General features: G+C 35.0%; 3 protein-coding genes and 1 long non-coding RNA gene across 5 annotated transcripts; 2 read left to right on the top strand and 2 right to left on the bottom strand.

Moving 5' to 3' along the window:
* Window positions 1–3,330: 3,330 nt before the first annotated feature.
* LOC122590035 lies at window positions 3,331–27,358 on the bottom strand. The gene is made up of 2 exons (XR_006322389.1): window positions 26,960–27,358; window positions 3,331–3,688 (listed from the first exon to the last, which is right to left on the bottom strand). It is a non-coding gene; the product is annotated as an uncharacterized LOC122590035 (long non-coding RNA).
* A 29,223-nt stretch (window positions 27,359–56,581) lies between these two features.
* LOC122589557 (serine/threonine-protein kinase TOR) lies at window positions 56,582–84,071 on the bottom strand. Of its 2 annotated transcripts, none has more exons than XM_043761857.1 (57): window positions 83,624–84,071; window positions 80,033–80,371; window positions 79,876–79,950; window positions 77,689–77,861; window positions 75,705–75,803; window positions 75,139–75,298; window positions 74,880–75,023; window positions 74,558–74,727; window positions 74,268–74,472; window positions 74,013–74,198; window positions 73,540–73,692; window positions 73,142–73,263; window positions 72,949–73,048; window positions 72,779–72,877; window positions 72,202–72,332; window positions 71,698–71,800; window positions 71,443–71,625; window positions 71,285–71,377; window positions 71,152–71,187; window positions 69,727–69,825; window positions 69,541–69,639; window positions 69,265–69,427; window positions 69,035–69,159; window positions 68,877–68,929; window positions 68,230–68,353; window positions 67,970–68,146; window positions 67,502–67,654; window positions 67,284–67,436; window positions 66,810–66,881; window positions 66,573–66,707; window positions 66,391–66,452; window positions 66,137–66,234; window positions 65,873–65,982; window positions 65,620–65,793; window positions 65,473–65,538; window positions 65,020–65,088; window positions 64,815–64,925; window positions 64,537–64,677; window positions 64,316–64,444; window positions 64,067–64,226; window positions 63,761–63,975; window positions 63,400–63,606; window positions 63,098–63,211; window positions 62,810–63,013; window positions 62,558–62,638; window positions 61,939–62,013; window positions 60,390–60,456; window positions 60,143–60,303; window positions 59,890–60,063; window positions 59,673–59,801; window positions 59,491–59,574; window positions 59,316–59,377; window positions 59,161–59,233; window positions 58,946–59,080; window positions 57,702–57,875; window positions 57,366–57,625; window positions 56,582–56,934 (listed from the first exon to the last, which is right to left on the bottom strand). In XM_043761857.1, exons 1-57 carry the CDS (start codon window positions 83,741–83,743, stop codon window positions 56,916–56,918), a joined length of 7,398 nt encoding a protein of 2,465 aa, XP_043617792.1. In that variant the 5' UTR covers window positions 83,744–84,071; the 3' UTR covers window positions 56,582–56,915. The 2 variants fall into 2 exon arrangements, with proteins under 2 accessions (XP_043617792.1, XP_043617793.1); XM_043761858.1 differs by having other exon boundaries at window positions 57,705–57,875.
* A 13,965-nt stretch (window positions 84,072–98,036) lies between these two features.
* LOC122587409 (probable prolyl 4-hydroxylase 10) lies at window positions 98,037–103,031 on the top strand. The gene is made up of 8 exons (XM_043759571.1): window positions 98,037–98,357; window positions 98,459–98,531; window positions 100,610–100,707; window positions 100,806–100,903; window positions 101,619–101,748; window positions 101,835–102,022; window positions 102,466–102,553; window positions 102,807–103,031. Exons 1-7 carry the CDS (start codon window positions 98,143–98,145, stop codon window positions 102,537–102,539), a joined length of 876 nt encoding a protein of 291 aa, XP_043615506.1. The 5' UTR covers window positions 98,037–98,142; the 3' UTR covers window positions 102,540–102,553; window positions 102,807–103,031.
* A 2,561-nt stretch (window positions 103,032–105,592) lies between these two features.
* Window positions 105,593–109,435, top strand: LOC122588915 (probable serine/threonine-protein kinase PBL17). The gene is made up of 5 exons (XM_043761133.1): window positions 105,593–106,586; window positions 107,046–107,106; window positions 107,613–107,779; window positions 108,078–108,168; window positions 108,593–109,435. Exons 1-5 carry the CDS (start codon window positions 105,675–105,677, stop codon window positions 109,285–109,287), a joined length of 1,926 nt encoding a protein of 641 aa, XP_043617068.1. The 5' UTR covers window positions 105,593–105,674; the 3' UTR covers window positions 109,288–109,435.
* The last annotated feature ends 34,744 nt before the right edge of the window (window positions 109,436–144,179 follow it).

Here is a 144,179-nt window from a genome sequence, read left to right as displayed (position 1 = left end):
GCTTTTATTTTCTTAAAATAATAGGGTCATAAGGAAGACTGTTTTAATACATTTGTAGTATAAATTAAGGTCGTTTCCAACCCGCCATTGACACCTCCGTCGATGCACTCATCAATGAGAACAAGGATGGCAACGGCCTCATCGAAGCCCTCATCATCGATTGCCATCGATGGGCCGACAAGTGAAGATGGGAGGGAGGAGTGTATGTGTGACCGTTGAATGTTTTTTCCCTCGAAAGTTAACAAATAATTTTTTATTTAAAAAAATAACCACTTTAATTAAACCACCATTTCAACCATTCCAATCCACCCCATTTCATTCAAAAATTACACACAAACAGATACAAATTTAGATACAAATTTAAAAACAATCCACCATATCATAAACTAAAAATGTCAAGTTCCGACGAAGATTTTAGGTACACAATGTCAATAGATCCATAAATGTTGAACACATTTGTTGCTTTTTATTGAAATGTGTTTTAATTTTATTAATGTAATGTATTATTTTTTATTAAAGTAAGTTTACTTTATTTTATGATAAATATAATAGAAATGAATAAAAGTTGAAGAAGAAGTGGAAAAGAGGTAAACTTGCTAGCGTAGTGGTTGGACACCCCAGATGTTGTAGCACGGGTCACACGTTCGAATCTCATCGCGAGCGTTGTTTCTAGCCAATATTTATGGCGAGCGAGTTGAATTTACCGGGTGGATCGGGCGGGGGGAGGGGATCGGGTAGGCCCACGGTATTCAGTTCGGATACCCGTGGTCCGGCCCTTCGTTGTTCTAAAAAAAACTAATGTAATGGTGAGAAAAAAAAGTTTAGAAGGGCGTAAGAGTATTAGTAATGGTAGTATTACAACACAAGGTGATAGTGTCAAATCATCACTCCACCACAACCACAACACTTCCATAATAATAACCCCCAAACCTATACCCCGTAATGGTAAAACAACCAATCAAAAACAAAAGAAAACAATAAAAATTTAACCATACCACCACCATCCAACTCTTCCCAAGGTCACATACCTTGAGGCTTCCACATCACTACCACACCACCTCTTGTAATGAACCACCTAAACGATACCGAAGTGAAAGTTAAGACCTTGTCCATACCATGCACCATTATAAGATCAGTTTTGGTGAAATCATCGATAGGCACAAATAGTACATATCAAAGTTGAAGAAAATGGAAGACCCCATTCCTTGGAAAATTTAGGATAGTTATTTTGATTTGTCAACTATATGCTGGATTATTAGGCATTTAAAATATTGAAATATCGTGTTATCTGATATAAATTTATAGTTTAATTATGATTTTGATGGATTTCATCATGAATTATTTCTTTCTAATTAACAAGTATAACCGTTCGGCTATCAAAATGAAAATTATTAGCTATGTATAACACGGGTTCAATCTAGTTCATACATTAGTTAAAGATGATCTTTGAACATGCTAAATCTATGATGATTATTCGTGTCATACTTTGGATATAAAACGGACTAGCCAAATATTTCATGTTATAAACTTATTTTTTAATTGTGAAAGTAGAAACTCTATATACATAAAGCATTTCTAAAAGCATAAATGCATTTGTGGTTAGATATTTTTGATTGTGAAAACTGAAAAGCAAGTGGCCTAGGCCCACTGAACATGGCTTCACTTTTGGCTTTAGTCCTGAAATGGACAAGCTACCTTTTAAAGTCAAATTTCAAAATAATATATTTTCACATTGAATTTTCACCTTTAAAATATGCAAGGGTATAGTGTATGGCAAATTTTCAACCAATCAAAAGTTGATACGTGTTATTGCAAAAATCTAGTCAAAACTTGCTAGACTACATGGTGTAATGTACAAAACTAGCCAAAACTTGTTAATTTACCAATGTCGGAAAACATATACGAGTAAACGATAACCAGAAATAAACAAAGTTGTCGGAAAACATAAAAAGTGCCATTTTTTATGAAATAAAAACTTGGGCTCAGAATTTGGGAGTCAGAAATTTCGGAAGTCGGAGACGCCATGGCTGCTAACCCGAAGGGTTTACCTTGCCAAGATACGCCCCGGATCATCCGAGTCACATTTTTACGAACATTTTGTATCATTATTGCACATTTAACGTAACACCGGCAACCTAACTGTTCAACAATACCATCATCGGCTAAAACTACTTTTTCAGGCTACATATTGCTTTAATGAACAAAATACGACAACACTACCAAGGAAAAATCTGGCAACGCTACCGCTAAGTTAACACTACCAAGTTGATCACAAACATGTAATTAACGACAATGTAAATATATAATACAAGCATTTAAAAAAGTACAAAAAGTACATGTGTAAGTTAACTTACACATGCTTGTTCATTCCATCTCCGACCACCACCATGATCCTTTGGCAACGGCGACCATCTACGGCGAGACTTACACATGTGTAAGTACAGCTTACACATGTGTAAATTAACTTTTCGGTGAAAATCAGCTTCGTTTTCGGGTGGATATGGTACAGGCCAGAGGCCCTCATCCGTTCTAAGCTGACCATCAAGGAATGCATATGGGAATCGTATAGATTTGATGGGCGGCGATCCAAGAGATGGTGACGATTTCCTACGGTACGGGCGAAGCCCTTGATGCCGACGTCGGCGCTGTGGTTGGGGTGGTCGGAGATGATGGTGGCTGGTGGTAGTTGTCTCACGAAGAAAAAAACCTAGAAATTTTAAACCCTAAAATGCTAAAAAGGTTGTACTTACACATGTGTAATCTACTTACACATGTGTAAGTTTCGTCGGAGATGGTCGCCGTTGCAGGAGGATCATGGTGGTGGTCGGAGATGATCATGATGGTGTTGGTGGTAGTCGGAGATGGAAGGAAGAAGGAGGAAATACCTTGTTTTTTTGTACTTTTTCAAACCCTTGTACTATATATATATATATATATATACAAGCAGTTCACCGTAAAAACCTAAGAAAGGGCTCACCGGAAAACTACAGCTGAAACGACCCGACTCGACTCGACTCGACAAAAAGATATAATTTTTTTTTTGTACTGGCCGTAAAAAGTGGCCATAAATATATGGTTGAGGACCGTAAATTTACGGCTTAATTATAACTGACCGTAAAAACTTAGCCGTAAAAATGAGCCGTAATTTGCTTTGGATTTTTTTCGTCCCTGATCAAAAGTACTCGAAAATACAAAGGGCCGTAAATTTATGGTCTTAAATTTATGGTCTTGGACCATAAATTTACGGTCAGGTCTGCACAAAATGTTTTTGACTCAAATTTGATCCATACTCTTTCCAAAGCTCAAATGCTCAAACTAAAACACCAAAAAGAGTAAAATCACTTATTACAACATAATGGATACATCCGAAACCTTAACCATTGAAATTTACATTAAAACGACCAAACGGGTCACTCGCCCGCATTTACCCAAAGTGACGAAATGGCCAATTTGACTCCAAAATGATTTACACTTCAATCCATCATAAGAGTCAAGACTTCAAGACTTAAAATACATCATACACAACATTTTCATCAAAAGACACATGTATCAAGAGCCAAGAGTTTTAGAGGGGATTAACTAAGTGTCTAACCAAAATGTCATTCTCCACGGATGACCAAAATACCTTCAAGTCACTAGCACTTCAAGTTAACTTCAAATAACAATACCTAGTTCCTTCTTCTGGAACCTATATAAATGGTAAATAACTAAAAGGTAAGCGAACGCTTAGTGAATACATTCATATACAATTACACACATAATGAAATCAATAGACGGAAACCATAACATAGGTATAATATATCACAATATCATCTCAATCATATTCACAATTATACTACCAAGTAATTTATGAACTCATAAAACAACTCTACACATCAACCAAGTCATTCCATACGTAATCACATTGTCATGCCTCGTAAGGTTAATCAACAATACACCTACCGATATACCAAGAATTGCATACACTACAATAATACACAAATACAAAACATGTAACTCCACGCCATCAAGTATTCGCTTCAAATATGTTATTCAACAACCAGTTCATGTTGTCATACCACGTGTGGTCTTACATCACATGCCATACTCCCCGTATGGTCTTACATCACATGCCATACTCCCCACATGGTCTTACATTATGTTATTATGTATAATTGAACTTTTGTATTTGTTTTAGTGTGTGAAAATGGCGGTTAGAGTTTATAAATGTGTGTGTGAGCCGAGAGAGAATTAGTGTGAGTAATGGAAAGATTAGATTGCATTAATGGGTAAAAGGTCACAAAACAAAGCTATAGAAGGAGTTTATATACTTCTATACAATTTACACTTATCCCCCTTCCATACTTATGAATATTACAATATAAGTACAAAGGTGTTATTAATACAAATAATATTTCTAACACATTACAAATAATATTTCTAACACATTACATGCCATACTCCCCATATGGTCTAACATCACATGCCATACTCCCCATATGGTCTTACATAACAAGCCATACTCCCCATATGGTCTTACATCACATCAAAACATAACTATGGTTTCCCTCCCCGTCATTCATTTGATTGACCCAATATGTATATAATCGTATATAAATGTACTCACCTTAATGACGAACAACCAAGCCTATGGTGACCACAAGAAAACACATTATTGCTTTGAACCTATCAATTATCACAACATTGCATAAAAGGTCACATTCATACTCTTGGATAGCTCAACCTTATGATACTAATAATTCACTAGCATTCCTAACTCAAAATCACCTTACTTTTCCATGGAGTTGCATTTCATTCAAAAATTCACTTAATGAGTTCAATTCATAAATCCATCATCATTCTTTTCAACTAATAAAATCATCATTCTTTCATTATCAAAGTTTCACTGTTAACATTCAAAATCAATAATTAAATTCATCATGCAACTCAATAACAAACTATAATATATATATATATATATATATAAGAAATTAGGGAAAAATCATAAAAACTCAATTATAGCAAAACCCCCCAAATTTGGGTATTTCAAGAACCCTAATTTCTCAAGATAATCAAAAACTAGGTTATGAAATCCTTACCTCCAAGAAAGGGTTAAAATTATGTTTAGAATTTCAAGTTCTTCTTTCTTATTGACGATATCAACACACACCCACTTCACACACCACCAAAATCCCTAATTTATTATTGTTATGATTCTTGAAGAATTCTTGATTGAATTAGATATTGTAATTAAGGTTGGTTAGAATGAGAATATGGAAAAGTTAGTAGAATAAGAAAGTGGAGGGAGGATGAGTCACAAGAAAAAGTTGGCTAACACTTCTCCTGTGTGCCACACCCTTATCTCAAAATTAATGGGTATTTTACCCGCTATCCGCCAAAGTTTCAACTAAATTAACCCCATATTTAAAAATAAAATGCTAGGAACTTATTTTAATGTCAAAACTACAAAAAGAGGTTAATTTATTTATCTTAAAAAAATCTTGGGGTGTTACAATAGCCGTCGTAAGCAGCAGCAGCAGTTAACCGGTAAACCTAAGAAAGGGCTCGTCGAAAAAGCGAAGCAACATCAACAGTTCACCGGAAACCCAAAAGGGCTTGCCAGAAAAACGAAGCAACAGGAAACCCTAAATCTATTAAACCAGAAACTCCAAAAAAGGCGTCGCCGAAAAACCGACTAAAGTAGCCAAATAGCCAACTACACCCATGCCAAAGCCAAACAAAGATTTAGCCGTAAAAAAAGGTAAATATTTCTGGCCGGCAACCACCGGAAACCCCAAAAAGGGGTTTCCGCTCTCACCGGAAAGGGTGCTATATAACGTTAAGGAGCATCTACAAGTTTTATCAACATGTATTCCGGCAATAGAAGCCAAGAAAAACATAGATCTAGCCTCAAATCGAAAAACCTCCAAAATTTCCGGTTAGGTTTATGGTGAAGTCCAAAGTTTTGGTACAAGAACCAAAAAAAAAATGGTCACAAGGCACGCTCCCAACGTCACGAGGATCGGCCAAAACTAACCGATATATATATATATATATAGTCAAAAATAGCCGATTAAACTTGCCAAAACTAACAGATATATGTGCTATAGAGTTGCCAAAACGTCGATGCTAGCCAATGCTTTTTGCCGAGAGAAATAACAGAATACACCCTTGCCATTAATAACTCTATATTTGGTCTGTTGATAAGTAAGATTTAAACAACCATCTTTCGGTTGTTTCATATTGATTTGGATACCAATAAACAAGAAACCAACATCGATGTTTAAAATAAATAAATAAATAAAAAACAGGAAAAAACTATAAACCAAAGTTTTTTGAAAATGATAATTTCCTTTTTCTTCAAACGAAAGTAAAAGGTAGGTTTTCATTAAACCAAATCATCAATAATATTTTACTTCCCACTACCAAAATATGAAGAACCAAAATGTATTTCATACTTTTACAAATTGAGACCTGTTCAAAATTCAAACATTTTATATGTATTTAAGTCATTTTTTTTATCTCTACCTTTTATATATCTATCTATCTATCTATCTATCTATATCTATACATCTTATAAAACGATAGTTATCCTGATATTTTAAAGGCATCCACATCAATTTAACTATCCTTAAAAATTGCCACATAAGTTTTATCCTATGTGTCATCTCCATAATTTTTTTACAATATAATATACCACAAAAATAAAAATAAAATTATTCTCATATTTATCAAATCAAATTTTAAATGTATGTATGAAAAAAATAATATTTTTTATGTAAAAAAATCAAATCAAATCTTCCATTGGAAAAAAAAAAACTAAGCCCGTATCATGTATTTCAAATTTCCTAGATTTCTTTTACATCAAACTAAGCTAGCGACTTTAGGAAGATTCAAAATTTAAGAATATATATCCTTTTTATTTCCATTTTTCTTATAGTTCATATCAAAAGTAATTTCTTATAGTAAATCAATCCAATTACTTAATATTATTTTTTTTAGTCTATGTAAAAAGTATTTTATATCTTCTTTCTTTGATTTACAACAACTTGAATAATATATTTTTTAGCCAATAGATTGGTAGTTCATTAATATGGTCTTAGACTTTTTCACTTTCATTTGTATGTGTAGATTGTTAGAGGATGGTTTTAGGGACCTGCACAGACATGTGTAGTTTGAATTCTGCATACAGATAAAAAAATGGTATTATGTCATGACATAAAACAAATTACAGAAGAAAACATTCAAAATTTTATAATACATAGAGTTTATACTTGACAATATGTAGAACATCAATATGAAATGTAAAGATAATATTATAAATGAAGTGATTTAAAAATAATAAAACACATTTTACTAATCATCAATAGCTATATCTAATTTTTTTATTACTGTTTTTTTCAACAATATTTTATGATAATCAACTGACGCAACGCACGGATACATACTTCATTTTTAACCATTTTCATACGTATGGATCATCAAATTTTATGTTATTTATATATATATTTTTTCATTCACTAAATTTGTAAGACAACTAAACTAATACATCAATTTTTAAAATATCGCGCATCGTGTGGGTCAAAAACCTAGTGTATATATATATAAATCCTTATAGGAGAAGGTTTATTTGATAACCATTTGAATTGGAAGAACCATGAGAACTTTTAAATTATAACTTGATGTTCATATGTGAATGGTGTATGTGAACAAATTTGTCACATATAAACAAATCCGATTATAATTGAAATCACCTATTTTCATATGTGAATAGTTCTCACATGAACTTTATCCTTACCATATATATATATATATATATAGTGATAAGAATATAAGGCTGTTAGGTACCTAAGCTTAGATGTCGGACACTCACATATTAATTTTTTAAACCATAAAAATCATGGGGGGCCAAACATTTATTCATTAAACAATATATAATAAAATATTGGTATGTGAGGGGTTCCATACCTAAGTTTAGGTGCCAGACAACCTTATATTCCTTTTTCCCACATATATATATATATAGGGAGATGAAAATATGAGGCTGTTAGTCATCTAAGTTGGATGAAAAACTCCTCACATACCTTTTTTAAACAATAAAAATCATGGGGGCCTATACATTTGTTCAAAATATTAAAAAATTAGTATGTGAGAGGTTTTTCACATAAGTTGGGTGCATAACAGTCTCATACTCACTTTTCCATATATATATATATATATATATATTTGCATATCTATACTCCTTTTATAATTATCAAGCCTCCCAATTTTGAAAAGTGTTAAACAATGGTTAGATGCAAAAGTATTAAATTACCCTTAATAAACACCCCTTTGGAAATGATTATTAGAGATTACCAAATTTGTCTTTAATGAATTAATTTACATTTTAAACTCTTATCTTACTAATTTATACTCTATGTCCTTATCTTCTAAAATATATCCACTATCACTATTACATCAACTTACACCGTAACATCACTATCCACTATCCACTAAACCGCCGTCGTATTGCGGGGAATTTTTAGTTTTTTAATATAAACCTATTCCATAAAGAATACCAAAAATTTTAAATTTCTTTTTGAAAAAACAACTTACACATGTGTAGGGAATTTTTTTAAAATTTTTTTTATGATGGGTTTTGTTAGAAATTCAAAATAGTGCTTAGTTGTATTTGTTTACATTGTTATTTTGTATGTGTAATATAAGGTTGAGGGGGAGCTTATGTATTTTACTTAGTGTATAAATACCCCTCAAGCCTTTATCTTTTGTAACCTTTTATCACATTTTAAAAAAAGAACAATTCCCAATCTTTCCACACACACAGATCGTCTCTCTCATTACACACACTAACACACATACTTCCACCATTGTTATACACCTTACTTCTGCACCCGAACACGAACGATTCATGAAATATTACATGTGGTATCAGAGCGGAACAACAATCTGTTGACGATCCAGAACAAATTCAATACAGATTCGTTGAATTTTTGTTCAAATTCTTCTTCGTGTTCAAAGCAAAACTTTTTGCCGCCATTTCTGTTCTTCAACAATTTACCTTCAATTATCATTCAATTTTCCAGTTTTTGTTCACAAATACATTCCAAATCATATTTCAAAACATCCTGTTAAGTTTCAGAATCAAATTCAAAGTTTTGATTAAAAATCAAAATTTTAGAAAATTTGATCAAAAATTGATTCTCACAATTAAGTTGATTTGAGATATGGAATTGTTTCTAGGGTTGTGCGCGATCATTTTCTGAGCATTTTGGTGTTTGGATCAAATCCTAATTCTCAAAACTGAGTGAGCATTGACCAATTTTGTATCAAAAACCGACTATTTTGTCTGTTCTATTTGTATTTGCAGGTATACAAAACGATCTCTTTTGGAGGAGCTAAAATGACCTCTTTTAGATCGTTCTAGTTTTTGGCTATTTTGAAGTTAAAACGATCTAATTTAGATCGTTCTAACTTTTGTGATTCAGTGTGAATTGTGTGTTGTGTAGACCGTGATTCTGAAGTTGTTGTGATTGGGAATCACACACTTCCTTGGGTAACTGATCTCATTGAGATTGGTTTTGCTCAAAAACTTCCAAATCATTGTGTTACTCTGCCCAAATTTTCAAAGTTTTCATATTTAGAAAATTTTTCACCCAAAATTGTTAAAACGATCTAAATTTAGATCGTTCTAATTTTTCTTTACAATTTCTCAAAACGATTTCTTTTAGAACATTTCATTTTTTTCTTTTTTTTCTTTCTTTCCTTCTTTCTTCTCCATCACTTAGAAAATTTTTTTAAGATTCTAAAACGATCTAATTTAGATCGTTCTAGTTTCATTTTTTAAATACTTAGAAATTTTTCCAAAAATCTAAAACGATCTAAATTTTTTTTTTTAAATCAAGTTTTTCCAAGTTGTAATTCAATCATTTCAAATGACAACAATCAACATCAATTCAGACATTTCATCAAGAGAGGTACAATTTTTTACTCAAACTGACTACTTGTCACTTCAAACAACTGCTGATACTTTGACAAAGCAAAATCTTACTTTGAAAACAAATTTGAACATAGCTAAACAAGAGTTTGATAAACTTAACAAAGATTTTTCTCAACTCTCAATAGCTTATGATGCTCTCAAAGTTAACTATGACTCTTTGAAAGAAATGCATTTGTCAAGTAACAGTTCTCAAGTTGTTTCACCCAATGCCCATTTAACAAATAAATGTCAAGACCTTGAAAAGACTGTCCATTCACTCAAGCAAACCATTGAGACCTTACAGCTTGAGAAAACCAATGAATGGATACGAGCAAATGCAAGACAAGCAGATGTTGAGTTTCTCACAAACAAAATGAAAGATATGAGACCAAATTGTGAAAAACATGAAAGACAGATTTCTGACTTAAACAGTTCTTGTTTTCTCAAAGGAGTTGAAATTGAAACTCTTCAAAAACAAGTTGAGGATTTGAAAGCAAACATTTTGTTCTACCAAGAGAAAATCTACAAAATAGAACAAAATCCTTTTTTGGATTTCACTGCTTATTACAATAAATCAAAGATTGGTAAATCAAAACTTCTTTTTGGTTTAGGTTGTAAGAATCCAGCACATTTAGAGAAAATTCAAAAAGAAGATCTTGGTGCTTTGTATGATGAAAATTTTCTTCGCCTTGGCATGATTCAAGAATTCATCAGACCATCTGAGGATGACTTTGAGTCAGATGATGTTGAAAGACCAGAACCAATTCAAATAAACATTGATTATGTTGCTATTAGTGATACTTACAAGAAAACTCATAACAGATCAATTTATGAGTTAGAAGAAATAGACAACATTTCAGTGAAAGAAAATGAGTCTCAACAAGTGTCTTCACAATCAATTTCTCACAGAGCTTATATTCCAACTACCATATTGGAAAAAGAAATTGAAAACCTAAAACAAAAAGTTGAGTCTCAACAAAAGGTCATTGAACATCTGAAAACTCAAGATTATTCCCCAAAGGTAAGTGAGACCACCCCTACCCATATGATGACTAATCATAATTCTGATGATTGCTCCATTCCATCCAATGGGAGTGAGAATTCTAAAAAAGTACTGCAGGATGATAGCATCTCTTCTCAAGAAATTCAAGATATGTCCACAACAATGTTATCATCATTTTTCAAGATTGAAGAGAAAATTCAAGCTTTGAAGGCTAAATGTCTTGCTTCTGTCAAAAAGGTACTTTCTTTTGAAACCACTGTGATCACACCTAATGACCAAAGTAAAGTGACTTTAGAGCATAAAATTGAGATTCCTGAAAATCTTAAGGCTAAAGCAAAAGCATTGATTGAAAAGATGACTACCAAAACTTGTTCTCAACCAAAAAGTCAATCAAAAATTGAAAAAGAAGTTAAACAACTTTCTTTCAAAAAGCCTAAAGTTGAACCAAAGAAGGAATCTAAATCTAAGATTGCTCCAACTTCATTTTACTCACCCAAAAGTAAGCTTGCACCAGCTGTCAAAGGTAAGAACACCATTAAGGTTCATGTTTCATCTGTTCCTAGAACCTCAGCTCTTAAAACTATCTCTAAACATAGTTCAATATCCAAGATGTCAAAAAACTAATCAAGTTTTCCTCACAAAAGAAACATCTAAGGGTATAACTAGTTATAGGGATCAGTATGGTTGGTTCACTGTTAAAACTCCAAAGAAACAGAATCCCAAATCTTCAAACAATAAAACAAAACTTCACCATCAAGTGAAAAGTTCAAATAGTAAACCTCTTGCTCTTAAACCTCATTTGTATACCATGACCAATTTTTCTAACCCAAAAGGACCCATTCAACAGTGGGTACCAAGAACAACTTAATTTTTTTTGTAGGTAATAAAGGTCTGTGTTACGTATTTTCACTTTGGAAGATATTCAACACATGATCCTGGAATGAGTTTCTGTTCAAAGAAACCATCTCAAATAAGTGCTCATTACCAATACGCTAACTTGCCTCTGCATATTTTGTAAAAATCCTCCATCTCTCTAATTTCATTCATTATCTATCAAACATTGATGCTATGCTTACGTGCAATATGTTTTATATCATGCAATGTTTGAGGGGGAGAGAAAGGATAATTCATAAATCGAGGGGGAGTTTGTGTATTTGCACTATTTGATTAGAAACTCATTGTTATTTTAGAAAAACAAAATATAAAATTTGAAAATTTAAAATTCATAAAAATAATTTTTTGTTTTGTTTGTTTATTTTTGTTTTAAATTCTGTTATAAGAAAAAGCCCAAAAACAATAGAGCCCAATACCAATTTAACCCATACCCGACCCAGATAATCAAACCCAATCCAGTCAAACAAACCCGACCCACTTTCTTATCTTTCTCTTTAAGGAGGGAAAGATAATCATTTTTCTTCTCATCTAAATCACAGTTACCCGTAAACTCACACACCCAAAATCATCATAAAATTTTTTGTTGCTGATCATCAAAAGAAGTTAAGGGTTTTGTTCCAAATCGTTCTGTAATCATTTCTTTCCATAACATCATCAAATTTCAATCACATCCACAGGTACTATTCCGAATTGAATGTAGATTTCATTTTTTCGATTTTTCTTGAATTTCTCATTTCTGTTAATGATTCTGTGTTGACTGTGTGAATTAGAAGCATGTTTAGGATATGTGTAAATGATTATTACATGTTTAAATGCTTTATTTGATGTTTTTGAAAATTCAAAAACCCTTCCCCCCTGTTCTTGAGAAAACATGATCAGAGTGTGTGTTTAAAAGGTTTGATGTGTTTCTGTTTAGATAATTTGTGTAATGATAATGTTAGTTTGCATTATTCAAATGTTATGCCATGCTCAAATTGCAGTTTGATCCATTGAATGTGAAATTAGATGTATGTTTGGGTAACTGAAAAAGTGTTTGGCAAAGATATTTTATTTTAGAGTTGTTTGCTTCTAAAACGATCTAAATTTAGATCGTTTTGATTTCTAAACAACTTGGAAGTAAAATAAGTTTACCATTCACCTTTTCTGTTCATTTCATGTAATTAATTTGTTAAATCCCTTGAGACTGAGACCAAAACGATCTAATTTGGATCGTTCTTGGGTCTGATCACTGTGTGGTTTGAAAGTGTGTTTGGAATTCGATTGATGGGTAACTGAATTCTTATGAATTCGGTTTGCTCAAAACTGATACTTTTAAGTGTAAGGAGAGATCATGAATTTGATTTCACTTTATAGTTTTAAGTGTTAGAAAATCCTTAAAAAGGTGAAGTGAAGTTTTTCTCAAAATTTTTCCAAAACGATCTAAATTAGATCGTTTCATTTTTCTTCACTTCAGAAGTTTTTTTTTAACAAAACCTAAAACGATCTCTTTTAGATCGTTTTACCTTTTCTTTCCCATACTTAACATTTTTTCTCTCACATGAGAAACTTAAAACGATCTTTTTTAGATCGTTTTACTTCCTTTTTCCCATACTTAAACTTTTTCTGAAATAAAGGTTTAACACGATCTCTTTTAGATCGTTTCACTTTCAGTTTTCCATACTTCTTTATTTTTTCCTTAAAGTTTTCAAGACGATCTAAATTTAGACCGTTTCATTTCTTCAACTAAGTTTAACTTAGAACGATCTAATTTAGATCGTTCTGGTTTTCTATACTTAGAATTTTTTTTTCCTTCCAAAATTTTTTTTAATTTTTTATTATTGTGTGGTGTGACAAACTGTTTTGTATGATCATATAATTGTCATATATTTTGGAATACGAGAAATCGAACGCCTTTGTGTACTTCCTTATTATTCTCAAATATATCATACTTATATGATTATATCTTATTTTCAAAGTTCTATACATATCAAAGTATATAAGAGTACAAAGAATTGATCGACTTTGTGACCTTCTTTGTAAACTTATATATGGAAAATATGTATTTAACTATTCTGTGTTTATTTTCTCATAACAAATGATTTATTAAAGATAAACTGAGTTGATCGCCTTTGTGAACTTCCTTGTATCTTATATAAATTGTTTGTGTGAACCTTGTTATTTGCAATTCAAATATTATTTTTCTGTGTGTGTTAAAAGTTTTTATGTCTTAAAATCAAAAAAATATAAAAATAATGGATCATCAAGAAGAGGTTGGACATGATCAAGAGATTGCCATTAATGAATCAATTGAAGAAATTCTCACAGCCGGAAATTCCATCAATATGAGAAATAATAGATATCTGAATGATCCTTTCAATGATCCCGACTTTCCAATCATTTCAGCAATCTTCCACAATCATTCTCTTACTCATGCTCTCACAGTAGATGTTGATCTTGCTGAATCATATTTATTTGACATGTGGAGATCTATTATCTTCGTACAACCACATGATCCATCTTCATCAAGGACTAAAGCCAAAGTTAAATCTCCAGAACTTCGTCGACAAGGCCATTTTCAATTTGATTTCACTTGGTTATGATGGTCCTTTGACAAAAACAACTGATTTCAAGTTGAAGAAGTTACCAAGAATTTGGTACTATGTGTTTTCTGTTCTCAACAACTGTTTTCATCCATATACAAGAGGAATGGATAACATGACCCAGACAATGTTGTACATATTTTATGGGTTTGTGTTCAATCAGCACTATGATATTGCTCAACTTCTTTGGGATCAGCTGATAGTTGCAGTAAATGGAAAAATATCTGCTCCCAAGAAGTATATTCCTTTCATAAGATTTCTCTAAGCAATTGTTCGCAGTATAATCAGGAACAAGAAGCATATTCCAAGACTTCTTGAAACAGGGAAAATTGTTACTCATCCTTTCAAGTTTGTTAGAGACTCTGGTATTCCTAACTATTCTTATCTGATTCCATCATTTTTACTTGATATGGTTCCTGATTCTGATGATGCCAAGAAGGCATACTTGGACTGGATTAGAACAACTCTGGGACCGGAAAGCCTCCCGGTTCCTACCCATGTTGTGCATAGGTTGCCAAGTGAGGGGTCTAAGAGGAAAAGAAAAGAGAGTGAGGGTGAATCCAGTTTAGGTAGGCCAAAGAGTAAGAAATAGAAAGGTGAAATGTTTATGTTGAAGTTAAGTAAGAAAGTGCATCAACAAAAGAAGAAGAAGGGAAGTTCTTCAAAGAAAAAGCAGTTGAAAAGAAAAACACCAGCTGAACCTTCTTCTCCTACATCTTCTGAGAATACTATTTCTGAGTCTGGGACTCCAAGACCTATCCGATCACCACCTCCTAAAACTTCAAATATCAGAAGATCACTATCACCAAGAACACCATCACTATAAAGACATTCATCACCATTTCAATCAACACCACTTCCAGAAATCATCACTCCTGAACCCCCAACAATGCCTCAATCACAATCAATTCCAACTCATATTCCTTCATCAACAATAACTACAACTGTTTCACTATCACCTCCACCGACATACTTTCAAGGCCGCAGGAAGTCCATTCCTATTAATATCAAAAAGAAAACATTCAAAAGATCTCGCTTTGAGTATGATCGTTTTTCACAAGCTGAACTAGAAGATGTGGCTGATTCTGATATTGATTCATCTGATAATGATGCCAATCAGTTTGCTGATGATGTCATGGACATCCCGGAGGAACAAGGTGGAAATGAGGGAGGAGTCAAAAATGTTAGAGAGGATGAGAGGTCCGGGCTAGGTATAAGGCATAAAGAAAACGTTGGCCTTCCATTAGTCCAAACCACATATACTCGCCGGGTTCGACCTAGGGTAGAAGACAAGAGCTCCCAACTCTTGCAAGGTCAAACCTCCCCTAGCCATTCAGAAGTCTCTCTACAGACTGACGTCTCATTATTGCATGGGCAAAATCCACGTAATCCATCCCAGTCTCCTTCAGAGTCTGTGGATGTTGAAGATAAAGAGACATCTGCCCCTCTCTTGACTTTCGTTTCTGCACGTTTGTCTAGAACCCCTAGGACACTTACACCGATTGTTGTACCATTTGCACATCTAGGTGATGTTGCCGGAACAAACATAGAGAGCTCGGCTTTAGTGCCCTCTCGAGGATTGTTTGGAAGTCCTTCCATTGCTAACATTATGCCAGCTTTGAACGAAGGCACCCGTGTAGCTGAATTGGCTCAGCGACAGTTTGAACTCTCTCGAGCTCGAGCAGTTGCTGCGGCTATTCGTGCTTTGGGTTTAACGGTTGATCTAAGTGACACCGGTGTTATGTTTGTCCACTTTCCAAAAGATTCTGGTTGTGAAGCCGAATCATCAACTATTGTTCAAACTCTTGAACCAACAGGAAATCCTGTGACAGTTATGATGTCGTCAGGTCACTCAGTAGAACCACTTGGAACCACTGATGTGCCAGTTTCTGTTACTCCTGATACTCCGATTTCTGAATCTCCATTTGTTATGACACTATCACCGATTGTTCGTAATTTAGTGACTCAATTGGTTGAAGGAATTAAACAAGGTCAAGACAGTGTACTACGTGCTTCAAGATACACTATTACTGGTAAACTTCCCATGGCTCAAACCAGTTCATCACCACGTAGATTGCTTACTGGTTGTACACTTAGAATTGGTTCATCTGTTGTTACTCCAATTTCAACACCGTCTACACCTCATATTTCAACTGTTACAACTGTTATTCCTTTGTCGTCGCAACCAATCATATCAACACCACCGATTATTCAATCATCTCCAATCACATCACCAACACCCCCAGAAATTCCAACCTCATCAACATCAATATCTACCACAACTATTCCAATTCAACAATCATTCCCTGATCCTGATTCTCCTGATTATTCTTCAAGTTCTTCATCTTCGTCGGAATATGATATTAGTGATACTTATCTGGATGACTATATTGCTAGTCGGCTTCATGAAAGTGGTATATCCACTGATACTCTCATTATGGCAGTACTTCGTAGATTAAGATCTAAAGAGCCTAATCTGAACCCACCAAAGAAAGCCATCTGTCATTCAATTCTTTCATATATGCATTTCTTGGATACTGATACTACTCATAAGGCTGAAACTGAAGCTCTTCAAAAGAGAATAACTGAGCTTGAACAACAATGTCGACCGGCCACAAGAAGCAAAATCCTGATGATCAACCCGAGGGGGAGAATATTCAAGATAGTGGAGAAGGTCATAACATAACACAAGAAGCAAGTGTTCAAGATACAACAGAAGGAAATCAAGATCAAAGTCAAAGTGTAGATATTCCTTCATCATCTCAAGCTCATCAAGTTCATAATTCTGATTCAGATGATCTGCCTCCGCTTGTTAAATGCATCTCTCACTATTACTCAACTACATCAAGTTCTGATCAATCAAGTGATCCTGATCCGTTTCAACCAGGGAATAGGACTAATGATGATAGTGATTCTGATTCGGATGATTCTAATGATGCTCCACCAAGACCAGCTATGTCTCAAGAACAATTTAAGAAAGATATCTTTGAAGAGATTGTCTATGATCTGAGAGATACAAATAATCTTGACACTCCAAGAGAGCTTAGCATGGGAGTTAGACATCCAAGAATTACTCGAGATAGAATTTGGCAAATCAATGAAGGGTATTTCTATGAGAATTATGCACAAATGCTAGATTTGAATGTCAGGCCTGTAGAGTTAGTATGCAGGGCAAGATACATTGAAGAAAGAGCCTTCTCGATTTACTGCTCATCTGAGGAAAGACTCAACATGACCTTGAATAGGTTGAGAGCATTCTTTCTTTTTAGACATCAAAATCAAAGGGATGCATACTTAGAAATGATGAATGCTGAAAGTTCAATAAGAAGTGAAGAGTGGTACAATCAGTTCCAAAGTCCAATTACAAGTGTGTTAACATTGATTGCTCCTATCAAGTATCAGAACCAAAGACTTGTCCGATTTAGAGTTCGCAGAGCTGATGGTCACATTTATGTTGTTCATGAAGAATCTTTCCAATACTTGCCAATCTCTGACATCCTCTTTCTCTACAACCAGTATGCTCATCTGATTACAAAGACTCCAGATCAACTCATTGCTTATGAAGCTCTGAAGTGTCACATTCAGGCTTTAATCAAATATTATGAGTTTAATGATTTATAAATTGGTCTAGAAAGGAGAACAAGAAGAATCAATCTCACAAGACCAAATCAGAGAGCAGGAGGATATGAATTGAATTCTTATCAGATTGGAGATCCAATAGAAGAATTGGATGGATTTGTTTTCATCAACAGCTTCAGAGGAAAAATCTTTGTCCGTGCATCTGATTTTCCCAAGTATTCAGATGGCACTTTGAAATATTGTTTATTCTTCCTCAGAGCCATACATGATAATCCTGATCCTTGTGAAAATGAAAACATCCAAATTCAGAGAGAAAGACACATAAGAAGGATTCAAGAGACAATTGATATGCGTCAAAGGATTAGAGATCTTATTGCTGCCAGAACAATTAGACCAAGAGAAGGAGTTATTCATACTGAGACAGGTTCATGGGTTCTTTGGAATCCAAGTCATGAACGAGGTCCTCATAATATTCCTCCAGTTAACTTTCAAGACAACATCAGATTGCCCGATGAACGTCCAGAAGGTGCTAACTGGCATTTCATTCCTAAGAGGTATTGGAATGACTCTTGGAATAGTTACAAGAAAAGAGCTTTCTGGAGTTCTATGAATGATAAGCCATCAACATCAAAAGCAGCTCAAGATTACAAGAAAAGAAAGAACAAGAAAAGACGAGCAGAGAAAAGAAGGAGGAGAAACAGGAGGAACCGATGAAAGACAACCAAGCACTAAGGGGGAGAATGTTAGAAATTCAAAATAGTGCTTAGTTGTATTTGTTTACATTGTTATTTTGTATGTGTAATATAAGGTTGAGGGGGAGCTTATGTATTTACTTAGTGTATAAATACCCCTCAAGCCTTTATCTTTTGTAACCTTTTATCACATTTTAAAAAAAGAACAATTCCCAATCTTTCCACACACACAGATCGTCTCTCTCATTACACACACTAACACACTTACTTCCACCATTGTTATACACCTTACTTCTGCACCCGAACACGAACGATTCATGAAATATTACAGGTTTTTACTAACAAAAGTAAAAAAAAATTTAAAAATAAAAAATAGAGAAATTTTATAAAAAAAAAAAATACTTTCTCCCTTCTTTCAAGCAACCTTTTTATTTAATTTCTCTCATATATAATATATATATATATATACACAAAAACATCAACAAAGAATATTATCAGACACAAACACCATCTGGTGAGAATGATAGTTTCTTAGGGTGGACGGAGCGTATAGGCACCCAACCGGTACCCATCCGGTATCGGTTTGCACACCGCGCCAACCCGCAGTACCGGTAGGGTGGGGAGCGTTTTGGGGAGGGCAGTGCCAGTTGTGGTGCTTATTCTCATTCAACCGTTACGGAATTAAAAAAAAATGTGGGGCCCTTTCCAACGGTACAAATCCACTCTTTTCCTTATCCTTTCTTCTTTATTTCATTGTTCTTTCTGGTTTTTTTCTTTGCAAACAGCAGCAGCAACAAGATAGTGTAAAACATATATATTATCGTATATACACATATATTTATAAAAAAACAATCTTGAACCCTTTTTTCAACAATCTGTTATTTTTCGCAAACGCCCCAACACCCCCAAATATGCAATCGGACTCGAGTTCATCCGACAAGATGAAACGATATATTAATCTCTTCACAATGGCGCATCATGCGCTTGATCAAGAGGTCCGAGATAGTGCCTCCTCTTCAAGAAAATACGAAAAGAGACAATTGTATTGAGTCGCACGACCGTCTTGTTCGAGATTACTTTGCCGAGGAACCGAAATTTGATGAGGATTTTTTAGGAACATGGTTTCGGATGAGTAGACGGTTGTTTGTGAAGATAGCTATGGATTTGGAAAGCAATTTTGAATATTTTCAGAGGAGGTTCGACAGTCGTGGGAAACTTGGGTTTTCGGCTTTACAGAGGTGCACATCTGTCGTTTGCCAGTTAGGATACGGTAGTAATCTCGACAGTTTAGAAGATTACTTAAATATGTCGGAAAGATAGTCACGTGACACCCTAAATGCTTTTTGTGACGGAGTCATTAGGTTATATCGGCATGAATATTTGTGTAGGCCAACGCGTAATGATGTATAACGCATTTTTGATCATCATGCGTCTTATCATGGTTTTCCCGGCATGTTAGGTATGTATTTACTTATATACGGTTATATATAGTTTCGGTTTCATATATATATATATATATTACATAGTTTACTTAATAGTTTCGGTTTAATAATTTGGCTTGATACTTATATACAGTTAATACTTTCAGTTTATATAGGGAGTTTTGATTGTAAACACTGGGCTTGGGATAACTGTCCAGTGGCTTGGCATGGACAGTACACGAGAAGTGACCATCACGAGCCGCCAATATTGTTTGAAGCAGTGGCGTCACAGGATAAATGGATTTGACACGCATACTTTGGTGTTGCCGGTTCAAACAACGACATTAATGTGTTGAATCAATCTCCTTTGTTCAATTACTATGAAGATGACACATCACTGGTGGTTCCTTTCACTGTAAATGGATCCGAATATAAGTACCCGTATTTTCTCGTGGATGCGATCTACCCAAGATATGCGATGTTTGTGAAAACAATTCCTCATCCAACCGGTGAGAAAAGGATTCAATTTGCTAGGGCACAGGAGGCTGCAAGGAAGGATGTGGAGCGAGCTTTTTGTATTATCAAAAAAAAAAAATACTTAGAGAACCGGCACGACAAATGGATGAACTCCCGATCCGTAAGATCATGTAAACGTGTTGTATTCTTCACAACATGATTTTAAAAGACGAGGACCACGCATTATGTCCTGATTATATCCCAGATTCCTAGATCGCGTCACAACCATCAGATGCTCAGCTAGCAGAGATACATGACTCGAGCGTTCACGAAGATCTTCGGATGGATCTCATTGACCATATTCATCGCACGTTCATCTCGGGCCTCGATCGCTAGTTTATTTATGTATTGTGTTCTCGTTTTGTTTATGATTGTAGTTTGATGTTTTATTTTGTTGTTTTAGTTTAACTTTGTCTTAGTTTTCAATTATTAAATAAAAGTATTAGTTATTATTTTAAATAAAATAAATAGAAAGTAAATTAAATAGTAAAAGGTGGGGAGGGTGGAGAGAGGTGGCGAGATGCTCCTAACTTTAAAGAGCGGGATTGGAGGAGGAGAAAAATCGAAGAGAAGAGGGGAGGGATGGCGAGGTGTTCCCCACCTTAGAAAACAAAATTATCAATTCTAATTCCAACTAACTTTCCCATAATATATTATGGGCAATCATTCAATGTACATGATTAGATGGTTTACAAGCAAAGGTGCAACAAACTCCCGCAAATTTACTCCAACTACATATTGGAGTTTGCGTCATAAGAATGCTATATTATGTAAAATTAGTTAATTAGGTAATAATAACTAGTATAACACTTTAAACTTTTCTATTGGCCACATTTTCCAAATGTACAACAAAAAGAAGTATTAACCAAAAAGCGATTTGATATAACCATTCAAAAAAGATATAATAATCAGTAAAACAAACCAGCATTCAAGCCGTAATAGCTTTTTTGTTTCAAATTTTTTAGACTTGGAACATTTTGAATTTTACTTGCTAGTTTTAGCACAATTACAGAACAAATGCATCTTTATTACCATCGCCTAATACAGCCTGTTCGTTTCGCACAATAACTAAAAGCTAAAAAGGTTTGTATCTATCAGTCTAAAAGGGGTTGTTGACCAATGTTGGTCCTAAGGTATCAACTCTTCTTCAAACTGCAATCAAAATGCATATACTGCTATAAGTACGCTCACTTTATTAGCATGTAGTCTATAACTAACATTTACTATTTTAAGTTACGCTCAGAGCAAAGAAGTTTATAGCTTCACTTTTGGCTTTAGTTCTAAAATAGTAAAATGAACAAATTACCTATTAAAGTCAAATTTTCAAAAGAGTAAATTACACTTTTCGTCCCTGAAGTTGGCACGTTTTTCACTTTTGATCCCTAAACTTTAAAAATTACAATTTTAACCTTAAAGTTGACCAATTTTTTCAATAATCGTCCTTTGACCTTACGGCGTTAAAAAATAGCCGTTAACGTACGCAGGTGCTAGACACGTGAGGGCACTAATGTCATTTCACCTTACACCGAGGGACGAAAAGTGAAAAAATAGTTACTTGAAGGACGAAAAGTGAAAAAATAGCTACTTGAAGGACAAAAAGTGAAAAAATAGTTATTTGAGGGACGAAAAATGAAAATCATACATATAAATTTATTCTTCCATTCTTTCTTTTCCGATCATCTTTTCCGATTAAATTTTCCGACTAGACATTTATTTTCCCTTTACCCCCAAGCCTCTCCAATCACCACCACCTAATAACCACCACCAACAACCTCGCTACCAGCCACCGCCGTCTGTAACCAGCACCAGCCACCGCCGTCTATAACCACCACGTGCAACTGCCACCCACAGCCACCGCCGCCTATAATTATCACCAGCCACCACCACTACAATCAACACCAGCCACCATCGCCTACAATCACCACCAGCCACCACCGCCTACAATCACCACCAGCCACCACCGCTTACAATTACCACCAAACACCGCCATCTACAGTCACCTCCAACCACGGCCGTCTACATTCACCACCAACCAACCGCCGTCACCTAGAATCACCACCATCCACCGTCTTCCTTTCAATTAAAATCAAAATTTAGAAAAGAAAAAAAAAATGACTGACATGTTTGAACTATAATTTGTTTGATTGGTTGTGTTTTGAATGTCATGAATTTGAGTAAATGGTTTTGTTTGTGGTATAGATTTGGATTCAAAGTCAGAAAATTTCATCGGTAAAAATGATCGGAGAAGATGATCGGAAAAGAAAGAATGGAAGAATAAGTTTATTTGTATGATTTTCATTTTTCGTCCCTCAAGTAGCTATTTTTTCACTTTTCGTCCCTCAAGTAACTATTTTTTCATTTTTCGTCCCTCGGTGTAAGGTGAAATGACATTAGTGTCCTCACGTGTCTAGCACGTGCGTACGTTAACGGCTATTTTTTAACGCCGTAAGGCCAAATAATGAATATTAAAAAAATTGGCCAACTTTAGGGTCAAAATTGTAATTTTTAAAGTTTAGGGATCAAAAATGAAAAATGTATCAACTTTAGGGACGAAAAGTGTAATTTACTTTTTTTCAAAATAATATATTTCCACATTGAGTTGTTACCATTTAAAAATTTAACAATTTTATAATTGGTCTGTTGATAATCCTTTTAAAGTTTGAGGGACTTAAGTTGTTACATTTTAGATGTTGATAAAATTTATGGGCTAAATCCGTGCAACTAAAATTAGCGGGCAGAACTTGAAAGTGGTTTATCTATAAATAGAATGATACAAACCCCTAACTAAGAGCAGCCGCTAAAAATACGCCCATCTTCAATGGCTTGTGGTCGTTGCCAAAGCCTTAATCGGCTAGTTTGTCTTGTGGATTGTCAATTTACTAATGGCTTTCCACTTGTAAACGCGAATTCGCTAGAAAACTACAACATCATTACAAACAGGTATCAAGGACGCCACGTGGCTGGTCGATTTCGGGAGTTAACTCTCCCAAATCAAGTGGTTCAAGTCGGAGCTTTAAGAAGAGAATGCGATCTCTGGGAAAAAGATCGTTTGCATGGAAGTGTAGGACGAGTTGAACTTTTTGAAAGGCAGGTGACATTTTCCAAGCAATGAGAAACGTCGAAAATCAACTCATTGGCCACATAACTGATATATGTCAAACACAAACTGATATATGTCAAACACAATTGGCTGAGCCACTCAATATGCGAGACGGACTGCAAGAAGTCTCGAATAGACATCAGGCAGACAGAGATAGACTTGATAAGGTGATAGTGGTCGCAACCTAGGATATAAATAATATCATTGCTGAAGCTACGCAAGCTACAATTGCTTCCCATGATACAACGCAGCAAAATCGCCAGGAACATGAAATTGACCTGAACCACACCCTGTAGATTGACGTTGGAAATCGTAACTTACAATTAGAATTCATCATGAAGCTAGTTAGCATACCTTTCTGATAGTTGAATTCATCATGAAGCTAGTTAACTATGTGCATGTTTATGTAGTTTTTGGTATTCAGATGTAAACTTAAACTCCTGGCAGTTCTATTTACCCGTTAAACATAAACCTAGCTTTTATTTATTTATCTACTAGTGGCCGTACTAAACTTTTAGGTATGCTAACTAACTTCATGATGAATTCAACTATCAGAAAGGTATGCTAAATGGCTTCATGATGAATTCTACTTGTAAGTTACGATTTCCAACGTCAATCTATAGGGTGTGGTTCAGGGCAATTTCATGTTCCTTGCGATTTTGCTATGTTGTATCACGGGAAGCAATTGCAGCTTCCATAGCTTCAGCAATGATATTATTTATATCCTGGGTTGCGACCACTATCACCTAATCAAGTCTATCTCTATCTGCCCGATTTCTATTCGAGACTTATTGCAATCCGTCTCGCATATTGAGTAGCTTAGCCAATTGTGTTTGACATATAGCAGTTATCTGACCAATTAGTTGATTCTTGGCGTTTCTCATTGCTTGGAAAAATGCCACTTGCCTTTCTAAAAGTTCAACTCGACCTACACTTCCACGCAAACGATCTTCCCAGAGATTGCATTCTCTTTTTAAAGCTCCGACATGAACCACTTGATTTGAGGGAGATAACTCCTGAAGTCGACCCGCCACGTGACGTGCTTATTACCTGCTTGTAATGATGTTGTAGTTTGCTAGCGAATTTGCGTTTGCTTGTGGAAAGCCATTAGTAAATTGACAATCCACATGACAAACTAGACGATTGAGGCTTTGGTAACGACCACAAACCATGGAAGATGGGCGTATTTCTAGTGGACGCTCTTATTTAGGGTTTTGTATCATTCTATTTATTGATAAACCACTTCCAAGTTCTACCCTCTACTTTCGGTTGCGCGGATTTAGCCTACAAATTTTATCAACATCTTAAATGTAACAGCTAAACTCCCTCAACCTTTTCCTTTGTCGTATACTAACGTGTTCTGTTTTATTTACTTTAAAGTAGGGAAAAATCCATAAAAAGGTAACCTATTTGCATGAATTTCCTATTAAAGGTAATCTATTTTGTTTTCGTCTATTTAAAGGATCCTATTTTCAAAAAGTTCCTAATAAATGGTATCTCGTTAGTTTTTGACAGATGGAGCTCGTTAAGTGCCACATCATCGATGCCACGTTATCAGTTTTGCTGACTTGGCACTTGACTTTGACCGGTCAAAGTCAAGTCAAGTCAAGTGCCACGTCAAAGTCAAGTGCCACATCAGCAAAAATGATGATGTGGCATCGATGACGTGACACTTAACGAGCTCCGTCTGTCAAAAACTAACGAGATACCCTTTATTAGGAACTTTTTGAAAATAGATCCTTTAAATAGACGAAAACAAAATAAGTTACCTTTAATAGGAAATTCATGTAAATAGGTTACCTTTTTATGAATTTAACCCTTTCAAGTAAGTTTGATATATCTAATAGCATATTATATAGATACATAGATCAATATAGATATAGATATAGTAGTTGATAAAGAACATGATGTATGAGGATTGATTACACTTTTAGTCTAGTGGTAAGAAAAACTCTACACTTTTGGTCATCAAATAAAAAAGACCATTATACACATCATGTGCAGAGCACGTGATGGGTTTTTAAACGGATGTTACTACTACTACTCAGGACCAAAAGTGTTGACGGGGCAAAAAGTTTTCGACCAAAGTGTTGACCAGGACGATTTCTGTAATTAACTCTTTGGTTTATTTATATATAATGACAATGAGTTAGGTTTTGGGCGAGTAGTGTCAAACCTGAAACTGAATCCGATAAGGAATATGCAACTCGAACCTGATACCCATCAGGGATAAAACTATGCCCAAAACCCGAACCGATAAGGAAACTATTTATGAATAACAATTACCAAAACTTATATGATTTGTGTATAATATTTATTTAGAACTAATTAGTAATACATATATAAATATAGATATTAATATCGGGTAGGGTTGAGGTAGACATGCCCCAGTCCCTGCCCCGAACACATTTGGATATCGGGTTTCCCTATTGGGTCGGGTTTTTTTCCATCCCCATATATACAATAAGAGAAATTTCCTCAAAGTGCAATACTAGTACATCCATACATAAAAACACGTATCACAAAGTTAAATATTCCTGTATTATAAATACTAAATTCAACCTTTCCAATGAACCGGTTTGATAAGATATACTAATAACTAGGTGGTTCTTTGTCGCTCATTAAGCGGGGTTGGTTAGTGTGCGATTTTGTGTAGTAATGTGTACGTCGTTTTGCAATTCGTTGCTTATAAGTAACTTCATTTTATTTTTTTTTCCTATTTATCAATACCAATTTATTTAATAAAAAAACCCACAATCAATATCTATTGGTTGTGGATTGTGAGCAAAGCCACGTAGGTAGATTTGTAATGGGTGTAAGAAAGATTGGGCCAACCGTTAGGGCAACTGCATAAAAGGTAAGTTTGTGCAATTGTTGTGATTTCTTTATCTTGCCCAAAAAAAGTAGGACTTTTCCCATCTTTATCCATAAAAGAGATATGGGTAGTGAAATTGAATGTAAATGAATGATGATTCTAATTAGGTTCACAAAGTTGTCCACAAAACAATATTATTTAGTAAAAGATAACCTGGTTTGAAATTATCATTTCCCCATACCCTCTGACTTTCTTCTAATTATTCTTACCAAGCAATATAAATGGCACTAATGGGAAAAGAGCCAACCATACCTATATACACTTCGTTGCAAGCAAACTTCATAAAAAGTTTAGTACATAAAAATAAAGTGAAAAAAAAATACAGTGAATGAGATTGACTTATACCTATTTGAGGGATTGTCCAGCGTCAAAATATAAGGTGCACCAACGTTCCAGTCTTATATGGCCGGAATTACCTCTACTCGAGATTTCAGCAAAAACTAAGATAATAATCCAGAGTTCCATGACTCCATCAGCCTTAAACAAATCATTGTTTAACAACGCAAAAATAATCATTGTATTAAATCTAAAGCTGAAGTAATATAAAATAACTAGAGGAGCCAAGGTTGGAAATTTACCAAAACAGGAACTAAAACAGTTTTCATTAAACAATATGTTGTTGTTTCTTATAATGCATTCAAAGCAAATTTGTTAGTATAGAATGAACTATGCTGAAATTTGTTTAAACTTTAAAGCAATGCTGAAGTGAAAGAGACCACAAGACATTTGAAAGATTTTGGTCAAAAATAGTTAGGAAAGTAAATAGAAAGTCAGCTAATTTTTGCATATGAACTATCGGTTTGAGGCTGCAAAAATTTTTTACTAGCGACTAAGAAGCTCCTCATCCTATAACGAGTGTTGTAAATAACGGCCGCTATAACGGTAACGGGGGTCTAGCGTTACGTTAAAGGGGTTGTAGGGTAAATTTAAAGGTCTGGGTCAATAACGGTCATAGCGGATTTAACAGAGTTTAACAATATTAACGGGCTTAACAGTCAACACAAAAAATTGACTGCGGGCTATAGATATTTTTAGGGTTTCATCATTTTCAACCCTTTACACCTATTGGAGGGCAACCAGAGAAGACTAAAGTCCACCACTCCCCATCTCCAGCCACCTTACCTCCGGCCACCCCACCTCCATCTCAGATTTGTATTTCTAAATTTCATCATCAATTTATATATATATATATCTAAAGACTAGAAAGAAAGAGAGCTAGAGTGTGCAAATAGTTTCACTGTCATGTACTTTTAGAGAGAGGATGAGAATTTGCTAGTTTGGTACAAATGTGAGTATATGATACAAGTATTGAGACGTGGAGTTTTTTCATTGGAATGATGTGGATTTCACTTGCATCTCCTATAGATAAGATTTACTTTTTATTATTATAAGAATAAAAAAAAGTAAAAAGAAAAAATGGTGGTGGGCCATTGCTAAAATATATCTTGTCAAACCAACTATTTCTTGAAGTTAATTTGTGTCTTTTATTACATTTATCGTTTCAGTTATAATAAATCACACTAATTTATATACATATAACATACATTATATACTTTTAATATATATTCCTTTATAAATTATAGTCTCTGTTATAATGTCGCGAAATGAAATTTAACCTTAAAAGTGGTCAACCGCCGAGTGACCGTAAAAAAGTTATTTACAACCTTGCCTATAATATGTATAAAAACATATTTTTTCTATTGTCTTTATATGTTCATTCTTATTGGACTAAGATTATGGACAAATTCTTCAAATCATATAGTTAAAGTTAATAAAGGTAAGTGATTCAGAATTTAAGATTTACAGGGTAATTGTATAAAACAAGTAATTTTATAAGCTACATTACCTTATTGCCATGTTATCAATTTCGGTGGTATACTGGTGATATGTCGCCGGTTTTCTGTGCTTCAACACAATTTCGGTTAGGATTTCAGTTCCAAAATTTTCGGTGGTATTCCCCGAAATTGTACCTTCCCAATTTCGGTGGTATTAGTGGTTTTAATTTGCCGGTTTTGATTTTTTTCTTAACTTTTTTGGGTAAAAAAAATAAAACAAGGGAGAAAATAAGATACAAGCAAGTTTGTAAAAAGAGTGGTTGGAGGAGACGATATTGTAGGCGATGGTCAACGGCTGAAAAATGGTTATGCCGGTGGAGATGGTGTAGGGTCGGTCCTGGTGCTGGGCTAAGTGGGCAACAACCCTTAGCATCAGAAATCTTTGGGCATCAAACTGTTGGTTCATGCTATGCTATACTAGACAATAAAGAAATGCTTACGTTTTGTTTTAATGAAGTTTTTCGGTGACCTCCGGTGAAATCTCATGAAAAAGATGTACAACTTAAAAAAGGATAGGGATGCTTTTTACTTTTTATTAACATTCTACTTAAAACTCCTATAGTTAGTTAATATTTTCGTATTAACCCTTGCACTTTTAGTTTTTCTAGTTAAAGACTTAAGAGAAGTTCATTTCCATACATATCTAATTAAAATGGTACAATAAACTACCGACTAAACATGATGTATTTTACGAGGAAAAAAAAATTCTCTTTGAGCTTACATGTACTAATTAGATTTAACTAAAAAAATCATGAACTACTAATTACCACAAAAAATTATGGTTCTCTAAAATAGTTTTACGAGTTTGATCATGATTTTAAGAAATTTAAATTCTTCAAATAATCTAATAGTTGATTAAAGAAAATATATAAAACAATATAAAAACTTATAAAACAAACGAATTGAGAAAACTAGTTTGTATTTGATAACTTAATCACAACCAAAATGATATATAAATCTAATAATGAATTAGCTTGACTACGCTTCAGGCAACTAAACAATAATAGCCTATGTGGATACACTTTAATAAGAGCATTATTTAATGAACTCGCCCTGAGCATCAAAAATCTCATGACTGGCCCTGAGATGGTAGTGGATAAAGAGAAGAGGGTAGAGAGAAAAGAGAGTAGAGAAAGAAGAGGGGAGGCGGACCTGTCACCTATCCGATGTGCAATGGTTGGTGGTGGTCCATGTTTCCGGCCATAATGGTCTCCGATGATGGTGGCACCGAATTGTGTGTTTGAAGAATTTTAAAATATGTTTGAATTTTTAAGTGTAAATGAAAGTGAAAATGATGGCTGATAAAGACTCATATAATTGGTAGATATGGTTAATGTGGTTAATGTAAAGCCACATGTTTTAGATACTTTAGTCATGTCAATGTCAATATGCAGGCTATAACTCATAGATAAGATAGAGTTAATTGCAAGAATCATCCATGTGGTTTGTTCACTTTTGTGATTTACATTCCTCCTTAAATGTTTTAGTAAAATTGGTCCAAAGTTCATATTTTTGTTGCATACTACATCCCTTAGACAAACTCCATTTAATTTTTTTCGTTAAGACCTATCACATGCTCTTTACATGAGGGCATTTTGGTCTTTGATGAGCGTTCATTTTGTGATAAAAACCTCTAAGGAAAGGCTTCATTTCTATGCTTAAATGAGTTATTATTCCGGAACTATTGGTACTTAATGAATGACGTGTTTATACAGGTTTCCGGAAGATGCGAGAGAGGGTAAATGACATCAAGTGACTCAAGAAGGAAGCCTATGAAGTTACAAGACACAAGGAAGTGATTCGAGAGCCAAAACGAAGACACAAGAACAAGAACAGCAGCCGCCAGCGCCGCTGGTTACCATGCCAGCACCGCTGGCCATCCACGAGCATCGTTCCCCCAGTCACCAGCGCCGCTAGCCCATGACCAGCGCCGCTGATCAGCCCACCAGCGCCGCTGGTCGGCCCAGATCAGAAATCGACTTTTACCACTATTTAAGTCGAACTAACCCTCAAAACCCTAAGAGAGAGCCGATTCAGCAGCCCTAGCCGCCCATCAACAACCCTAGATCGAAATTGCAGATTCCAATTAGGTTTTGGAGCATCTAAACACCTTTCGATCTTCATTCTTGGTCTAGATCTTTCATCTTTATTTACTTTATATTATAGAACAATGTCTTTCATCATTTCAGACTTTATTATTCCTTTAATAATGTTAGGCTAGTAGGCTGAGTACTTGTTTGGATCGATGTGATCATGTAGACGCTTATTGTTTTACTGTGTTTGTTTAGATTCTGTTGGAATGTGCTTTACTGTTTATCGTAGATCCATGTTTATTAGTAATTCATGTTGCTATTGCTTTTATATCTGAACGTATTAGTTTAATTCTGATGGTTGTCTATGATCATACACTAGGACTAATATGCTAGGACAGAAAACGACCAGTTCATCTATAACTAGAAGTAAAAAGTGATTCACTTGTAGCCGAGGTATCCAGAACCGTAGTAACTAGGATGAATTAAACATGAAGCTAAACAATACCAGACGCGATCCTTTGACTTGGAAACGAGTAATGTGGTCACCGGAGGGAATTGTATCTGGTCATGGCTTAAGAGCCAGGTAATTAAAAGATGAATTAGTAACATAAACTTTAGGTCATTAATGCTTAAAACAATGAATCTAGCGAGAATTTGTTTTAAAGGGTAGTGTGAGTCTAGCGACAACACTACTAACTAGGCAAAGTGAATCTAACGAGAATCTGAACCGTGATTAAGTTTCCAACAGGCTAACAACCAGTAGGATAGTATTTGGTCGCACGATGAGATCGGAGATGCCAAACAAGTATTTTAATTTAATTACTGTTATTTGTTTTTTCTAAACTACTTTCATATTAGCCTTTCACTGCAAAGCGCGTGGTTAGATTTTAATTTACTGTTAAAAGTATTAGTTTATTAGGAGTTAGTGACAAACACCCAAACAAACTAGAATTACACGTACTATTAGATTAGGTAACGCAACGCGTCCCTGCGAACGATCTTGTAACTTACCACTAGGTTATACTACACTGACCGGGTTCTCTGCTCGTTAAGTGTGTTTAGGTTAGATAGTTACTTCTACAACATAAATTTAAAGACTAGAAATAAAACGCACATAAGTCCTTTTAACCTTAAACCTATTTCTTTTAATTATTTAATTATTCTTTACACTTATCTAACTCTCTCTTCTTCCAAAAAGCCTTTCTTTTTCCAGATGTCTTTAACATAATTCCCATTTCATTTACCAACAACTAACCTAATAGAACACTCAAACAAATTAAACTATCATGTAATCAAAATACTAAAACTAAAAACTAGTTATAAATAATATATCAACAATTATAAATGAAAAGTGAAACAGTAATTGTATGTTGTCTTTGTCTCTAACACAAACTCACACCAACCACCCAAAGCTATTGATGGGTTGATTAAAAATCCACCATTGAAGAGCTTACCTCGGGGACACTACCAACCGAAACTCGCCATCACCACTACAAACCACTAACCAAGTCATACAAATACTTTGTAACCCGATTGTGGGCCACCACTTCTCCACCAACCGTCGTCATCTCCGGTTATTGATATCCATTACTTGAAGGTTGCTTACACACACACACACACACACATATATGTATATATATACAAGTATATATTTATTTTTTGTGTATATATGTATATGTAGATTTATATACAGACTTTGTATATATATATATATAAATATTTGGATCATGTGAAAAATTGAGACTTTTTTCCTTGATTTTGAATGAAATATTATATACATGAATATCTCAAGCTTGATTGGATGAAGAGAAGATTGAACAAAATATATAATGATTTCGTCACATGTTTACGTTTCTTTTGATTCGGTACCCACATCAAATTTCACTTGCACATGAAATGGGAAGTTATTGTTATTTTTTAATGTGATGGTTTTGTTGATTTAAGATTTAAAGAAAAAATTATAAAGTTTGGTATATTGGATGAAGCTGATACATGTAAACAAATTGAGATACTATTAATTTGATGGCTACAAGTCTACTAGGGGTGAGCAAAAACCGAACCAGAAACTAAAAAACCGAAAAACCCCGACAAAACCGAACTGAAAAACCAAAACTGAAGAAATCCATTGGTTTGGTTTTTATTTTCTAAAAACTGAACGGATCGGTTCGGGTTTCAGTTTCTGATAACTAGTAATTTGAGCTTGATTTGTGCAAAAATGGTGTTAGTGTGTGAAAAGGTGTTTGTGTGTGTATGGAGATTAGGGATGAAGATTGAGAGAGAATTGGAGTGGAATGTATATGATTAATTAAGAAAATGGTGAAACGCTTACAATTAATGTGTGGAAGGGGGCTATTTATATCATAAATCTAAGTTTCACTAATGTCCCTTCCACTTCTAAAATATTTACATTTTAACACCATTTTTTAGTTCTAACATTCTTCTCCTTGGTGTTGAAATGTAATACATGCATGACAACATCTTTAAATACGAATTTGTTGATGAAGGTCTTCAAAGCTTTCTCATTGTCTTCAAGATCTTCCATCAAACTTGGCTTTACGTCTTTAATCTTCACACATTTCTTAAAGATCTATCTTTAAGTCTTGAACTTCTCAGAGTATAAGCATTGTGGAAACTTGATCTTGGCTCTTTAGATTTGAACATGAAAGCCTCTTCTTGACAATTTTGACTTTGTCACACTTCTCCTTAATTAATGAATCTCTCTCTTGAAGCATTTGGAAAAACATCATTTTCATCACAAACTTCCCCTCGATCAAACAATCATAGTTGCGTACCACCAACGCTTATGTATAGGGTGTACCCGCGGCGTACCCACCAGGTTGGCGATAACTATCTTCAAAGAATAATATGGGGATCACTTTAGTCAGCAATTTATCTTTCTTCCCCTCAACTGATGAATTCTTCTTTCTCCCCATCAAAATTCAAGAAAACACACACACTTGTTCGACTTCATTGTTCTCTTTCTTCCCCTCATGATGAATGTGTGGCAACATGTTCATCATGTTTCTTTGAAGTCGAAACTGGGGAATCAACCATTATGAAGTAGTAGTCCAATAAACAACATCTTTAGCCTGGGTTATACACTGACATGTGTATAAACCAAATTCACCAGATCACTTAACAGCAACCTTTGGGACCCATTTTTGCTTAGGCCCAATGGTTTTCGTCTTCACATTCCAAATGTAAGTATCATCAATCCGGCGAATTGAGTCTGAAGTCCATGGAGGGTGAAATCTCAAAGTCGTTGAAAAGTTGAGTTTTCGTGGACGCAGTGGAGAGGATAAGACATTCACTTTTGGCATATGAACTGTTTTAGGTGCAAGATTGTAGAGTTGCCAAAACGAGTATTTGATTGTCTTTTTCTTAGTTGACTTTTGTTTGTAAACTGATTTCCATGTGAGCTTAGGCAACTGAGCTTTGGCTTGTAAGATGAAAGTTGTATTGTCTTCAAAAGATAGGAATGAGACTGAAGATACTGATCCATCAATTGTAGATGTTGTTGAATACTTCTTACTCTTCTCCAATGAGTAATTGGTAAACTGAGACATCTTTCGGGCAGGGGTTCATGAACCATTGACATTGGAGCTCTTTGGGATGCATTCAATGGAAATTTTCTTTGAAACATCAAGTTCAGTTGGAAATATTGGACTTGCATCATGATAAACAGAGCCATCATCACTTTGAGTATCACAAGATGTTGATTGTGTTTGCAATTCCATCTCAAGTTCAGAGATTCTCTTTTGTAGAGATGTTTCATTTGATTGAAATTGCAAACAATTCTCTTCAAGAGTCTTGATTTTGTTGCAAACATCTTGTCTCTCCTTCTCAACTCTGTTCATCTCATCAACGAACTTGCTCTCCATAGTGAAGAAAATGGATGTCTCATTTTTCAACTGAGATTGAAAACTTGAAATCTTTTCTTGCAAAATAAGTTTTCTTGAGTTGCTGTCCAAGATACTATTATCCAGCTTCTTGTTGGAAGTTTCCAATTCTTTTTGAAGTTCTTTTATCTCAGCTTTCATTTGTGACATCAACTCATCATTCTTCTTTAAAGTTTGTTTGTCAATATCATTCCAAACTGCAACGTTTCCAAATTCAGCTTGAAGTTCTTTCATCTCATTTTTAAGCTTCACATTCCCAGCTCGAAAGTAGATCATTTGTTCTTTCAGTTTGACATTTTCAGCTTGTAACGTGACTACTTCCTCTTGAAACTTTACATTTTCAGTTGCAATCGAATGAATCATTAACTTCATTACTTGACAAGGAGTTATTTCAGATTTCAAATGAGTAGTCGTACAACATGAGCACAGTCCATCTTTATGAAGTTTTACTTCAGATGAAATAGGTATCTTAGGTGAAGAAGTTAACCAAAAATTGAAGACGTAATCATTTTTGACTGAATTTGAGATACTTGGACTTGACATTTTGTTGAGCAAAGGTGAAATGAAATGAAAGGTAATTGTGATTGAAATTGAAATGAAAAAAAATGAAATTTGGAAATTTTTGAATTTTTTTTTATTTTTGGAATTAAAAATGAAATTTTGATTTAACATGAACTGATCATTTCCCTGGCTTCAATTGCATATAAGGAGATAGGAGAATTTCGAATGGGCTCTAAAACACAAGTAGGCCGAAAGTTATAAGCAAAATAAAGTTCATAAAAACCCGAAAAAGACATAAAAGTGACCAAAACTCATAGAAAAATGCCATTTCAGGGCTCGAAGGCTGACTAAACCGCCAAACCGCCAAAGGCGGTTTAGGCGGTTTGTAGCTTGATGCGTCTCGTTTGTACGATCGTTTCGACTAGTCACACGCCCAAAACGGAGCTTTCTAGCAAAAGTTATGCCCGTTTTTAGGCCACTTTTTGTCTTGTTTTTGGAATTTTGAAAATGGAACGATCTTGTGAAGATCGTCCTAGGAAAATGTTTGGTGAGACGATCTTTGGAATCTGAGAAATGAGACGATCTTGAGGAGATCGTCTTAGTTTCAAGAGCTGAGATGATCTTGGTGAAGATCGTCCTAGGTTCAAGAAAATTTGAAGAAAAATTCTAAGTATAATGAAGAAAATCGGACAGAGTTTTAGTATGAATTGGAATGAATGAAATTGAGCAAAACCAATCTAGAAGATCAGTTACCCAAGAAGTGTGTGATTCCCAATCACAACAACTTCGAAAGATCAACCAAAACACACCAATGATCAAAGGAATCTGGGACGATCTTGTCAGGATCGTCCTAGGATGTGAGTGCTGAGACGATCTTGGTCAGGATCGTCTTAGCTTTCAGGAAATGAGACGATCTTGGTGAAGATCGTAAAAGAATTCTGTCCTTCAATTTTTTAAGTGTAAACACTTTCCAAGTGTTTTAATTGACCAAACCAATCCGTAAGGATTAATTAGCCACAACAAACACTTCTCAACACACAATACTTGTCAGAATGATCTTGTGAGGATCGTCCAACAAGCCACAAAGCACTAGAATGAAAGAATGCAAAGTTCAGAGGCTAGGACGATCTTGGCAAGATCGTCCTAGTGCAAAATCGTCCTAGGACCATCATCTTCTTCATCAAAACAGTTTTGAACATGAACTCCGTTAACAACTTCAAAAAGCTTCAATAACTTTTGATTTACTAGGAGTTAGAACTTGAAATCACTTGTAAACTGTTTGTTTTCACCTTAGCAACACACCGATTAACAAAATGCAACACAAAACACAATAGATTCAAAACCCAAATTTTGAGCCAAAATCCAAAAATTCAACCTCGAGATTTAGATCGAATTGGAACTTGAAACTTGACAGGATTATGTTTTCAACTATTACGAATCTATTGGTGAACAAATATCTATGATTTTATGTGATTTGATCTGTGAAATATGAAGAAAAAGTGGACGGAAAAAAAATAGTTTTTGTTATCAAATTTTGATGAAATTGTGAACAAATCTAGCTCTTGATCGTTCAGGTTAACTGATTTTTCTCTGATACCAAATGATAACTAGTAATTTGAGCTTGACTTGTGCAAAAATGGTGTTAGTGTGTGAAAAGGTGTTTGTGTGTGTATGGAGGTTGGGGATGAAGATTGAGAGAGAATGGGAGTGGAATGTATATGATTAATTAAGAAAATGGTGAAACGCTTACAATTAATGTGTAAAAGAGAGCTATTTATATCATAAATCTAAGTTTCACTAATGCCCCTTCCACTTCTAAAATATTTACATTTTAACACCATTTTTTAGTTCTAACATATTTTCATAAGAATATAAAGTTATAATCAATATGTTAAAGTGTATGAAATTTATATAATGTAAAGATATGTTATAAGAATTTCTACATTTCATAATGTATATTTTGCTCTGATAATATGAAATTTATATGATATAAAGGGATTTTATATCATAAGAATTTCTATTGCTCTGATAATTAATCATAGTTATGTATTGAGGGGGAGTACATAAGAATGATTAATTATTCAAAACAACATTATAGTTATGTATCCCAGTCATAAATTGAGGGGGAGCACATAAGAATGATGGTAGTTATTTTGATTGATCATAGTTATACTCCTAGTCATAAAATTGAGGGGGAGTGTAAGAATGAGGAATAATTTTATTATTATGAATATGTTGTGAAATTGTATGAATATGTTTGTCAATTTTACAAGTGATAGATTAATTGCAAGTGGTATAGTTAGGGAAAGCTCGTTTCAAGATTGTTTAAGAAAGATTGATCGTGGAAAAGTCAACGAATTTTTGTGTAAGTTTATTAACTTTTCAGGTTTAAAACGAAGATCAGGGAAAAGATGAATATTCGATGGCTACAGGTTTAGTCATTTTTAATTTTTCATATTTCCAGGAAGTTCGTAGTAAACGTTGATCAATTATTCAGAAACTTTGACGAAAATTGAAATTTAAAGTGTGCAGGAGATTACGACCTCGTAATTGAAGATAGCAGAATACGACCTCGTAATTGGTCTATTAGGCTAAGTTTGATTACGACCTCATAATTGATGGGCCGGGTTGACCCAAACCCACTCTGTCAATTGGGTATATAAACCAATTTTACCCAAACACGACCTCACATATTAAAAATCAATTTTAGAGCTTTACGACCCCGAAAAAGAACTTTGCTACCCCGTTTGAGATTTGATATACCCGATTAGATCGAGTGTTTTTGAGTGATATATTCGTCATCCTCGTGAAATACTGAATCTAGGTATGTAATCTAATCGTCCAATAGTTAACCATGCAACAAGAAAATCACGAAAATAGGATTCGAAATTTTTGAACAAGTTTTTCCTAAGTTCTTCGATTTTGATGTTTTCTGGGTAAAACTAAGGGTTGGGGTATGTTTATCAATTGTATACGAACGTATAGATACAATTTTTACAAGTTTTGGTTGGGTAAATCGTGAATTCGAGTTGGGGAAGATGAACAGTGCGACGACCTCGTATTTAGGGGTTTGCTAGCCCGAAAATACGACCTCGCATTTGTCAATTGATTTTGACTTATGTTGACTTCCAGAATACGATGCCGATTTACGTGGACTAATACGATGCCAAATTGGAAAATACTACCTCGTATTTTAGAGTTTGGTTGACCGTATCTTGACCTTGAAATACGACTTCGTACAGGGATACGACCTCGTATTTTGGACTTAACAAATTTTCAAAAGTTTTATTTTTATAAAATATTTGAAAATAAGTTAATTTTTAATTTTAACTTAATTACAGGGTTAATTCAAGTTACTTTTTAAATTACCGAGATGATTTATGATTGGTTAACTTAATTACAGAGATAATTATAGTTAATGATATTAACAAGAATTACAGAGATAATTTATGTTAATTGTATTTATAAGTATAAATTACAGGGATAATTTATATGTTAGACTAGATTACCGAGATAATTCTAGTTGTTTAAGTTATGCATGTAAATTTTTATGTCTATATGGGTAATTAAGTGTTTGTTATTGATTACAGAAATGGCAAGAGAATTTACTGCAGGTCATAACTTTGTGATCAATCTAGACAAGAATCAAGATGGATCTGAATATTATCATGAGATTTTCAGATCTCTGAAGCGATCAAGAATTAATCAGATTCTGACTTATTCACCGGTTCTGTATGAATCATACCTAGTAGAGTTTTGGGATAATGCAAGACATAAGAAAACTGCTAACTCAGTAGATGATTGAGACCGTGGTTGCTGGCAAGACTATCACGCTCTCAGCTAGTGATCTTATCGATATCTTGAAGCTAGGTACATTCGATCGAGAAGGAAGAGAGAACGGACCTACTACTTTCAGTAGAGAGGTTATTGTTGAAGGATTTACAAGAATGGGTTATGCTGATTACTTGAATGTGGGAACTTTGAAGAAGTGCGGATTCTTTGGAAGTTGGAGATACTTAGCGCATGTATTGTTGGTTAGTTTGTGTAACAGAAGAATAGGATGGGATACGCTTAATCAAGAATCTCAAGCTCAGATGGTTGGTCTAGTATACAATAAACCGTATAGCTTTTCTAAGTATTTCTTCAACAAATTGAGGAAGCAAACAACTGCCAGACAGGGGCATAGGTTTATGATATATCCTAGATTCGTTATGATGATTATCAATCATCATATTCCAAATCTGCTGGCTACTAAGACAGTTCTGAAAGTGACATCCATGGTGGGAAGGGCATATGATGAGTTCAGGAATCGTTTTTCTGGTGATCCTGGTGCTCAAGATGTACCCTTATTTGGAGCTCTTGTGGATATTTATTACAATCCACCTATTGCTGAAGAGTTTGCCAGATTCAGAACTGAGATTGCTAATCCAGTTCCTCTACAGATGGTGATGCCAGATGAGCCAATGCGCGATATTGAGCAGCCACAGGTTCAAGATATAGAAAGGGTGAGGGTTGAAAAGAATGATGTGGTTCTTGAAAAAGAAGTAGAAGCACATGAAGATCCTGTTCATCATGTTGCTAGTGCTACTGATGTTGCTTCGAGAGATAGACCATCTGATTCAGGTCTAAAAAGGAAGAGAACAGAATCTTCTAAGGATGTTGAGGTGCCAGATGTTGAAGAGGTACCTGCTCCAAAGAAGAAAACTGTTATTAGATTGAAAGTAAGAGAGAAAGCTGTTGCTAGTGGAGTAGATGAGTCTGATAAAGCTCCAAAAGCATCAAGCAGAATTCCGAAACAGAGGTCTAGGAGATTAGTTGAATCACATGGAGAGACAGTGATACCAAGAAGATCTCAAAAGACGATTGTTTATCTTGAAAGGCCGTCTACAACTCATAGAATGAGGGATTCAGTGCCTAATCCCGAACCAAGAGCTGAAGCGACTACACGTCAAGTTCCTATCTTACCACCAGTGTTTGGTATGGCTGATATGAAAGGGAAGATGACAGTCTTAAAGGCTAGAGTTACGGGTTTGTTTGATGAGTTGGAAAAACAGAAAAGGAACCATGTGAAAGAGATGCAGAAAAAGCAAAAGGAAGTTGAGATGTTAAAGAAAGCTCTTGATGATGAGAAGAAGAGTCATCAAGATTTTATTAACACTCTCATGTCCAACTTTGACATGGTTCGTCGTGAAGCTACAAAGGCTGAAAGTTCGGCTACTAGAGCGAACAAAGGAGTAGTTAGAGTAGCTGAACAGATGACAAAGATTGCTGATGTCATACTAGATAGTATGATGCAATCAGATTTGAATAAGCTGGTTGAGAAGCAGTTATTACCAGATCTAGGCAGTAAGGGTGATGAGCTATCAAAGAAGAAAGATGATGATTCGAATCAAGACCCGGATACAGCAAAGGATAGTGGTAATACTAACCGAGAAGATCTGACCAAGGCAATAGAGTCATTGACTGTGATTGCAGCTGATATGGTAGGGTCTTCTAAGACAACCGAAACAGAGAGGGAAGCAGGAGAGATAATCTATGGTGATGAAAGTTGGATGGACATCGCAGAGATCGATGTGCCAATTGCAGCTTCAAGGCTTGTGGATGATGATGTGGAGCGCAAAGGGTTCAATATTGACGACTTTCAAGCCAAGGTAGATAGAATGGACACTTATAATCAAGTCCAAGATCAAGAAGCTCAAGTTGCTCAAGAACCAGTTAGCATGAACCTTGATGAGCTACATGCAGAGCCAAATGCTAACACTAAATCAGGATAGTGGTTGCATAGTAAGGCTGAGCTTGAGGCAATGCATAGACCTGTTAAGTATAAAGACAAGATTCAGGGTGAAAACGTTGAAGCCTATGCTACCAATGTTGTATCGAGAATCGTGAGTTTTCATTGGGATAACGAGATAAAATCTTTGATTATCAGGAGAACCGACGGTGTACAATATTTGGATATGACCACAGAAGCCATAAACTCTCTCGCTGATGTTGATTTCATGAGTTTGGGTAGGCTAGAACAGATTAATCCTGGTGGCTATGAAAGAGCAAATTATATTGCCAGGTCTATTGCAAATGATATTAAAATCAAGGATCCTGCAAAAAGAAAATATCATCCACAGGAGGGCAAAAGGGTCAAGGATAGATCCGAAGACAAAAGAGCCCATGATTACTTTGAAGTACGAGTCGGCCAAGTTTTCCAAAGAAGTTACCTTGAAGAAATCTGGGAAGGATTTGTTGGATAATATGGAGGGTTGGTATTTCGATAGTAAGACATATGAAGCTGTGATGTACGACCGTAGTTACCATGAGATTTTGAGGATTTATGAGCCTTTGTATCTAGTGAACTTCTATTGGAAAGATCTGTTGAAGCTGAACAGTGTTAATATTTGGATTCCAAAAAATTTTCAGGGTCCAGCGTTGCGATATAGGAATACAGTGAGTTTGTGCTTGAAGATTGGCCTACACTCGGACTGTGATTTCTATAAGGCTGCAGATGATTCGGAAGAGGTTCAGAAGAAGAAGAAGGCTGATAAAAGGAAGCAGAAGAAGTAGATTGATGACAAAAACGAGACGAAGACATTTATTTTAACGTCTAGAAGCTATTGCCAAGGGGGAGTCTGTAAGTGCACGTCTATGTCAATAGCAGTCTAGATTGTTTGGACTTATATTTTTAATATGTCTTTGTCATTGTAATTGTCATTAATGAACTTCGTATTATGCATAGAATACTAGATTAAGTTTGAGTATTGAATTTGTAATAATATTCTGCTAAGTATGCATTACGACCTCGTAATTGTAGGGCCAATCACGGGGTGACATATAGGAAATACGACCTCGTATTTGCAGGGTCAAATACGAGGCACGACATCAATTACGACCTCGTAATTATGTCGAGCTGGGCAGGAAATACGAGGTCGACTCGCTGAAGCCCATGTCGAGTTTCCTATATATACCAGAACCCTAACAGGGATTAGGGTTGAACATTTGTCGAATTATCAAGCATATTTGTGCAGGTTAATAGGTCAAAGGTCGTTTCGCTAGCCCGAAGAAGACCTGCGAGGCAGCAGGTAATCTAGGGGATTTCGTTGTGAATCACCACGTTATAGAGAGGGATTCCGTACCTCTGGATAACGGGATCAAACTATTAACGATCCGCGTCAAGGGGACTTACATTATATCAAATATATAAACTTATACATAAAATATTTAAATATTAATATTTAAACTTACTGAAATACCACCGAAATACCACCGAAAAAACAGATATTTCGCTTACCGGTCCCTGACCGAAACACCGAAATTTCAGTCCTTAACTACTTAGCCTTATTGCATTCAAACGCAACAACAAATAACCAAACAGAGCAAAGATATGCTTGACACGACAACGACAAATTGTGAACCTCAAAAGTTACAAACCCAACAACCTTCCTATATGCCTGAACCCACAATCATCTCAAAAGTTACAACCCCGACAACAACACTCTCTTGACACAACTCAACTGCAACAACCGATCCTTACAAAAATAGTCTTCCACAACAAAGTTGGTTACTTCGGACTGGTCACCTCACCTTTAAACTATCCAACTCCCAAGCTTTACGCATGAATCCGACAACCAAATTTATATGGGTATTTTGTAACTGACTTTCAACTAAAACTAATCTTTTTCAACCATTTCACTTCAAAATATATGAAATTTAAGTTTATAATGCATTATATATAAGTATTTTCATTCTCTTAATTTTCTAAGATTTAGTAACTTTGCAATAGTACGTTTGTGAAAAGATTACCTTGACCAATTGAAACAACAATAACAGCTTGACTGAATTCTACTTCTTTTTAGTTCCATTTTCGATTGTATCAGTAGTTGTTGGTGCATTTCCGGGTGACAACATCATTGTAGAAGTTTGTCTTGAGTGTATTGAATATGTACTTGTAATGAACGTTAAGTTTTCGCATGTAATAAGTTGAACTCATGTCAGTCAAACTTGTGTTGACTTGGTCGAGCTCGACCTACACGGGTTCAACTGATCAGACGTCGGCCCGGTCCGGTCCATGTTTAAGCCTATATATATAGATGTAAGGTTTAGGTTTCGGTAGAGAAAGAGAAAGAGAGTTTTGGTTGCAACATGTAAACCTCTCATTCGTATTGTTTCTCGTATTTTCAAATTCTGAACTTGGTATTTTACTTGTAATTGCATTTACTGAAGTAATATACGGTTCCAATTCATATTTGTGTTGTTGATTGCTTTTGTATAAGAATTTCCGCACTTATACATTAGTTACTTAATCTCGTGTGATCCAGTGGTATAAGGGACTTTCAATTGGTATCAGAGCTACTGGAGGTATTCTATTGGTTCGGGATTAAGGTTTCGACAACGATTAAGGACTCTACACTCAAATCTTCAAGGTTTTCGGTTCGGTCAAGACTCTCACGCTCCACTCGAGCTCGACCTAGTCGAGCTCGACCTATTAAGCTCGACCTCAACCTATTCTGGAGCTCGACCTAGCTTGGAGCTCGACCTGGTCTGGAACTCAACCTCTTCTGGAGCTCGACCTAGTCTGGAGCTCGACCTTTCCTAGCTCGATCATCTGGAGCTCGACCTTGCCTAGTTCGACCATCTAGAGCTTGACCTATCCTAGCTCGACCTATTCGGGCTCGAGTGACTAGGTTCCGATATTTCTTGTTCGATTATATAATTAGATTTTGTGCTCGAAGTAATTGTTTTTTTTTTAGTTTGCAATCTTGATTATGTTAATTGAGTTTTGGAAATGTAAACTTGATCAATCTTGGATACTAATTTCTCACTTTTCGAAATGTCAAGAAATTATAATTTTGATTTAGTCTTGGTCTAAGCTTGTTGGAATATTGAACTTGTAAACTCTTTGAGTTTTGGTTCGATTTCTGTAATAAAGCATTCGACTTGAAAACTTGATCAACTTTAGATTCTAAATATAGACAACTCGAATCGATGACGACTAGAGGTCTATCATTTATAGAAGATTCTAAGAAATCTTAGAGGGAATTCAATACCAGGGAAAAAGGTTGTTGTAACAAGGAGCTACTAGTTATCTTTAGAATGTATATAGGAACCATGTCATGATGTTGTTCTGTCAAGGAGCTACTGGGTTATCTTTTAATTGTATATGTGAACAATTGTGTTGTAACATCCTAAACCTTTTTGTTTATATCTTTGACCTTCCCGTTAGTCAAACGTTAACCGTTTGTTGTGTCGTTAATTTCTTTAAGCGTTAACTAATATTTGTGTAGTTAATTGATGATTAATGTTCCTATATGTGAAACATGTTATTAAGTTATGTGATGTTATTATGGTGTGTCGGTTCACCATTACGTGCTTAACTTATTAATTCACTTCCCGTTAATATATGTTTTAATCATGGGCCTTAGTTTTTGACTAACTTGACTTTTTGGGCTTATTTGAATGGACTTTGACCAGCCCATAACCCTTATGGACGAAAATTATACATTAAATCTTCCTCATTAGGGTTTCTAAGCTTTGTAAACTCCGTTACCATAAACTCACAATTAACATATATCACATTATAAGATCCCTTACGTGAATTTTTACTATTTCTTTCTTATCTCTTCATCTTTTTCTCTCAAAATTTGTGGCTATATTCTGGATTAAGAGTAAGTATGTCTTTCTTTTCAATATATGATTTATTAGAATGATCCTTGCTTATGTCTAGAGGTTTTCATACTGAAATTTAACGTTTTCGAGCATAATTTGAGATCTCAATGATGACTATCATACAAGCAAAGATTAGTTCTGTAAAATAGTTTATTTTTGATGTATATTAACGTTGTGTAATTATTTGGAAGTATCTTGATTTACACACATCAATTTCGATAGGATTCGTAAAGTTTTTAATAAGTTTTTCATGAAATCTGGTGATGGCAGTGAATTAAACGAAATTAATTTTCTGTAGTATATTTGTTTCTGAAAATAATGAAATTTTCAAAAAGAATCACTCGATTTGGTTAAATAACGAATCGGGAATCTCGTTTTAAAGATTTATGTATTATAGTGTCTTTATCGTTTTATCATTATACAGAGAGTTACGATAAAATATTTTCTGGAGATATATTTTTTGATGAAAAACGAACGTTTTGCAAAAAGAATCGCGTGAATCCATCAAGTTACGAATTAGAAATCATGTTTTGAAGTTTATATACGTGAAAATGTAAGAAAAAAAGAAAAAAGAAAAGCAGGTCTTCATAATTTTGCATAATCCCGTCGACTCCACTGTCCCTTCCGATGACATCATGCTGATGATGTCAGCGTTTATTCAAAATTTGCAGTTTTAGTCCCTATAGTTTTAAAATTAACGTTTTCAGTCCCAAATGTTTCAGACTTGACACTTTCAGTCCCTAAAGTTTTAAAGATGACACTTTTGGTCCCTAATGTTTCGAAATTGCCACTATTGGTCCCTAAAGTTTTGAAAATGATATGTTTGGTCCTTGGAGTTTCAAATCTGACACTTTTGGTCCTTGTAGTTTTTGAATTTGCAGTTTTGGTCCTTTTTAGCTTAAAATCAGAATTGTCATTTTTAGTTCAAATAGTTTAATATGTGATAAACTATTATATTGTATTTTTATCTTCTAAAACTATTATAGGAAGAATTATAGTTGAATTTTGAAATAATAAGATGTATTAATAAGGCATGATCTTGAGTCTTAATTAAGAAAACAATGATAACAATGATAGTGAGTATTTGTTATTAGGAATTTAATTAAATAGAAGTTAATTAGGTTCCTTTATATATCGTAGGTTTTGGAGGTTTGAACATTCATTGTTGCGTATGGACGAAAGTTTGTTTTTGCGTGCTTATTGAGGTAAGATAACTACCTTTTGACATGAGGGACACAACGAAAACTTAGCTTTCATAATTGTTTGAACATTCATTGTTGCGTATTGACGAAAGTTTGTTTTTGCGTGCTTATTGAGGTAAGATACCTTTTGACACGAGGGATACAACGAAAACTTAGCTTTCATATTAAATGTTTGTTAAAGCCCTTTCGTACGTATGTTGGGTATGGGAACTCACGGGAGGTTACTTAGGTGTTGTTTATGTTGAAATATGATCACGTAAAATGAACGTATGTCCAAAAATCATGAATTTTTCATGCAAATCATTAAGACTTGGATATATTGCATATGGTTAAAAAGAAGTAAAAAGAAGTAAAAATCATGAAGTAAAAAGAAGTAAAAACAATTTTACCTTTATATTTTAATGGTTAAAAAGAAGTAAAAATCATGAATTTTTCATGGAAATCATTCATGATTATTACTTAGATATATTGATATAAAATCTTGATCATTAGGGTTAATTATGCTAGATAATTGGATAATTAATTGTGTGACAATGTGAATTTTTCGTGTAAATTTTCTGTTTTGCGATAATTTACTAAAAAATTCATATCTTTTAATATGTAATGAGTTAGAGGTCGTGCTTTGAACTGTAGATGCTCAACACATAGGGCTAAAACTTTGTAGTTCTGGTCGAAATCTGAATCGGACCAGAAACAAGTCTAAACAGGTTGTGAAGCTACTGGAATTTCCAGTGAGCAACTATGTGCTTATATGATACTTAATTGTTTTGCATGTGTTTAAGGCTTATGCAATCAAGGCGACTTGATGTATGTGGTCCTCTTCTTTGAAGGGGGATCCGATTTAGACATGAATAAACCATAGTGACATGTTTAGGTGGCCTACCATAACTCATTGCATGCTTAAAAGTTATAGTTTATGATTTTACATATTTATTGTGATATAAATTGTGATGTAAAATTGTTTTTGAGAAAATATAAACTTGACTAAGCAATATCGAAATAGAGATTTTTTAATAAAATTGGAGTCTTACAACCTTGAGATACACCGGCTCACCCATTTGAACAAACTCTAAGAGAGGTATAAGTCAGAGTGCGCTAGCCTTCTAACAGGGCGGGTTTTTAATTGCGTTCATTGCAAACCTTTGCCCTTGCGCTTCTTTGTGCGTTCAAATGGAGCTACCGAGCTCTCTTGTGTTGTTAAGACTATAAAAATGATTTTATTAAATATTATGTTTAGAAGATATGCATGAATCTTCGAAACATAACTTTTTGATCACACATCAAATTGAATGACCCAATAAACTTAAGTCATTTGCCATCCAATTTGTCAAGGATACATGGGGTCGTTGTTTTACTCACTGGTACACAGTGGTGAAATGGCGAGCATGGAGAAACCCATTCACTAGTACAGAGTGGTGGTCAATTTTGCACGTTCTTAGTTGGACAACTTAAAGCGAGTTAAGCGGTGAGACCTTGACCTGTGGCAAAAGATGGGACAAAACATGAATACAAAAGATCACTTGATGAATCAAGTGTCTTACGTAGGTCCCATACTTTCTAGGAATTGCACTTGTAATGCAATTATTGCTCGTCACTTACCTTTTGAGTGCAATCATTTCTAGCAGATCAACTGATGAAATGATTGTATGTCGATTGGATCCTAGCCTTAATGAAATTAATTGTTTATTTTATAAACATTAGGTAATTAATTTCTTAAGGATTTATTATCGAAAATACCGATAATTGAACTTGAATCTGTTTTGTAAAAGGCAACAAATTCTTCACAAAACATACACCAATCGGCTTTCAGGTCGATGCTAGAAAGAGAAAACTTTCTGAAACCAATTTCAATGACTGTTTTGTCAATAGAGAATTGTTCTAAGAGTTGAAAAGAAAACCGATGTCATTGAAACTCAGATACCGCTATTCCTGATGCGAATGCCACTACTTTGCAGTTGGAAGCATAAAATACTCGGTACAATAGACATATTGAGGTTGCTTATTTGATGCTAGAAGCATGTCTCCTAAGCTTCAAAAAGCAATTCGGATTGCAAAATCCGTGTGATATGATCAAATAACTCAAGTCTATGTACGAAGATGAAATTACTTGAGCTAATTGAGTCACTCTATAACTTGAACACGAGTATGGGAAACCGGTAAATGCTCATGTACTCAAGATGAAGAGTCACTTTGAGCATTATGAAAAGGATTAAACTATGCGTATCTTCTGTCGATTCTTATTGGTATAAGAGAAAATTGCAGATTTGCATAGTTGGACTTCATATCAGGTTGATTGAGTATGAAGAAAACCTTCCAAGAAATCTGAGATACCCCAAGTTCTTATGATCAAGGGGGGAATGGTTTAGAAAGCAAAACAACCGTAAAGCTAAAGGCAAGAACTTCGGTAAGAGAAAACAAAGTGTTTAGTCTCAAAACCTTAAAAGACCCTTTGGAAAAAAGAGCATACGGCTAAAGACCAGGCTTGTCATCACTATGCTATAGTGAGACACTGGAAGAGGAATTGTCCTAAGTATCTAGCTGAGTTGAACAAGAAGAAGAAGCAAGTTGGTTTAACCAGTTCTTCAAGTATCTTCTTAACTGAATTATAAGTGTTGATGAGATTCAAATGATAATTCAATAGCAAAAGAGTCAAGTTAACTTGGACTCTATCTTTGACATGGTCATCTTGTTTAGATTTTGTCAAGAAACGCATTTAAAGACTTCAATGTGAAGATATCTTACAAATCAAATGATGAATAATGCAAGAAACGCATTAACAGTCTTCAATGTGAAGATATCTTACAAATCAAATGATGAATCGTTTGATAAATGCGTGTCTTTGGCATTATCATTAGCAAGAAACGCATTAACAGTCTTCAATGTGAAGATATCTTACAAATCAAATGATGAATCGTTTGATAAATGCGTGTCTTTCGAATTACCGTTAGCAAGAAAAGCATTGAAAAACTTCAACGTGAAGCGATCTTACAATCAAATGATGAATCATTTGACAAATGCATATCTTGTATTTTCGGAAAGATGACAAGAATACCTTTTCCGCATAAAACCGGAGAGGGCTAAGGAACTACTTGGACTAATACATACCGATGTATGTAGCCCATTCAGGCATGTGTCAAGGAAATATGCTAGCTACTTCATTATTCTATGAATAATTTCAGTCGTTATGGTTATGTTTACTTGCTTAAACATAAACATGAAGTCTTTGAAACATTCAAAGAGTTTAAAAATGAAGTAGAAAATCAACTCGGTAAAACCATCAAGATTCTTCGTTCGTATCGAGGTGGTGAATACTTAAGCCAAGAGTTTAAGAATTATCTTAAAGCATGTAGAATTGTCCAACAGCTTACTCCTCCATATACTCCTCGGCATAATGGAGTATCTGAAAGGAGAAATCAAACCTTGCTAGACATGGTGAGATCTATGATGACCCTTACAACTCTCCCATTTTCATTTTGGGATTATGCTCTAGAGACTGTTGTACGCATTCTCAATATGGTTCCAACCAAGAAGGTTGACAAGACACCGTACGAATTATGGCATGGTGATGTCCCTAATTTGTCTTACTTAAGAGTCTAGGGATGTGAGGCACTTGTGAAGCACGATACGCCTGACAAACTTGAACCCAGAACTACTAAGTGCATCTTTGTCGGATATCCTAAGCAAACGATGGGTTACGACTTCTTTGATCCCGCCAAAAACACTGTTCGTGTTGCTCGATATGCTGAGTTCTTTGAAAAGAAGTTAGTTCAAGAGAACAGTGGGAGGGTTGTAGAACTTGATGAGACTCAAGAGGAAGATGTGTCACCTTCTGAAGAAACTAGCAATCATCAACTTGGGGGGGGGGGGGGGGAAATGTTCAAAGTGATGAACCTCAAGTCGATGATAATGAAGCGATTCCACTTCGTAGGTCCGAAAGAACAAGACGTCCTACTGAAAGACTATGTCTGATGGTAGAAGAAGACGTTGTTGGAGATCTCGATGAGCCTCCAAATTTCAAAGCTGCATTATCAGATCCAGAATCTGACAAATGGCTTGAAGCTACGAAGGTGGAAATGAAATCCATGAAAGACAATCAAGTTTGGAGCTTGGTTGATCTTCCACAAAATGCTCAAACTGTTGGGTGTAAGTAGATCTTCAAGAAGAAGACGGACATGGATGGAAATGTGCACACCTATAAAGCTCATCTCGTGGCGAAAGGTTATACTCAACGTTTCGGTGTTGATTATAATGAAACCTTTTCTCCAGTTGCGGACATTAGAGCTATTAGGATTCTCTTAGCCATAGCAGCGTACTATGACTTTGAGATATGGCAAATGGATGTTAAGACTACCTTCTTAAATGGTTACTTGGATGAAGAAGTCTATATGGATCAACCGGAAGGTTTTATTGATCCAAAACATCCCAACAAAGTATGCAAGCTTCAAAGGTCCATTTATGGACTAAAGCAAGCATCAAGAAGTTGGAATAAACGGTTTGATGAAGAAATCAAAAAGTTTGGTTTTGTTCAAAATCCCGATGAGCCATGTGTATATCGCAAAGCTAGTGGGAGTAATGTTACTTTCCTTGTCTTATATGTCGATAACATATTAATCATAGGAAAACACATTCCAATGTTGCAAGATGTTAAATCCCATCTTGGAAAGTGTTTTACCATGAAAGATTTAGGAGAAGCGGCATTTATTCTTGGAATCAAGATCTACCGAGATAGATCAAAACGGTTGTTTAGATTCAGTCAAAGTGCTTATATTGATAAGATCTTGAAGCATTGAGAATTCTGAGCGTGGTTTCGTTCCCATGCAAGAAAGACTTAACTTATCTAGCAAGAACAGTGCTTCTACACCTAATGAGGTGGAGAGTATGCGAAAAATCCCTTATGTTTCGGCTGTGGGATCTGTTATGTATGCGATAAGATGCACTAGACCTGATATTGCGTTCGCGCAAAATATAGTTAGCCACTATCAGCAAAATCCTGGATAGGATCATTGAATTGCTGTAAAGAATATTCTTAAGTACATGTGTGCTACTAAAGAATTATTCTTGGTGTGTGGTTAAAATCCCAATCAAAAATTCAAATGGTAATAGAATTTGTGATGTTCGATTTCAGACTGATAAATGTGATTCAAAATATCAGTCGGGATACGTCTTCATTGTTTAAATGAAGGCACGGTGGAATGCTATGAGCTAAAAACCACAGTTGTCGTATTTACAACAGAGTCTGAGTACATTGCCGCCTCAGAAGCCGCAATGGAAGCGGTCTGGATAAGGAAGTTAACTATCGGGCTTGACGTGATCCCCTCAAGTGACTTACCCAATGATATGTACTGTGATAATACTGGTGCATTAATCATTGCCAATGAACCCGTAGTTCGGAAAGGTGCAAGACATTATGCTAGACGATATCACTATGTTCGTGAGCAGATCGAACTAGGGGAAATCAAATTACTCAAAGTTCACACAGATTTTAACATAGCTAATCCTTTCACAAAAGCTTTGTCTAGGCCCAAGCTTGAAAGGCATGCCAAGGGCAGAGGTCTTAAATTAGCTAGTTATTTCATGAAAATCTGTTGTTTCGGTATTTGGATAAGGGATGTTAAACAATTTATATTTTCTATAATGAAATAAAGTACTTGATATGTTTGATTTCATTCAAAATTAAATTGTGTCCTATATTTGCATGTTTAATCCTTGAATATTTCATTTAATATTTTTTATATCATTAAATATTCTAAATTGTCCATTGTCAATTAATTATATGGGAATATAATTAAACGAAGACAAATGTGAGTGATTGGTTATATTCTTGGAATATGTAATGGATGGTTCCCACCAAACTCACATGATATCCATAGCGGATGCATATCGGACTACCCCACTAACAAATTATCACTTTGTGGATCATCGTCATTAAGTGAAATTTGTAAAATGGTTACTTTTATTGATCCTTTGACTTGAGATACAAGTAGGTCAGCATGTATGAATCGCACTTACTAGATGTAGTTCTAACTCACCTGAATAAGGGGGTACATAAAGGGCTATTTTCAGAAAGCGTCAAGAAGTATGATGACTGACACGTGTAGTCAATATAGGATTTGTTCCTTCAATTTGAAATTGAAGCATGATATCGTTTGGTGCCCTCATTAGGACTAATTAAAGATGTTTGCATGGCCGTGCCCAAATAAATCCAGATGGTTCTCGATTATATTTGGTAATCATTAATTAGTTATAGAATGAGAAACATAATCGTTAAATTATGAAATGACCTCGATCCATATTCATATTTAACAAAGGTATCTCAGCAAAGGGATAATAAATGACTTAACCGTTTAAAACTATACTTAAATGTTTTCGGGAGCATTGGCGTGTTGCTAGATGCTAACCAATGTTATTACCTTCATTCATTACGAGCTCAAGTGGGAGCTGTTGGAATATGATCACGTAAAATGAACGTATGTCCGAAAAGTATTTAAGCCTACGGGGTCACAGCTCAACGTGAATGTAACTATAACTAATTAATATATTAAATATAATTTATTAATTAATTTGATCATGAAAAACTAACGGTCGTCTGTTAAATGTTAATAGTTAATGGTACTTAACTGACGGACTTAACGGAGGAGATAATTGTGATTAAATGAAAAATTAAGAAACCCTCTAGAATCTTCCTAGAGGGGGGACGGCTACAACATGGAGGGTTTTTAGAAAACCCTAAACTTGTTTTTCAAGTTAATGTGAGGCTATAAATACAAACCTTTTTCTTAAGTTTTTTCACACACGATTATTAAGGTTTTCTAAAACCCTAAAATTATCTCCTCCTCCCTCTCTCTTGGTTTCGGCCAATCCTCACAAAAACAAAGGGTTTCGGGTTTTGTTTGGTTCGTGTGAAAGGGTATTAAGAAAGGGTTGTTTGTTCGTGATCCAAGTACTAGCATACGTACGTTCCAACGTTGTGTGTGCAATCGTAGAGAGGTTATTTTAAACCTTGTTCTTGTTTTAATTTCTCCAATATAAGGTACATATTCTATACTTTGGTTAATTAATTAAACTGCATAGATCTTGTCTTCCGCTGCATGCTTTGTGATTTGATTTGATAAATAGTTGTGTAACCCAACAGTTTATGCATACTAATGATCTTTTATTTCTCGGTATACTTGATATGCATGCTTAGGTGTTGGAAATGATTGACATTGATGTTTAGTTGGATACATGTTGGCTTGTACATCTAGTACACTAGACTTGGTAGGACTGCCATGTCACGAGCACGTTAAGGGTCCTAAAAGCTGTATTGTTGTTGCTGTTATTTGTTGTTGATGATGATGATGATACTCGAGTATAATTATTGTCGAAAGTGTTAATCTTAACCCATGCTAGCCTTGGCTAGTATGCTATCGTCGCTATCATTTGGGGTAATCAAGATAACCCCCATTCGACTCAGTCTGTTGTTGGGGTTTTCCGGATGGCGTGGGCTGGCCATTGTTTTCGATGCCGGTTTACTCGTGGATTGGTTATGCCATCCGTAACGATGCCGATGGACCACCGAATGGTCTACCCATCATGTCAGGTGTGAGGCTCCCTAAAGATCAATTAATCGCCTTCACACAATTTATATTGTCGATAACAAGTGACATAAGTTACTTGGCTTTGTTGTGGCATAACCTGATGTTGATTTGTTGAGATGTTTATTGTCGATTGATGAGGTTGTTAGGCACATTTAGGGATATGATATTCCTAATGCTTATTATTGTTGTTGTTGTTGTTTATTACTTAACATGCGTATGATAGTTTTAAAAGATGTTTGAACTGGCAACCGTTTTATACAACCTGTGGTTATCTTACTCAGCTTTAAAAGCTGACACTTGTTTGTTGAAAATGTTGTGTTTCCTCAGGTTGGTCGTTGAAGATTGCTTAGAGTGAGGCATGAGTAGATGGTTGCTTTTATGAAGACTTTATGTTGCCATAGCTTTGCCTCATTTATTTAGACTTTTAATTATTATGTCGTTGGATATTTAGTTTGGTTGTTTGAATGTGGATTTCTTAGATTGTCGTTATGATGCAATATGTAACACCAAAACCTTTATCGACATTTCTGTTAGGAAATGGTTAAGTTTTTAATGGGACGTTTCCGCATTTAACGGTTGTTTTATTTAAAAAATTTTGAAATCCATATTTCTAAAAGTCGGGTGTTACATGTGTCATGATGTTGTTTTGGCAATGAGCAACTGTGTTATCTCTGGATTTCATATCTAAACAACCGTGGGATGAAGATGCGAGTGGGAGATGTGTTATAACCAAAACCAAACATATAGTTTGTTTTTTTTTTAGAATTTTGTAAAGAAAAGGGGGGGATAAAATTTAAAGCTTCCATGTTTTCTAAGCAAAATTCTTGGATGTTCGTAGCAATGAAGATCATTGTGTTTTGACAGGGTTTAGTCATGGCCTTTTTTGGTTTTGAATCTGTGTGATTGTGTCCGACCTAATCTTTGGATCAAAGGCGCCTGATTATAGGTCAGGTGATTCAATTGAATCAAATGAAGATTGAAGGTCAGGATTGAAAATCCAAGTAAACTGTTGATAATCATTGTTGTGCGTGTGTTTGGGGTTTTATCTTAAAGCTTTTGAGATGAAATTAATCATTTGTAGCCAAGTAGTTTATGATCAAACCTTTATTTTATGCCAATGATATAGAGATGATTAATCTGGTAACTAGTGAAGGGGTTGCAGATTAAGTGGTTCTCTGTGTATTTTGGAGATGCTTAGCTTGAGGGGGAGATTTGATACAAAAGACATCATATGGTTGGTGGATTTGTGAAGTTACAAGACAAAGTCAAACACTATTGGTTGAAGACATGGATCTTGTGAGTGTTGCATATCTGAATTTCAAGTTACATAATTTCTTATCGTTATGAGAGCTGATTAAATTCGATGCTGATTGTTGGAGATTTAACTTCTTTATCATATGTCGGTTAAGCTTGAAGATCAAATAGATTGAGCGATATTATTTTGCATAATGTCTGGAGTGATGACATCCGAATTGCATGAGGAGGCAATGATGTTTGTATTGCTTTGAAGTGATGATGTTTGGCATGATAATATTGCTTGGAGCTTAAATTGGATGTTACTGTTTAGGGGGAGAATTACAATCTGAGTATTAGATTTGTTAATTGTCATAAGGGTACAAAGATTTTGCAGTTTGAAGATCAGTGTGCAACGCATAAAGATCAAGTCTTACCAAAAGAAGACATATTATTATTAGTTAACGAAAATTTGTTGATTGCAGATTTTTTAACTTATGATTGTTAGAATTGATAGCAATAGTCAAGGAGTGCTTGATTGAGCATTTCTGTTACTATTTCCATGCATTACAAGTGAAGACTTTGAAGATCGATGAAAACTTCTAAATGCTGATGTCACGGGGGAGTCTGTTGGTGCATTTCCGGGTGACAACATCATTATAGAAGTTTGTCTTGAGTCTATTGAATGTATACTTGTAATGAACGTTAAGTTTTCACATGTAATAAGTTGAACTCATGTCAGTCAAACTTGTGTTGACTTGGTCGAGCTCGACCTACACGAGCTCGAATTAGACAAACTTGTGTTGACTTGGTCGAGCTCGACCTACACAAGGTCGACTGATCAGACGTCGGCCCGGTCCGGTCCATGTTATATATATATATATATGTAAGGTTTAGGTTTTTGTAGAGAAAGAGAGAGAGTTTTGGTTGCAACCTGTAAACCTCTCATTCGTATTGTTTCTCGTATTTTCATATTCCGAACTTGGTATTTTACTTGTAATTGCATTTACTGAAGTAATATACGGTTCCAATTCATATTCGTGTTGTTGATTGCTTTTGTATAAGAATTTCCGCACTTATACATTAGTTACTTAATCTCGTTGATTCGGTGGCTAAGGGACTTTCAGTAGCCTTGTTGAAGATCAAAATCACTTTTTATTTTTTTTATAATAAAGTTGACAATTAAAATTTCAAGAAGATATGATTGTGTTAGTCATTGTGTTTAGGGTATGTTTTGCTTTAAACTGGTGAAAAGGTTTTATTTGGTTATTTGGACTAGCCCTAAAAACAAATCCCATTCATGGCATTTGAGATTTTAAACCCTGAGACCAAAATTATAGAAAGCAAGGTAACGACGACTTCTACCAAGGGCAACTTCGTTTCCTTTTTGCTATACTCAAATTATATAGAATTTGTACTCTTTTTTATTTATACCTTTTATTGTTCACATTTAATTCCTTTATTAAAGAGTAATATCTTTATAATGCTAGATTATATTTCAAAAGTCAAATATATCACATAATCACAAAAAGATATCTTCTCTTAGAGACGTTTTGTACAATTGTATGTATGCAAAATATTCAATGATATTTAATAGTCACTCAAATAATCATCAATCTTTACCATACCCGATTCTCTAAACAATTATTTAACGTCAAGTAAATACAAGAAAAACATCAAGAATATTATCAGACACATAATAACATAAACACCATTTGGTAATGAGAAATGATAGTACTTAAAAAACAAGATTATCCATTCTAATTCCGACCAACTTCCACATAATATATTATGAGCAATCATTCAATGTACATGATCAGATGGTTTCCAAGCAAAGGTCAATTTCCGCAAATTTATTCCAACGCAGATTGGAGTTTGCGTCATAAAAATACTATATCATGTAAAATTATAATTAGGTAACAATGTCTAGTATAACAATTTAAACTTTTCTATTGGCCACATTTTCCAAATGTATAACAAAATAAGTATTAAACAAAAAACGATATGATATTACCATTCAAAAAGATAAAATATTCACTGAAAACAGACCATTCAAGCTGAAATGGGCTTTTTCTTTTAACTTCTTTAGAGTTGGAACTTTAAGAATTTTAGTTGCTAGTTTTGTTACAAATCTTTATTACCATTGCCGAATAAGGCCTGCTTGTTTAGCACAATAACTAAAAGCTTAAAAAGGTTTGTATCTACCAGTCTAAAAGGGGTTCTTGACCAATGTTGGTCCTAAGGGGCTTGGTTAAGATTTAATTTATACACATATTGACATATATGGCAACATCCCTTCCATGCTTTTGTACATAAAAACCTAAATATATGTACAGATGTATATGTACATCGTTTGATAATCAACTTTTACCAGAATGGACACCACCTGCAGAAAGCAAAAGATTGGTTTCGTTAGACTTTTAAGACATAGGCATCAACTCTTCTTCAAACCGCAATTAAAATGCATATACGGCTAAAAGTACGCTCACTTTATTAGCATCTAGTCTATAACTAATATCCACCTTTTTAAAGTTACGCTGATCAGAGCAAATAAGTTTATAATTATGAATCTTAAAACAGACTTATATAACTACCCAACCGTGTTCGTATTTTGAGTAAATGGTTGAACTTTTAGTTTTTAATCTCGCTAGTCAAGCGAGTAAAATAGAAGTTTGCTATTCATAGCCCTTAGAATATGGAGTTGAATGAATTTTTTAAATGCCTAAGGATGTGTAACATGTCAGCTGCAGCCTGCAGGCCTACTCAAAATAGGCAAGTGGTATATTAATATATATAAGGGTTATACTGGAATCATACCCGACATAATTCTGGCACAAATTTTCATGTGAGGTGGCCTGCAGAATCAGCTTTTGAACTTGTAGTTTAACAGATAAACCATGATCCACTTCACGAGTATCTCCAGAAATTAGATTACCATTGTCTGGTGGGAGGGTGGTTGGTAATGTTGAAGAACAAGTTGAAAAATCACGCCCAGTAAGTTTATTACTCATCCTAGCCATGACCACCACCGCACGTTCATTCAGAACCTCGTTAGCATCACCCAGTTGATGAACAGCCTGAAAAAGTCACTTACTAATTAGGCATAATTTACATGCATTTCAAATTGTAAGTCCAAGATAGATAAGATACAACCACCTGCAGAAGCTCCCTTTCACGAGCACCCCGTTGGGGTGGTAGCAGATGACTTTGAACAGTTTCTTCACTGTTTACAGCAGGCTGGACATTTGTGCTGGCTAAAGCCGACATTTGTGTAACTTCATTGAAGTTGAAAAGACGCCAGTTTATAAGTGGATCATGGACAAATGCCTGAACCAGATAAAAGAAAAACATCAGAATAATTCTCAGCGTAGATAATAAGGATGCATAAAAACACAAAGAAACAAAGTATCTAGTTAAAAAAAAAAGGATTTGATAAAAGAGCAAAACTAAAAACACGAAGGTAAACCAGATACTAGACACATTATAATGTAATATGTATATACTTGAAAATACAACATATTCCTACTTATATTCCTATCAGAAGACATATCTAAAAATTGATAAATAAATATACAAGGACCAGCATTTTAGAAGATTGAAATTTATTGTGACTGGACAGGATGCACAGGAAACACGAAGATACTACAAATGTAGAGGTCAAAAGGAAAAGATTGGTGACATGTTCAAATTGAAACGGGTCACTTTTTGGTACAGGTCAAAACAACTCAGGTTGGGTTGGGTTGACCTGAGAACGCCTTTTGATAATCCAAAAAATATTTCGTATAGTACAATACAATTACAACAATATTAAAACTAATCATCAACAATGATTTGAAAGGATTAAAGATGGCCTCTGGGTGACATGCCATCAGCTTGACTCACTCGAAATAATACACAACCGCTACGTAGCACTGGGACGGGGAAGGTAGCAGGGTACGGGGACGATACGAGGACGGGAAACGACAAAACTCAAAAATCCAAGATACGGGTACGGCAATAAAAAATATATATATAAAATAATAATAAGTAAAGAAATTCTAAAATACGTATTATATCAATGAGTTTTTCCCACTTAAAATATACTCTATAAAAAATGTTACTAAACTTAACAATAAAACTAATTACAAATTTAAATAAATATATTTTACATTTAAAAAAGTTTAAAAGGAAAACTTTTTACTTATGTAACAATTTTATAAAATTTCATAACTATGTGGGTCAACAATGTCACCTTTACTGTACATATGAGCTTTCTGGCAAAGTATATATAAACCACTAAGATAGTTCGCACAATGGTTTTAATTTTAAGCAGTTCAATATAGCTAGATACAGCAGGTCTAGAATGCATACTGAAAAAAATTATTATATTTTAGATTATATAATGAAATATTCATTACCTCCATCATTGCCATTACACTATCTTTATTAGTTCGAAGCACTTGCATCACATTTTCACAAGTTGAACGAAAATTTCCTTCCAGGCCACTAACTTCCATCGCTTTTACAAGCATTCTAGTCAAACGAAACGGAACCTAAAAGGATAAAATGTTGATGGAACCTGACGGGAGACAAGTACAATAAAGTATACTATAGGAGGATCAGGAACTTGTACCTTTTCAGGGAATTTCTCACGATTCATTGACGCTTCAAAGCAATCTCCAAAATCAATATGTAAGATCTTCCCACTATGCAACAGCATTCATACACTCAAAATTATTGCCAATATTGTTATACAAAATACATGCACCCACACTATCATTATCATACCTGAAGCGATGCAGCATAAGATTGCTAGGGTGCCTATCACCTAAACCAAGAAGGTAACCAACCTGTAACATGTGCCAATAGCATCTTTAATGTTCAAGGTTGCATCAACATAGCAAGTATGAGAGGGTCCAAAAGAAAATCTAGAAAAATGATCCCATATTCATGAATATCATACCATACTCATGACAGCCAAACTTCTCGTATAATTAGTTCTCCTGTCCAGCCATACTTCTGAAGTTCGGCTTTTTAGCCAAAGAACCTAGATAAAATATATAAATTAGAATAAGAGATGGATTTTACAAGCGGATCTGGGAAATAAGGTTGCATAAAATGTTTCAAGTATAGAAACATGCATACCCTAGCCAAGTCATTTCCTTCAGTATTATCGAGAGCATACTCAAATACTTCCACTTTAGCAACAAGTGGCAGATGATCATAGTCTGGAGCAAAGCTTAGCATATATTTATGCTCTTGATTCAAGGTGATCTACAAAACAAGAAGCAACCAATAAGCAACAGTCCAATGAGATGGAGAGATATACAAGAGTGCAACAGAGAGGGGTGGTAGAATAAACCTTTCGGGCATCCCTGTATTCTCGGATAAGTTGGTGAAGAGTGTCGCAATTTGGGACCCATTCAATTAACCCACTATTTGGAGATAAGGGTATGACCTCATATCGTTGAATAGAAAGATCTTTGTCTTCAGTTTTTCTAGAATTCTCCAGTAAGGTATTTACTAAACCGAAAAGCTGTTGAATGAAGCAATTGCTTAGAAACTATCAATAATAGTAGATAGACTACTTTTATATCTAGAACAGCCATTATAACCTGCATGACGCGTTCGTCCTGGCGTAAATCTTCATGTCCTTTCAGCAAAAAGGCATAATCTTCTCCATCACTGCCATGAATAGTCAGCTTTCGAGGTCGCTGTTTGGATGTAATGACAACAAGTTGTGGAGCAAATGATGCAATTGTCACCACTGGTGAATCTGGATACATAAAGCAGATACATATATTAATTACCGTCCTGGATTTCGTATTCCAGTCAAAATATAATAACATGAACATAAAGTACCGGCAAGATAAGTCCCCGGAACAGCAAGCTCCAAGTCACGACAATCTACTAATTCTGGAGATACTGACTGGTATTGCAAGGAAACAATCAAATAACAACGTTCAATTAAAAGCAAAAACAGAGGAATACAAATTGCAACAAGGAGTAACAAAAAAAAGACCAAAATTAACCATGGCTCGTGTATTCAAAAAAGTTTGCGCTAATAAATTTTAATATGAAAGCTCATGACTTCTACTTTATTATGCCAGCATAATTTCCCCTTCAGACAAAATAACAAAGGTTTAAGCTACATGCTTTGTAAGAAACCAAGGTTTCTCCTTACATGATTACTCTTGCATGCAGCAAGAATACATTTGAAGCAGTCTTCATGATATTTTTCAACCCTTGTGAGAGTCTATCTAGAAATTGTTTGAGCATGGATTGTAGAGCTCAATCACAACGGGGTTTTAACCGTGTTATCCTCTTAATCTCCTCAACTTTAGAGTGCAAACCTACTAAGCTTTTAACGAACCTAAGGTGATAAAAGGATAACCTAGAGTGAGAAAGATGTCTATCTAGAAATTGTTTGAGCATGGATTGTAGAGCTCAATCACAACGGGGTTTTAACCGTGTTATCCTCTTAATCTCCTCGACTTTAGAGTGCAAACCTACTAAGTTTTAACTAACCTAAGGTGATAAAATGATAACCTAGAGTGAGAAAGCTCTTGGTTTCTCTCTCTAAAAGAATATTGTGTGTTTTTGATGATTGAAAGTGAATATGCGAATATTGGATTGTTTGTATCAGTAAATTGATGATGAATGCTGCGACAATAATGATTGAGGCATACTTGTCAAAAGCGAATTCCAAGTGGCAAAGGGAAGGAAACATGATTCCCAAGTGGCAAGGGAAAGAAACCATAATTCCCATCTTATATACCTTTTCTTGTCCTTCCCGTGAGCAAAGAGGGTAGACAAGAAAGATGTTAACATAATGCCCCATGCTCATGTCTCTTTCTCACTTTCAGGCTTCCAGCAAGGACTATGTGATATCCGTAGCTTGTATATTATTACTTATACACACACACACACACACACACATAGATATTCATGTGTGCCTTATATGCTTTGTGAAGAAAGAGATGTGACTAGCTAGGAAGCATTAGGGAGATCGGCTCCAACCTAGCCGGGGATCAGCTCCGACTAGGCTTAGGGTCGGCTTACCAGTTGTAACTAGGCCGGCTGGGTTCTTTTTAAGAAAATCATACAAAATCCTTCCCTTCCTTCCATCCACACCATTTCTTTAGTAGGATTTAGACCTCACCTCATCAGAAATGATGAAGGATGATATGCAGAAATGCAGCTTTCCCTAAAGATAATGAACCATAATACTACAGTATGATATTCCTTTCATGTACTTTCCAAGCGTTCTAACATTATATAAACTTGCCAAACCTGTTTAGCACGATAATTTAGGTATGTCCTAAGCCCTATGCAAATGTCTCAAACATTTTGAGAGCATACGAGATACAACCTTTGATTTTTGAATGGTAAGTGCTGCAAAAGTACTTGCCTGTAGATCCAGCGTTGTAAGAGACTGAAGCTGCTTATCTATCCGCCTAAAGACATGATAATAGAGATCCCAGGCCTGAAAAAAACACGATTGATTTGTCATCACCCTCTCTGGTTATAGGAGGTGTACTAGTGGTAGCCTAACAGTGACTATGCTTGTAGACATGCATAGAATTCAACAGAAAAAGATGTCAAGAACGGAAAGATGAAATTTTATTATTCAATTAGATTAACAAGGCTTTCTGATGACAGCTTAATAAAATTTCAAAACAAAGAAGAGACAGTATCATAATCATCTATGAAAAATAAAATTATAGTAATTTATTTGAGTATAATTGCAAAATAAAAAGTAGTAAAAAACAAAAGCAAAGGAAAAATCTCCAACCCACCATCGTTGCGTAATAAATATACTAAAAGAAAGAACAAATGTTTAAGTTGTATTCTGATAAACACTATAAGGCATGCTAGAGCTTGCTATTTTATTCTTTATTGAACAATAAAGAATGACACAATTAGTAATGTTTCTGTTCAAGCACAAAAATATATGCAGCAATTATCTGCAAGTCAAAATGATACTCGTATTACAAGATCTAACACATAAATAAAACGATTCACTGTACCCGAGTAAGCTCAGCGTCTTTTCCGGATTTCTTATATTCCATACAGCATTCATATGCCTCCAATAATTCATGATGATATGTCTGAAATTCCATGCAGATGTACCAATTAATATAACACACTATACGTCATACTGTATAACAGAAGTCAGAAGATACGTACATAACATGAAGAAAAAACACTATCAGAAAACACTAAACTACTAAAGACAATCCCATTGCTAGACAAAGTGCAGTTACAGAAATTTAACGAACCTGGATAAATGCCTTTTCTTTTATGGTTGTGTTGCTCCTCATTGCACCTTCTTCAAGCATTTCATGTAATGGCTCTAAAACCTTCAGCATTCCCTCAATGTTATGTTCACCAAAATACAAGCGACTAGCTTCTTCTAGTGCCTCATGCCACATTTCATGCCAAAGAATGGCAACTCTGATTAACTCCTCTGATACAAGTTGTGCCTTCACATAAGCAACTCCAGTTGTCAGCTAGAAACCAAAAAACAAGGACCACATCACAGTAACAGTCATCTGTTATAACTTCACCTGATCTACCAACAGACCACTGTGCTGCCGGACTTTATCAACCACTTCCTGAGCAGCAGCTTTACGTAAATTGCTTATTGATTTACAAGCCACAAGAAGAGGGTACATAAGAGCCTGGAACAGAATTTGTACATGTTTATCAGGTATATGGCTTCAGAAAGAAAAAACCAAACAGGACAGTCCACATAAAATGCAGCTACAACCACTTTTTATTATGAACTACTTGACATGTGATGTTTGCCTCCTACTAGATCAAATACTCACGCAATGCTGGGAAAAAAAATATATATAATGTAGCAGACCTGTGGATGGCTTTGTCCAATGCGAACCAGAAGAGATTGTATCAATTCTCTCACGGCATGATTATTTGAATGAATCCTGGCAATAATTTGAGGTAAAACAACCAACCACGTGTTGATATTAACATGTGAAAATCCTTTCTGTAATGCTGTTTGAACCTCGGCAGTAGATCCATGGTTGAACCATAAGGTGAGAAGACGAAGGATGTCCTAGAATCCACAGAAGTTACTCAAAAACATTAAAAAACAAATGTCATGATAAAGGATATTACTTTTCTTACTTCAGAACATGCATGAGTAACATGTATATCACTTGTTAATTAACATAGCTAAAAACATATGAACACCATGGTAGTGACCTCACCTGCAAGCTATCATCTACGCCCTTAGCATGTGCTGCACAAGCAATTGAATGAAAATATCCATTGACTGCGGCTACTACAAATTGTCCAGCATAGGTAGGATGACCTCTGAGTGTGTAATGCGACATCACTGCTGTGTTGAAGAGAGCCCAAGTATGCCAAGCTTTTGCCCACTTTGTGGCACATTGCGTTGCATGCCTGAACGAGCCAAGAATTTCTAGAAGATGGACAGCAATGCATTAGAAGGGATGATAAGTATAGAAACTAACGTAAATAGTCCCAAAATTTATCTGCATCAGAATAGCCACCTTTTACAGATTCATCATCAAGGCCAGGGGAAAGAGCCCATTGCCATGATCCAAGTTTCAAATAAACACGTGCCATAAGTGGCACATTTGGAACACCAACCAAGCTGGTCGGCGCAGATGCTTGAAGACTAGATGTACTTGAAAGCTCCAAGCCTAGAACCTGAAAAAATGAGTAAAGCCACCACATATTTATAAAAAATTGTATTTTTATAGCAAATTCTAAGCACTTAAATGTAATGATTACCCTACCTGCAGCCTAGCAAAAGCTTCCTTGCGCTTCTGGTCCTCACCAAGTGACCATTGGTACTTTAAGTATGCATACATTACTTGTGGAGGCCCATGATATCTTGAAGTTTCAGGACGTGTTTCTGGGTCAAACTATGCATAGCAGCAACAAATAAATTACGGATTAGGAGTGAAGAACTATACTTACCATCTAGATTAACAGTTAAAAAAATAAATATACCAACCTGCAAGAGTTTGATTAAAGTGGATTTTGCTTGACTAATCCTGCCACTTTTTCGACAAAGTGAAGCAAACTTCATCCAGGTTTCACTATCCTCTGTAGGAGGTAATACAAGCGACCTGACCACCAAAAGCGCTTGCCAAACCTATAAATCAGAAAGATGATAAGCTCCATCAAGTCTGCAGATTCTCTAATTAAGAGATCTATAGTATTATCCAGATCTAAATGAATCAGAATTATCAAGATCAGGCAACACATATCCCTACACTATTTTTGAAATACCTCAACATTTCGTTTTGTTCCTTTAATACGTTCATTCCACATGTTACGAATCAGTGCTCTTCGTCCCTCAGCGACAGAGTTGTTAATTGGAAGAGTACAATAATCAATGACCTGCACAGATATGAAGAAATAGAATATCAGACTTTGAAGAGATATTCAGTGAAAACAGCAGACCATAACTCCAAAAGATGCATAAAAGATGTACCTCCTCTAACTCTGACAACTGCTGAACACGAACCATATTACTGTATGCTCGTTCATAGCTCTCAAGAACCTACACCATAAACCCATAAGGTAGTCAGCAAAGAGAAATCCTACCTAACTCCATGCATGATCAACTACTTTCTTTCAGTATTGTGTTCAGTAACATCATGACAGCATTGGTACTCATACCAAAATAAATAATCAGCCTAAACTGAGTTAATGAAAGATAGAAAGAATCCTAATAAGGTCAATCTTTCCTCTTTGAGTTGTTTATAGAAGTTTGTCTGGGCCTTTTTACCACAAATTCAAACAAATGATCCAGATTGAAAAAAGATCCACAAAAAAACGACACAAAAAGGTATTGTGTTGAAAGAAATTTAACACAGAAGCTTATTGATTTAACAGGTTCATACTAACTAGGAATATAAGATGCAGCACAAATAAAAAAACTAACCAATGCAGCAAGCTCAGTTGCCAAACATTTCCTTGCTCTTTCAACATATTCACGCGCTTCATCATACTAAAAATAAAATCAGAATTAAAAGCCAACACACATCCATATAAAAATCAGAACTGAACAAATCCAGATTGCAAGAGGCACCTTTCCCCTACGAACTGATAGGACAGCCCTGAAGAATGTGCCATTGCTGCCCCCGTCACCTGTGGCGGCTGTGTTACCCAGCACTCTGAGTTTAGTTTCATCACCATCATCCAGTTTAGACACATATTCTGCCATCTGGTCCCACTCGCCCATGTTCCAAGCAGCGTTAGCAGCCTGATACAAGTAAGAGAGTGTTAAGACTAAAACAAAAAAAGAAAATATTAATGATGAGACACATCAGTCATCAACAGACCATTGGTGCCATTTCTAATCGAGCAGCAGGCTCAGCAGGTGTCCAATACTCCCTACACAGGTTGTTAAGCTCTTCCCACCGAGCTAGTGCAGCAAGACTCCTCATCCGACCTAAGAATAAACAAACTTCCATTAAATACTCCTTTGCACTAAAATATTGCATGCTAAGATACAAGCAAAACAAAGAAAATATGTTCCTTGATCTAAAATATACCTCACAAGTACATCAAAAGGAAAATTCAAGACATCTTAACTTAATGAATACCTAGTGTTGCGTCCAAAATGAGATGTTGACTTGATGCCTGGGTAGATTTTGCAGTGTATGCCTTAAGGGCATCATCCCACCGCTGTAACTTTTCATACCTAGTATGTCAGGCAATAACTACTTAGTAAAAATTGTTACAAAAAAATAAACAACTACTTGGTAATAGTACTACTGAGGATCTTTTGTGGCACCAGCATTACAATAAAAATGAAAAGAGGGTGCTATGAGTGATATCAGATATGCAGAAAAAATACCATGATTCCTTCAGCTGTACATCCAAACGCTGTTGAGCATAGGTTAATATCCCAACAGCAGCCTAAAAGAAAAGGCAATATATGTAAATATTCCAGAAAAAAAAAAAAAGAATATCACATATTCAAATTATAGACCAGAGAAGTAGAGTTAAAGAGATTCAAAGAGTATTATGTCTACGCACCTCATGCTGATGTAACTGATTATTTATATGAATGAGTGCTTCAACTACAGCAACAGGGTTTGCATCCATCTTCTTCGAAAGTGCACCTTCAAATTCCATCTCTTTGTAATGCAGAGCCTTGGCAAATGCTCGACACTGCAGCAGAAAAATGTATATAAACAGAAATTTTCTTTCAAAAACAAAATGTAAGCTTACACGTCAGAAGTTTGTAGATAGAACTATCTAAGTCATCAAAACCTTTTCAGCAAGAGCACCAAGGAGCCGAATGTCAATCGGAAGAGGTTTCTCATCATGTTCCATGAACTCTGCCTGTATAACAAGCGTTGTCAACCATTAGAAAGAAAAAAGAACTCATATAGATATCCAAACTATATAGGGAGCATTTAGACTAATCTTATTATTTATGGTTATCTATCTCAGGAACGCCGATTCTCAGGTTTTTTGTTTTTGGTTATCACATATGCTAAAACTCTACACCATACAAGAGGTAAAGCAAATAATAATCTTGATTTCACATTTCCATGGTGGTCAAACATCGGCATCTGATTCTGTACCCAAGTGGGTATCTTTACCACATCCAACAAACTACACAGCAGACAAATCATGGAATTTTCAAAATTACGTTCAATGTTTCACGACCAGTATGCTAAAAGCATGGGGAACTAACCAGTTTAAAAAAACTTACGCACACAAAAAGTAAGAATATCATACCAAGTTTAGTAATGTTGCGAGAATTTCAGGAGGGATATTAGGAGAAGAAAATGCCATCTCCAAGCTACGTACGAGGGCTTTTTGACTAGACTCATGGAGTTGCGACCAGCAGCTAACAAATCCTGCTGCAAACAGCTCTCGTCCAACAAATGGCTGAAAATATTTATGGTTAACATTGAATTTCACATACAACTATTCACAATAATCCATTTAACTACCTGTAACTGTGCAAGCCTAGCACATGTTCGTAGAGCTGGAGAAGGCGATTCCTTCAGTAATTCAATACTGAAATGCCTCATCCATTCTGCCCAATCTTCTTTTGTGCTACGCTGAGAAGCTTCTCCAGCAGCACGTAATCGAGCATCGTTAACCTGTGGGACTTATGATCAGTGTACAAAATCCTTTTCCATGACTAATACACAGCACTTAAACTTTATATTCTGGCCTCATATTGTCATGTCACTTGAATGACTTGGATAAAGATGGCATGTAAGAACAGTGACAACGAGCCAAATATTAAGAAATTCTCTGGTTCTGAAGGGTTACAATTCATCTCATGCATGGTATTAGAATAACAACACATATTGAGAATGGCATTGAAGAGTAATGACTCGCGCATAGTAATGTAATGAAAACAGAAAGTCAGATTCGATAGGGAACCAGAGTGATAAGATATATCGTCTTACCTGATGCACTTTGAGTTGTTTGTGCACATCTTCATAAGGATCATTTTCCATGTCACTCAAAGGGTCACTAATAACCTCAACAGGAGGCTGCCGGATTGACTTTTGTGCTGCCACACTGCCTAAGTTAAGCGGCCCACGCCTTTTAAAACGTCCCTCGATTTCTTCAAACTCCTTGTGCTGAAAACAGAAGCATGAATAAAACTTCGTACTCTACATAGCGAATGATTTACACAACAATAAATAATGACCAGAAAGGATACCCGTAACCGATGCTTAAGAATAAGTTTGTGAATTGAGGGAATGAAGATAGCGAAATCCTCCCCAAGAGCATGTGCCAAACAACAAAGCGCATCAACAGCATCCTTCCTTAGCTCATCATTTTTTCTGAATAGATGAAGATTTTAAGAAGGAAAACATTACAAATATGTGGAAAAACTCAAGCATCCAAGAATACAATGGTACAAGTAATCACAAACTTTTGAAGCAGAGAAGCGTACGATACATATAGTCAAACATCAATATTTGCAACAACAGATATGGCTTTTGATCTACAAGGGCCAGGGATATAACTAACACAAAACTTTTGTATAATAAGACTTGTTCACTGCCTGGACTTATTCAGGTTATATGCATGCGATTTAGCAACTTCGCAAACAAGATACAATGATCACAAATTTCATTGCCTTATTTGCACCCATAACTTTCAATCCTGGTGTGAGAACTATGCCTATAGTCTAAGGCTAATGAGACCAACAAGAGAAAGTCTAGGATATGGTTCAAAATAAAGAAAAGGTTGTACAAGATACAACTTCCTGCTCATGCTTGTGAGGATGAGATATGCTTGTAGACATGAGTCATCATTTCCACATATACTTTAACGCCAATTATAGTTGGGAGAATAACATACCCATCCAATACAAGCTTCAAGTGATGTACAAGAGCTGATATGTGACCTGTAACCTAATGAAAATTGAGGAAGTTCATGTCATTTAGTTAATAATATATAATAAAATAAAATAAAAATAATCACAATAAGCCTGTGAAGTTCAAAGGTCACCCATTAACCTGAACACGGGGAATCAATCTTATCAGAGTCTTTATAGCAGCACGCCTTATGTCAACTGAAGCATCAACTTTAAATAATCGTATGAGCGCAGGAAGAAGTAGATGCATATGCTCATCCAATGTTCCTGTAGAGCAAAAGTACATCGTGGAGTTTGGACATGTTAGAGCATTACTACAGATCAAACTCAAAGCAATAGATGTCATACTATTATTTCCATAATTACACTAACCACCAAATACTTCCAAGGTGCGAAGAATATCACGGACGTAAGTATAATCATTACACCGTTCAGCATCACTCAGAACTTGAATACAGCATGGAAGAATGGTGGGAAGATATCTCCTAAATTCGTCATTGAGAGCCAGGCAAAGTTGTTCAACTAGGTGCAGGATCTAATGGAGTCAAAAAGAATCAAATTATTGAACAGCCAGAATACTTTACTATTTTGAATTAACTAAACCCTTTATACAACACAAATAATACCAAGCAGAAAGCAAACCATTACCGGGGGGCCATGAATAGGACGGTTAGATGCTGGCAGGCTGAATGATGACCATAATTCTGATATTAAAGAGAGCAACTCCGGTAGATATTTGCGGATATGCTACAGACACAACTAATAATGATAAAGGATCCCCTGACAGTTAAAAACGATAATTTTCAAATTATACAGCACCGGGCATAATTTTACCTGTCGCACAATCGAAACAAGAGTTCCAAGCTTCCAGGTTATAAACTCCTTCAGACTATCTTCACATGTTCGGATAGTGTAGAAGAAGTCGGGTAAAACCTAAATTTTAGAAAATATATCAGAGGGTTCAACGAGACTATTTAAAAACTCGCTATATAGAACATCCCTTGACAGTTAATCTATGAGTCGACAGATTGACAATAACTATAATTTCATTCTTGTGCAACACCTTTAAACCTTTGGTATCTGCATAAACAAAAAAATTTGAAGTCTGGCTCTAGACAGTAAACAAGTAAGAACCTGCCATGTTCCACTTCTTCAACTTCATTCAGAGTCTTAATAAATAAATTTTCCAACTCAAGGGTAACAAAAACACAATTTGTATGCACTTCTAATCACGACTAAAAAAATAATGTGGGCGAAACCCCAACCCCCAAGAAAAGGGTTCCATTTTCATACCTACCTTAACTCATGCTCAGAATACTACTTCCTATCATCGCTTGGTGCCCTAGCAGGTTACAATCAACATACACAAGCTCCTAGGCCATGTTAGCAGTATGGTTTTATATAGTAATAATGGTTACTAGCAGTTAATAAAGCTCCATCATTTGATTCTGGCTACTCGAAAAATCTTATATACTGTATATTCAACTACACCTATCTCAATCTTATCCCTTAGCCAAACGTGCTGACAAATGCATAGCAAAAACCTTGCAAAGTTAAGAAAATCAAATGCATGAAGAAAACTATATCTAGAGAAGGGTTACCAATAGCACAATATCATGAATAACTTATTAGTTATTACAAGTCGGATAACCTTTTTTAACAGTGGTTAGACCAGTTCATGTAAGACAGACAATTCTCCGTAACCATGTTTTATCAGGACTAAAAACAGATTCATCAGAACTGAACAATTGGTTTCTTTGTGATAAACTGAAGCAACGACTATGATTTCCTAGACAACACAAACCAAAGATGTATATGTTCCAGCCTTTCCCTCAAATTTCAACCTCCATCATGAACAGTTGAGCATCCCAGATTTTGACAGCATCAGTCACAAAAAAGAACAAAAAAACAAAACACAAGTTCATTTCCCTTCTTGTGACCACAGATGCTCCAAACTCAAACTACTCAATTTATAATTATAACTAACATGAAGGACATAGGGAACAAGGCGATTGTACTTTGTAGAACAACTAAACAAATAAAAACCTGTGATCAATGAACACAGTAATGACAATAATGCATGCACATTCTCTGATACTAACAACAATCCCAAATTTGCTAAAAATATAAATGTTCTGTTGGCCTTAAACGGCGATAAAGAATGGACTCTTGTTTAAATGGTGCTGTATTGCTTTTGGCACATATACACGACCAACAAAAGACAAGGCAATGTCTTAATTACAAGATAGATGGACTAACCTTTGGCAGGTATGGCACACAGCCAAGGCCCATTGACTGATCTTGCACAAAGAGATGAAAACTGGTATTAGCTATCAAAGATGCAGAAGAGTAATTTTATTGATAATGTATAGCATTCTAGAAGCCAACAAACCTTAAATATAAACATGAGAGACCCAACAACTTTTTGATGATAACTAGAAAGAGATGGATCCCTTAATATCCGAATTAGGGAATTGATAGCAACCTGCAAGTATCATGAGAATTAGACATGTATGTCGGTTTCTATTTAATTTTTCATTTTCAACTTACAGTCGAGAAATAGTCTTCTGAAGTTGCAAATGATGGCCAGAGATCCATTGGCAACTCATCGCTTGACTGAATGTGTGGGCTTGCATCATTAGTCGCACGAGTACCATCACCAAGAGGACCTGGCAAGTTCCGCTGATTGCGCTTATGTACATGAGGATCCAAAGCACCCATTATGCCAAGAACCTAATCATCATTTTCAAAGTTTCAGCATAAGTCAACATACAGAAAGTAATAGAAGGCAATAAAAAAATATACCTTTAGAACTTCCCGACGTGTGGACCATGCCAGCTCGCCATTCAACAACTTTAATAGTAAGCCAAGCAACTGTGGGTACTCATTATATGGGGTAATCACATAACTACAGACAACAAAAGAATTTCTTTTGTAAGGTATATGGAAAAGAATTTAAGAAAGGGTTTATTGCTTAGATTATCAACTTATTTTTGGTTCAATTAAGTCATTAAAACATAACTTTTGTGTTCCTTAAAGTCAATAAACTATTAGAATCAATTATTTTTATATAACATCTATCATGTAACACTAACATTTTTGTGTATAAGATTAACATCTAATTAAACAAGTAGCACTTCTAATATCATCGTTGTAAATTTAACGGCTGATGTTGAACTTTATTTAATTTCCAACTGAATAGCAGAAAATGACATCCAAAATGGCAATGTGTGATGTACATTAAAATACCATATGAGTACTAAACATAGTGACAAATTTAATTTGACCGAGTTCAAGCGGTCAACATACCCTGTGCTCTGCACAACCTGACCAAGAGTTGCAACAGCCACCTCACGTTTAGTAGCAGCAGCTCCATCCAGTAAAGCTTCCACAATTCTTGGCATAAGTTCGGGTATATATTCTCTCATAGCAAAACCACCCTGAAAACAAATGAGAGTTAACAAAATGCATGGCATTAGAATCGGTTCTACTCGAGGACTACCTAACCATATTAAGACATCAAGGTTGTAAAGATACAAACTAGGTATTATTTCTGGAGCATAAAAATCAAAAGTTTTAAGAACAATAATGTGGAAGACTACATTTTTCAAAGTTCAAAATTCGAACATCAACTTGATGTGCACAAAAAAGGTAACCATGTGCACAAAAGTGCTTTGACAGTAACATATGTTTTCTTTAATCAGTGAATGAAAGAGAAGCCGAGTTGACATTCCTTCATCAAAATGATTTATTGCCACTTACAGAAAATCATATAAAGTAAGCCAAGTTATAATGGAGGTAAAATGCATGTCTTCTCAACAACAAATATAACCAAAATAAATCTAAGAACCAATAAGTACAAGCAAAAATACAAAAAATGACCTACCACTCTAGCAAGATCCCCCACAGTCACTAGAACCCCACTGATGATGCCATTGTTTGCATTCACTCCTGCTGTTCCTTCACATAGTTTAGCCAAAAGCGCCTGGAGAAAACTACTTGAGCTACAGACCATAACGAGCACCAAAAAAAAAGTACACGGTTTTATCAGAAGACCTTGTGTATTGGAGCAATATATGGCAGTATAAGCCGTTCACAACTGCGGATTAAACAACCCAATAACTTCGCACTCTCTTCTCGGCATTTGCTATCAGCGCTGTTAGATGAGGAGCAATAAAAAAGTACGATTTATCAGATGATACCTTCTATCAAATGGGTAAAAGTTGGTGACAAAAGAATTGACTTAAACCTTTGCCCAAGATAAGTTAACAACTGAATAAGGTGACGCCGAAGCGCTGGAAAAACATATGCTGGGTTTTTTTCAGATAATCTACCGGCCACTGATATAGCATATTCTCGAACTTGAAGATCCTGGCAGATAAACAGATGAATTAATAAATCAATAATGTTAGCTTGTGTGCTTAGTCCATTTAATAATAGCACTCGTTCCAAGTGACTAGAAGTAGAAGTTATGAAAGAATACGGATATTCAAGAAAAAGCAATGTAATGAATGGAGTCTTAACACGCAAGAACCTATGAATGTGGCAGCAACCAAAAGTTCACTTTCTGAGACCGTCAATAATTCAATAGCTTCATACATGATATAGAAAAGAGAATTATATGCCTAAATCTCAACTGTGAGGTACCTCATCATTTAGAGCAGCAAATATAGCAGTCAAGCTATCAGCTTGGGCTAAGAAATCATCAAACCCTCCATTCCCGTGCAGGGAAGAGAAGATTGAGTTTCGCACGGAAACATCTGCATCTGCTACAGCGGCAATAAGAAGCTTCTCCACAATCTGCAGTAATAACATTATTATATACACTGGTGTAGTACGCAACATATCAACTAAAGATTATACGCGTGCCACCAAAATATTTAGAATCAAATAATGATCGTATTTTTTACTGTTCAATAATTCACATTCTTTTGGAATTAATATTTACAGAAACTATCCTTGTGGTATCGAATTGATTTCATTTGGAATATAATCTAGTATAAACCAATACCAATATAGATCTAGTTCTTGTTAAGAGCAACCAAAGAGCGGCAGTTTTGATGTGAATAACTGAATAAAGATTTAAAAGACTATGAAGTAGAGAATAAATACAACCAAACCTCTTCTATAAAACGTCTCCGTTTCCCCCCAGCTCGACTGGACCTACTGGGACTGAATTGTGTAACTGAGAAAGAATTTACAACTAATTTACAGCAACAAAGAGCAGCGTCCTTCCGTGTGGCTCCATCATCATTTTCCAAATAAACTACGACTGATTCTCTAGCAAACTCAAGAAGATCATGGCCCTAAATTGCAAAAACATGAAATAGTAAATAAAAATAGATGTTTTAGGTTTATAAACAGATCAACATTACCTTGAAATTGAAACGCGCAAGTGTTTGTAACGCAAGCTGCTCCAGAGCAGAACCACTGAGTTCCGAAACTTGTTGTACGTTGTTGGCAATGTTCCCTCGACTGGGAGTTGCAGGTGTCTTTGTATGGGCGTTATGGGGTTTTGAAAGAACTACTGAAATACACTCAAGCAACCGTTCTTGGATAGTAGGCATTAATGATGGAATGCTGAAACACCCACGAAAGCATGATCAGAACATTATAAAAAACAAAAGTAGAACCACACTGCAACAGTTTCCTTAAAATTAGATACCTGATGGTTATCTGGTCGAGTGCTTCTACTAATACTGAAGATAGACCAGCGGTAAACATAGCGTCTAACAGACTGCAAACATGAGTTTCCATGGCAGGACCCATGGCTTTTGCAATGTTCCCAACACAAGCCAAAGCCTCAAGTGAGGGTCTGCCTCTACGAGGAGCAATCTGCAGATTCAATCAGGATAGCTGAAGTTAAACACAGTCTTCAAACACACGGCATGAATGTTAAAAACTAAAATTACTTCTCAACAGATAGCATAAATGCATAAAGTTGATCAGTTTATGGGCAGCAATCAGATATAAATCAAATAACATACTGCATCGCGTAAGTGAGATGTTATTGTCGGCAAATAGTGGACTAATTCGCCGTCCAAGGCACCAGCCATCTCCCCAAGAGCTATAAATCCACTGGCACGTTCAGTTGGTATCTTGAGAACCGCAAGGATATGATCCATGCATATCTGTTAACCAGCAGACCCATCTTCCAAAGTTTAGATGTTATCAACTTCATGTAAAAATCAATTCGCTCATTAATTAAGATGACCAACAGTGACTTGAGGAGTAATTTTAACTAACCGTAAGATAGTTCGACACAAAACGATCACGTAAAAAATGTGCAATCCGAGGAAGCAAAGAGGTTATACTGAGACGAACAAGGGGATTTCGATGCTCCAGATACCTAAGAACAATTTCTGCAACCTCTCTGTACCTTGACATCATAAATTCACCGGTATTTCTGTCCAATACAAAGTCGAATAAAGCAATCAAAGCATGTTAATAAGCAAAGGGGTCCCCACTCCTTTTTCCACAGATAAGACAATAATAGTGATATGAAGATACAAACTTCATCTCAATATAGTATACTAGTTTTGAACATAACAGGCAGATGCCCATTATATGCGACTATCACATGATCTTAACAATCCAAATAAAGATTGAGATTCTCTCATGTTCAGATCAACATAAGAGGTCAACAAGACCTCTCATGTTCATTTGAACATTTTCTGAACGGTCCTATCTTACTTAGACTTTCTAAAATAAGAACTAGGAATCAATATCATGACACTTCTACTTATGCGACAGCTAAAATGAATATAAGTATGATCAACATGATACTTATTCATATCAACGTATCCACCAACCTCAGGAGTTCCCCAACTGCAAGCAGAGAACCATGTATACTATGGACAGAAGCATTTTTCCCTAATCCATCTTGTGTCGCCTCAAACATACGGTAGTACCTGTCAAATTCAACTCAAAAATCACAAAAGTTCCTATATGAACAACTTCAGCAGCAAACACTTGATATACTCACAAAACATTAATAAGCAGGAACAGTAAGCAATAAAAGAAAAAAAGTTACTATTACAATAATCTGTTAATTATCAAAATCATAGGTCAAGCAGATTAACAAGTCAATAAATATTAGCAGGGTAAGATTCATGTGAGAACAATTCACATATGAACATAGGTAATATAAGTATAACTTGATATGTTCATATGTGAACATATTTGTTCACACATGTCAATCACATATGAACACCAAGTTATAATTTGAAGGATCTCATGGTTCTTCCACTTGAAATGGTTCTCACATGAACCTTTTCCCCTATATATATATATATATATATATATAAAGATACTAGAGAACTTATAAGTCAAAATTCCATAACAGAGTATTCTACAAAAAGGGCATCAACTGCAAACACAACACAAGATATATGGTTTAGGGTTAGAGCAAAACCGGTTCAGGTCGTATGGGGTTCACACAGCTAACCTGTTCTATATAAGGCTTGGTTCCAGATAGACCTGACCAAGCCTTATCCAAATACACAACTAGGTTATAATCTAGAATTATGTTACATGAATATTTTAAAATACATATAGAATAACTACTTCAAAAGAATAAATGGGTTAAACTGGTAATGAGGCGGCGTAATTTTCTAGCAAAAAGGTTGATTTGTTGGACAACCCTTAACCTGGATTACCTTTGTACCCTTTGCCCAAGAACCGATGCAAAGGCGATGAGCAGCTGGTAAAGCTGCCGGAGATGGGGGTCATGGTTAAACATGAGACCTGTATCTAGCACAGCCCCACCTGATGGGCCCACAAAACTTATGTATGTTAAACCTGTGTTAAAGTAACTTTTCATTGTGTATTTATGTACAACCCAACTGATTTTATTGACTGGAGCTTATTAAATTTGTATAATTGTGTAGTTACAGATTGTATACAGGGGCTAATTTGAAGGAAAAGTAATTGAAAACCAAGACTAATTTTGATTTAAATTATGTATAATGAATCAACCTGACTAAAAAAGGGATGATTTTTATATAATGGTTATACATTAGTTTATGATTTTGGTCTTACATCAGTTCCTATGTCTTTTTGTTAAGTAAGATAAAAATAACAATGACATTAGGCATATATACGAGTTGTGATCGTTTAATCTACATGTTTAGCGTTTTAAATTTCTGTAGGTAGCTTATATTTTGTAGGAATATGAATATCCTAGTTAAAGTTAAAATTATCAATGACACTAGTCACATATATACAAGTTGTAAACGGGTGCTGACCAAATCAATGTGTCTGGCGTTTTGAATATCTGCGAGACTAACTAATTGGTCGTCAGGTAGGGTAATAACTTCCCGAAACTAATGCCAGCACTATCTTTAAGTGAGACAGACTAAGTATTATAAACAGAACAACCAGAAATCAGTTAATGAAAAACATTGTTTCAAAGAACAAATAGCATTTCTATAGCAAGAAAATTATTAATTTATTACTAAGCCAAATAATGAAGGAAACTGAATTCAAAAGGTCATATATTTGCCAATTGACCCGTATCGTGATGGATTACTATTTATAAAAAAACTGATTCAAAAGTGAGTTCGTCACTTCAACACTTTTAGAATATCCAAGCCAGAATTAGTTGATGGTGCAACTTAGAGGCATATGATCAAACTGATCATAAAATCAAAAAAAGGAAGAAAATCACAATCAACATAGAATGCGTAAAAAGCTGGAAGTGCATAGCTTTAAGCGGGAAGATATTTAGTTTCCATGAACATGTGCAAAATAACTCCAAGACCCCTAAAACATTCAATTCTTTGTATAGGCACTAACCACTGTACACGCCAACGTGTCTCTCGTTTTTCAATAACACGAAGACAAGCACGCAATGCCTCAACAGCTCGCTCTCGAACAGCTAACGTTGGATCCCTCAATGCCACCCAGATAGCATCCACAAATTCAGGTACATGGACATTGAACACTGTGGAAGCATTCTCGGCCATTTCCTGAAGTCAAAATAAAACAAAGGTTATGCGTTAAGCACTGTAGTGACATCAAAAGATACAAAAAAGTAGCATGTGGAAACCAAAAAAATGTTAGGTAGGCGAGAATGGTAAAGAATGAAATTAAAATAAAGAATAGAAATATAGAAAAAAGAAAATGAGTATAGAAAGGAATAATCAATTCCCTTGTTTGGCATATACGTGGAATAATCAAAAAGAAATAGACTGTGTAATCAATCACTTTTTGGCAATGTTATACAGTGGAATGGAAATGAATTTGAAAATCATAGTCATCCTTTCCATCGGAATTTCATTTACCGACAATATAGAACATATTCAAAGTTAACTATTCTCGACAAAAACCAAAATTTGTTCCAGAATTCAAAATCAACATACGTTCATAATGGCAAGCATTTCCTATCATATATCCATTTGGTACATACTTCAGCCAAGCAAAAAAAAAAGTTACTATAAGCATCTTGAATTCAATGTAACATATCTCCAATACAATCATGAAGCATCAATGACTACTGTCACTATTCCTACCAGATTACAAAAGTAGATTAAAACATGATGTCCATTAAAAAAAAAAGATCAAAACATGATATCATTTGGTAGTAATGTCAAACACACACCACCAAAGTTTTCAAACTTTTAATTGCAGGAACTTTTTAGAACTTTCTAAATCAAGCTTAATCATTGATTATTCGATATATGGTGATTGTTTTTTGATGTTTTTTGAGTTATTTAGGTGCAATTTTGAATTTTACAATTATATAGAGACATGGATTATCATCCATTAGACAATTTTTGGAGACATGAATTCTATGATCACATGTGAACGAATAGTGCTATGAGCACATGTATGTAGGTCGATCATATGTATGCAAGTATTTTGTAAATTAGTGTTTTCATGAAATTGGTGATGATCAACTGTATATAGATACTTATATGAACATTTGTAAACAATTATATAGTCATATGAACATGTGTAAGCAATCATATAATATATAAATTTAATTTAAAGAAGATTCCTAAAGGTTCCTGCCATTTTTGGACTCATGATATAACCTTTCCCTATATATATATATATATATATATATATATATTATGTCCCCAAAATTACAAAGAATTGATTAAAACATAAACCATTAATAGATTATGTATCTCGTAAGAAACACACTGAGATGGTTTGTAAAGCTAAAATAGCTTAAAAATTCCAACCAAAATTTAGTTCATGTAGCCAAAACACAAAAGTACCCTTTATGTGCTGTCATGTATTTATTCAAAAAATAACAATAGAACCACATTACCCTTCCTGATTTTTCTATTTCAATGTACAGATTTAAAACTCAGAACACAAAAAGCCCACAAAAATAACAAAATCAGAATCAACTTTTAATACACATAGTTGTACAAAACAATAGAAAATCGCCATATTTGATTATAATTAAATTCTAGAAATTCACCGAAATCTTAAACACATAAAAATAAATACATACCTCCACAAAATTGATCGGAAAAACGCAACAGATTTCAGGTTAGTGACTACGAAATCAATGTGTTCTTATATGCGTTTTAACTTTTCTTGCTCGAAAGTCATTGTTATTGCACCGTTTCTAGAGAAGATACAGGGATATGGGCAATTTAGGGCTTGTTTTTGTTTGAACGTGCACCTCATGTGACTTGGGTATATAATATACCTACTTTGGTGTTGCACAGGAGAAAGACATGCGAACGGAAAGGGCATGTTCTTCATTCCATTCCTCTCCACCTTGTAGAGAATGAAGAGAATGGAAGTGCTTCACACTACCTCTTATTTATATCTATTCTCATTCAATGTCCATTCTTTCCATTCAATTCTATTAAACAGCCCCTTAGTTCAAAACTTCCAATATTGAAAGAACATCATATAGTATTGTTCAAAGAACTTTAAAGTACAATACATTTACAGAGGTCCATTATAAAAATGATGTCAAAACCTCAAAAAGCAGTACCCAACAAAACAGACATTTACCTTTAATATTAGGACAGCAGCAAAGCGACGATACTCAACTCTCTCGCCACCTAGCCATTTCAACGCATTTTTCATCTGTGATGATGTTATAGGTGATAGAACTTGTTAGACGTCTCACTGAAATAGCATGTAATTAGAAAGAATGGGTGATACTCACCTGACACTCCACCTCCTCCGCCGTCATGGCCCCACCAGCTCTGGCTAAATGCCCAAGAACTTTACTAGCAAGAATCAGGATTTCTGGGTCACGCTTCGTATCAAAAACAATGCGCATGTAATTAGAAAACTTAGAAACCTTCGTGCCACTCTCTCCAAGTTTCAAGTCTATCAGTTCATCGGTTGCCCTTAAAGCACCTAAGTTATCAGCAACATCATTGCTCTCTAAAAGACTAGTAATACGATCATATAACTGGTCCATGAAACGAGAAAAGGCTTCACCAGAAAGATCACGTGCCTCTTCTTCAACATGTCTTCTTAACGCCAAAGCGGAACCGTCCTGCCATTAAACAAATACGCTGATATTAGATGCTTACAGAAGATCTAAAGATGTCAAGAACTTTTTCATGCTCGATGATAACAATCAATTAACCACAACAAACACACCTCTTGCCCCAATTTTTACAAGAAGCACAAAATCATAACACATAAAAAATGACAGCTTTACTTTGAATGTATTTGTGCATGCCATACACCTCGCACAAGGTATAAGAAACATACCATATACTTGACCTTATGACTTAAGTAGAAGAAGCATCACGACAAACCTTTTAACCCAGCCAAATAAGAAACCCGCTAAAATCTGACTAAGCTGGAAAAAATCACTGGTTGTAAGCATGGATAACATCCCTCTGAGCTTTCCTATAAGATGGATTACTTACAATGTACACAAGTCCATGTGTATATCCAAGTACAGATGAACTATGATAATTCAACTTTAGCCAACATGCAAATTTTGGTAAACCCTACTTATCTCAAGACTCTCATGCTTATACATGTCTATCCTTCTTGAACAAGGTAACTAAAGATCTACTATGCAAATAAACAAAACTGTTTCAAGCAATGTTGCATGTTAGAGACCCCTCTTGGCTATGCTCAATTGCTCATCAACATTGTATTTTGCTAGAGCTGTCTTTTATACATGTTCTCTATAAAACTTACACTCCAAAATTTCAAAAATATCAAAATAGATTAGTAATCCATCCATAATCTCTGTAATTGTTCATTTGATTTTTCATCAAGATTTAACTTTCTATCCTTAAACCAAGCATGTACCTATCTACATAACTTATTTATTCACTTCAAATGATACAGCAATTGGACTTTATATATAATGATAATAACAAAACCAATATAACTTATCAACGGTTAGATATTTGCATTTATTGGCTTAAGTGCGCATTGATTTTACTTATCGGATACAATAAATAGCTTGGTGTAAATGCATGTTGGCTTCTCAAAAAAGACCATTCAAAGTGATCCACACAACCACTAACCACCACTAAAACTCGTCACAACCACATCAAGAAATAGCAACTCCACCACTTTTCAACCACTAATCCTACACAACACCCTAAGCCCACCACTAATCAACTACTAGTCTGGAACCATCATTTATTTAAATTTACACTATATATAATAAAAACTAAAAATAACTATACATTTATAAAACTAAATATTGTATTATTACTAAAAAAAACATTCCACTAATATAAACTAAAAGTTTGCAATACTTAAACAAAACATAAAAAACACTAACTTTAGCAAGTATTAACACTAAACTATCAAATATTGACACTTTATAGCTTGACTTTTGATAATTATATCAAGTATTAAGCATTAATTATTTTATATTTTGATATTGCATAATATTAAAATTACCAAAATCCCTCCAGGATAACTGATATCTCAAGTATCATTCCATGACTGATATTTGATTTTGAACCGGTATAACTCCATAGGTTGTGTTATTTGTTATAGTGGGTATTTATAGGGGATAAATTGTTTAAAGTTATAGTGCATATTGGAATTCAAAAAAAAAACATAACTATACATATATAGGTTCTGGTTCAAATAAAGCAAGTACTGAAGTAAAACAAATAAAAAATCATATTCTATTAACTGAATATCGTTGTGCATTAAAAAAGCCTTCACGCATCAGTGCATACACTTGTTTTACTTTAATATTTGTTCTAAAACAGCCCCTGTCTATATATATATATATATATATATATACACGCTAGAAGATTGCCCGCGCATAGCAGCAGAAACGATAGTTCCTACTTTTACTCATGTTAGTGACTCCAAAGTTTGAGATGAATGATTAACTCCGGTGAGTGTTATAATTCCAGAGAATTCATGAAATCCGGCGTGATAAAGAAAAATGAAGAGAGAGAAAGAGAAACATGAAGGGACCATACTGTCTTCTATTCCTTTTTTTTTGTAGGAAGTCCTTGAAAGGGCCACAAATGTAAATGGACCACAAATGTCAACGACCATTTGTCATAATTTAAATATGTTAAATGACCATGTTGTCCTTAGTACAATATGAGAATGGACGGTCTTCATTCATCATGCTAAAGAAGAAGGGTCATGATCGTGTCTTAACTTAAAAGTTGGAAGTCTTAAAATTTTTTATACAGAGGTAAACAATATGCTTTATATATGAGTATAGATACATAGCCATTTGTGAAGCCGTTGCCTTTCTTTCTTTTTTATTTTTTATACATATATATATATATATATATATACCCGTTAGTTTTATAGCCATTAAAAAAAAGAATCACTCGTTTGAAAAGACCATGGACCTTCCACCCCAAGTGGAACAACAAGTCCCACACAATCGTCTAGGCTCGTGGTTGGGTGTTGCATGAACAGGCCACGAGACGCATGTAGACCATTGCGATCGGTCTATCACTAACCGATAACAATTATAAAGTAGTGATTTGCCAAATAGCATGATTAAATATCATGCATCCAACCTTTTTACACGTTACAAAGATAAATCAAAACCGAGACATGTAAATGCAACTCCAAAATAGGAAAATAGTAGATGATGATTCATAACCAACTAATGATACTACTAAATAATATGCCAATAATCCATCTATTACACCCAACCTCGTTAATTACCTTAGATATCAAAGCAAATATAAAACTTTGTATATTCCATCTTCAATGCATACATATCCACAACCCGCACCCAAGATACAACTCTTATAGAAAATAAAATAGTTTAAGCAAAAAAGTTACCAAAACTGCTTTCACATTTTCACTTTTAGACCAACAAGTTCATCAGCACAAAAAATTTGCCGAACTTTTCTTACAGATAGACTATACATCAGCTAAGCTGTTGAGCTACAATATAGCATCCTAGTATATCAAGTCCTCTTAACTAACAAAGCACTACACTTCTCAACTACAACACTTATGCTCTTTCCCAAAACATAACCCCAACGCACTACCCAACCAAATTTCATCAAAATCACAACTGCACCTCAACTAACAAAACTCTACAAAACCCTTCAGCATTTTGAATCTCTTTCTCCCACACAACAATAGATATCTTTACACATCGTAAATCCTAACACTCAGACCCATAACTATATCAAAAACATTCAAATTACTCAAACTAAATTCATCTATATCGATATCGTATCTATAGTTCTATACATTTCCCTAAAAAATCAAATTCACTAAACTGATCACAAATTCAAAAAAACATACAACTGAAAATTATTAAATTAATTACCTTGGGAGGTCCTCGAGTACAAAGATCGGAAAGAACTCTATTAAGAGCTTCAATGTTTCCCGCAGCTGCAGCGGCAGTGGCCGGACCGCCGAAGCGATATGATTGGGGCGGAGCCGCCATATCTAGTTGTTGCTGCTGTTCGGAAATAGGATTATCAACCGCAACTGTACCCCAAAACCCTAACCCCAACCTTGCAAAGAAGGGGGAAGTTTCTAGGGTAGGCAGACAATTGCCCACTTTTATTTATTTATTTACTTACACAAATTATATATATACATAAAAATATGGAAATTTAATTTGTTGATTTTGTAGTTTTTTTGTTGGTTAGGTTGATCGGAGATTGATGGGGAGGAGGAGGATTTTATTGGGGAAATTCATTGAAAGGTTTAACAGGATGGGAGTGAAGTAAAGTAAGTAAGGAGGAGGGTGTGTTTTGTGATGTGGAGAAATGGCAAAAACCCTAATTTGTTGTGTTGGATTTGGATTATTACGACTTAAATGTTACTAGTTCTGTATTATGTCACGTGGTAATGGTAAGAATTTATTATGGGTTTAATCGATGGAGTTGATGGAGACGGTAATAAATCGGATTTGGATAGATTGAATTCGTATTATCTCTATTTGTAGCACCCGATACGTGCCTTTAATTTGGTGTTGACGATGGTAGCGGCGTAGCGACGGCTAGTGACGATAACGGTTGATGGCGGTGATGCGGGTGAATGTAAAAGTAATTGATTTTAAAGAAGGTAGTATGGTTATATTAACGATAGAAAAATTTATGTTGTAAATTATTTAATTAAAGGTATGTATAAGTGAATATGTTTAAATTAATGAATTAAGGATAGAAATATTTTAGGTATCATTCCCTATTTAAGATTTTTGATGGGTGGGTTCCTTTTACAAGGTATTAGACTTATGTCCCGCAATGCAGCAGCGGTGGTGGTAGTAATAACGGAGGTGGTGTTGGTGGTGACGGCAGTGGGGGCGGTGATGGGGACTCGAAAAGGTAAAACAATAAAATGGGTTCTTCAAGTAGGAGGTGTGTTTATGAGAATTAGTTTTGTAGCAAATCTTTGAGTGTTCGCCCTATACATAAAATATAAATGGAGCTCGGTCTTTGTAAGGTGTTGCAAACTCATCAAATAATAATATCATATGCACCCGGCAAAATTTTAGCGTTAAATTCAGCTGGGAAAACGTTAAATTGTTTTTGTTTTTTTTTATTTTGACGTTAAAACAAAATTTAAGCTAATGAAAGGGCAATGTTGCCACTTGGCAAAATTTTAAAAGGCATTAGGCTAAGGAACCTTGTTTTATTAAGGATAGAAATAGAGATAGAGATAATACTAAACTAGTCCCTTTAATTCCATCCTAAAAAAACAACAAATTTTGACCCTTAGATTGGTTTCACTACCTAACTACCTTTTTTAGATTTATTCATTAGATGTTGTACAACTATAAATATGTAAATATGTTAGGTAATTGTAGTTTCTTGCTCATCTTATACAAGAGTTCGATAAATATTACTGTTTAATTTTATAATATTTTTCTTAATTCTTGATATTTTTATCACTTTTCTTTATGTAACTAAATAGAAAAAAATTGGATGACATATATTTCTTTACCATTAAAATTAATCCTTATCATTAAATCTATACAAAAAGTGGTCACATAAATTGGTTGGCATAGATTATAAACTTATCATGTTGTAAATAAATTGCATGATATACATGTAAAATAAACCAAGAAGTGAAATCTGGATTGATTATTCTTAAAAATGAGTTTATTTAACTTAGTTAGTCCTAATGTTTATATGTTATTTTTTATCGTTAACTATTTGCTATTTTTTCATACTAGATTTAAATTCGTGTCATATAGATGGATTGTTTATAACATATTCAAGATAAGAAAAAACAACCTGATGATTCAAATATAATGACTGTAATTAAAATCAAAGTAACAATATAATTTTGGAGCATTGACGAAGGTGTCTTACATATTTGTATATTAGTATTATTTTGCCGACGTCTTGGAATATTACCATATGATTGTCCGTGTCTAGTTTATTTTACATGTAACACAAACTTAATATTATTAGATTGAACGAAAGCAGTGTGTATAATATTACCTTGAATATCAATTGTTGGTTTGAAAGTAATCGAATGATGAACAGTGACCAGAGTTTTCTTTGTGGCTTTTCTACTTTGTGATAATTTATTGTTCGTGTTCATGGTATTTAATTTTATTAAAGTTTGGATTATAGTTGTTATCTGTTAAATATATTAAATTATATAGGAAGTATATGGGAAAAGTGAGTATGGGATTGTTCCCCATCTAAGCTTAGATGGGAACCTCTCACATACAAATATTTTAATATTTGTTTGAATTTTAAATAAATACATGATCCCCTGTTTTTTATGATTATAAAAACCGAATGTGAGGGGTTCCCCATTTAACTTTAGATGGGGGACAACCCCATACTCACTTCCCTATATATATAAATATATATATATATACGAGAGTAAGTACCCGCGCGTTGCGGCGGTGAGATGGTGGGGGTGATAGCTTGGTCAGAGAGTGTGATAGTCAAATGCCTACACCCTCCGCCCTCGGATTTAAAAATTCGTCGAAAGTATATCGAATGACATCTCTAATGAAAGAACATGAGTTTTTAAGAACACCCATACAATTTTTATAATTTATCGACGTATGATTTTTGAGATAAAAGATTTTGAATGAATTAGAGGAATAAATGATTTATGGAGAAGAGAGAAAAAAGATGATTGGTTGAAATTTTAGGAGAGAGAAAGGGTATTATGGTTATTTTAGATAAATATAGAATAGATGAGAGGGGTATTTTGGGGATGTACTTAAAATCAATATTGAAAATCTGGAAGGAATCTGCTTTATAATATAGTATATATATATATATATATAATTTGATAAGCTATGATTATAAATTATAATAGTAGTAGAATAAAAAAGTATATATATATATATAATTTGATAAGCTATGATTATAAATTATAATAGTAGTAGAATAAAAAAGTGTAAATTATATTAATGACATGTATTTAATTATATTTTTTATTATTTAGTTGGATATTTGAGATAATATAAGTTTTATTTATTATTTATTTTATTTTTATAATTACTATGGTAACATTGAGGTTACAAAGTGTAAATTTGGTGATTGAAAACAAAAAATTGTAAATATATTAATGACAAGATTTGATTTTATTAAGAGAAAATTATATTTTTGGTACCTTAATTTGACAACTTTTGCACTTTTAGTCTTTAACTCAAAAAATTGCATCTTTCATACCTAAAGTTTTGTGTTTTTTTCAGTTTTGGTACCACATTCATACGACTTTAAATTTTGTCGTTAATCCCCTCACGTGACAAACACGTGAGGGGTATTTTAGTCTTTTGACCCCCTTTTTTTATATAAAATTACAGTTTTGATACCTCAAGTTGTCAAATTGTTCACTTTTGGTACCTCAAGTAGACAACATTTTTTTATTACACTCTATAATTTTCATCTCACACATTAGCATCTATCAAACAACACACACTTAAAAATCAACACACATTCATATGAATTCATGTATACCTATATCTCTATATCATACTAAATCCAATACATAAACATGCATAAATAGATTCAGATCTCTTATATGAATCATACACCACCAAAAAGGGTTACCGACTATCTCCCTCCCCACCATGCACCAGATTCCGATCTAATCTCGTCTGTAGCAAATATATTCATCTATAGCAGATTCCGTTATGATCTCGTTTGTAGCAGATTCCGATCAAGTATCGTTTGTAGCATATTCCAATAGAAAAAGAGGGTAATATATGGGTGAGAGAATTCAGATCTCTTATATGAATCATACACTACCAGATAGGATTTTCCTGCGACATGAGTTTTTTTCGGTCATTGATCCACCAATGCATTCAGTTCCTCAACCATCACCCGTTATTACACCAACAACATATAATATTTCAAGAATAGATACACACTATTGGGAGTTTTTTTTATGAGCCGTTAAAAAAAATAAAAAATCATATGTGTTGATTTTTGAGTGTGTGTTCTTTGATAGGTGCTAATGTGTTAGATGAAAATTGGAGAGTGTAATAAAAATATGTTGTCTACTTGAGGTACCAAAAGTGAAAAAATTGATAACTTCAGGTATCAAAACTGTAATTTTCTCAGAAAAAGAGGGTCAAAAGACTAAAATACCCCTCACGTGTTTGTCACGTGATGGCGTTAACTACGGCAAGATTTAACGTTGTACGAACGTGGTACCAAAACTGAAAAAAACACAAAACTTTAGGTATGAAACCTATAATATTTTGAGTTGGAGACTAAAAGTGCAAAAGTTTCCAAGTTGAGATATCAACAATATAATTTTCTTTTTTATTAATTTAGAGAAATTGATAGTCGCGGTTGGTCAATTGAAGTTAGGTTAGTTATCTTTTAGTATATATTAGGATTAAGATTAGGTTTTGCATGATGGAGGATTATTGGTTTTTTTTTATAAGTCTTGCGTTTCATTCCATACACTCGTGTAATTTAGGAGTAAACATAGGATAATATATCGTCCTAAATAAAAAAAATACACATCTTTAAAAACTTTCAAATTTTTAATAACTTTATAACATTTTGGACTCTTTTTTCAATAACTTTATGATATTCTTAAGGTGTTCACATACTTAACAATAAAAAAAATTGATAATAATAATGTCATTATTTTTCAACATGGTGTATGTAGAACTATCAATGTATTTTATTATGAAAATTAACAAATACTCTATACGTTTCATTTAAATATAATAGTTTGATCTTTTAAAGTCTTTTTCGTGCAACTTCAACGGTAAATATCTTTATGTTATATGGTATGTATATCAATGTAAAATATATTAAAAACTTAATTCATTCATATCTTTTATATCATATGTTATATAATACAAACACAAATATTTACAAACAAAGTTGAAAACAGAAACTTAACAAGTCAAAGTGATCAATTACATATATTTACGTCGTGTATTACGCGAGACAATAATCTAGTATATATATATATATAAGAAAAACCTTAATTCATAATTGGAGAAGTATGGACCCTTAGATGAAATTCAACTTTTAATTAGAGCCATTAGATCAAATGATGTCATATACCTTATTTAACTTTTTTAGATTTAATTTTATTTTAATAAATTTAAATTAGTTAATGATATAGTAATGAACAGTTTAGTCATTTTGTGGTTTGCTGGAAATTGTTGGAATATAACCATGTTTTATACCCGATGTATGGGCTTATGTTGTTGTGTTATTTCTGCAAAAGAATATGTATAATTAAGGTCAAGAGAATGTGGACTTGTAGTTTGTCAAAGAATATGTTTTTTTTTACCTGTTTTGTATGCTAGTTGGGTTAATGACCCGTTTGGGTCGTCCCATGGGCTTAAAGGTTAATTTTGAGTCGAGCATGTCCTAATTATATATATAACAATCCCAATTTGGACTCCTACAGTGCCGGCTTAGTTTGCTACAGTGCTGGCTCAGTTACACTAACTGGCTTGGTTGGCTAATGGTACAAACACGTATGCATAAGGTACAACACACTTTTAACATTGCTTATTTACACTTACTAAGCAGCAGGTACAACTTACAAAGCATACCCATGTAAATATCAATACTGAATTACTGATAAACATAAAACACCAAATATTCCATTAACCACCGCCATCCGCCGGTAACCGCCGCCGGTAATCAGCGCCGGTCTCCTTTAATCAAAGAACCAGAACTGTAGCAACTCAGTAGTAACATTAAATCTATGCTACTCGTACTATAGCAACTCGCTACTGATGCAACTCAAACCGACAAATCTGAAAACAAACCACCAGCATGAATCATCGCCGGAATAGCTGCCGCAACTCAAAGAGACTAAAGAAATTACTGATAAAAAAAATTAAAAAAACAACCACAACTCTTTGCGTTGAAAAAAAAATTACGGGCTTGCCGTTGGTTTTGATGGGTTTCTGAGGGAAGGTGACTGATCCGGCGTAACGATGCATCTTCCGTAAACGACTACCACATGATAACAAAATCTAGAGATTGTGTAAAAATGAGTGAATAGCAACACCCAAAAAGGGTTTGGTCATTGTTTAAGCGTATACGAAGAAGATTTCAGAAGTTGTTATCTTAGTTTTTTTTATAGATATAAAGAAATAAGATATGAAATTTGGAAGAGAATAAAAAAGGTGGAAGAAAGAAAAAAATACAAAGCAAACATCACGCAACAAAAGACTCTGTGTAAAACAACTTTTGAAGGGTAATATGATATTGTGAAAAATTGGAGATGGTGATAAAACGGTGGGTAGGTAAAAAGAGAGATAATGTTATAGATTGAGTAATTGAATTGGATGTCAAAACTATGGGTGGAGAAAAAGTCATTTTCTTTTGTTTTTCTCAACACATGTCACTGTCTACAATGTTGAATAAAATATAGCTGGCAAAAGCTATTAGATTTGGCTTGTTGTGTTAGTTCTTTTTTTATTTTGAAACAAAAGTAATTTACAAGATTCATGTAAAAAATAAATCGATGTTGCCTTTATAAGTATACTCCAAACTATAGTTCAGATATATGCATAATTGATGCAATGTTAAGACTATTTTATTAGATTTTACATAGTTTGACTATAGTTTAGATATATATTTTGTTAGATTTTACATAGTTTGGGTTGACATATAGGACAATGACTCTTATTGTAAACACCCACGAGTTATTGCTTCTAATTTCATGAAGTTCACTCATGCACATAATAATAAATTTATAAATCTTATAATATTGATAGTTTAATAATGTTTAACAATTAAGTTCATTTCTTTTTAAAAAAATAGATAATGAGTATTAATTTAAAAAGGTTTAAGATAAGTACGACACTTATAAATACAAAATATATATTGCATATGTGTGCATATATATTTTGGAAAATAAACAGCTATGAATGTTCGTAATTTTTATGTAACATGTGCATTTTCGTTCGTTTTTAAAGTACATATAAAACTAACAAGGAACGCACACAAATTATGAGCCCCGGGCAACGCCGGGTACTCAACTAGTTTATATTATTAATAGTGCTTAGGCCCGTCCAATGGATGAGTTGTTTCAAAATATATTAATCAAAGTTAAAAATTTGGAATTCAAGTATATTAAATAGATACCGAATAAAATTAAAATACCTAAAAATAAAACATAAAACGAATCAAATAAGGCAAAAAGTTGAAAAAGTAATGCGTATTAAACTAATCTTTCGTGGAAGACCTATCATACATATCAGAATCATACTCATTATTAAAACATAAACATATGTTAATAATTAAAATATAAAGAAGTTGCATTGCGTACGAAGATTAAGTACTAATTCTTAATGGGTAAATTTCTGCTTCATAAATATCTATATATATTCTTAGTAAATTGATTCTTGATGACAACTTTTGTTTATAGATGAATTAAAAATTATACATTAACGGTATGATTCGAGCAACCATCAATATGACCACTATCACAACTTAATCAATACGAAAGTTAAAGAAAAAACATATGAAATTTAACTCCATATAAATATTTATTTCAGTTTACCTTTTTTTTCAACTTTAGTTAAATAAAAAACATAAGAATTCAATGTTAAATAATAATAATAATGATTAACTATGAACAAAATATATAAATAAAAAACTCTTTTTTGGTAGTCAATCATAGTTTGTTTTTTTTTTTGTTTTTTTTTTTTTTGCCGTAGGTTTTTTTTTGGGGTTTAAAATATGTAGGTATTTTTTCTAGGTGGTATATATATAGATAATAATAATACGAGTAATAATAATAAAGATTTTTTTACTAATGGTCGGACATTATTTATTAAATAAATATTAAAAAATAGATGATTAATAAGGAGAAAATATTAGACTAAAAGAGGGGATTAGAGGTGCCAAGTATACCCTAAACCCCTTCTTTTAATTATATTATAGATTATTATATAATTATATGATATGATGATAGATCAAAATAGAAAAAACACAAGTAGAATATAAAAGGTCCTAATATGTATTTTAAGAGCTAATCTATATCTCATGACACAAAATTTTTGTTGAAAAACATTCTATTTATATATGTATTATCTATTATATTATAAGATATCATTTGTCAATACTTATTACTAATTTTTTTCGGTTTGAATTGCTTTTAAAAATTACAATTATAGTCTAGTACAAAATTAACATTTCAATTTAGGTTTTTTAAAAGTTAGGTTTTAATATAAGCTTATACTAAGATCATTAATTATCGAAAGATTGTTTATTTTCAAAGTTATCTCTGATTTTATCCATAAACTTTGATGCATTAAAAGTTCATAAAACTAACGTAGTGTATAACTAATTATTACTATTTAAGTGTTTAACAACACATTGATTCATCAAAATCGAAAAAATCAAGTTTTTGGTTTGATGCATCAATTTTGATGAATATGCATCCAAGATAAATGCACAAAACAAAAAACATGATTTTCTCAATTTTGATAGATCAATATGTTGTTAAACAATTAAATAATGATAATCATTTATACACTATGTTGGTTTATGGACTTTTAAAGCATTAAAATGAAGTTTTAAGTGTTCCCACTGTGTTTTTATTTTAAAGGTGTTCTTAATTGATTGGTCCCTATATATATACTGGAAAAGTGAATATAAGGCTATCCGGTGATAAGCGTCCATTTTGTGATTATTTCCCATATCATTAGGCTGTGTTTTGATGCTTAAATGAGTTTAGAAATGTGAACCTTGTAATAGAGTAAATAAGATCTAAACCTTTGTTGAAAAAGTGGTGGTAATTAAATGCAAATATAGTTAGTCAAAGTCGTATTGATTCTTAAAATGCACAGTTGACCTGTTTGGCCCGTTTAAGCTCAAATTCTGGAATGAAAGGCTCAATCAAGTCACATATAGTATTTTTACAAATTCTATAAGTTTTGGTGTTTTAAATTTTAGTTTTGGTTGGTTTGGGAGTCGTTGTCCATTTTGAGGAAAAATGTTAAAAATAACTTATGGGTCAACTTTGGAGGCCTGTATCTTCGTAATGGTTCAGTTTTGGTAGCAGTGGCTTATTAGGTTAGAAAGTTGACTCGAAGAACTTCAAAATGGTATAAGATATGTATAGGTTTGTCCAAGAAAAGCGGTTCAAAATGGGTCATAAACCAGCCGGGCAGGGCTGTTTTTTGTCTTCCAACAACTATTTTCCAAGTATTTCGGTAATCAGAAATGTGTCTGAGCCATTTTTGAAGGCCTGTAACTTTTTCTGTCTTTTGTTTTGGTAAAACCTAAAAGTAGGTATGTAAAGTATAAGGTTAGACTTTTCAAAAGATATAAGATTTACTCAAAATGGATGTGCCTAAGTCAATAAATTAAAGCTTGTAATTCTTCCTTTCTTCGCTTTCTCGATCTATCCCTCCTTTTCTCTTGATCTCTCTCTTCCTCTCGATCTTTCTTTCTTTTTTTCTTTGAAGATTCTAAAAGTGTGTATGCCATAAAAATGTAACAAATGTACCCGACTCGTAAAAGTTAAACAACTATGGCCTGATCTTAATTCCTAAACATATACAGTAAATATGTTTGGTAACATTGAACCTTTTTATTTAAGCATCCCATCGGTCCACACAGCTAGAGTGCTAGACTACGCCAATGACTTGAGAAAGAGTGACGACAAGCGACAGAGAATCCAACTCCATATCTTCAATTTGAACCCTTTTTTTTACACCTTTGCCTCCATAAATTTTCTGCTATCTTTCTCATCAATCATTATCCACAGTTTTTACTGTTTTCAGTTTGTTCATTTTTACTATTTCTTTTCTCATGAACTTGTTTGTTGTTGTTTTCTTTGTCACATACTTACAAGAAATCATTCACACGCACACAAAATACGATGTATACATTTTAATTAAAATCTATACTTTGTTGAATAATTTTACTTTACAAAACTTTTGGGCCTCCATTGGACCTTGGGGTTTATATACTTTTTCAAAGCTAATTTTCTGTATTTATACTTTCACTTTACCTTTGAAAATAAAAAAAATAAATTGAAAAACCAATTAAAAAACCTAAACATTGACGGGTCCACCTATCAAGAATGGTATCCCCATTATTCTTTCCTTTGGTTTTCACGCCGTTCCCTCTGTTCGCACAAAGTATATCAAAAACTTCTACAATCTACAGTATCGTTTACAGGCATGGCATTTAAGGTAAGTAATTATACATTCGGTTGTTTGTGAAAGTGGATTCGGTGTAATATGTTCTAGTATAAATTGTATTTCATGTCTACTACAAGGTTTTGTTTGTATAATAATATTGAATATTTTCACATGTATAACCTAGATTAGCAATATAGGCTCTCATCAAGGTTTTTACTTTGTTACTATGTTTTGATAGATATATATATATATATCGTCGATTGAAATTCTGTTCAAATAGTAACATATTGATTTGACTTGTTATGGCAGTTGAAGTTGTTTCTGATAAAGAAAATCTTTAATAATGTATAAATTTCAGGATTTGGATTTTCAAATTCTTGTTACTGCTGGTGATAATAAAGAATTGCCAGAAGCATTGGTAAGAAATAATAATAAAAAAATTTCCGCAATAATTAATAAACACTCTTGTTGGAATAAATAAATGACTTGTATACTCCATTGTCCTTGTCTTTAGATGTTACCCAATAATTTCACCAGCTTCTTACCACCAGACTACACCTCATTGAAATTGGTTGATTATGATAAGAAGAAATACTATGTTTGTATTTATAAATTTGGAGGTCTGTGCTATAAGATATGGTGGTCAGTGGAGTGCATTTGTGAAATCAAGATTTGGTAGTGAGATTGCTAAGTTTTGTTTCACCTGGATAAAGAAGCGTACGTTTCTAGTATACACATTTAGCCCTGATGGTCATGAGTTTCGCAAGTCCAACGATTCCGCTTTTATCAATAGTTGTTTAATGGTGGCAAGTCAAGCTACATTTGTGAAACCAATCGGTTTTTTTTTTTGTTTTTTTCAAACTCTTATTTTTCATATGTAAGCTTATTGTTTTAAGATACATGTTTATAGGATGATGTTATTACATTCATAAAGTGTTGGATATCAATGTTATATAGGCAGTTTATAAATTGCTTTTGTGAGATTTAAACGAAAATGAAGACAGAGAAAGTCAAACATCTACAACTATATCAAGAAAAAAATGTGAACAAACTGTTGATATCTTTCACGATTATATTGGGGATGGTGTTCGAAGATGGGCAACCGGTTTTGAGGGTATTGGGTGGACCAATTTTTGTTCTAAAAACAATCTCCAAGTTGGCTACATTATGAGGTTGACGAACTTGAAGAATTTGAGTTTCAAAACTGATATTTTCAATAGCGATGAGATTGGTCTAGATGCAGCCGTGTTAAGTAAGTGGCTTATTGGGTTGGAAAGTAGACTCCAAGAACTTCAAAATGGTATAAGATATGTATAGGTTTGTCCAAGAAAAACAGTTCAAAATGGGTCATAAACCAGCCGGTCAGGGCTGTTTTCTGTCTTTCAGCAACTATTTTCCAAGTATTTCAGTAATCAGAAATGTGTCTGAGCCGTTTTTGAAGGCCTGCAACTTTGTGTGTCTTTTGTTTTGGTAAAATTTGAAAGTACGTATGTAAAGTATCGGGTTAGATTCTTCAAAAGATATAAGATTTATTCAAAATGGATGTGTCTAACTCAATAAATTAAATCTTGTAATTATTCCTTTCTTCGCTTTCTCGATCTCTCCCTCCTTTTTTCTTGATCTCTCTCTTCCTCTCGATCTTTCTTTCTTTTTTTCTATGAAGATTCTAAAAGTGTATATGATATGTGTATTTACATATAATATATATGTATATGGATAATTAAATAGTATTTTAATTACTAGTTAGATGATATTTAGATCCATACCCATTTTAGTCTCATCCATTTTAATAACTTATTACTTTTAAATATAGTACCCAATAATTGAATGTTGAATTTTAAAGGAATACAGTCTCTACTATATACGCAGTCACTTACCATCTTTAAAATTGTAACTTAATGGTATAATCATTATAATAATACTTTAAAAATTATGGGGTTTGACACTACATATGAGAAAGTTGTCAATATCGTTGGAATTGGTTTTAATGACCAAGAGAAACAAAATGTCAATAATTGTTGAGTTCATAGCAAATATTTTTTACAAACTTTGACATTTCTAATGAGATTTCTAGTATTCAAGTGTATGCAAAATCTCTCACTAAAGCACTAAATTCCAAACGCGCTTGCATTTTGAAGAACAAACCAAAATCTTTTTACTTTAGATAAAAAAGTACACCTACACAAACTCAATAAGACATAACGAAATATACAGACACATACACAACCTTGCTATACACAACCTTGCTATGAACAATGCTGAGCTAAAAGGCACAACAAACAGGACGCTCAGATAGGATGACCTTAAATAGGTTTGATAACTACTTTTTAGTTAATATATAAATTACAAATTCATAGATATGATAACAGATTAAATATATAAATATTAGAGCATACAATTCCTAAGAGGACTAGTATCTAGTAGCGCCATATCACACCCATGTTTAATCCCTTAAAACAAACTAATTTATGATTAGTCTAAGACCTACCATTTATATCACTTATCCCTTAAACACCAACACACACTTAAAAATAAGACTAGTCCTTCAAAGGGATGAAATCCCTGGGATGAGTTGAACACTATGGTGTTGACTTGTCCTTGGATTAGGGACGAATGAGAGACTAGTCTAGGACGAGACTAAATTGTGTATCCTTTTAAAATAACTAATATATTCTTGCGGTTCCATTCAAAATCTGGTTTTTATAGACCCATTTTCATACGAAACCAAAAACCGAACTCCTTAAAGTTTGTTTTCTGAGAAACCAAAACCGAATACAATTGGTTTCTTCATCTTTTTTATTTTTTCAATATATATCGGGCGTTTGGTCTTTTCCGGGCCTAATACCCTATTCGTGTCGAAATCATTCTCTCTTACTCCTTTACACGCCCTCATTTTGAAAAATGTTACATAATAGTTAGTAGCAAAAATACGAAATTGCCCTTAATGAACAACCCGCTTTGGAAAGAGTTATTTTACATTACTCAATTTGTCTTTAATTAACTAATTTATACTTTAAAACCATATCTTATTAATTTACACTCTATGTTTTTATCTTCTAAAATATTTCCATTATCAGTTTATTACATTTATATTCACACAAATCCACACAGCCACCACCACCAATAATCGCTGTCAATACCACCCGTCACGGATGCCACTAGATGTCTAGACGGCTGTTGCCACCACCGTGATTGCATTGCCTTAGATATTTGTTAGAATATGAACACATAAACATACATAATCACGAGTAAGCGCAACGGAAGAAATTGAAACAAATATGCAATCAAATTAATTAACAAAGAATAGAATTGAGTTGTGTACCTTATGCAAAACTTCAATAAGATAATAATAATAATGATATTATTATCAAGTAGGGTTTAAAGCAAAACCCCTCTACGATCGCACATTAGACACCCCGTATAATGTATGCTAGTACCCCGATCATTAACCGAACAACCCTTTGTTACAAGCCCTTAACTTTAAAGTCGAAATACCCTTAAGAAAAGGGAAGATCGGCCACTTCAAAGAAAGAGGGAGAAGAGGAGAGAAAACTTATGTGAATGTGTGTATCAAAAAAATCTTTAACTTAACCCTCTATTTATAGGGTATAATTAGGTTAAAGTTTGCTTGGAAAAAAGCTAGATTAATCATAATTTTCACCCAAAGCCTTAACCCAAACCGTCCTCCCCCCCTTTTGGGTCCAATTTCATTTTTTCAATTTTCACATTTTTAATCCTCCTCTTTAACTAATTAAATATAATTAACCTTTTAATTATGTTTAATTAATTATTTCGTAATCAAACTAATTAATATATTACTTTAATATATCAATTAATATTATCGATTTACCGTGTCATTTCGTATGACCCCGTAGGCTTAAATTATTCCCGGACATGTAATTTATAATAAAATGATCACACTCCAATAATATTATGCTAGTTCAAACAAAAGACACGCACCAGTTATACCAAACTACAAATCTACAATAACTATACAATATCACTAATGATATTTGATATTTACAGTTTAAACAAACCATATGTTATGTCTTCGGGAAGAAAAAAAACGTGAAAAAAGCTACGAAAACGAGATCTTAGTCAAAAAGGAAAAACAAAGTGCGTGTGAACATTGTATAGTAGAAACAAGTACAAAACTAACATAAATCAAACCACATGATGTCCCATACCAGAATATCAAACAAACACAACCAACTTTCATTCCTTTCCCATTTTCCTTTTCTGTTTAGGGTTTGATATTGTAGAAAAATAAAATAAAAATGGTGACATCAAAAGGAAGATCGACGCGAAGAAGATCGTCATCATCCACATCATCAACACTTATATTTTCAGCTCTGATTATTTGTACTTTTTTTGTTCTAATTCTTATCGCTCTAGGAATCCTTTCGATTCCAAATTCATCTAACAGCACCAGCTCCTCATCTAAACCTCATGATCTTAGCTCTATCGTTCACCATACGACGTCGTCTAATAGGTCAGTTTATATATATATATATTTATATATATTGTAATTTTTGTATTAGATATCCGTGTCATTTGTGTATTGAAAATGGATCTATTTTGTGAAATGTGAAGTGAAAGTAGAGCTGATCAGTGGGTTGAAGTTATTTCTTGGGAACCTCGAGCTGTTGTTTATCATAATTTCCTGGTTAGTATCTCTTTTTTATTATATAATTTGTTTGGAATTATGTACAATTTTTGTCGAGATTAGAATTAAAGTGTGTCGTAGTTATAAAGTTGGCCCTTTGAACACGAAAAGTCTAATTATAGGTAACTGTATAATAATATGTTGTAAAAGTTGTCATTGTTTACAAAAATGACTCGTTGACTTGCATAAGAATAATTAAAATTCACAGCGTGATATAGTGAGTTGGTTTTTGTTTAAGTATACCCCCTTTTAAAGTTGTGGCTTTGAGAGGTGATGTTGGTTTATGAATTTAAAACAATAACTTGAAGAAAAAATATCTTGGAAGTATTCTCTAGTTGGTCTCTAATTAGATAGCAAATGATACTGAAATAATGTGCATTTCTTGGTTAATCTTAGTTAAGGAGAAACCTAACGGAAGGCACAATAAGACTAAAAATCTCTGCTAAATGCTCAGAGCCAGGCAAAATTCGAGGTTAATGAATATATATACTGTTTGTGTACTGTTACTCGACTACTTTGGGTCTGATTGTCTGTCAAACTACAATAATTTTTCGATCTGTTATGAGGCATTTAAACATTGAGGAAAAGCTGATAATTACATCACAACAATGTAATAGAAACGAAAGAAGAATGTTAAAAATTGTAAATTTGTTTGATATTTGAAGAATAGAATGGTACCCGCGCGATGCGGCGTTATAATGGCAGTGGCGGTTGCGGTGGTGGCGGTGATAGGTGGCGGTGGCGTGCGGCATTAGCGGTGGTGGTGGCGGTGACTGGTAGTGGTGGCGTGCGGCAATTAGTGGTGGTGGTGGCAGCGGCTATTGGTGGTAGTGGCGGTGAGTAGTGTAGGTGATTGATGTAATGTTGTTTTGATAAATTGTTGAATGTTGAAAGTTGAAAATGCTATTTTCTTTATAATATATATATATATATATATATATATATATAATATACTAGAACGGCGCGATGCAACGGTGGTTGAGGTGGCGGGGCCGAGTGGTGGTGGTGGCGCGCCACGGTGGTGGTGGCTGCGGCGATTGGTGGTGGTGGCAGCGGGGGAGGCGACGACTGGTGGTGGTGACGGTGGCGGTGGTGGCGAGTATTGTGGGTTATTTATGTAATGTGGTTTAGATGTATTGTACATCATGCATTAGCATGCATACATTGTTGAAAGTTGAAAATCCTATTTGCTTTATAATATACGAGAGAAAGTATCCGCATATTGCGGTGGTGAGATGGTGGGGCTGATAGGTCATAGAGTGTGATAGGTCATAGAGTGTGATAACTAAATGCCTTAGTCGTACGGGCTCCGCCCTCGGATTTAAAAATTCGTTGAAAGTATATTGAATGACATCTCTAATGATATTTGCTTTATAATATAGAATAGATATAGATGTATTGTACATTATGCATTAGCATGCATACATTGTTGAGAATTGAATTTTGAAAGTTGAAAACCCTACCTGCTTTATAATATTAGCATGCATACATTGTTGAAAGTTGAATGTTGAAAGTTGAAAACCCTAACTGCTTTATAATATAGTATAGATATAGATATAGATATTTGCTTTTTAATACTGTATAGATATAGATTAGATGTATTGTACATCATGCATTACTGCATTAGCATGCATACATTGTTGAAAGATGGAAACCCTATCTGCTTTATAATATAGCATATATATATATATATAGATAGATAGATATAGACATAGATATAGTATAGATTAAAGGGCGCAGGCTTCTTTCAAATAAACCTGATAGGGTGTATCTGATTGTTTCTAAATGCCAATTTCTTAATCTAAAAAATATTGACATATAGCTGCACACGGTGAACAGCTAATAAGTGCTACCTCAGTTAAAAACAAGAGTAAAATTCTTGGTTGGTTGTATATTCTATATCGCTGTACATATTAATGTTTGTTTCTTTTAGAATAAAAGCAGTTAACCGATTTATTTTTTTCTGATAGGCTAGCTAGTTATTTGAGATTAAATTATTTTGTTTGACCTTCTATAATGATTTGAATGACAGCTCATAACAACTTACCAAACTGAATCTTTTTGAATTTTTATGGCAGTCTCAACAAGAGTGTGAGTATCTAATTAATCTTGCTAAACCTCATATGGTGAAGTCAACTGTTGTTGATAGCGAAACTGGCAAGAGCAAAGATAGTAGGTGTGCTACTTCTTCAATGTTCCTGTTCTGATTTATGAACTGCTCTTTTTATTTGTGTTGCAAACTATGATTATAACCATTCAAGAATCCTTAATTAGGGTCCGTACGAGTTCGGGCACATTTTTGGCTCGTGGACGTGACAAGACGATCCGAACCATTGAGAAAAGAATTGCAGATTTCACCTTTTTACCTGTAGGTATGCTTTTTACAAAGCAATATCAATCTTCTGGTTACTTACTAATCATGTCTTTAGTTTTTATAAATATTCCCAGTGAACATGACATACTCTGGCAAGCAAACATAGAAGTTCTTCTACTTTGTTATTCCATTAGAAGCTTGTTTTGTGGGTTGTTCTTTTAGGAAACGATTGACAATTGGAAATTCTTACTTCTTTAATTTGACCTTATGTAAAGTTTGTGGCAGTTCAATCTAAGAGCATGGGAAGATCCTTTTTAATTCCTAGCTTCCATAAAGTTCCTTTTTCATGCTCAGTTTATATTCAAGATAAGGCAGGTCGGGTTGACGCAAAACTTTTTGTCCAAATTTTCAAAATGTTAATGAGTATTAGTGTGGCAGATATAATTATTAAAGTTATATTATATCAATAGGAATTTAACTGTTTGATTTACTTGATAATTAAGAAGGTTTCAGTGTTTCATGGTTTAGTAAAATGTAGGTTTTGGACGACTTCTAAGTTATATTTGTCTTACATACTCGACCAGTTATGAAACAAACCTAACCCAGATAAATTCGTACATAAGTAATTGGGTCAAAAGAACTACTGTACTTCTCATGTTTCTAAGTTCGGTCTTTCAACAGTATAATAGATCTTGTACGTGGGATCATGGGGAAATTATGATAGTCTATCTGTCTAGGTGTGAAATCCATTAAATTAGTAAAATTTTATACAGAACATGGGGAAGGACTGCAAATTCTCCACTATGAAGTTGGACAAAAATATGAGCCTCACTTTGACTACTTCCAAGATGATTTTAACACCAAAAATGGGGGTCAACGAATGGCTACCGTTCTAATGTATTTGTAAGTGATGTTTTCTCTCTTGTGCATGCATTTTTCATTATCTCTTATTCTCTTCTAATTTGTTTTGCTTGTTTGGCTGTTGACAGGTCTGATGTCGAAGAAGGGGGTGAGACAGTTTTCCCTTCTGCAAAAGGGAACATCAGTGCCGTGCCTTGGTGGAATGAACTATCCGAATGTGCCAAAGAAGGGCTATCTGTTAAACCAAAAATGGGGGATGCATTGCTTTTCTGGAGCATGAAACCTGATGCATCTCTAGATCCTTCAAGTTTACATGGTCAGTAATCGTTTCTTTATCAAAGAATTTATGAAGATGCGACAATTTGGACCCAGTTAACTACAAATGGGTTGTCTTGAGCTATGTATTATATCTAACTGGTCATACCGGTATAATAAGAAAAAAGTTGGGTGAAGAGGGTCAAAGTACCAAGTGTCACTTAATATGTCTGTTGGATGCATAAAAATTCCCAATTCCTTTTTTTTTTCCTTCAGTAAGTTAGATTTTTAGTTTTTTTTTTGTCGTCATAGGTCATATCTGATACTCTATTTGAGGTGTTTCTTGTCAATATGTCCTGGCTTGTTTTGACCCTATTATTTAAACATGCCCGACTTGTTAAATAACCAGTTAGATCTGTGTTGATTGTTAATTGTTGTGACCCTTTGCATCATCATATTGCTATGGCATATGCGTTAACGTGAACATCTCTTATCCTTTGACAGGTGGCTGCCCAGTTATCAAGGGAAACAAGTGGTCCTCTACAAAATGGATTCGTGTCAATGAGTACAAAGCTTAATTTCCGTCTATAAGGTACCACTATGAAATTTTAGTGCTGCGGCTATTACTGAAGAATTTTGTAACTGAGTCTACTACTAAAGAATTTTGTAACTGTGTCTACTACTAATGAATATTTTAATCGAGTCTACTACTAAAGAATTTTGTAATTAAGTCACCATAGGACACCCATGAAAATCTATATCATGTGCACCAATATACATTACCTACTTATATCTTCTTTTTCTCTTGCCTGCCTAAGTTACATCATTAGACGCTGTTTTGGCAGGTTTTGAATGTGTTGTGGCGGTTGTATCTATAACAATAGTTTTCAGAACAAGACATCTAGAAATCTAATATCCGGAGCAAGGCCCTCAAGTTTGATTATATAGTCTTCGTAACAGTGTAATTTTCTACATATCTTGAGCCAACATTAATCTTTTGTTTATTCTGTCAATCTTATAAATTACCATGGAAATTATTATTCAAGGTAGCCTTGGGAGAATTGTTTTAAGTTACGATCATTTTATAGTTGCAAGTTGAGTTATTCAATAAGTTCAGATTCGACTTGGTACCTTTGAAGAGGTTAAAGGTGATATAGCAACCAAACCCTATTTGTGGTAAACATGAGTTGATTAGTGTCCCTGACCCAAACTGGTATGTGCCGACGGGATTGGGTGTCTTTGTTAACATATTACTCAGAATATTGATTTTCTAGAAACTAGACCTTTGCTTTGAAAGCCCATTTTAGGAGTGTCTAATATTTTTCTTTTATAGATTTGAAAAGATGGATTATTGAAGTATTGAAGCAAATTTGAAACCAAATTTAGAACTCTCCACTACAATTTTTTCTGGCTTAAAGCCCAATTCAAGTTTGGTGACTGAAATTTTGTTCGGCTAAACCTTTTCTTAACCTGAAGTATACTAGGCAGGAGAACATCATAACAATGTCTTTCAAATGTCTTCTTTATATATCCAAAGTTTAGTTTTTTGTCTAGAACAATCTATACCAAGGCACTTTACCCTTAGTCCTGTCGCCCGTACCTTCCCCTATTGCTATCCACTTCTTTGGGTAGGATGGGCATGGGTGCCTAAAAACCGGTATCGACTGAAGCCCTTAGGTTTGGTTCCATGTTCCCACTTTTCCAATAATTAGGTTTTTGGTACTGACTGAGCCTTTGAGGTAGTCTTTCAGTAAATCAGTTGCAGTGAACAATGTGAACAACATTGAGTGACCTGTTTATACAAATAAACCTTGCAAAAACTGAAGGCGATAGGTACTGAGAATCACAATTTTACCTCAAATGAGTTGAATGGATTAGCAAGGTCTAAGAATCACAACCTTCACTTGGAGCCCACCTGATCTGGTATTGGTTTACCTACCAGTACAAGAAACCAATATGTACGGTGCCCACCTATTACCTATTAGGGGGAGTTACGGTCGGTGTGTTCGGTAACACCGCTGCCACCTATTTGGTGAAGGAAATTGGTGAAGGTGTATGGTGAAGATGTGTGTGTGTGAGAGAAAGAGAGAGAGAGAGAGATACATTTTATTATGTTTTTATTTGTCTTTATTTGATTTGGGTAGCTGGTGGTGAAGTTTGGGGAGAATGGAGTAGTTTCTTAGTAGAAAGGTTTTTTTCTTGGATACTGGAAATTTGGGAAGTTTTACCAAATCTGTGACCACTCTTTTATTTTTTTTTACAAGTGAATTTTACCTCAGACGCTTATGATGTGTGCTAATCGCACAACGAAAGGGTCTCGCACTAAGCGGATCTTAAATAACCTTTCTCATCATACCACCTCCTTTATTGGAAAATACTGTCAAGGGAAACTTACCAAGGCTTGAACTCGAGACTTTGGAGTAAACTCCCTCAGGACCCCATATAATAGGTTTAGTGAAACACCCCTGACCACTGAGGTTTAACCTAGTGGTTCAGTATTTGATTAGCTATACTTGGTGAGTATCTAATATTCGTACTACATCTCATAAGAAAATATGGTACGACATTAGTCAATCACCGAGCTCAGCCGTAGTGCCTAGTGATTCCCAGACAGACAACACTAGTCTAAGGCCAACACTAACCAATACATCTATTGCTAATCTTTTTTATCTTTAAACACACAGGAAAAAGGAATTTTTATAGCATATCGTTATTTTAAAAGATTTGAACTCCAATCATTGCTCTAAAGTCTTAACCTTGCTCTATTTCTTTAATATACTATATTATATTATAAAGCAAATAGGGTTTCAACTTTCAATTCTACATTTACTTTTCCAAAATGCCTCTTTTATCAATTATATATTACCAAATACAATTTCTCTCTCATCAAATCTTAACCAATCATCTTTTTTCTCTCTCATCCATAAATCATTTATTCCTCCAATTCGTTTAAAATTTTTTATCTCACAAACCGTACATCGATAAATTATAAAAATTATATGGGTGTTTTTAAAATTCCATGCTCTTTCATTAGAGATGTTATTCGATATACTTTCGACGAATTTTTAAATTCGAGGGCGGAGCCCGTACGGCTAAAACATTTGGCTATCACACTCTATGACCTATCATCCCCATCATCTAACCACCACAACGCGTGGTTACTACTCTCGTTTGTATATACTTTTAAATGAAGAATTCTTATCCTCTATATAACTTCTAAAATCCTGATATCCCCCATGTGTTTTCTCCAAACATTTCCATATACTTCAAATGGGTGTTTTAACGAAACCACTGATTCACGGATGAAAAGGTTGGACCGACCGTTCTGATCCGGTTTTAAAACAATGCACCTAGGTTACACAATATGCAAAAATAAATTTAATATTAGCTATTTTACTCCCAAAACTGAATTAGCTATTGGAAATTTGTAAGAATGTTCCTTCCTTTTGCTATGGCAATTACAAATTGATTAAAGGCTAGTTGAAAGGGACGTTTCACCAAATACTTTCGGTGGCGTTTTCATGCCATATATTTTTTTGGTTGTGGCCCATCTCTAGTCAACCATTGGTACATGATTTTTCTTCGTAATTTCCATTCTCAGTATTCTTAAATTTGAACACTTAAAATCTTACAAGCCACTGTATAAAGATCTTCAGCGCTGCTAAATGCTAATCTATCACACGAACAACCTTTCACTTTAGTCACACTTCAATATGTCTTTCCTCAAACATTATGATCACCTAAAAATTCAAATGAAAGATATATTATCAGCCACCGACAACTTCGATTCCACAAAGGTGATCGGGAGTGGTGGGTTTGGACGGGTTTACAAAGGAGAACTATCTCTTCCAGAGGGACCAATTGTGGTCGCTTTTAAGAAATTAGACCGTAGACTGGGTCAAGGGAATATTGAGTTTTGGAAGGAGGTAATGATGCTTTCAAAATACAAACATGAAAATTTGGTATCTCTCATGTACTATTGCATTGAGGGTGATGAGATGATCCTGGGGTACGAGTATGCTTCTTGTGGAAGCCTGGATCGTTATCTGAGTGATACAAATCTCACATGGATCCGTCGGTTAAAGATAAGCGTTGAGGCTGCACGTGGCCTAAATTACCTACATGATCCGCGGGGGGCACAAGAAAGAGTTATTCATCGAGATATTAAAAGTGGAAACATCCTTCTTGATGAAAATTGGATAGCGAAAGTTTCTGATTTTGGCCTATCAAAAGTCGGCCCAGCTAACCAAGCGCAAACGGTTCTTGTTTCTCATGCAGCTGGCACGCCCGGGTATTGTGATCCTGTGTACTTGGAGATGGGTTTCCTATCAAAAGAATCTGATGTGTACTCTTTTGGAGTCGTGTTGTTTGAAATTTTGTGTGGGAGATTGTGTTATGAGTCTAACAATGGTAAGCTAACTAATATTTTTGTTCCAAAGTGGAGACGGTGCTACGAAGAGAAGATCTTAGATGAGATAATCTTTCCTGGTCTAAAAGAACAAATGGATCCTGGTTCATTGAATGCCTTCTCAGCCATTGCCTATCAATGTGTGAAGAAAGCTCGTGAAGATAGACCAATGATGGCTCAGGTAGTGAAGGAACTTGAGTTTGCACTTCAACAACAAGTAAGCGTGTCATTCTGTTATTAATTTACTAATGTCACAAGTTTATAATATCACTTATTACAGATGAAGTAAGGGTCGTTTGGTTCTCAGAAAAAATGGAAAAGTACTAAAATGAAATTTGAATTTTCTTTTTGGTTAGTATATAAAATTTTAAATTTATTTCTGCAAAAGTCTCATACATTATGAAAATCAAACACCCCTTAAGGATTACACACAAATCATATCATATATAACATGGGGTTGGGTATTGTAAAACAACTATTAAAGTAAAATAAATAAGACATGATCTTGACCCTTGGATCATGGTTAAATTGATGCACGAAGATTCACGAAGCAATTGATTCACAATAATTTTCATGATGCACGGTGATCTTTAGTGAAGAAAAACCTATTGTTTTATTTATTTTACTTTAATACTTGTTTTATTTTACCTAAAACCTATATAACATATATTTACAGGACGTTTTTGAAGATCTCAAAAAGAGAGTGGATTTTGAAACTTTAATAAAGACTGCAGATGGTGCGGTAACTCCTTTATCTTATGTATCGCAAAGTTACCTTTACACACTTTATAAGTAGGTACTACACATACATTTACATCTCTCTCTAAAACACGTATGATCCGCATTTGAAATGCTAACGAGCTATGATAAACTTTAAAAAACTTTTATAATCATGTTATATTATATTATGTAAATAAACTAGAGTTTTTAGTCATATACCATCTATAACCTTATCAAAAGTTTATGATGTGTTTATAACATCTCGTTGTCTAGCGTAAGTGGAACGCTTCACCACTTACGGTGAGGTTTCCCCGATGTCGTATAATGACTGAATGCTCGAAAAAAATAAAAATAGATATTAAATTGTTAATATGGATTAAAATTATTATAACGACTGAATGCTCGAAAAAACCATAATTGTTAATATGTAAATACATCTACACATACTAAACATGTAGAACGATATACTTAAAGATCTTTTTATTTATGCATCTAACATATATAGGGGTGAAAAATGAAACAGATTGTAAAACACATAAAGTAGGTCCGGTGAAGGTTCTTAAAAGAGTCCGAAAAAAGAGTAATCGGAAAGTTGAACTTCGGTCGCTGATTTCAAAACCGTTGGCCGAGGAAGAGACCAAGATACCGGAAAACGAAGAACCATCTAAAATGGATGAGAAAAAAGATGAGGTAGTTATTTACTTTGTATTTTTCTAAACATCTGTTGTCATATTTAAGTAGTTTACCACTCAACAATCTTGATGATCTTTGGTTTGTTTTATATCGAACGGTTTTGATAACGGAAACGTAACTTATAATAAGTTACTATATTACATTAATAAAAGAAGGTACTTTATATCTTCGAAAATACCTTGTTTTGAATTAACATAAAGGTATAAATAAATTTGTGAATATGCATCACTAGCAAAACCTTATAGTGTGTTTTATGGCTCACAATATTTATTTATTTTTCCCTGGTGAATTGTAGTTGTTGACGGTGATTACGGTGGTTTTTAAAGCACATATGCATTGTGAAGCTTGCGCACAGAAAGTTAAAACACGGATTCTCAGGATAAAAGGTAATATATCTATTAGCCTTTTTAAAGTATATGGGTGGAGGGTGTGGGGCAGAGGGGCTCGGGTTGGCCACGGTTTGGTTGACATTAACAGGGTTTGACTTCGGGTTTGAAGACCACGGCTTGGCAAACCGTGGCCCAAGTACTACTTGTGTATGTTAGGAATCAGGATTTCATATCCACGAGATCAAACTAAAGATTGAGTAAGAGATTTGATTCTACTCAACTAATATCGTTGTTGTCTACATTGTATGGACACACTTACAAACGAATACAAACTTAAATCATAGTTGGACAAAGCCCAAACCCGTTAGTCTCACGATCCGGGGAAAACCCATAAAGCCGCTGCCCGTAGGCACGATGGTAACATGTAGGTTGATCTGTAAGGATGTATCTAACTGCTTTTTTTGGGTGTATAACTTAATAGGGGTGGAAAGTGCTGAACCAGATCTAAAGAGTTCCGAGATGACAGTGAAAGGTACTTTCCTAGCAACAGAGATGCTGAATTACGTCCAAATATTAACAGGAAAAGATGCCATCATTGTTAAGCAAGACCCCGACCCAGTAGAGGAAGACGAGAAAAAGGACGGCAATAACAATGAAAAGAAGGAAGAGATATTAGGTGACGAAGGTGATGATAAGCAAGACCCCTACCCAAATAAAGAAGAGGACTACAATGCTAAAGACGAGAAAAATGATGACAATAACGGTGAAAAGAAGGAAGAGATATTACGTGACGAAGGTAGTGATGATGATAAGCAAGACCCCGACGCAAGAAAGGAAGAGGACTACAACGCTAAAGACGAGAAAAACAGTGAAAAGAATGAAGAGAAGTTGCATGATGAAGATGGCGACAGGCAAGACCACGACCCAAAAAAGGAAGAGTACTACGATGCTAAAGACGAGAAAAAGGATGGCAATAACGACAGTGAAAAGAATGAAGATAAATTACATGATGAAGATGGTGATAAGGAAGAAGCAGTGGATAAACGAGAAGATATTACTTCGGAAGCATTCAAGATGAACTATTATGAATATCGACCCGTTAATTACCCTTATGCATATCAACCAGCACCACAGATATTTAGTGATGAAAACCCCAATTCATGCATTATTATGTAAATAAAAGTAGAAAAACTTAGGATGGTTAGCTAGATTGGTCTTTTACATAGCTGTTTTAGCTTTTATAATTGTGTACATGTTTTTGGACTTGAACGGACTTTAAAAGTCTGATGAAAAAAAAAAAAAAAAACCCCTTTTGTGTCGACAATTATTTTATTTTGATTTATAAAATAAAATTAATGTTTGCACATAGTTTATCATGATTAAAGTGATGGTTTTTTTTTTTAAAAGTTGGTTTCGATTCAGACGTGTTGGAGACAATTTTAATCAACGATTTGTTGGACTTTCAACCCCTCCTCATGAAAAATACCTTAAGATGAGAAACCCAAGACTCAAACCTGTGACTTTAGAAAAAACTCACATTCGAGACCCACATTTGGATTTTGTTAAAAATAAAAATCTTATTCTCTTAATTATAGTTTATAGTCCACTTATTGTAAGATTAGTATTTGTTTCAGGTTTGGATGATAGTTAGGGGCAAGGGTGTAGTCGGTAAAAACTCTCGGCAAAAAACCATCAGCTAATTCAGCACATCGGCAATACTATAGCACGTGAATCGACAAGTATCGGTAAGTTTAATCGGCAAATTTTGGCATGCTACATCGGCTAGTTTTGGCCGATGAAAGTGAACGTTGGGAGCGTCCTTGTTGATCCTTTTTTTTTATAGTTTTTTTCAAAAGTGAACGTACTTTTTTTTTCCTTTTTCCAACTTCTATATATACATACACATATTTATACATATTTATCAAACAACTATATTATCACATACAATCAAACACCAAACTATCAAATTTCATAAGACAAAATGTCTGACGATGAATGTAACGTCCCAGAAATTTAAAATCAATTTTTTTTTTACTAGAAATATTTCAACTTTCATATATCTTTAATCCATCAAAATGACCATTCAACAAAACTCGTTGACATACTTGTACAATTGTACAAAATGCCAAGTTTGTTACAAAACGACAACCTACAAAAATTATAATTTTCGACATGACCTTTTCGTAAAAATCTAGTATTCATACTTATTTCTAAGCATCAAAACCTGTTACGGAAAATAAATATTCAAAAATACATTTGGCCATACTCATTGATTTACTATTACAAAGTGACCCATTGAAAATATGAACGACATATCAAAAGCAAATGTACAAGAGACAACTTGTACCCGAATTACAAAAAGGTACAAGTTTCTACCTTTCTAATGACTTTACTTCTCAAGCTCTAATCCTTGTATATGTACCTTTCATCAAGATTCACCTATAAAATAAAAATAAACAACTAACGTGTAAGCGAAACGCTTAGTGAGTACAAGTAACATGTAACCATAACATTCTAGCATATGCTACAAAGGTTTGAACACGTTTTTCCATCCCTTTAAAGCCTTTCATTCATTTATGCATTCATTTATTCGATCATCCATTCATTCATACATCATTTTCATCATTCATTCATACACCATTCATACATTCAATTCATTCCTTCATTCATACATACATCATTCATTCATTCATTCATTCATTCACATACATACATCATGCATTCATTCTTTCATAAAAAGCTTACACATATGTAAATTGTACTCACCTTGTTGACGACAACTCATTATAATGAACTTTGTTTCATCTTTACTTAGACTCTTGAAATCTAAAACATTAACCATACAATATGATCATTACAATGTCTTTAGTATTACTTCTTTACCCAACTAATGCTTAACTTATTTAATGGTATATATTTTTGTCCATTATCTTCTTTACATACTTTGAATACTTAAATGATACATGTGATAACCTATATATCTTTTTATCATTCATTATTCGACAATTTAATAAATCAACACCTTTGAATTCCATTTTATAATTCTGGACCAGCTGTAGTATTCTAAATATTTGAGCAATAAAACCTTGGATTCATGATATAAGACCATACTAATAGAAAAATATACTCATAGACCTTTCAAATGACAGCCTATATGTCTCCTACGGACTTACGGTTTATTTATTATGATTTTTTGAACACAACTCATCTTCTATTCTAGAACTTTCTGGACATCCTGTAGAACTTTAAAGATTTGATTGACCTCTGCTCAGAATTAATTCATGAAACTAATTTTATTAAAAACTAGACTCACACACCTTTCCAACGATAGCTTATACGTCTCCTAACTATTTACGGTTGATTTTCTATCATTTTTTGAAAACAACAAATTTTCTGTACATAAAGCTGTCCAATTTTGGGTTAACTAAAAACACACCAAATTCGTTCTAAGATAATTATATACACCTTTATATTTAAACCTCAACTCAATCACACTATAAGATACTGATTTCAAGCATAATTAACATCAAAATAACACCACTTTCTATAGCAAAAACTCCTAATTTCTCAATCAATACCAACACTTACTCTTATATTTGGTTTCTCTTGAATACACACATATATATACATGCTTCTATATCATCACTACCAACCATGAATTCTATTATTCTATGATTAGAATTCCAAAATCTAATTACTTTCATCATCTATTTTATAAATCCCCAAATTTCTTTCATAATAATAAAACTTTAATATGAAATGATTAATATGAATTTAATGAAAGTATGAAAGTTAAGTGCTTGTTAGATCGTTAAGTCTCCCGGTAAGTTAATTAAGCTACAAATGTAATGTTTAGGAAGTTGAGGGACTTATGGGCACTTAATGAAAGATGTGTCCAGGAGTTTAATGCTTAATTAGACTCAAACATTAGCCATAATTTCGTGTTGTAGCCCTAAGTTCAGATCCCCTCCTTCTCCAAAGCAAAGTTCCCTTCAAGATTTCATTGTTTCGTGCCGTATTGATCAAGTTTTGTTAAGATCTTGAATCTCCTAAGTCATCTATAGGTAATATAGGTAAATTCCCTTTGAAATCTGATCATATATGTTATGCAAGTGATTTCGATCCAGGCCATAGCGTTTGGGTTGGGTTAAATAGTTGATTGATCATCGATTTTATGTTTTCGGGTGATCAAACGATTGCTATATGTAAGCCAATGATTAAAGGATCAATTGATTGATTTGAGTCATAAAAAGTATCATTAAAAAGGTCAATTTTATGTTCCCAGGTCGGGCTAAGGGTTTGAGATCGAATGGGAATCGTTTAGAACAAGTTTAAAAATTGAGTTGCTGGTCGGTACCCCAGGTGCGACGCACCAAATGGGTGGTGCGACGCACCACTGCCCAGATTGGGATTTTGGATTTTCGATGGAGCCTGATATGCGACGCACCAAGGGCTGGTGCGGCACACCTGTATCTGATCCGAGTTTTTAGTTGACTGGTGTGACGCACCAGTTAGGGGGTGCGACGCACTTGATGCCCAGATTGCACAAAACACTTCGTTTAGCTTATATGTCGATCTTGTACTCATTCTAGGTAGTCGGAAGCACTTAGCAAGCATTGTAAGATACTCATAACTGGTTGGTAAGCTGTACCAAGGTAAGATAACATCTTTTGTCACCTGGTGGTACAACAAAATACGTTTTCATAAGTAAAACCTTCCAAACTGTTATGTATGATTAAAAGTAAAGTAAAGGGGGTTATGGGAGGTTGATATGGGATATGACGCTTACCTTTCTATGACGAATGACATGTATATGCAGGTTGCAAAGGCATAAGGTAAATTCTCATATTATGGAATGATGATATGCTTATGAAATGTAAATATGATATGATGCCATGTTTATGTTATGTGATCATGATACGATGTTATGCTTAAGCTAAATGATCATGATGTAATGATATGCTTATGTAAAGTGAATATGCAATGATGACATGATTATGATAGGTGATGATGGAATGATGTTATGATTATGTTATGGGAGGGGATCCCTACACAACACAATTTTACCATACACAACAATATGTGTATCAGACAGTTGTACTGTACAACTATTTATTGCATATATTGTTGTGTATGGTAAATTTGTGTTGTGTAGGGATCATTTTCCTTATGTTATATGATCATGAAGTGATGATATGTTTATGATATGATTATATGTGTGGCTTGATCACCTAGTCACTAGACCTTTGATTAGGATTGCTGATATGTCGTATTTTATGCCCATTTCCCATAGCTTAAAGTGTCGTTTAGTAAGTTTTACGAGTCGTTTTCGTATACATTTGGTGCGTTTATGGTATTTGTTAGTGTTTCAGGTGGAAAACAGGTACCTAAGCGATATTTTGCAGTAAATGAAGTTTCTAGAGCAAAACAGGTGTTTACGGATGATTCACGTGACTCGTAGTTGAAGAAATAAAGAAAGTCAAAAGGTCAAAGCTGGTCAACAGAGAATGTGCGACGCACCTGGGCGCCGTTTCTGCACACTTTTGTACTCATATAAATAGCTTGCAAACATATCCAAAAAATGGAACTTTCACTTTCCAGACGATTTTAAGAGCATTTTCTAGGGTTTTTATCATCTTTCATCATTTTGGAGGATCTAAGGCTCATACGGAATCATTTCGTTATTTGATTTCATTTCCTTGTATTCGGTAACAATGAATTCTTTCGTTTTGATTTGTTCTTTCATATTTAATATGAGCGGCTAATCGCCTTTTCATCCATCTTGATGGAGTGAGACATTATGTAAGGATTGCACAATTTCATTAATTCAAATGATTTGATTTAACATTGTGTCGTGATCTTGATCTATTATTTCTTTATTATTTAATTGTTGATTGCGGATAATTTAAATTCATTTCTTGGTGATGACTAGGGTTTGGGTATAGGTTATTTTAATTGCTTTTCATGAAGTAATTAGTTCTATGACGGGTACGGTAGAAAGTAATCATTAATTAATAAGAATTAACGGGTTAATGGTTAGGTACAATCAATAGGCACAATTGTTATCTGAAATGACCAAAACCATTGTTTAACTAGAGAAGTTATAAATAGATGTCTCGGGGTACCGGTCTTAATAATGAAACTAGTTAATTCAAGAGAGTCGAATAAATTGTTAACTTGACGGGTACGGGATTGGCAATTAATTTGAGTCTCGGTTGTTAAATCTTTAGTTGAATTTGAGCTTCATCAAAAGTGCAATCCTAGCATGTGTCGAGCGAAGTCAAGATGGGTGACCTTTAAATTCTTGTTTTAAACTACAATCTCCTTTCCGATTAATCCTTTGGGATTACTAATTTTCAAATAACTACTTGCATCGTGGCAACTCGGCCACAAAACCCCCCATTTTTACTTGAATCATTTAACGTTTTTCAAATGCTCGTTTAAGTCCTTGCGAACGATCTCGGCTTACCATTTCTCACTATACTGCATATGATCAGGTACACTGCCTGTGAGTGTGTAGTTATCAGTATTTTTCGGTAAATCGTGTTATAAATTTAAAGCTAGATTTCGCACATCAAGTTTTTGGCGCCGTTGCCGGGGACTTGAATTAAGTATTTGTGTTTTGTGATTCGATCCTTCCTTGCATTTATTTGCGAGGAAGTTATTTGTTTTAGTAAATTTATAATTATTTGTTTTAGTATAGTTCTTGTAGTTTCTGGTGCGGTTAACGGTTTTTTTTGTAGTGTGTGTGCAGGAGCTGTGTTAGTGGATGAACACAAGGGCCTCGGGTAGAAAGTTAACCAGTCCTTTGTCTAATCCCGGGAAGGTTAGAAGACGTTTGATCAAACCAACCAACACCGAAACCTGGGACACCAACAAAATAGATCCAGATACCGGAAACTGTGACCAACCGGACGTAGATTTAGATAAACATTTTTCAACAAAGGAGTCAACGTCCGGAAACCCATTAAGTACTAACTTTTCTACAGGTAGTTTCTCTTTTAGAACTGGTGAAGATTCAGACGAGGAGGGGAAGTCAGACAAGGAAGATACAACTGCTACTCCAAGTTCAGTTGTAACTCCTCGAGTTAATCAACCAGCAAGAGTTGTAATGGGAGACAAACAACCGGTTAACAATAATAACCGGACTAATGGTGAGAGAAGAAGAGAAGTGCCAACGAACAGGGGTAATCCGATTCGCCCAGCAGCCACCGGGGTGACTTTCTCGATCAAAGGAAGTCATTTAAAGAGTGTGGAGGAAGAAAAGTTCGATGGTGTCAGCAAGAATGATCCTTATGCTCATCTTGAAAGGTTTGAAAAAATTTGCAGGTTCTATCACTATGGAGCAAATCAAGATGATGTAGTAAAGCTTGAGCTTTTTCCACTTACTCTATGTAGAGAAGCTAGAGCTTGGCTGAAGGAACAACCCGATAATTTGTACACCACTTGGAATGAGCTTCGAGTCGGTTTCATTGATGAGTTCTATTCTGTAAGAACTCAAAGGAAGTTGGAGAATAAGATTCGGGGTTTCACTCAAGAAAGGGGTGAAGACTTAGTGGATGCTTGGAAGAGGTACAAAGAAATGATCAGGAATTGTCCAGGAGCGAACCTGGATACAGAAGCAATTGTGGAAATTTTCTATGATGGTTTGCTTAATAGATCTCGTAGGGATTTGGCCGGTACTTTTGGTGGAAGTTTGAATAATGTAACTCCGGCTGAGGGTTACAAAATTTTGGATGATATGGCCAAAGAGTTCTCGGATCGTGATGAGCTTGTGAGTAGAAAAGAGGATGGAAAGACTGTAGCACAGTTGGATAGTGGAACAGAATCTAGTTTGGTTGCTGAAGTGAAAGCTCTCTCGAAACAGATGAACGAGAGATTTGACAACCAAGATGCTAGGTTCAAAAGCATTGAAAGAGATGTCAAGGTGATGGCTGATGGACGTGACCACTGTGGAGACTTGCACTATTCGGAAGATTGTCCGGATAGACCCGCTCAAGAAGTTAGCTATGTCCAAAATCAGCAAGGGAATTTTAATCAGAATACCGATTATTAAAACTGGTCATTAGGTACTTCCTACCCTTCTTCTAATTTTAATACTAATAATTCTGGTTTTGGTGGAAGCAGGTTTAGCAGGTACAATAGTCAGCAGAATGCAAATGCTGAATTGAGAGATATCGTGAAGGATTTGGTTGGCACTCAGAAAGCGACTATAGAGAAGATGGCATCTCAATGGGATGCTATGACTACTAGATTGGATGGCTTGGCGAATAAGCTTGAGCAGAACTCGAAAAGTACTCAAGCCACATTTCAGGATATTGAAGCAAGGTTGGAAAGGCTAGGAAACTCAAGCAGGCAGCCCGGTACCTTACCGAGCAATACTCAGCAGAACCCGAAGCCTCAACAAAATAGCCAAGGATCTGGAGCTAAATACAACCATCCAAATGCGAGAAATAAGCAAGTCAATGCAATCACAACGAGAGCAGGTAACACCTATAACTCTGCAAATGCTTCACCTGATGTTGTTACTCCTCTTGTGCAGGTTGAACCAGAAGTTGCTGTTGATGAAGAGATCGAGATGGAGCCGAACCCGGCCATGAAAATTCCGGCTGTTCCATCTAAGAAGGTTGAGAAACCTACTGTTGAAACACCTCCGGTGAAGCCTTACCAACCGAAGGTGCCATATCCTCAACGGTTGAAGCAAGGAAAGATCAAGGAGAACTTCAAGAAGTTCGTTGACTTAATTCAAAATGTTAACATTACTGTTCCTTTAGTTGATCTCCTTGCAGGTATGCCCAATTATGCAAAGTTTCTCAAAGATCTCATCACGGATAGGAAGAAGCTTCAAGAGGGAAAGACGGCAGTCATGAGTGCCGAAGTTTCTGCAATAATAAAGAACGAGATACCCCCTAAGCTAGAAGACCCAGGGAGTTTTCTTATTTCTTGTTCTTTTGGTGCTGAATTGTATAAGGCATTGGCCGATCTTGGGGCCAACATTAATTTGATGCCTTACTCTGTTTATAAGAAGTTGTCGTTAGGTGCTTTGACCCTGACCCGCATGAGCATTAGGCTAGCGGATAGATCATTCCAATATCCCATGGGGATAGCGGAAAATTTACAGATTAAAGTGGGTCAATTGATTTTCCCGGTTGATTTTGTTATTTTGGAAATGGAGGCGGACATTAATGTGCCTCTAATCTTGGGCCGACCATTCCTCATGACCACGGATGCTATCATCCGAGTCAAGGCTAAGGAAATTTCCTTAGGTGTCGGTAATGACCGGGTTGTTTTTAATGTTGATAAAGCTCTTAAGCATCCATACACATGTGATGAATCTTGTTTCAGGATTGATGTGATCGAGGAAGAAGATGCTTTGGAAAAGAAGCTTATGGATTATTTGGATATGGAGGATGGACAAGCTGTTCTAGCTTGTAGTGAAGAAGAGCATGAGTTGGTTGAAGAAATGATGCACGAAATCATGGCTCTTAGTAGTGACGAAACTCCACCGGAAGATGAATCTTTCGAAGAAATAAAAGTTGATAGAAGCATGCGTGTGCCAACATTGGTTGAGAGTCCTCCCAACCGACTTGGAACTAAAGCCACTTCCGGATCACTTGGAGTATGCATATTTGGAAGGTACATCTCTTCTCCCCGTTGTCATTTCATCTTCTTTGATGGAGGATGAAAAGTCTAGACTTATTACCGTGTTGAAGGCCCATAAAAAGGCCTTTGCATGGAAGATTTCCGATATTCCAGGTATAAGTCCGGAATTCTGTAAGCACACAATTAATTTTGTTGATAATGTTAAACCTGTTGTGCAAAGACAACGGAGATTGAATCCAAATATGAAGGATGTTGTAAAAAAAGAAGTTTTGAAGTTGTTAGATACGGGAATCATATTCCCCATCTCGGATAGTTCATGGGTGAGTCCGGTACATTGTGTACCGAAAAAGGGTGGGATGACTATTGTTTTAAATGACAAAAATGAATTAATTCCAACAAGAACTGTCACGGGGTGGAGGGTATGCATTGACTATCGGAAATTGAATGAAGCGACCCGCAAAGATCATTTCCCTTTACCATTTATTGACCAAATGCTCGAACGGCTCGCCGGAAACGAGTATTTCTGCTTTTTAGATGGGTCTTCCGGGTATTTCCAAATACCCATAGACCCGAAAGATCAAGAGAAGACCACCTTTACTTGTCCCTATGGCACTTATGCCTATAGGAGGATGCCTTTCGGTCTTTGAAATGCACCCGGGTACTTTCCAACGTTGCATGAATGCCATTTTTCAGGATATGATAGAAACTTCCATGGAAGTCTTTATGGATGATTTTTCTGTTTTTGGTAATTCATTTGAAAATTGTTTGAAGAGTCTTGACAAAATGTTGGAGAGGTGTGAGCGGGCACACTTGGTCTTGAATTGGGAGAAATGTCACTTTATGGTTAAGGAGGGTATTGTTTTGGGACATAAAGTTTCTAAAGAAGGGTTAGAGGTAGACAAAGCTAAAATTGATGTAATAAGCAAATTACCTCCACCTACAAATGTTAAGTCGGTTAGAAGCTTTCTTGGTCATGCCGGGTTTTACCGGAGGTTTATTAAAGATTTTTCTAAAATCACTAGACCCATGACTAAGTTGTTAGAGAAGGATGTCCCGTTTGTTTTTGATAAAGATTGTCTTGATGCATTCAACTTGCTTAAAGAGAGTTTGACCAATGCCCCTATTATGACTCCACCCAATTGGTCCTTACCATTTGAGTTGATGTGTGACGCTAGCGATTATGCCTTAGGGCCGTTTTAGGCCAAAGGGAGGATAAGCATTTCCGCCCTATTTCGTATGCTAGCAAGACTTTGAACCCGGCTCAACAGAATTACACCGTTACTGAGAAAGAGTTGTTAGCTGTGGTATATGCTTTTGATAAATTTCGTCCCTACTTGGTCCTTAACAAGACTATTGTCTATACTGACCACTCTGCCCTAAGGTACTTGTTCACGAAACAAGATGCCAAGCCCCGTTTGATTTGTTGGGTCTTGCTTTTGCAAGAATTCGACATTGAAATTAATGACAAAAAGGGGGCAGATAATGTGGCAGCTGACCATCTTAGTAGGCTCGAAAATCCTCACCGTGAGGAATTACAAGAGCATGATATTAATGATGATTTTCCTGATGAACTTTTGATGAAGATTGAACAGGGTCCTTGGTTGGCTGACATTGCTAACTATGTTAGTTCAAGTGTAATTCTTGATAATATGTCGAAGCAAAATAGGAGGAAACTTCTCACCGAGGCCAAACGTTATTTTTGGGAAAATCCGTTTTTGTTTAAAATTTGTGCAGATGGGATGATAAGAAGGTGTGTAGCGGAAGATGAAACACGCCAAATTCTGGATGCTTGTCACCATGGGCCTACCGGTGGACATTATGGAGTTGCAGTAACCGGTAAGAAAGTTTATGATGCTGGATTTTATTGGCCTACCGTGTTCAAGGAAGCACAAACATTGGTAGAAGTTTGTGATGTGTGTCAGCAACAAGGTAACATTTCTAAACGTGATGAAATGCCTCAAAACTTTATTCAGGTATGTGAAGTTTTCGATGTTTGGGGTATAGATTCTATGGGACCTTTTCTCCCATCGAATAGGAATTTGTATATACTTGTTGATTATGTTTCGAAGTGGGCCGAGGCTAAAGCCTTGCCAACGAATGACGCACGTGTCGTCATTCATTTCTTGAAAAAGCTTTTCTGTGGGTTTGGTGTGCCTAAGGCCTTAATCAGTGACCGTGGAAGTCATTTCGCGAATCACCAACTCGCTAAGGTGCTTAAGAGGTACGGTGTAAATCACCGTTTTTCAACCTCATACCACCCGCAAACGAGTGGCCAAGTCGAAAACACGAATCGGGAACTTAAAAGAATTCTTGAGAAGACCGTAGGAGATAACCCAAAGTCTTGGTCCACCAAGCTTGATGATGCTCTATGGGCATTTCGGACCGCCTACAAAACACCGATTGGGACTACCCCATTCCGGTTGCTTTTTGGCAAGACTTGTCATCTTTCTATAGAAATTGAGCATAAGGCCTATTGGGCGCTCAAGAATTGTAACATGGACCTAGTGGAAGCCGGTGAGTTGAGATCGATGTAACTTAATGAGCTAGATGAACTTAGGATGTATGCTTATGATAACTCCTTGTTGTATAAAGAACGAACTAAAGTATGGCACGACCATAGGCTTAGGAAAAAGTATTTTAAAACCGGTGACAAAGTTTTGTTGTTCATTTCTAAGTACAAGTTTAAGCAGCCTAAGTTGACATCTAGGTGGACCGGTCCTTTCGTGATCAAACATGTGTATCCGTCTGGTTATGTGGAATTATTTAAATCGGATGGTACTTCTTTTATTGTTAATGGTCACAGGTTAAAGCTTTATCATCAAGAGGAAGAAGATGTGGGAACCGTCGTTGATGAGGTTCCATTTTTCGAGATCAAACAATGAAGAGAACTTCGAGTCTAGCTAAGGACTCGTAAATAAACCAAGTGCTTCGCGGGAGGCAACCCGTGTTTTGTGTTTTTATGTTTTTGTGAAATTTTAATGTTTTTAAGGTGTTTATGTCAAGTATTGCAGGTCTGAAGGTTCCCTACGCGTTCCGATAAGTCTTTCGAGGACGAAACAAAAGGTAAGTGTGTGTGTGTGGGGGGGGGGGGGAGGGGGGGGAGAATGTGCGACGCATTATTTGTACTAACTGAAAGGGCGACGCAGTTTGTGAAGACTGCGAAACATATAAATGCTTGACAAATAAAGGAGCGACGCATTGTTCGGTTGTGCGACGCAGTCCTTGTGTCTCAGAAAATTCGAAAATCATCAAAAAAAAAAAGAAGTAAAAAAATCAATTTTTAATATAAAAGGGCGACGCATTTTGGAAAGTGCGACGCATATCGAGTCCGGATCTGGTCAAAGTGGTAAAAGGGGGCTAGGGTTTATTCACTTTTTACTTTTATCAAAAAACTTTCACCCTTTATTTGCTCTCTCATTTCAAACTCCGGACGATTCTATCTTTTGCCCTTTATTTCCCTTTACTTGTGTTTCTTCTCTTCCGTAATTTCATCATGACAAGAACAGGAAAGGTTAGATTTTCTTTTTGTTCTTAATTTTTATTGACTTGTTTCTCTTTAGGTTTAGTTTCTGAATAAATCTTGTTATGATTATAGAAGAAATACTTTGATTAAGGTCGAGGGTTACGATTGTGATTGTTAATTTTCGATAGTGTTGAAATCAATCGGATTATGACTGCAACGCACTTTCTCAAGTGCGCCGCAGTGCGACATGCTCATGAGGGCGACGCACTTTCGCAACTGCGAAGCAGTAATTCATTACGAAGTTCGGACTGCTTCGCAGTCCACCCAAAGTGCGACGCACTTTTGGGTGTTTCATCCCTGACCAGTTTAGAGCTTTTGTATCGCAATATATATATCGGGTTTTGATTGTTCGTGGTTTTGTTTGATTGTAGGCTGCTGCTACAGGTACTAGCCGCAACCAAGGCGTGCTACTTCTTCATCCCACACAGGTGAAGAAACATCCGACCTGGCACAAGCTCAAGCTGCCATTGCTTCCGTACCTGCCCTTTCTGCTCATCAGTGGCTCACTTGGCCTCGCGCTTCGCAAGAGCAGAAAGCCGCCTATAATGCACGGTTAGAAAAATTTCTTTCCAAAGACTTGGAAGCACCTAAGTATCTACCTTCGAGTATGCTTGATATGCTTGGAATTAGGAGAGATATTGAGGGATTTCTTAGGTTGGTCGGGGTAGGAAATGATGAGCATAACAACCCTAGGGAACAGGAATTTCAACTTTGGTATGATATTTTTGGAAATAGGGAATCGATTTGTCGGGAATGGTGCTTGGAGTTTTACTCCACAATTAATGTTAGTCGGATTGATAAGGTTCAGGATGTCTTTGCTGAAAAATGCATTCATTTTAGATATGGAGGACGGGATAGGTCCTTAACCATAGCCGAGTTTGCGGTTGCAACTGGAATGTATACCCAGGATTTGTTGGATAATAATCCGTTGTTTAGGCAGCTTCTTAACAATGCGGCTAGGACCGGTTTAGGTTTTTTGGATGGTAGTCAAAAGCTCTACTATAAGCAGATTTCAGGAGGTGTTGATTGGGAAAATGGCATTGGGGCGCGTCACATCAAGTCGCCCATTCTTAGATTGTTTTTGAAGATGATTGTGTATTTGGTTGTTCATAGATCTAATCAAAGGGACAAAGTATATTTGGAAGACATGTGGTTAATGCGGTTGTTTCATGAGGGTGCTCTTTACCGATTGGCTTGTCCACCATACATGGTGGCAAAGCATATGGGTACCCGTGGTATAAGGGATCGAAAGTTGGTGTGTGGTCATTATGTCACTCGATTAGTTAAGTATTTTGGCTGTGAAAATGATAGGGCCGATGCAGCTTATAACTTGAATTGGAAGGATATGGAAGAGTTTGAATACACTGATCTGAAGCGGTTTGGGTTATTGAAGAAGCAATCTCATAGGGATTTATACTCTTTGATAGATTTCGGTGATGTGGCCCCCGAGGATGAGGAGGGGGATGATGGAGATGATGTTGATATGGAGGAAGCTGCTGAAGAGGAACCTAAAGCGGTGAGACGTCCTAAGAGGCGTGCTGTTTCCACTGCGGGAGCTTCTACTTCTTCCGCTGTTCCTCCCACTGATATTGATCTCTCATCCCTTCAGTCTTTAATGGATAGGATGTATGCGGACCAGCAGGCCTTTCATACTAGGATGGACAGTTTTAGAGAGGATGTTGGTGGAGACTTGACGATGTTGGGTTCTGGGCTTGGTAGGGTAGTTTATGACTCACGCCGCTACCAGCCCATGTGGGAGTCTCAGCTTAGAGGCCAGGAGTTCACCCCACCTGTTGATCTGCCAGACTACCGTCCGCCTGCTATGTTCATACCGCACTAGAGAGTTACTCATGGTTGTGGCTTTTACTTCCCTCCAGAGCATGTGGTAGAGGATGCTCCACGTCATGATCTTGGAGCACTTGGACCGGATATGCCGGTTCGTTTTGGTTCTTTTACAGGTACATACGCTGGCATGGATGTGACGCAGACTGGAGCTACAGAGCGTACCTTCGCGGAGCAGGTGGTTGGGTCATTTTTCGACTATGGTAACCTCCCTGGTTACCAACACTACCCACCTCACCCTCCACCACAATGAGTTTATGCAGGTTGAAGAAGGAGAAGCTGTCAGTTCGCTATTTTGATGGCTTGTATGATTTGTTGAACAATTTCAATTTCAATTTCCGTATTTTTCATTTCTATTTGCTTGGTTTGTAATCCGCCCTACAGGGTGATGAGACATCGTATTTTCATTTCTATTTCCGTAGAATAAGTAGGTAGGATGTTGCATGCTAAACAATTATATTATTATGTTGGCTTTGTTTGTGTTCATGTGTGATAGCAAGGTTGTCATATGCATATGCTGGCCGTAAGTTCAACGCTCATTATTCTTGTGGCATCATTCGCGCATGGAACACCACTTATACCCGACAAGTTTTTCTTGTTCTTATTTTGGCTTTTTAGTTTACTTTTCCCTATTTCCCTTATTTGGCTTAGTTTCTTGGACATTGAGGACATTGTCCAACTTAAGTGTGAGGGGAGGTAAATAGGAAAAATTCGGGTATTTTTGAAGATTTTGCATGTTTGTCCTCGTAGTTAATTGCTTTTGTCACCTAATCACAGATATAAATGAGCAATGTAACTACACCTTGGTAATACCTTTAATATGTGGAATGTGTTTTGACTGATTAACGTGGCATCCCTTCTGGATTAATACCATTACTAGCATGCTTATAGCACCAAAACACCAAAAAGTGTGAGATTGATTGATTCATTGCTAGTTATGATAGGTGTTGCGGTTTTGGAACTATTAACTTCGTAAATTTGTCCCTCTCTTAGGCTTTCGGATTTATCCGGGAGTAAGGGTCTCTTTTTGAGCTTTGAACTAGGATGTGCAAGTTTGAGGTTGATTTTCCATTTCCGAGTTATTTCATTTGCTATGAGTGTGCCGGTGATTGCGTTGATTCTAGAACTTGTCCTTGTTGATCGTTCCGTTATCTTGCTAGATGATAAAGAGGCAAATTTAGGATAAAACCTTTGTTCTTTGTTCATTCACCTTTTTGTTTCGTAAAAATTTGTTATGTGCATGTTTTGTAATGTGCTTAGTAGCTAACTACACTGGTTAGTGAACCACCCGTTGAAAACCCGTATGTTGCACTCACTTTTAGTGCAAGAAACAATAGAAAACTTGTTGTCACTAGCCTGTTCTTTTGTTATTAAATCCACCTAAATATAAACCTTTCCTCGCCATACCGATAGTCGAAGTCCTGGAGGGTCATTGGTTGCCTTTGCTAGATTGGATGGTTTGGGTTTTGCCTTATTATGTCGGGTCGGGATATTCTCATCTTATGGGGGTAGTTTGATTTCGTCATGGTTTTTGGAAAAGTCTAGATTGTTAATCTTAGCATCTTTGGTAATGATTTGTCACTGTTTCTTTAATTGTAAGAGAATACCAATTAGTCAGAGTAAAAGTAGCTCACAAAAAAAAAATGAATAAAAAGAATAAAAGAATTGAAAAACAGAAAAAGAAAAAAAAATATATATATAAATGAAAAAAAGAAGCTTGGGCTGTCAATTGGTATTTCTCCCTTTTGTCAAATCATTTTATGTAAGTTGGTACGTCGGTTAAAACCAACAAAGTGTTCTTGAAATTATATATTCGGTTAGAATGTTTGAGGTTGGGAAGTTTGTTTTAGTCAACGTTGGTTAGATTTGGTTGATAAGTTGTTTGATTGTCATACACCACAATGGTGTCGGTTTTAGGATCGTTCCATTGGGTTATGGTCGGGAGAACTTCTTGGGATGTGGACCGTTGGCAACTAATGACATGGGTTTGTTTTGGATTAGACTATATGTGAAACCTTGTTAAATGTTGTGTTAGATCTTTGTTTAACACCTCTTGTTACCTAAATCATCCCTTACCTTGTTTAAATGCCCTGTTTAGCCTTGAAATGTTATAACCCGTAAAGTCCTCTTTTGATAGACGTTATAGGGCGCATGCGCCTTGGCGACTTAGGAACGATCCTTGTACAAGCCTATGGTTAAAAGATTATGCATCACAGCTTGGCTATTGAGTGATTATTCAAATATTCAACCCCGAAAGAAAGTTAGTTGGAGTAGGATAGGCGAGATATCACTTATTCGTTTCATTTGTGCTTAGTTGTGTTATTGAGGCTTGTATATCAGTCAAATATTGTCAAACATTCCGGTTTTCATTTAAGATGAAAACTGCCTAACCATTTATTCTTATTCTTGATTATGGTTGAGCCTCTTTTTGATAACTGAAATGTGGTTCCATAAAGTACCAAGGATTGATTTGTTTTTAGTTTGGATTTGCTTGAGGACAAGCAAGGTTTAAGTGTGGGGGAATTTGATATGTCGTATTTTATGCCCATTTTCCATAGCTTAAAGTGTCGTTTAGTAAGTTTTACGAGTCGTTTTCGTATACATTTGGTGCGTTTATGGTATTTGTTAGTGTTTCAGGTGGAAAACAGGTACCTAAGCGATATTTTGCAGTAAATGAAGTTTCTGGAGCAAAACAGGTGTTTACGGATGATTCACGTGGCTCGTAGTTGAAGAAATAAAGAAAGTCAAAAGGTCAAAGCTGGTCAACAGAGAATGTGCGACGCACTTTGTGAAGTGCGACGCACCTGGGCGCCGTTTCTGCACACTTTTGTACTCATATAAATAGCTTGCAAACATATCCAAAAAATGGAACTTTCACTTTCCAGACGATTTTAAGAGCATTTTCTAGGGTTTTTATCATCTTTCATCATTTTGGAGGATCTAAGGCTCATACGGAATCATTTCGTTATTTGATTTCATTTCCTCGTATTCGGTAACAATGAATTCTTTCGTTTTGATTTGTTCTTTCATATTTAATATGAGCGGCTAATCGCCTTTTCATCCATCTTGATGGAGTGAGACATTATGTAAGGATTGCACAATTTCATTAATTCAAATGATTTGATTTAACGTTGTGTCGTGATCTTGATCTATTATTTCTTTATTATTTAATTGTTGATTGCGGATAATTTATATTCATTTCTTGGTGACGAATAGGGTTTGGGTATAGGTTATTTTAATTGCTTTTCATGAAGTAATTAGTTCTATGACGGGTACGGTAGAAAGTAATCATTAATTAATAAGAATTAACAGGTTAATGGTTAGGTACAATCAATAGGCACAATTGTTATCTGAAATGACCAAAACCATTGTTTAACTAGAGAAGTTATAAATAGATGTCTCGGGGTACCGGTCTTAATAATGAAACTAGTTAATTCAAGAGAGTCGAATAAATTGTTAACTTGACGGGTACGGGATTGGCAATTAATTTGAGTCTCGGTTGTTAAATCTTTAGTTGAATTTGAGCTTCATCAAAAGTGCAATCCTAGCATGTGTCGAGCGAAGTCAAGATGGGTGACCTTTAAATTCTTGTTTTAAACTACAATCTCCTTTCCGATTAATCCTTTGGGATTACTAATTTTCAAATAACTACTTGCATCGTGGCAACTCGGCCACAAAACCCCCATTTTTACTTGAATCATTTAACGTTTTTCAAATGCTCGTTTAAGTCCTTGCGAACGATCTCGGCTTACCATTTCTCACTATACTGCATATGATCAGGTACACTGCCTGTGAGTGTGTAGTTATCAGTATTTTTCGGTAAATCGTGTTATAAATTTAAAGCTAGATTTCGCACATCAATTGCCATGTTCACGTGCACGTTAAGGGACCTAAAGTAAAGATGATATGTGATTATTTTAGGTGAAAGTGTAGCCTATGTTAATATAAAGTAAAGATAAAAGTGATTAGTTTAGGTGAAAGTGTAGCCTAAACTAATGTAATAAAGAAGTCTCGAGCATATTTAAAGTTGTGTTAAGCTTAACCCGTGCTAGTTGTAAAGCTAGTGCGTACGTGGTCACTTGAGTTGCTCCTTGTGGCATAGTTATGTTTGTTTATTCTGGGTGGAGTAACTAACCACCAATGCGTAAAGGCATAAATGGTTTATTCAGTTGGAAATGACTTTGTCTTTCCTTAACGACGCCGATGGACCCCTTATTGTTTACCCATAAAGAGTTGTGACTGGAAATGCAGTGTTGTGATGGAAGAAAATTTGATGAATTGAGTTCAACCCATTGGGTTATAGACAAGGACCATAAAGGAAAAGAGGTATGAGATGTCATGAATGTGATGGAAGTTGTAGTGGTTCAAGTTGAGAAAGTGTTTGTAAAGGTTGACGAAACAAAAGTTCGAGTTTAAAAAGAAGAACACGGAAGTTCAAGATGGAAGTAAAAGGTTCAAGGTTGACAGAATGTTGAATGGTCGATGTTTCGTTTGCAAGCTGGCTCATATTGATCCATGTTTAGATAAGACTCGTAGGTGTGATACTTGTGGTGGTATGAGTCACCCTACTTCAGAATGCAAGGACAATCCCAAGTGTTATCGATGTCAGCAAAGTGGTAATTTCATCAAGGATTGCACGCAAGGAAAAGATGAGGGAGGGAAGACGGCTGTTCCAAAGCCAAAAGTTCGAGCTCTTCAGATGACGGTTGATGCCGCCAAGGATAACGATGAGGTAGTAACCGGTACTTTTCTTGTTAATTCAAAACTTGCTTCCGTTCTTTTGATTCGGGTGCAAATAGGTCTTTTGTGTCTACATTGTTTGCCCCTAAGCTTAATAAAGTTACTACTCCCCTAGATTGTTCTATAGAAGTTGAAATTGCTAACGGTACTATTAGTGACATTCAAGAGGGTTATGATGATTGTTTTGTAGAGATAGAAGGTCATACTTTTCCGGTCCAGCTATTGCCTACTACTCTTAATGGGTTTGTTCTGATGATTGACATGGACTGGTTATCTCAACATGACGCTAATATGTTATGTTCCCAAAAGATAGTGCGTTTCTCTTCTCCAAATGGTAAAATTATTTCAGTTTATGGAGACAAGAAGAAAGGGAGCTTAAAGATCATTAATTTGATGAAGGCTCTCAAATGTATTCGAAAGAATAAGAACCACTTTCTTGCCTATGTTATTGATGCACGAAAAGAGAAACCTTATGCTTCTAACGTTGATGTAGTATCTGAATTTCCTGATGTTTTTCCTGATGATCTCCCTGGTATTCCTCCTAACCGTGAGATCACATTTCAGATAGATCTTATGCCTGGTGCTACACCTGTCGCAAAGGCACATTATCGTTCAGCTCCTACGGAAAGGAAAGAGCTTGTGTCTCAGCTCCAAGAGCTACTTGACAAAGGTTTTATATGTCCAAGTTCCTCACCTTGGGGAGCTCTAGTTCTCTTTGTCAAAATAAAAGATGGTTCTATCCGTATGTGCATAGACTACCGTGAGCTTGACAAGCAAACAGACAAGAATAAGTATCATCTCCCTCGTATTGATGATCTCTTTGATCAACTTCATGGTGTTTCTCAATTCTCAAAGGTCGATTTACGATCTGGCTACCATCAATTAAAAGTTGATGAAAAAGATGTAGCCAAGACAACTTTTCGTACACGTTATGGGCACTATGAGTTTCTTGTCAGCCGTTTTGGTTGACAAATTCTCCTGCCGCTTTTTATGGATCTTATGAATCAGGTATGTCGTCCGTTTGTAGATCATTATGTGATTGCCCTTATGACAATATTCTTATTTACTCTAAGTTGAAGCTGAGCACTGTGAACACTTATGAACCATTCTTGAGGTTCTTAGGGAGAAAAAGTTATATGTAAAGTTCTCAAAGTGTGAATTCTGACTCCGAGAAGTGCAATTTCTCGGGCATGTCATCTCGTCCGAAGGTATAAAAAGTTGATCCTGCAAAGACTAAAGTTGTCTCCAAATGGGAACAGCCTAAGACACTTACGGAAATCAAGAGTTTTCTTGGTTTAGCTGGCTACTACCGGAGTTTTATTCACGATTTCTCTCATAAAGCTAAACTATGACCGAATTTACAAAGAAAGGAGTGAAGTATGTGTGGACTGAAGCTCAATAAAAGGCCTTTCAAACTCTTAAGACAAAGTTATGTGAAGCTCCTGTTCACGCCTTACCCGAAAGTACTGATTATCATGTTGTCTATAGTGATGCTTCTATTTCAGGTTTGGGTTGTGTTCTTATGCAAAGGGACAAAGTCATTGCTTATGCTTCACGCCATTTGAAGCCTGATGAAAGGAACTACCTGACACATGATTTAGAGTTAGCTGCCGTGATGTTTTCATTGAAGCTATAGAGGTATTACTTATATGGTACTAAGTGTACATTGTATACTGATCATAAAAGTTTGCAATATGCGTTCACTCAAAAGGATATGAATGTAAGACAACAAAGATGAATGGAACTTATGAAAGATTATGATTGTGAGATTAAATATAGTCCTGGTAAAGCTATGTTGTTGCAGATGCATTAAGTCGAAAGGTGCAAAATTCTTCTTGCAAATTGATGAGCATGGTTGTCCAAGCCAAGTCTGGTTTGCTTGAGCGCATCATGGAAGCCCAAGCTAAGGCTCTTCTGAAAGAGAATGTTGACAAAGAAGGTATCGGTAAGAAGAAGAAGCGCCTTGTTATGGAAATGAACAACCGTGGATTTCAGACCTATAAAGGTAGCAATTAGGTACCATTGCTTGGTGGTAACCGAGAGTTGATCCTTAAAGAAGCCTATAGGTCAAGATATCCAGTTCACCCCGGTATCACAAAGATGTATGCAGATTTGAAGCCCATCTATTGGTGGCCAAACATCAAGGGAGAAGTTGCTCATTTTGTAGAATGATGTTTGACTTGTGCACGTGTGAAAGCTGATCACAAAAGCCATATGGTTTGTTACAGCAATTGGAGATTTCGGAATGGAAATGGGATGATCACTAGAAATTGATTGAATTGGCTTATAATAATAGCTATCATGCAAGAATTGGAATGCCACCATTTGAAAAGCTTTATGGAAAAGATGTAGGACTCTAAGTTGTTGGATGGAGCCTGGCGAAAAGCAAATTACGGGTCCCGAGATTATAGAAATCACAGCTGAAAAAGTTATATTGCTAAAGAAGCTTTACGTGTAGCAAGAGAACGTCAAAAGACTTATGTCGATAAGAAAAGAAGACCGGTCGTATTCAAAGAAGGTGATTGTGTGATGCTGAAAATGTCTCCGTGGAAAGGTATATTACAGCTTGGAAATAAAGGAAAGCTAAGTTCACATTTCATTGGACATTTCAAGTATTAAAATGTGTAACACCCGTCATTTTAAAAACCTGGATTTCAAAAAACTTTGCCAAACGACGTTTAAAAAGTAGCGGAAAAGGATCACTTTAAAACTGCTCCATCCATAACCGGATGGTACCTTTATAAAACGGTGTTACTAACGTGTATCATCAAAACAAATTAAATGAAATCCAAGTTATGGCACCAACATAAATGCCATCATGATTACATGTTCATAAATCGTAAATGAAAGTAGCCAGGAAATAAGGCTAAAAAGGGAAGTCTAAGCATTCAACAAACAGTGCTAGTCTTCTTTATTGCATCTACCCATCTCACCGAGCTAATCCCTTCCTAGCTCAAACCTGCTTATCCTGAAGGACACAACATTTTCATAAAAGCAAGTGTTAGCTAATAAATTAGCTAAGTGAGATATACACATTTATAAAACGTTTTTCATTTTACTTTCATAAAACTTCGTCATATTTTACTTCTCAAAACATAATCACATTACGTATCATCCACAACAATCATAGGTAATCCCATATTTACTTATTCCCACATCCCAACACATCATATCATATCAACATATATATACAACTTAATCAACATGTCAGGTTTTACATATCTCACATAAACATATCACATATATACGTATAGCACATGTAGAGTATTTACTCCTAATTGTGCCTATCCATCGTTAAATCATACGTCTTACATATCTTACTTAATCTCACGTCATATTGCAATCCCACGTCTTAGATTACATGTACATCTTTCTCACATATTCTTGTAATTATCTAAATCAACTTATTCTTACATCTTACATATTACGTCTGAACTTTTCCCACGATTTCCCACGATTACATGTAATCGTGCTTTACAACTAGCACGATTTCCCACGTCTGAACTTTTAGGAAAGGCAATGCCATTTCCGTAGTATCCCGTTATGCTTTTAACATTGGTGGTTAGTCACTCCACATGGAAATACTAGTCCCACGTAACTATGCCGCAAGGAACCACTCAAGCGACCACGTACGCACTAGCTTGGCATAAACTAGCATGGGTTAAGCTTAACACTTCCCACGTCAATCTCACATATTTAGCTATAGCATTTCCCACGTATTTATATCTTTCTTACTTTTTACGCACTAACACTAAGGCTAGAACGGTTTCCCACATCTCACATTTTACTTTAACATTAGGCACAATCGTTACCTAATTAGTCCCACGTCTACTTTTTCATTTAATCCCACTAACGTGCACAACTCATAACATTTCCCACGTGTATCTAGTGAACTAGACATATCATACTTAAGTCCCACATATAAACCATCACATATCAACATCAAGGCATATCAACGACATTATCAACAACACATATCTTAAACATTTCATAGCAATGTCATTATAAGCATCATACTTCATATGCACATATATATACTTCTTCTTTAAATGTCATCATATCAACATAAATCATTTCAACATGCATATATTCCCACATAACCTCCCGCATAACCCGGAAAACCTAACACATATAAGATAATCCGATTAAGAGGTTATTTATAGAAAACCACATTTTGTTGTGCCTCCAGCGTGAGAAAAGTCATTTATCTTACCTCGTAGAAGCGTACAACAAATGATAACGTAAGTTACCGAGCCTTGCAAGTATTCCCGACTACCTATAATCATTAGAAAACATAATGAGCTAACAAGTACTCACTTACTTATGGTCATGACTCAAGTCCAAATTCCTATAAACATGACTCATGACAATGCTTGATGCATCGGGGGTTCATTTAATACTTAAGGGCTTACATAACTCGATGGAACTCGACATTCACTCACTAAATTAACCTTTCTAGAAACTTGACATTATCTTTTAAAAGCATTACCATTAGAAAGTAAACTCTCTCACGATTCCGTGGATAGCTTATTTGTAAAAAACGGAGTTACGGTTCAAAAGTTATGGCCATTTGAAAATTCTGTCGCTATTGCGTCGCAACTACCAAGTTGCGACGCAGCTAAGTGTCACTGTTTTTTGGTTGTGCCGCAGCTTAGTAGCTATGTCGCAGCTAGTCCCGATTCTGCACAAAACTCATTGTTTAACCTCTAAAACTTAGCCAAACACACCCCAAGCGACCCCAAACCTTATGAACGACTTTTGCACCTTAAAATTTACCATTTTAAGACCATAATGATGCAATGAAATCATTGATTAATCCTTTCTTGATTTGCATCACAACTGAGAGAAGCTGTACGGCTTGTTCAGCACCAAAGCAACCATCTGAGAAGCGTTCTGGATATTCATCTGGTCATGTCCTGTACTCCGGTGACTGATGGACCTCAACAGATAGTAGGCAAGCAACTTCTATTTGCCACGAAGATGATTTCTGAAGTATGGGTGAGTAATAGCACCAGTGTACCCCATACGACGTAGAGCACCGTCACAAAAAGCTTCTGGAAATTCAGTCGGACCATGCTCTATATCAACATCACCTAACTGTAATATCGTCCGTAAGTCTCCAGCTGAGAACGAGAACGAACGTCCTCCAACAGTAGTGCGAATGTACATATGATCACCCATCTGCACTGATCGGGCTGAGTTCCAAAACTCCCGAATGAGACTTATCACCAACGGAGGGTTCTCGGTCATGGAAAACGAATGCGAGAACATGCGAGATACTGTAGAACACTGTGAAACTCTGGTGTGCACCCTGTCTACGTAATGCTAAGATCGAGTGTAGCATTGTGCTCTTTGATGAACACGCGAGCTCCTGCACCTTGTCCTGCCATACCTGCACAAAAACAAACAAAAACGACAAGAAAACGAAAAAGTTAGAAATTAAAAAGAAAATTAGGAATTTTCACGTCTGCTTCGTGATGACGTCATCACGAGGAAGATCCTCTTCGTGTGACGTCAGCACGAGCTTCATATGAAACCCAGAAACACGAAGCACAAAACATCTCCATATGACAAAATAATCGATTAAAACCAATCAACGTGGACTTGTTTATGATTCGTGTATGCCCAGAAAAACAAAAAAAAATCGAAACAAATTCGATGTAGATGAACACGACGTGGATGTTCTTCGTGTTCTTCATCTGCTTCGTGTGAAAAGTAAACGAGCCATAGATTCTTCGATTAATCTTGATTTTAAACATGTTAATGTGAACTTTTATTAGATTTAAAGTGTACAAACATCAATTAATCCAATTTTAAGTCCAATTTTAGTCCAAATCATCAAAAATCAAAGATTCAATCCTTAGTTCGTTCGTGGTACTGTTCACGCGAAGAACAAGTCAAAAATTGGTCATTATAACGACATGAAATCGTTGATTCTCATAGTCAAAACATCAATAATAGATCGTGAAATTACCAAAAAATCTGAGTAACAAACACGAAATCTAGATGAAAAAATCGAAAAGGAGATCGGATGAATAGTGTGCACGAGGGAGACGAAGTTCATGTGGTGAATTTTAGGGTTTTGAATTTCGGATAAAAGTAAAAACAAATGTTAAAACCCGTATATATGTTCGAACTTCGTGGGCCGGGTCGAATAGGCTTCTTCGTGGGCTTCTTGTTGACGTCAGCACGGACGAGTTTGAATACCAATTCACACGAATTGCACACTAAACCAAATTTCGTAAATTTTCCAGAAATCTAAACAAGGAAAAATTACAAAAATTCCAGAAACATAAACCCGAAGATACTCGTTACCAAAAACTTGTATCTTCTCGAATATGTAATCGTAAATCATCTGTACTAACTTGTCATCAAAATAATGTATCTAAGAAATCTTACATTATTATCTTGAAATAAAATCGATCATTTCTTCATTGATATTTAACTCAACAAATGCAAACTTACATCAAAACATATTTAATGTATAATGCATTTCAAATACATCAAAATATCATATCAACAACCTATCACATTACATCTTAGGTTGTGATCTTGATAATACAATTATAACCTATCACACTAAGTCTTAGGTTAATAAATACAAGACAATCCATCCTTGTAGCACGTTTCGTGCATAGATTGTTGTCCGTCTCAATACATATAAAATAAAATCTGCAACCTGCACACTTAACAAGCTTCATCAATGCATCAAGATCAACAAAAATTATAAGTATGCAAAACAATCAAAATCTTAACCTATCGATCAAAAATCTAAGTCAAGTCCAATCTTTGTCAAGCATACTTATCAACTAAAAACAATTGAAATTTCAAAAATTTACTTGAAACACATTCAAAAATATTTTGACTTTTCAATTTCAAATCCATTTCATTTTCTAAATTAAACAACTTATGTATTAATTAGAAAATCCATCTTTTAAACATACTTACCATAAGCAACAAGACTCATATAATTCACTAAGAATCATATAACTTCCTACAGAATCATTAGATGCTTATCAAATCTCTCGTGCAATAAGAACTAGTTTGACACACAAATTGACACTTAATAGTACAAAAACAAAAACAAAAATAAAAACAAAAATAGCTAAAATAAAAACTAAACTACTTTATTTATTTACAAGAAATTCTAAGTTTTTGTAGATTAGATCAGATTAGCATTTACATAAGTCTGCAAGTGAGAAATAATTCTCTTATTATTAGTTATGAACAGTGACTCAACCACGATTACCGGTATAAACACTCGGTACTTCCAGTTTCGTTTGAGTTGTGACGCTTTCAACATACCCTGCCAAGGACAGTCACCATGTAACCCGAGTAGCCTAATATGCCACTGAATAGTTTGCGAACTTATGTGACCTACATTCAGATACACTTCCGTAATCAATACACGCACTAAGATAACAAATATTCACTATATATTCAAAAGCATCCTTAAACAAATCATGAGACACTTTTTAGTTAACAAAATTTAATTACTTTGTGATTTAACTTATTTGCTTTTGAATTTCATTATTTATAAAGACCCCGTGATTTTCTATGAGACCCATGTAGCGAACTTTCTGACAACCTATCCCAAGTTGGAAGCTTTAGGTAGGCTAGATATACAAAGACACCCCGAGGACATACTTATCCAAATCTCAAAGACCACATTAGCCCCTTAATTAACATCCATTTCATTTGCATAAACAATATCACATTTAACTTTCATGCTCATGAGTTGTAGAGGTTTTTGCCTATATTTTGAACAAATCTTATAGTAATGCCAGACCTTTCACAAAATTTAAGGACTAGATCAATTCATTACTGAAAAGCAAGCATTCTTAACCATATATCTGAATATGTTTCCCACAAGAACATTGTATAAATTAAGTTCAGATTAAGTAAACCTTGCTACTTTGTGTCTACCAATATATCCCAAATTGTAATCACTAAACTAAGCAGTTATATTACGATTAAGCAGACTTAAAAGCTAAGTATTCTCATGTCTAATTGTCTTACAGCATCAACTTAAATCTCTTCATATTTTTGTCGTTTTTTGATTTTTCACATTTTTATGGGTTTTTTTATGACACTAAGAACTCTTTTTATATTTTTATGACTCTAGCTATTTACAGACACAAACTTACAAAATTAGTTCTTTGAGAGATTTAATATGAATCAGCATTCTTCATCCCATTGAGAAGAATTAACTTCTCAAATCGACTCTTATCAAATGCTTTGGTATACAAATCGGCTAAATTATCATCAGTTATAACTTTTTTCAAATGAATTAACTCCTAAGCCATGATTTTGCTGAATAGGAGTACAATATGTCTTTGATTCTAACATTTGAAACCTCTCCAAGATGTTATCAACATACTTAGACTGGTGAATAAAGAATCCATCTTTCCTTTGATCAACTTGCAGTCCAAGGAAAAATTGAAGTTCCCCCATAGCAATCATTTCAAATTCATTTTTCATGCTCATTTCAAACTCTTTGCACATCTTTATATTAGATGAACCAAAAATGATATCATCCACGTAAACTTGTACAATTAGATAATCCCGCTTCTTCCACTTGATAAACAATGTGCTGTCTATCGATCCTCTTGTAAAACCATTTGTCAACAAATGTGTCGACAACTTTTCATACCACACTCTGGGTGCTTGATGCAATCCATAAAGAACCTTATCCAGTCGATATGCTCTTCTTGGATAGTTCGGATCTTCAAACCCCGGTGGTTGGTGAACAGATGCTTCTTCTTTAACTTCACCGTATAAGAAGGCACTCTTAATGTCTAACTGATACACCTTTATACCTTTGAAACTTGCATAGGCTAAAAATAACCTTATAGCTTCAATCCTAGCAACTGGCGCTAAAAAACTAGAATATAAACACTCAGTTATCAATCCAGTGTCTTTCACTTCACAAAACAAACTAGTCAGTTCCTTATTCAACTGATTTCTAGTTCGAACAGGTTCTGTAGCATTACCAAGAATATTTTCAACTGGATGATCCTTATTAACTCGATATTGAGGAACCGAATCAACATTCAGACTTTCTCCTAAATTTGTTCTAATCTGAAACTCAGGAGAGCTAAAATCATCTTCCGATTCTTCAAAAATAGGATCATCATCAGGCAGTGAAACCTTTGACGGAGTAAGTGGTGTAGTGTTCTCGGGTTCACTATCATCTGAATCTGTTGGCTTATTCTTGTCCTTACTACTTTCACCAACAACAGTAGTAGACTGAACTTTGGATGGAGTAGTATTGACATTTCGAGTAGGCGGAGATGTAGGAATATTATCCATGTGATCTCTTAAAATAATCACATCATCAACTGTCTCAGGATCTGAATAAGAAGCAGGACCGTGTAGTGAACTAAACACACTATCATAATCAAAATTTTTGCCAGTTCCAGAATGAATAGCGGGCTTATGACTGACAATCTTGACATTTGTACCCAAGTCAACTTTGCCTGTCTGCTTGTTATAAACCCGTCGAATTGATGTTCTCGGTTTATAACCCATGAAAAATCCCTTTTCAACCTTTAGATCAAACTTTGACTAAGGTAGATATTTCAAGAAAGTACACGGTACACCAAATGGTTCAACATTCTGTAAATTTGGTTTCTTCTTATGTAGAAGCTCATAGCATGTCTTGTTATGACGCTTGACTACAGTAACCCTATTTCAAATATGACAAGCTGTATTCACTGCCTCCCCCCAAAACATAGTAGGAAGCCCTGAATCTGCAAGCATAGTTCTGGCTATCTCGATTAGAGTCCTATTCTTTCTTTCAGCAACTCCATTCTGTTGTGATTCATACGGTGCACTGAATTGATGTTGGATTCCTTTGGACAAACAAAAGACTTCCAATGCATTATTCTTAAATTCAATTTCGTTATCACTCCTGATCCTCTTAACGCGAACTTCATAAATAATTTCAGTTTCGCCAAAGAAATTTATCAAAATCTGTGGAGTTTCATCTTTCGATTTAAGAAAGAATAACCATGAGAATCTCGAGTAGTCATCAGTAACCACCAAACAGTAATACATCCCACCGATACTTCTTACATTCACTGGACCAAATAAATTCATGTGAAGTAACTCGAAAGGATTGGCAATAGAATTTTCTTGTTTCGGTTTATGTGCAGACTTTTGTTGTTTACCTTTCAGATAAGGTACACATTTGTCTTCCATTCCAAACCGTTTCATGGGAACGCCGTCAACCAAACCATGTTTGACAATGTCATTCATCTTTTGAAAATTGATATGTCCCATTCTTCTATGCCATAGTAAAGATTCAGATTCATTTGCTTTCGATAACAAGCAAACAGACTCCTTTGGATCATCAACACCTAACATAAGGCCATAGATGTCTCTCTTCCTAGGAGCTTTAAGCAGGATCCAGTCTTCAGGAATAGCATATCCTGGTTTCAGAACAAGTGCTTCTTTCTCAGTAAAATGGACATTATTACCCCTGTCACAAATCTGAGAAACACTCAAAAGATTATGTGCTAACTGTTCCACATAATTGACTTTTTCTAGCGTAATCTTCCCATTGACAACATTACCTTGGCCCGAGATGTTGCCGCCCTTGGGACCTGCGAAACTAACATAAGAACCATTTACATCTTCATAATTGGACAACACATTCTTGTGCCCTGTCATGTGCCGAGAGCATCCACTGTCAACATACCAAAGACTGATAGGCTTCCTTGGTTCTCCCTTCTGATCTGCAGCCTTGCAATCTGCCATGTATGCAACAAAGTCTTCAGTTGTCATACCTTCAGGTATCACGAAGTTCTTCATTTGATCTTCAATGCTATCTTGGAAATGTCATCAACAGATATAGATGACTCTTCCATTTCTTCAGGTGCTTTCACAGATATCATGGGTTCACTCTCAGATCTCACAGTCTCAACAACATTACGTACATTCTGCTTAACTATCTCAGATGCACTTTCTTCACTTGAGTATACAACATAATCAATTGTTGCAGCTACCTCATCATATAATTCTACCATGTAGGCATGATTCGAGGTATCATCAGATTGTGTATCCCATTGATAAGTACCATCCGGATTCTGAACAACAACGGCCTTTGACTCCAAAAATGGTGACGAAACTGGTTGTTGTGAAGTAGCAGGAAATGTAATCATTGCTTGAGTTTTCTGATTACTTGGGGTAATACCGCCTTGATTGTAATTTTGACGACCAGCAACGGTATTATCAATCCTCTTAGGTCGTTGACACTCTCGTGCAAAATGACCAAGTCCATCGCAATTGAAACATTTCACCTTGGATTTGTCAAAGCCTTTAGTGCCATTTCCTATAGGTCTCCCAGTTCTCTGGGTGAATCTTCTGACCTTAATAGTGAGCATAGCTAGCTGCCATTGTAGATCCATTTCTTCAAAATCATCATGATCTATCTAAATGTAATCCTCATCAAACACTGCAGGATCAATAATCTTTCCTCCGATAAATGCTTCATGAGCATTACAAAAGGCTGAGGAAACACTCATTCTACCTTCTGCAGAACTCATACTCATTGGCATAGAGTGAAAAGCTTGTACATTGCTCTTGACATTCGTATTTGCATTGTCATAAGCAACATATCCAGCAAGACCTTTAGCATCTACTGTTGGTGTAGCTTCAGCACCACTTAGAAATGCATTGTTCCACGAGCTAGAACTTGCTAAATGAACAGACTTAGCATGATACAATGATGGATCTTGAGTGAAATCTGAGTGTGTATCTTTAATCTTTCTCTTCATATCTCTGTTCTTAAGCTTGGAAACCACCTTCTCAAAGTCCCATGAGCTATATTCTTGATCATCTTGAAGTTGATGAACATAATCAGTCCATGTCTTAGGTAGTGAGTCCAAAAACTTATCAACTAGCTCAGTTTGAGGATAAACAACCTCAAAATATGACAACTCAGTAGTCAAATGACTGAATCGAGTAATAATCTCATCAAGAGATTCTCCTTTCAGTCCATTGAAAGCTTCATATTGGCGTTTCAGAAGTTTGATACGATTTTTCTTCAAGGTTGTATCGCCCTCACAATATCTTTCAAGAGCGTCCCATAAGTCCTTTGAAGTAGTGTATTTCTTGAACAAGTGTACACTATCTTGAGGTAAGGCCATAGTAAGAGTGGACAAGACCTTTCCCTCAATTGCGTATCTTTTTCGTTCTTCAATCGGCATATCGGCATAAGTATACCTACCGATCACTCCATTCTTCTCATAAGAAGGCCAATCAAAACCTTGAGTTATCACAAGCCACATGTCCATATCAGTGAGACGAATGTAGTCTTCAAATTGTCTCTTCCACATCCAATAATTTTCCATACGGAAAAGTTTTGGAGGTGTATTACCCCGACCAACCTCATGATCGTGCATGATCATCTGGCTGATGAGTAGGGCATTTGGAGAGTTTGAGGCAGATGGAATAGTAGTCATTTCGAGAATCGAAAAAGTTACTATGTAATATGGTTCGTGTATACGTGGTACGAGACTGGTCACACGAAGGACACGTGACACGAGGTTCTACACGAAGTCACGCGAATATCACGTGACACGAAGCACAGACACGAAGTAGGTGATGACGTAAGCACTAAGCAGAGTCTACTTCGTGCTGACGTAAGCACAAAGTGTCACATGAAGAAGAGCACGATCTAGCTGAAAATCATGAATCGAAACAAATTTGCAATCAATAGTTTCTCAAACGTAATATAGATTAGATTTTTATAAATTATAAATATTACTGTAATATTTTGTTTAATGTTTAATATAAACACAATTTGAATACATCCCAAACATAATAACAGATGACGACATACAACATCAATATCTTAAACACAATAGGAATCACATAACATGGGACGATCACATAACAAAACACGATTTTCAACAGAGGGTTACGTGAATACTAAATCCAAATTAATATGAACTCCATTCAAGATTCATTCTATCTCTCAATAAAAAAGGTACATAATTTTTTCCTTTTCTATATATTAGTTTTGCATATTAATGTTTAAAGTTATAGTTGTCACTCAAATCAAGAGTCCTAATTGTTATCAAAGAATATAAAAATATTGCTAATTGTTATCTAATTATCATAGGACAAATGATTAAAAAAAACATATGGTTGTTATGGGTTCGCATCATGATCACATACATATACTTGAATGTTAACTACACGACCACAAGTATATTTATATTTTAATGCTTAATTATCTTTTATAGTAATATCACATTATAAGTACAATTGGTTTTAAAATATATTCTATAATAGAGAAATTATTATAACATGTGTCTTGTGGAATGACTACGACAAACAATTTCATCAATATGTCTTGGCTAATAATGATAGTTTCGGACCTATGATTATTGTAATACAACTTGCAAAATATAACCCTTACAACTGTATATCTTTAAAACTATAAGCTTTTATAACTTAAATGTATGAACATCTAATGTTGATAATATCGTAAACCTCGTGTCTAGTGTTGGACATGGGTCTAAAATCTAGTTTTTTATTAAATAAGTATTAAAAAAATAGAGAATTAATAAGGAGAGAGTATTAAGATAAAAGAGAGAAATTAGGGATACCAAATGTATCCTCAACCTCCTGTTTTAGTTATATTATTAAGATAGATTACATCTATACACTATACAAAATTAAAAATAATTATACATTATTCATAAGTTTTGGTAAACGTAGAGAAAAGTAAATGTCCCCTGACCATAAGGCTCTTTAAATTGTTTATGTTATAAATCTTGATTTTGAATTATTCACAGTTATTACAATAGTGAAAGATATGGACGGAAAGATGATTAAGGAAAGAGAATAAGAGAGAGGAGATAAAAGAAGTGTATTAGAACAATGATGTGTGTTACAATGGTTAGGGTTAAACTCTTTATATAGACTAATATAAGGGTATAATAGTAAAAACACATGATATATTTGTATATAACAGTTTAAGGGTTCAAAACTTAATTATCAATACTGATACTTTTTAGAGAAAAGAAAAAAGATCGACTATCAATATCGATGATAAATATATTGATTAAAAAGCAGGCGACATACAAAAATTCTTTATAAAGGATTAAAACTTCTCCAGTTCTTTTGCAAATATACGCATAAACTAAAGTCTAATTTTATCCCGAAGCTAATTAAATTTCTTAAGAAGATTATTACGCAAAAATGACGTATTTTACGTCTAAATGTAAGTTTATTGGTTAAGGAAGGATATGCGGGGCCTATAATGGACCAAACTCCTATCATTGATGATGAAATGGGCTGAGCTCCTCTTATGTCTGTTTGCTTACAAGTATTGCATTACTTGGTCCCACTCCCATCCTTTGTTCCATCCTCAAAATATCAATTACCTTTAGAGTAGTCGCGATCGTGACCTCGAGCAGTGGTGGTGGACTGATAATGTTTTGTGTGAAACTCACTTGATAGTGGTTATGAGCCTTTGGGATATAAGAGTATTTTCTTTTTTCGTTCGTTACATTTTAATGGATAAGTGATGTGTCGGTATGATCAGTGGCAAAGCCAGGTTTTAAATTTAGGAAGGGTAAAAAAATTTCCCTTTATCCGGACAACATTTTTTTTTTCTACCTGGACTCGCTACTCAAAAATGACAACGAAACAACTATCAATTTAGTTTATACATAAGAGACATACATTCACACATTTTTGAATAAAAATATGCAATACGTTTATAGCAAAACAATGACATCCCTATACTAAACTATATAAAATATATAAGATAACAAAAAATCATAGGTTGATAAGACTAAAAACATTTCACAATAAAATCATAGATGCATAAAACAACACACTATGATAATATATATCATACTACAATAATAGCAGTAGCAATAGTAGCAGCAGCAGTAGCAGCTGCTACTACTGCTACTGCTACTACTACTGCTACTACTGCTCCTGCTGCTACTGCTACTGTTGGCGGTAGCGGTGGCGGTAGTTATAGTACTAGTATTAATGATTGATTTTATTTTTATTTTGATTATATTTTAATGAAAATGGTTAAAACCACGCATATTAACAGATATTATTTTTATTTAATATGGCTAAAGATTGATAGATTCTTATTTCAATTTTTCTAAGAAAGGAAATATTATTCACAATGTACATACTTGAAAAATCCATACATCGTATAAGTATTAGGAGTAACAGTATAATATAACAACAATACGAATTGTCATCCGACGTAAAAGAGAAATAGGCTGGGCCATCTCATTTCAACGGATCAAAAATATAGCATAGGTTTATATATAATACTCAATGTGTCGGTTAGGATGGGTCATGGCGGTGTAAAGTGGCTTCGCCACTGGGTATGATGGTGGTAGCGGTGACGGCTGTGATGTGGTTATTAATATAAAAGTGATTGATGTAAAATGGATAATATATATTTTTAAGGTTGGAAAATGTATATTGTATATAACTTAATATTAATAAATATATTATATGAAGATATTTAAATTAGTTAATAAAGATTTAAACTAACTATCACATAAGTATTGTTTTCTAACTAGTTTTTAAAAATTATTTTAAGGCTTTGTTTGACGTAATATAACTTCAAGAGTTTTTGAAAAAATAAACTTAAATTGTTTAGTACTATTTAATTAAGTAATTTTATATTACGCCTTTTTATGAACTCCATTATTCCAAGTACCTTTATTTGGTGCCACAAACTAAGAGTTTTTGGAAAACAAATAAACTAAACCCGTTAAATACAATTTATAAAGTTTTTTTGTAAATTACGTTTTCATTCGTTCCAATTATGACAACTGTTATAAGTATCTACGATTAATGAACTTTTTTTTTTTTTCCTTTTAATAAATCTTGAAGTTGCATTGCGACAAGCAAAGCTTATGACATTTGCTTTATGAAAACTATACTATCAAGCTATTGTAACTTGTAAGCTCTTAAAAGGTTTATAACAAATATTTCCAAATTTGGAATTTCTGTATAAACCATCCATTTCATGTTGTACGACCAATTTTGGTGCAACATCAAACTTTTTCGCATTTACACCATTTTAGATACCATTTATTTTAAATTTTTAATCATGTAATATTATGTTTTTTCTTTATACCAAATATGTGTTATTCATTGACTAATTCATAGTATAACTTTTAGATGATAAAATATTTTAAAATTTACATATAAGAAGATAGTGAAAATTATATGGAGATTATGCATGGTAGTGTTATTCATTGGAATAAACTTAGGCAAAATGATTTGTACTACCTATCTTAAGTACTAAAAAAAGTTACAAATTAAACCTTTGAATTTGATAAACATACATAACTTTCTTTGA

This window comes from Erigeron canadensis, chromosome 2 (assembly GCF_010389155.1).
Source record: "Erigeron canadensis isolate Cc75 chromosome 2, C_canadensis_v1, whole genome shotgun sequence".
Taxonomy (NCBI): Eukaryota; Viridiplantae; Streptophyta; class Magnoliopsida; order Asterales; family Asteraceae; genus Erigeron; species Erigeron canadensis.
This window is presented reverse-complemented; position numbering and strand designations above follow the sequence as displayed.

What these genes read in the sequence shown, in the direction of transcription:
- LOC122587409 (XM_043759571.1), top strand. Translation starts at nt 98,143, where the DNA reads ATGGTGACATCAAAAGGAAGATCGACGCGAAGAAGATCGTCATCATCC. An exon ending in GGCAAGAGCAAAGATAGTAG is followed by an intron (nt 100,708 to 100,805) that starts GTGTGCTACTTC and finishes ATCCTTAATTAG; the next exon opens with GGTCCGTACGAGTTCGGGCA. An exon ending in TTTCACCTTTTTACCTGTAG is followed by an intron (nt 100,904 to 101,618) that starts GTATGCTTTTTA and finishes AATTTTATACAG; the next exon opens with AACATGGGGAAGGACTGCAA.
- LOC122588915 (XM_043761133.1), top strand. Translation starts at nt 105,675, where the DNA reads ATGTCTTTCCTCAAACATTATGATCACCTAAAAATTCAAATGAAAGAT. An exon ending in TGGATGAGAAAAAAGATGAG is followed by an intron (nt 107,780 to 108,077) that starts GTAGTTATTTAC and finishes GGTGAATTGTAG; the next exon opens with TTGTTGACGGTGATTACGGT. An exon ending in ACGGATTCTCAGGATAAAAG is followed by an intron (nt 108,169 to 108,592) that starts GTAATATATCTA and finishes ATAACTTAATAG; the next exon opens with GGGTGGAAAGTGCTGAACCA.
- LOC122589557 (XM_043761857.1), bottom strand. Translation starts at nt 83,743, where the DNA reads ATGGCGGCTCCGCCCCAATCATATCGCTTCGGCGGTCCGGCCACTGCC. An exon ending in TTGGACAAAGCCATCCACAG is followed by an intron (nt 63,212 to 63,399) that starts GTCTGCTACATT and finishes ATTCTGTTCCAG; the next exon opens with GCTCTTATGTACCCTCTTCT. An exon ending in AAGGAAATGACTTGGCTAGG is followed by an intron (nt 59,575 to 59,672) that starts GTATGCATGTTT and finishes TATTTTATCTAG; the next exon opens with GTTCTTTGGCTAAAAAGCCG.